Source organism: Marmota flaviventris, chromosome 1 (genome assembly GCF_047511675.1).
Source record: "Marmota flaviventris isolate mMarFla1 chromosome 1, mMarFla1.hap1, whole genome shotgun sequence".
NCBI classification, from domain to species: Eukaryota; Metazoa; Chordata; class Mammalia; order Rodentia; family Sciuridae; genus Marmota; species Marmota flaviventris.
Genome location: NC_092498.1, coordinates 1,608,499 through 1,750,826, shown reverse-complemented (window position 1 = coordinate 1,750,826; position 142,328 = coordinate 1,608,499). Strand labels below are relative to the sequence as shown.

Here is a 142,328-nt window from a genome sequence, read left to right as displayed (position 1 = left end):
GGGTGAGGAAGTGCAGGCCCGTCTCTCCAAGCAGAAATCCACTTTTAATATTTTAGGGAAATTATAGAATAATATATTTCCTTGCAAGAGACAGTTTCCTGGCCCCAAACAGACCATTAGTCAGCTGTGGTGGGCAGGCTTCCTCCTAATGCAGTCATGTGCGCGGCCCTGGCCTGGCCGGAGTTCTGAATTGGGTGACAGAGGCGGGTCTCTTCCCAGGTGCATTAGAGCACCGAGGGAGAATGCAGAGCTCAGACCCTCCCCCGGCCGTCCCTCCTGGACAGACCCCTCACCCACCCGTATTCTAGAGTGGAGAAGACTGGGGCTGGCTCCGACTACTGCTGTGGGAGAGTGGGGACAAAAGCCCAGCTAAGTCGGTCATCTTACTGAGTTATTTCCCCTTTACTTAAATTGGCTGGCCCGTGACTTGTGTGCAGGGATCCCACACCGGGGGTTCCTCAAGGGGCTTGCTGGCCCAGTGGTTCCGGAGCAGCTGATTAGTGTACGTGGTGCTGTCAGTTCCCGGGGCTGTTGTAACACAGGGCTGTCACTGGCCAGTTGAAGCAACTGAAATGTAGACCTTGCAGTTCTAGAGGCTGGAAGTCCAAGATCCAAGTGTCTCAGGGCTGGTTCCTCCTGAGGCTGGAAGGGAGGCTCTGTCTCGGGCCTCTCCCTGGCTTCTGGTGACTGCTGGCTGTCCTTGACGGTCCTTGGCTTGTATGCACCACCCGTCTCCGCCTGCGGGGGCACACAGCATTCTCCCTGTGTGCAGGTCTGTCTCTGTGTCCAAATTTCCCTTTGTTTTATGAGGACACAGTCCTACTGGATTAGGGTCCATCCTAATGACCTCATTTTAATTTGATCACATCTGCAAAAAGCTTATTTTCAAATAAACTCATATTCACAGCCCCTGGGAGGGGTGAATTTTAGGGGCGATAATTCAATCCATAACACGTTATCTCTTATGAAATTGAAACTTTCCCAAAGCAAGAACGATGTCTCCAACTCTTGGGTCTCAGACAGGCCAGTAAGCACTAGGGAACTCAGCTGGCTCAGGACACGACTCAGATGCCACCTTCAGGTTGAGTGGCCAAGGAGTGAAATAGTGGTGGCTGATAGAAGGGCTCACCTTGAAATAGGTCCTTCCTCTGAGACATGCTCACATCCGGTCATCTCCCAGGCCTTAGAAAGCCCCCACCGTGCCAGTGTGCCCAGCAGAGCTTTCCATTGCCACGTCCGGTGGCTGCCCGTCTGCCAGCTGGGGTCAGCCATGTTGCCCTAGAAGAGCCGCAGGGTCTGTTCTCGAACACAAAGTGGGCAAAGGCCCTGGGTGGGGGGCGCAGGAAAAGCTGCTCGGAGGGCAAGTGCTTCGTGTGGCTGCCACCCGCCATGGGATCTGGGGGGAGCGCCACTTAGCCGAAGCAGGTCCAGCAGAAAGAACGCTGGGCAGGCGGAGAACTGCGTGCCACGCCCAGCTCTGTTCCCGGGAGAGAGCAGACAGTCCCTTAACCACCTGGACTCTGTCCTCACTGTTCACTAAAGGTCTCGTCTGGAAGGACTCCCCAGGCCCTGCCGGCCCTGTAGCTGTCTGGGATCCACAAAGGTCAGAATCCTGGGAGGGCCAGTCCCGCCATGGCTCCCGGGGTCCAGTCCTGGTTGGGCCTGCTGCCGGGCAGGCGTCCTCGAAAGGGCTTGTCTGGTCAGCTAGGGCAGAGGGGCTGGCTGAAAGGGAACCTGGGCCATTGCCAGGCCAAGGCAGACACGTGGGGCTGTCGAAGGCCTGGCTTCTCCCTGTTCATGTGGCACACGGTCTGCACAGACCCGTCATGTGTGCACGTGCGACACCACACACACGCACACACGTGTGCCTCCAGCCGGCCTCAGCTTGGACTCTGGCTTGGCTTCCTTGACCTCGTGTTCCAGGGCCCCGTCAGGAGCTGCTTCTAGGTCTCTTGGGTCAACTGTCTGCAGAGGGAGGAGAAATTGACCGGCTCAGGCTGGCGCAGTCGGTGCTGCCTGGGCTACGGTTCATCCTGGTGAACCTGGCTGTGGGAGGAACTGGGAGAGAGAAAGGTTCAGGACAGAGGCCGAGGCTGGGGCCCAGGCAACGTGCCCTGGAAGCACTGACACTTGTCCTGCTGCTGGACGAGAGCCCAGGCCATCACGGCCGACGTGTGCTGGGCTTCCAAACCCCCGCGGCTGGCAGGGACCCCACCCTGTGAGTCTGGGTGGAAGGGAAGAGCCCTACAGCCCAGGAAGGCCAAAGGGATCCAGGCCACCCTGGTCCCAGAGCTGTGCCCAGCTTGTCCGGCCGGAGGTCCTACCTGTGTGCTGGCTTGGAGGTGGGGACACGATGATGAGGGGCAGTTTAGGGTCTTCATAGAGCAACGTCTGAAGGGGCCCCAGGCTGCCCGGCCACGCCCTGAGGTGTGGGCTGTGATTCTGCCACCAGCCCCTTCGGCTTCCTGTGGCCAAGTCTTCCTGCTTGTTCCGTGAACAATCTGTTGTATTTCCAATAAATTCATTTGATTATGCTTAAGTTAACCAAACTCCCTGTTTCTTCTAGCCCAGAACCTTGACTGGTCGGCATTTAGCAGGTGGTTTCTGAGTGCGTCAGTAGCTAGGGACCGCCAGGGGACGCGGGGACGCTGCACTGTGGCTTAAGGAGCAGGTTTTTCTCCACGGCTCCTCTGAGACCTGCTGGTCACCGGACAGTGCAGGTGGACCGAGAGCCTGCTGTCCTTCCTTGGGTCACGGCAGGGCTCGCTGCAGAAGCTCGGGAGGGCTGTCACACCTGTCTGAATCAGGCTGCGGCCAGGCTGCCACACTTCAGTATCTATCACTGCACACTTGGTGCCGTGCAGACAGCAAGCCCAAGGTTACTGGGAACGAGGCTGAGACGAGCAGCCTCGTGAAGGTGCCTTGGTACGATTTACCAGGCTTGTTTTGCTTATCATGGTGTCCTACAGTTCCATCCATTTTCTTATAAATGGCTGGATCTCACTCTTCTTTATGGCTGAGTAATACTCCATTGTACGTCTACACCATATTTTCTTTATCCATTCATCTGTTGATGGGCTTCTAGGTTGATTTTGAATTTTCACCACTGTGACTAGTGCTGCAATAAACATGGGTGTGCAGAGCTCGCTTTGGTGTCTTGGCTTTGTTCCCTGAGGTATATACTAAGGAGTGTTCTCTTCGTCTGCTGAGGGCCCTCCATTCAGTTTTCTGCAGTTGTGCTAATTCCCACCAACGGAGCTTTAGGGTTCCGGGGTTCCTTTCTCTACACCCTTGCCAGCAACTGTTTTGTTTTGTTTTTGATAATAGACATTTTGATGGTGGTGAGGAGGAATCTCAATGTAGTTTAGATTTGCATTTCCCTGATGACTACAGATATTGGGCATTTTTCATATATTTATTGGCCATTTACATCAACTTAATCTTAATTTGCATTTACCTTTTACCACGAGGGAGGATGGGGATCTTTTCCTATGCCTGAAGCCATTTGTACTTTCTTTCCTCAGAACCCTTCATCTGTTTATGTCCCTTGCCCATATCCTCTTGGATTATTGGTCTTTTTTATTGATTTTTAAGAGCTCTTTGCAAATTGAGAAAATCAGCTCTCAGCATATTGTAGGTGTTACAAATACTGGTCTCAGTTTGTCTCTGATCTGTTTGATTTGATTTGTGCATTTTTCTTTGCAAAAATGTTTTACTTCTGTTTAATCAAATTGGTGTTTTTTTTTATGGCTTCCGGGTTTCCTGTTATCTTAGAAATGCCTTTCCCACTCTGAGATTATTAAAACACAAACTGTGCTTCCGTGTTTCCCCTGAACCTTGCTGTGGGGCTCATGCGTGGAAGCAGCCCTGCAGCTTCCGTGACCTGAGGCTGCTCCACGCTCTGTGAGGCTCTCCCCTTGCTCCCTGCCCAGGCCACGCTGCTTCTGGGGGGCTCTTGGTGCCACCATGTTTGAGTGAGCCCAAGTTTTCATTAAAGTCACCGAGGACTTTAGGGCAGGGAGTAGACCTGGTCAGTCACATTGGCAAACTCCCTCAAGAGTTGATGTCCACCAGACCCCATTTTGGTAGCAATCCAGCCTCGAGTACAGCCCCAGAGAGGAGCCCTGGGAACAGATGGAGAGAGGGTTTTCCTCCTGGGGGAGAGGTCTCTTTTGTGTGCAAAATGTATTTCTGATTTTAAAATGAACGAAATATGTAAGTATTGTCCCAAGAAATGACTGAGGCCAGGTCCCTATGCTCATCCCACCCAGCGCTCCCCACAGCTGCTCTGCTGCCTGATCTGCCTCTGTCCTTGCTGTGCGTTCACAAAGGAGCCTCAACTTACGACTTATTTACAGGCGTGGATTGGCTTATGTCTGCGATGATCAAAATCACCTGAGCAGATTGCATACATCTCTACTGAAGTCAAAATGGAAAGTCTCACCTTTCTCGTTTCCTCCTCCAAATTCACTCCACCATTAACAGTTGATGATTCCGGTTCTTCCAGGGATCACTTACAAGTAAGATAAGACGTACAGCCCAGGTCCTGCTGTGTCTAACCTAACATGGCTGCCGTGCACGGATGGACGGGGACTGTGAGCTAGGTGCCCCGCCTCACTACAGGGGGTGAGGGTGGCCCTGAGGAGTCGGGCTTCTCCCGCCTTCTGTCTCCTGATGTGATTCACCTCGACGACACCTGTCACCCTCCGGCTTCTTGCCTCCCCTCTAGGAGAGACAAGGACGTGAGCACACTAGCTTTTCTTTCTGCTCTCCCTTCTGCCTCCCGGGTTTTATTTGTAGTCATTTTTACACGCTCAAGTCTCACGTTCATCTTCTGTTTTGTCATCTTTACCGTCTTCCCTGTGTGCTTACAGGCTGGTTCTAGATACTGAAAATGCAAGGAGGACATTCATGTCATGAGAGGGATCCAAGTCAGATCCCCAGTGCGAGGCCACTTCTCGCTCTAGGGTGGCTATCAACAAAAGAGGCCAAGGCCAGTGTTGGGGAGGGAAAACTGGGAGCCCTCACGTTGCTGATGGGAGTGTGAACTGGTGCTGCCCCTTTGAGAACAGCTGGGCAGCTCCTCGGCCAGTTCCACAGAACCACCACGTGGGCAGGAGTCCCCTCCTAGGTGTCCGACCCAGAGAAACGCAGAGCCTGAAACCGGAGCCCTGGGGTGAAGCTGGCCTCCCTGCTCCTCCTGGCAGGGGGTCTGCAGGCCGCAGCCTCTGCAGAGAAGCGCGGCGGTCTCAGTGGCGGCCACGGCCTCCCAGGCTGCGGCAGACCCAGCGCTCACCTCAGATTCCCCTTCTTTCTGGGCCTCGTGAATTCCAAGAATGAGATCCACACACCAGGATGAGTGAAGGAGTAGGATTTATTAAAGGACACAAAGAGAGACAGAACTCTGTGGTTCAGCGGAAGAGCCGATGGCAGGCTTCCTCCTTCCGAGTGTGTGGTGGGCACCTCCATGGAGCACTGGGTCACTGCTGTTTGTCCAAACCCATGGGGATGAGCGTTGGGAACACACTGACACTAGGGTCCACTCTCCAGTGCCGACTTCCTTGTAGGCCTCCCCACTTCCATTTTCCCGTGCGTTAGCGGGTGGAGGTGGCGGTCGCTGGGTGGCCTGCGCTTGCAGGTTCTGGGCTGCAGGTGTGTGGAGTGAGCTTCGCAGCAGGTGTCTGTGCCGTGCCCCAGCCGGCTGCTGAAGAGCGACAGGTCCGTGCACCTTGGCTGGCGGCACCTCAGGACCGCAGCGCCCTCTTGACGGGCTTCACGGGGCTGCTTCTCATCAGGGACCATCGGCCAGCTCCTTGGCACCCAGGAGCGGTGTCAATGCCACACACGAGAACTTGCACATGAATGTTGACAGCAGCATTATTTACAATAGCCTGAAAGTGGATGCAGCTCAGATGCCCCGCAATGGATGGACAAAACGTGGCCTGCCCGTGCCAGGGAATACCACTTAGCTGTAGAAACAGCATGCCACCGGGGTGGACCTTGAGAACATCACAGTCAGCAAACGAAGCCAGTTCATCAAAGATCCCACTTACATGCATTCCCTGATAGGCAACTATCTACAGACAGCAAGTAGAGGAATGGTTGTCTAGGACTAGGGGAGTGGGGAGAAATGAGGAGTGACACTGGGGGCCCTGGATGTCTCTGTGGAGTGGTGAGAGTGCCCAGAGTTGGTGGCACCACTCTGAATATGTTCAAACTGTTGAACTGTACGCTTTGATGAAGCATATGGGATGTAGATTACATCTCAATAAAACGGTTTTAAAAGACACTCAGGATTTTACGACTATGTAAGTATCCCGCCCTTTGGATCCACACGGTCTGGCTGGACCTATAAAGATGGACGGGAGCCCTGGGCTCTCCCGTGGCTGGCTGCTGGAGAGCAGCTCTTCCACGCGCCCCGGGCTAGGGGAGTCTCCACTTTTTCCTGGCTTTGCACTCACTGGCAGGCAGGTCTGTGTTTCAACCTGATTATTCGTTTCCATTATTTAAAGTTAATGATAAAAACATGTGCAGGTGCTCCCTGTAAACCTTTTACCTATCTTTGAAAAGTCCCGAGCTGCCTGGATCTCCCTCCGCGTCTCCCCACAGTGCTTCGTCTGGGGTGAAATCTTCCAGACCTTCGCTTCTGAATCTCTGTGGATCTGAATGTTCTGCAAAGCAGTTGACATTCTGTGTCCCTGTGGGTGTGTTCAGCGTGAGCAGTGCTCCCCGTCAGGCGACAGCTTGTCCGTTCCCGGGCAATGCCGCGCTGGTCTCTCTAGGTGATAAGTGCAGGTCTCTCCCGGGTCCTGACGCTGCTGAAGCTCTACCCTGTCCTCATGATGGTGGCTTCCAACTGTCTCCACTTGGGCCTCCTGGGGGTGCATTTTTCCAGAGCCCCATTCCTGAGACAGGACTAACAGGGTCTGGGGTCAGCGCTCAGCTCGGTTCTAGGGTTTGGTGTAGTTCAGGGCTGGCCCTAGGAAACCAGCCTCTTAGCCTCTTTGAGGTAAGAGATCTGCCTCCTTGGGTTTCACAGCCTCAGTGTGCATGTGAGGGGCTCCAGGGTCTCTGGGAGGGACACGCTGTGTGTGGAAATCTTCTTGTTAAATGAAGCTCCTCCAGTTGAGCTCAGAGGAGCCACTACCCTGGGATTTACTACATCTCCAAATCAAAGAGACACTCTCTGAGCTCTGAGCAGCCCAGGGCCGCTCTGTGCCACGCTGTGCCATGCTGTGCCTGCTTCTTCCACCTGGCTCAGCAGTGGGGCAGGTGCCGCGGTCCTTGGTCATCGTCCCCGGTTGCAGGTGAAGAGGTCCGTGCTGTTGTTCCAGCTTACAGGGGGGTCACTGATACTCAGAGGTGAGGCTTGCAGAGCAGCCTGTGGCTCAGGAAGGACGTGGCCTGGGGCTTGGCTGAAGGGCCTGAGCCCCCTTCCCAGGGCCGCCGTGAAACTCACTTCAACGGTGCCCCTCATGAAGGCACAGACAGATGGAAAGGAAAATTCTTGCTGATGTATTACCAGCTAGGTGACCCCAGAAGAGCCACCTGCGCTCTGGACAGGCCTCCTCGTTGTTGGTGAGACGGTGATCACAGCTCCTGGTTGTGGTGAGTGTTGACCCGGCATGGGATGTGACAGCTGATGGGGAAGCTCAGCTACCTGCGTCTACCTGGGGCACAGGACCGGGAGCACGTGGCTCATCGCAGAAAAAAGGCAGAAAACCCAGGGCTCTGCTGGGTGTGCTCTGCCTCACTCTCGGGTGAAGATCGGACACCTCTGGGAATTCTGGCCTGGGAGAGGCAGCGCTGGAGACGTGGGTCTTGTGGACGATGGGGACCCTGAGGCAGCTGGTCTACCGTGAGACTTTCTACGGGATCTTCTGGTGCGTGGAAGGAGCCCTGAGCTCTGGGTCTTTCCTCCCATGGGGTTCTCACCTGCACAGTGTGCTGCCTCCAGGTGCAGCTCTGTGGTCCTGCTTCTCCTGGCGACGTTCAGAAGGTGGCCTTCCCTCCACTGGCCAGATGTGCCTCCCCATCCCTTCCGGAGACTTCTGTGCTGGAGGTCTGGCCTGTTCAGCTGGACCTCCTGCAGACCCCCCTGCGCCTTTATAACGCACTGAGCGTGGCTCCTCTCCTCCACGCTGCCCTCACCCGTCCCTCATCCCAGCTGGCCCTCCCCCCTCTGACGAAGGCCTGCTGCGAGGCTCCCTTTGATCCAGGTTGGAATGATGAGGCCTGGCACCAAGACGATGCGTCATTATTCTTAAAATAAAGTTAGGAATCAAACTGCACCACAGGCTGGGCTGGGGCTCGCGTGAGGCACTGGGTTTGATCCTCAGATGGTGTGTGTCCATCTACAACTAAAAAATCAATAATTTTAAAAAAACAGAACCACAAAGTTGTTCTGGATACAAGGGGTCACTGTGCACTGAGCGGCCCACGTGGGTTTTCTCCAATGGTGCTGGTGGGCAGTCCAGCTCTGGCTCCCTGTCACCTGGTCTATGAACCTGCCCCTGGGAATAGCCCCAGGTGGACATGAGGAAGCCAGCGGGGGCACTGGCCCTCCAGGGTCCCCACTGGCCCTCCCAAGCCTGACAAGGACATGCTGCTCAGCCGAGGCTTGGGACTCCCTTCCTGCGGCTCTGGTCATTACCGGCCCCCGAAGCCTTTGGTCCAAGGTTGTTGACCTCCTCAGGGACACCGACGACTCCCCTGCACCGTGGCACGGCTCCAGAGCTCTTTTGGACCCAAGTCTAGTTCCAGAACAATCAACTCTAAGTTGTTCAAGCAGGCTGTGTACATTAAAACGGCCATAAATCACAATAATGAATCCCGCAGCGCAGAGAGAAATCCATGCCATGTCTGATACACGGGGCTCTCACTTCAGTATTCCGAGCACACACCTCTGAGGGCAGGAAACGCAGCGCGCACAGACCCCCGTAAGCAGAAAACACGCACGTAGTAGTGGGGGGAGGAAACCCATCCAGCTCACCCCCCGTGTAAATGCTGTATTATCAAATTTCTTGGGGCTAACAGTTCAGCAAAGAGGATTTATGAACACATCACTTGACTCTTGGAAGGGTTTCAGCATGATTTCCTGGGCCCTTCAGGCAAGGTGAAGTGGGTCCCCAAGTCTCCGCAGAGCCATAAAGGAAGGGAGAAGTGGCTGTTTGTGTGTGATAGCAATCCCCCTGCATCCGAAAAGGCCTCCTACTTCCCACACCAACCAGGTGTGACCTCCACCATGAGCAGGAATGGCAGAGGACGTCCCGCGCTGGACACCAGTGCACGCGGTGCCCTGGGCGGGAGCCTGAGCCGCCAGAGGCTGCCTGGCAACCCAAGGTCAGCGTCTCCGAGAAACTCCTGCAGTTGGAAGGAGAAGCACTGGTGCAGGGGAGCCCGGGCCCCATCTGATTTCCATTTGCAAATGAGCAGAAATGATCTCTCCCACTTACCCTTGGTGATTAACCGCTGGCAGTCGACATCGTACAAACAAATGAGCCTGCCCCAGTTTTCAACTTCAGAAATTGGACATTTCAGAGATGTCGCATCTCAGGTTTCTGGGTTGAGCCAGGGAAATCTACAAGTACCCGACCTTGTGTGTGGGTCTGGCCGACTCTTACGGCAAACCTCTTCCTTCCCATTATAGTCCTGCTTTGGGGTCTAAGCGGGTAGTCACCGTGGAAACTGCCAAGTTGCTTCCATCAAGAGCTCTGCTGGCTGGCTCTTGACTGCTGACGCATGGCACAGAAACAGGGGGCTTGTTCCAGGTCCAGACCCCTCCCAGAAGGGGCTGCATCACTTGGGCCTTGGAAGTGGTTTCCCCGCTAACCCTGATGGTTTCCAGGGCACTTCCCCAATGGTGGTCTCTGGGGGTTCTGGGGGACAGTGGCACGTGGAGCTGCTCTGCAGAGTCCTCAGCTTGGACAGCTTTCTCAGGTCCCAGAGGAGGGGACAGGGTGAGGCACCCAGGGACACATGTTGCCACGGGAAACAGAAGCTCTGTCTGCAGTGAAACCTGCACGTCCACTAGCGTCACACACCAAGGACAATTGACCATGGGGGGTACATCCACAGTTTTCAGGCTGGAGTAAGCATTTCCCCGGACCCCCAAGGGGCAGAGGGACAGCTTGGGACAGAGATGTGTCAGGTGGGAGGCAGTTGGAGGAAGGGAGGTCATCTGGCAATGACAATTCTAGGATCTAGACTTTTAGGGGGGGTTTGGTGGGGATTGAACACAGCGGGCGCATAGCCACCGAGCCACATCCCCAGTCATTTTTTTTTATTTTTTATTTTGAGACAAGAGTCTTGCTGAGGTGCTTAGGGCCTCGCTAAGTTGCTGAGGTTGACGTTGAACTTGTGATCCTCCTGCCTTAGCCTCCCAAGCCACTGGGATCACAGGATGTGCACCACACCCAGGTGGGATCTGGAATTTGTAAAAAAGAAAAAAAGGAGGAGTAAGCAGGAGAAGGAGGAGTGGAGGAGGAGAAAGACAGCAGACTCTTTCGACTCCTCCCAGGCGGGGGGCTCTGACCTCCGTCCCTTGAGCCTGGCTTGCCTTACTAGCTTCCTTGGCTGGTAGGATGTGGAGAAGGGATTCTGCGACCCCCTGTGGCCTCTGCCCAGCTCCTTGGAATTCCTGCTGGGGCTCAGCTTCAGCCTCAAGCTGTGAACAAGGAGGGAGAGCCCCTGGGGAGGACCCTGGATCCCAGCCCGCCGCCCAGCCGGTGAGCCCTCTGGAAGCAGGTCCCCCAGCCCCAGGCAAGCCACCCCGGCCACAAATGCCGGAGTCCAGGCTCGTGAGGGAAATGAAGGAGGGCTTCAACCCCTACATTTGGGGTGGCCTGCCACCCTGCGATGGAGGTATGGGCTCAAGTGCACAGGCAGGACGCCTGGGGACGAGCTGGCCCTTGGACTGGCAGCTCCAGACACCAGGGCCTGGAGGTGCCCCCGCCTGCTGCCTCCTGCTGCGTGGGAGGCCGCCCTCTGTGCTCCGTGTCCCTCTGTAGGAAGCCCTGCAGAGAAAGCCCCTCAGCCTCCTGTGGGCTGCAGGTGGAGGAGAGGATGCAGGTCCCGCGTGGCTGTGTGCGCTAACAAACCGCCTGTCCCGACACACAGGTGACACACGGCACGTGAAGAGCTGTTCAGTGTCACCACCCACCACCAACTGGAGCCAGGCCGAGGAGGCCACCTCCAACCCAGCGTGGCGCCTGCCAGAATGGCTAAGCCGATGTGTGGCAGCACACATGGTGGCCAGAGGCAGGGAAGCCAGCTCCCTCCCTGTGCGTTCCGAGAGGGGCACGGCCGGCCCTCCCCACAGCAGGGTGGACTGGGCACCCAACAGTTGCACTGACCAGACTCCAGGGGGACAAAGTCTTGTTGCCCGTGGACACTGCCCACGAGAGCTCACAGCTGCTTTGTCTGTGATAGTCCCTGACTGGACACTACCCCGAAGTGCTGTGGTGGGGACAGAAGGTCCCCGGGGCTCACGTGCTGATGGCCTGGTCCCCCAAAGCAACGGGACTAAGTGACCATAAAGTCCAGCCTCTAAACCCTGAGCCAAAATAAGTTGTGCTTCACTTCACCTTGCCACTGCGTGGGAGAGGGACAGCGGGCATCCTTCAGTGAGTGGCCCAAGAGGCCCTGGGACCGCCGTGAGAAGTGGGCAGCGGGAAACAAGCCACCTCAGGGACAGAAGAATTCACTCAAAAACTCTGGGCCCAGAGCGGTGGGGTTACAGGGTTACGGGGCAGCACAGAGATGGCTTGACGGGGGTCCTGGCTGCTACTGGGCAGGTTTGAAGTTGGGGGTGGCTCAAGCAGGAGGAGCGGTGGGACAGGGCGGGAAGCCTGAGGTCTGGTCACACAAGCAGGTCACCTCCATGTGAATGAATCACACCAAAGCAGATCTCAGAAGGACCCGTTCTGCATTCATGGGATCCCAGTTACAGGGTGGTGGGTGCCAGTCAGCAATGGGAGGGACAGTGAGGGCAGCAGAGGGGTCTTGTGGTCACAATCCACTTGAACATCCTGGCTTTGGAGGCTTCATGAAGTCACAGGTGTGATGAAACCAGAGAGAGAGAGAGAGAGAGAGAGAGAGAGAGAGAGCGCTCTCCTGCGGGCATGTCTAACTGGTGAAATCTGGACAAGATCTGGTCGTACCCACGTCATCTGCTTGGTTTTGATATTGTGCTAGGATTGTGCAAGAATTTAACACTGAGGGGGACAGAAGGTCACTGGATCAGACAAAGGGGACTCAAGGGGGAATGGGAAGGGAGGGAATGGGAAGGGAGGGGATGGGAAGGGAGGTGATGGGAAGGGAGGGGATGGGAAGGGGAGGGAATGGGAAGGGAGGGAATGGGAAGGGAGGGAAGGGGAAGGAAGGGGATGGGAAGGGGAGGGAATGGGAAGGGAGGGAAGGGGAAGGGAGGGGAATGGGAAGGGAGGGAAGGGGAAGGGAGGGGAATGGGAAGGGGGGGAATGGGAAGGGAGGGAAGGGGATGGGAAGGAAGGGGATGGGAAGGGGAATGGGAAGGGAGGGGATGGGAAGGGAGGGAAGGGGAAGGGAGGGAATGGGAAGGGAGGGGATGGGAAGGGAGGGAAGGGGATGGGAAGGGAGGGGATGGGAAGGGAGGGAAGGGGAAGGGAGGGAAGGGGAAGGGAGGGGATGGGAAGGGGAGGGAAATGGGAAGGGAGGGAATGGGAAGGGAGGGATGGGAAGGGAGGGGAATGGGAAGGGAGGGGATGGGAAGGGAGGGAAGGGGATGGGAAGGGAGGGGATGGGAAGGGGAGGGAAATGGGAAGGGAGGGAATGGGAAGGGAGGGATGGGAAGGGAGGGGAATGGGAAGGGAGGGGATGGGAAGGGAGGGAAGGGGATGGGAAGGGAGGGGATGGGAAGGGAGGGAAGGGGATGGGAAGGGAGGGGATGGGAAGGGAGGGAAGGGGAAGGGAGGGAAGGGGAAGGGAGGGAAGGGGATGGGAAGGGGAGGGGATGGGAAGGGGAGGGGATGGGAAGGGAGGGGAAGGGGAAGGGAGGGATGCGAAGGGAGGGGATGGGAAGGGGAGGGGATGGGAAGGGAGGGGAAGGGGAAGGGAGGGATGGGAAGGGAGGGGAAGGGGAAGGGAGGGATGGGAAGGGAAGGGATGGGATGGGGAGGGAAATGGGAAGGGAGGGAATGGGAAGGGAGGGATGGGAAGGGAGGGAATGGGAAGGGAGGGATGGGAAGGGAGGGGAATGGGAAGGGAGGGGATGGGAAGGGAGGGAAGGGGATGGGAAGGGAGGGGATGGGAAGGGAGGGAAGGGGATGGGAAGGGAGGGGATGGGAAGGGAGGGAAGGGGAAGGGAGGGAAGGGGATGGGAAGGGGAGGGGAGGGGAAGGGGAGGGGAGGGGAAGGGGAAGGGAGGGATGCGAAGGGAGGGGATGGGAAGGGGAGGGGATGGGAAGGGAGGGGAAGGGGAAGGGAGGGATGGGAAGGGAGGGGAAGGGGAAGGGAGGGATGGGAAGGGAAGGGATGGGAAGGGGAGGGAAATGGGAAGGGAGGGGAATGGGAAGGGAGGGAAGGGGAAGGGAGGGAAGGGGAAGGGAGGGGATGGGAAGGGAGGGAAGGGGATGGGAAGGAAGGGGATGGGAAGGGAGGGAAGGGGAAGGGAGGGAATGGGAAGGGAATGGATGGGAAGGGGAATTGGGAAAGAAGGGGATGAACCAGAAGTCACTTTCCTCTGCTCGTGTGAGCAGTGAACCCCACATCACATACCACACAAGAGCGGGAATTGTACTCCATGTATGTGTGATCGGCCATGACACATGCCGCTGTCGTGTGTATCTGAAAAGAACTACAACAAAGAATCTAACAGTGAGGGGAATGGGCATCTGTCTAAACCACAGGCCCAGGGAGGACCGACGACCGTGCCTGCCTCCTGCTGACCAGGTGGCTACCCCCGAGGCACCTTGCCCAGCAGGTTCTCCCTCTGGAAACGTGGATTGGAACCCAGGGCTTCGTGGGGTGGGCCAGTGAGGCTGTCTGAGTGGCTTCAGTGGACAGCTGTCGTGTGGACTGAGGGCAGGGAAGGAGAGAGATCAGTGAAGGGTGGCAAAGGCCCACAGAGCTGGTGCCTCTGGTGCCTCCGCCCCCTGCCCTGCAGCCAAGATGGTGTGTCTGTCTCGGGGTCAACTCCCGCTGCCCCTCTTGCCAGTAGCCTAAACTCCATCGGCTGGAGGACAGGAGGGGCAGAGGACAGGAGGGCGCTCCTGGGCTCAGCAGGTGTTTACCAAGCCCCTCGCCAGGACCTGGATTCAGCAAGGAGCACAACAGGCCGAGTCCCCACCTTCGCGAAGGTGACGGTCTGCTTGGCAAAGACGTGTGATGTCCAAGTCCACAGACACACCCGGACGTCTCAGATAGAGAAGTTGGTATCTCGGGAACATGTGAGGTGGTACATGGTGGCTGAGAGGGTCAGCTGTGACCTACCAAGGGCAGGGCTAAGGAGGAACGTGGAGGACAGCGTGTGACCAGGGAAGGCTTCTGTAGCTGTGGTAAAGCACGTTGGCGTCAGCCCTTCAGGGTCTGGGCTTTTGATCTGCATGTGTCCAGTCCTCCTGCGCCTAGATGGAGACAGGCGCTGACCACGTGGGAAGCAGCAGGTCCAGTGGTGCGCTTCCAGAATGTGGCACTTAGCCTCAGTTGGGACGGAGGCCGCAGCAGAGCACTTTAACTGCAGTCCTTCCCCTTGCCCCTTGCCCCTTGCCCCTTGCCCCAAGCTCCTGCTATCCGAGCTAGGGACAGTGCTGCCTTAGGGATAAAGGCCAGCGGCCGCCCAGCGCGTGCTTGCCAGGCTGTGGGGTGGCCTCTGCAGAAGTGAGCTCGGCCTTGCCCGGCTGCCCCCAGGGTGCATCTGATACTTTGCAGCACCCGCTTTTCCTAACCCATGGGAGGCCAGGGGCGAGGCGGCACAGGAGGCTGGCCAACAAGAAAGTCCACATCTGAAGGAGAGTCCGCTGTGGGGGAGGCGGGTTTGCTTGGCCAGGATGTGACCTGTGCTGACAGTGCCCAGGACGCCCCAGCTGGGCTGCAGAACCCAGGCCGGGAGCATCCTCTGCCACTGCCTCCTTCTGAATCCAGCCTGCAGTGCCTATCACCCCTCCAGCCCTGTCCTCACCCCTCCCAGCCCTGTCCTCACCCCTCCCCAGCCCTGTCCCCACTCCTCCCCAGCCCTGTCCTCACCCCTGCCCAGCCCTGTCCTCACCCCTCCCAGCCCTGTCCTCACCCCTCCCCAGCCCTGTCCCCACTCCTCCCCAGCCCTGTCCCCACCCCTCCCCAGCCCTGTCCTCACCCCTGCCCAGCCCTGTCCTCCCCAGCCCTGTCCCCACCCCTGCCCCAGCCCTGTCCTCCCCAGCCCTGTCCTCACCCCTCCCCAGCCCTGTCCCCACCCCTGCCCCAGCCCAGGCTGTGACCCCTGCCTGCCTCTGGGGCACCTCCCCGAGTCCCGGGGGCGAGTCTGGCCTGGCAGCCTTGGGGGCTGCCCTGCAGGCCCAGGAGGAGCAGGCCCCTGGAACCAAACCCTTGCAAGGCAGGGCACCACACCTGGGCTGCCGGCTCCTGAGGACCTGTGGTCCAGGGGCTGCGGGGCAGCTACAGAGGCCTCCAGTGGGAGCACCATGGGGGTGGGGGTGGGGCTGTCCCCGGCACAATTCTGGGTCTTCTTTTGGCTCAAGGCCTCGCGTGCCTCCCACCCTCGTCATGTGTCCACTGCCCTCTGTCCACCGCTGTGTGATTAGCTTGGGGTCAGGAACATCTCTGCCCAGAGAGGTGCAGCCGAGGACCATGCTGAGGCTCAGAGAGTGCAAGTCACTTGCTCAAGGTCACACAGGGTGTGTAGGGACGAAAGGTAGAGAGGCCTTTTTTAAAAAAAGATAATATTTCCGTGCTTCCCGATTGACGCCGTTGGCTCTGAGCAGTTCTGGGGTGTCCAAGCCTTGTCCAGAATGGAGCCCATCTCCCTCCCTGTGCCCCTCCAGACAAGATTTACTGGAGTCGAGTGAACCCCAGTTCAACCCTGTTCCCAGGTTGTAAGTGGTCGTTCCGCTTCAGACATTTAACTAAAAGCCCTTTCAGAGCGCCCGCTCCTGCCGGCCGGCTGCCAGCAATTAATGAAAGATGGTGAAATAATAAAAGGAGTCATACATTAACTATATTATCCCTGCACATCAGGGCCTCGTCCCCCTCATCCCCTCCCTGTGCACCTTCTCCAGCAGGGTTGGACGCGCTGCCTCGCCGCAGCCGGAGCTCCCCACGGTCCTGGGCTCCAGATGCCAACGCCTGGCTCCCCACCTCTCTGGTGGCCGGTGCAGCGGGAGTGGGCACCGCACGACCTTCCTGCTTGGCTGGGAGAGGGAGCTGGAAGGGACGCTCACCTCTGGAGGACAGTGGTGCTGACAGAGGAGGGGTGCAGAAGCTGGGGTCTGTGTCGCATGCTGTCCAGGCCCGGCGCCTGGGACTCACACCTCGCCTGTCCGTCCTGCTCTCCCCGTCTTCCTCCGCACCACGGGGTCTGGGTTACAGGAGAGTACTGCTCCTGGGCTAGGCCCTTCCCTACACAGGCAGGGGATGCTGTCGGCTAACCAGCTCTGGTGGCTCCCCTGCTGCTGTGGTGAAAGTCATGTGACACGGTCCGGACCAATGAGATGAGAGCGGAAGTAAGGCTGTGATTCTGGAAACTTCCATTGGCCTGACACAGCAGGCCCTCTTTCCTCCCTTTGCTTCTTTCCCTTCACTCTTCTCCATGCCTGGAGCCGAAGCAGCTGTTACTTCTGGGAAGGTGGCCCATCCCCTGCAGCCATCACCTGAACAGGATGGAAGCCCTCAGCTGGGGAGACTGTCAGGGAGCTGAAAGGGTCGGATCCTTGGCAGCCAGTTTGAGCTGCTGCACTTGCCACGGACCACCACCTTGGAACCTCCCCTAAATTGAGACAAAGGGTCCCAGACTTTCTGTTACTTGGCGCCGTTGCCTTCCTTGTGGGTGCAGATGTCATCAGGGAGCGCTCAGTGTTTTTGCTATAACCTTGGTGAGCACAGAGCACTGACCCGTCCACCCTGGCCCCAGCCAGCCTCTATCTGGATTCCTCTTCTCTCAGGCCTCCTCACCTCCTCCTCACCCCCTCTTGTCCTAGCCGCCCTGTGCTGATCCCCCAGGGCGATGACGCTGATCTCTGGGTCGCTCTTCTTGGCTCTGCTGGGAGCCTCTCTCTGGCTTCTCCTCTGCTCCCAGCTTGGCTGCACTTTCAGTCCTGGTTGTATCGAGAAGGGAGGCCCAAGCCCTGCTCTGCTTCCTGGGGGTCTTACGGGGAGCCAGAGCTGAGAATGGAGAGACTCAGAAGCCCCCTCCCTGCTCCAGGCAGCTTCCCTGCGGCACGCAGCCTTGCTCTCTGCCTTCCTTCTCTGCTGGCCCAGGAACTGGGCCCTTCTGCGCTACCCAGGGAAATGACAGGCCTCGGGACAGCGAGTCTGGGGGAGTTGGCTGCAGGACCCGCCAGGACTCCCGCAGCCTGGCGAAAGCCCTGGGGCCAGGAGTGGGTCCCTCAGTGCGCTCAGGACGCCTTCTGGGGTTCGCTGCTGTGCATGAGTCTCCACTTTGGCCAGCCGTGGAGCCGCCGGCTCTTGGAGGCTGTGCGGAGGCTCCAGACCTGCTCTTTGCAAGGTCCCTGGAAAGCCTCGCTGCCAGCCCCGGCCCCGCTGGCCTCGGCCCTCCTCCTGCCTCTCTTCCTTCTGGCCAAGAGCAGAAGCAAGTCCAGGCTTCAGTGGGAAGAGGCCAGGAATCCGGGGCCGCGAGGAAGGTGGGGACACAGAAGTCAGGGCCTTGCCAGGCGAGCTCTGAGCAGGGCAGTGGGTGGGCGCCGCAGTCTGGAGTGTGCTCTGCGCCTGCTTGGCCAGGGCGTCCCTGGGCCGCCTGCCGCCCGGGGGCCTGGTGCCTAAGCAGCTGTTCAGAAGAGGGGTGAACATCCAGGCCTGGTGGCCATGCCTCTAATCCTAGTGGCTTGGGAGGCTGAGGCAGGAGGATTGCAAGTTTGAGGCCAGCCTTAGCAACTTAGCATGGTCCTAAGCAACTTCGCAAGACCCTGTCTCAAAAATAGGAAAATGCTGGGAATGTGGCTCAGTGGTAGAACACCCCTGAGTTCAACCCACAGAGTCCCCCCATGAAGAAAAAGGGGGGTGAACAGTGGCCTGTGAGCCCCGTTTAGAAGGACCTGTCTGCAAATCCAGCTGACAGCTCTGCGGGCCGCGGGAGTGCAGCCCCACAGCTGTCGGCTGTGACAAGCTTTCCCAGCCCTCCAGCTCCTGTGGAGAGTCCACTTTTCCTAGAGAATGGACCCACAAGCACTCGTGAGCCACCAAGACCGGGGCCTGGTTTTCCCAGGGCCCAGCGTGACGGTGACCGTTTAGTGCAGGGATCCTGGAAATGCCCGAGGTGCGGAGGACAAGGTGCTCCTCCCCCAGGGGTTGCTTGTGGGTAAACTCACGTGCATATTCTTTTCGTTTATGGCTGAATCCTTTTTAATTCCCTTTCACTTTGAGCTTGGAAGAAACCTGTGTAACCTTTCAATTTGGAGAGCTCATATTATTCACTATGGAAATCGAGAAGCTTTGCCAGATTGGAACTGAAATGTCAATTAATTGTCAATTCTTCACGCTGAGTAATTGATTAATTGGCACAGTGTTGATCTCTAAATCAGTGGTAATAAATTACCTGGTCCTTAATCTCGACCTTCAGAGTGCTAAAACTCTTCCAACGGCCTCTCCCTGTGGGGATGACAGATGAAGCCGAGTCCTCCCACGGTGTCCGCTGCTCCTAAACGTCCTGTGTCCCCGGAGCCTGGCAGAGCCTGCGCCAGCTCCCCGGCCCTGCCCACCGTCAGGCAGGGGAGCGGGCGCTGCCCTGCAGCCAGACACTTCACCCCATGTCCTGATCACCGTGGCGTCACGCAGAGCTAAGTTGAGAGGTGCCCGGTTCATCGCGACATTTATGGCTGAGACACGGAGCCCTGCACTCCTCCTCCGTCCTGCGCGGCAGCCGAGCTCCCGTGTCTTCCCGCTGGCCTCCCCTCCTGAGCTCACACGGTCTGTGGTAAGTGCTCACTCCCAACCGAGGCCTGGTCTCCACCTCTGTTCGCCTCTGGGGCTGGACTGGTGAGGACGGCCTGCTGCCCGGGCAGTTCTGCTCTCAGCCTGCGGCCCTCCTGTGCCCACGCTCCACTCTTCCCTGGAGGGGCAGCCGCGGTGCCCCGATGCCACCTTTCGGGACTGTGAACCACCCGTCCTCCTGAAGCAGCCCAGGGCCCAGGCCTCCCGAGTGACCTCGGCTCCACAGGAACCCAGGCTGGGGCTGTCGAGGGGCCGAACTTGGGCTCCTGCCACAGGGCTGGCACCCACCAGGCCCCTGGGGAGGAGGGTACTGTCTGCAGCCAGGTGAGTCAGCACTCGGAGTTTACCTGTCCAGTCCTTTCCAGTCAGTTGCTCTGTGATGGTGAACCGGGGGCTTAGGAGAACCGAGATGAGCCCAGACACCAACAGACCCTCCTCAGCCCTGGCTAACTCGCCAAGGTCCACGCCGCGGCTGCAGCCGTCCCCGGGAGAATGCTGCTCCCAACTCCAAAGGAAGGCTGCTTTGGCCCGTCAAAGCCATGCCTGGCTTGCGAGGGCAGAAATGGCTGCTCCCCGCACCAAGGGGATGCCACAGAGCGGGGCCCAGCCAGAAAGATCTGGAAAGCTCTGTGTGTGTGTTTGGGTCAATGAAAACCCTCACAATGGGGTTTTCCTGTGGGCTGCTTCCCTGTGCTTGCCGCAGCTGACCTGGTGGTCCAGGCAGGCCACGTGAAGAGGGACGGGGCTGGCCCCGTGGAGAGCTGCCGATCCTCACACAGCCAGGCACCAACACTCCGTGTGAATCTCCCCCGCAGTGGCCTTAGAAGCACCACGTCAGGGAGAGCAGGTGGAGACCTGGCCCGACCACACGGGACAGCGTCTGACACTTCAGCTTGAAGTACCTCATCCAGGGCACGTGGGGGACATGAACACGGGTGGTGTAGGGTATGATGTTTCGGAAGTGCCCGTTTTTTTGTGATACTGGGGGTTAAACCCCAGCTCTGCGTGTTCTGGGTAAGGTCTCCACCATATACATGCACACATATACATACATATCCACACACATGTGCACACACATGTGCACACACATACACTCATACATGCACATGTGCAAACCCACGTGTGCACACATGAAAACATACATACCTGCATGCCACATACATGCAAACATATACACATATACACATATGCAAACACATACACTCATACATGTGTGTGTGCACACACATGTGAACACATTACATGCAGGTGCATGCATGCATGCATACAAAGATACACATGTGTGCACACACATGAAAACGTGCATGTACACCATATACCTGCAAACATGCATACGCACATGCAGGCATACACGCACCAACACACATGTGTCTATACATGTGCGAACACACATGTACTCCTACATGCACGTACATGCATGCATCCACATATGCAAGCATACATGCACCTATGTATACATGCATGTACACGTGCAGAGATGCACACATATATACACACATACATGCACACATGCAAACAGCCCTAGAAATATATACACATACTCACATTCCCTTACCATACACATAAGTTCACAGATACTCAAATCTGTACCACACCTACCTGTATACACCACATGCACACACACCTACATATACACACCCACACACACGCTTACACCTCCACACCCACCCACACCTACCTGTATACACCCACATATGCACACACACCTACATATATACACCCACACCCATGCTTACACCTGCACACCCACCCACACCTACCTGTATACACCCACATATGCACATACACCTACATATACACACCCACACTCATGCTTACACCTGCACACCCACCCACACCTACCTGTATACACTACATGCACACACACCTACATATACACACCCACACCCACGTTTACACCTGCACACCCACCCACACCTATCTGTATACACCCCATACACACACCCCCATATACACAGTCACATTCACTTCCACCCCCCACTTGCACACACCCACAGGTATCCTCACATCTACGCACACACACTCACCCACACAGAGACAGGAAGCACATGTTGAGGGATCTAGGCGAGGACGCAGAACGTGTTGGTTCTATCTGCTCAGTTCTGGAAATCTGAGCACTTTTAGAAGAACAGCTGGGAGTATACAACACTGCATCAGTTTTAAGAAGCCCAGTTTGTGGCCTGGATTTTGCATTCAGGCTCTCTTCTGGCGTCATTGGTTTGCTATACCCTCTTCCTTTTATGGTGCTGGGGATTGAACCCAGAAACATCAACATGCTCGGCAAGCTCCACCGCTGAGCCACCTCCCGGCACTTTTATTCTAAATTCGAGACAGGGCCTTGCTAAATTGCCCAGGCTGGCCTGGGTCACAGGTGTGTGCCACCGTGCCTATCTGGTCACTAGAACTTTTTAAAAATGGTTAGGAGTAACCCAGGTGTGGGGGTGCATACCTGTATTCCAGAGACCCAGGAGGCCGAGGAGGAGGATCGCCAGTCAGAGGCCACCTTCAACAACTTATCAAGGTCCTGTCTCAAAATTAAAGGAGCTGGGGGTGCAGCTCAGTGGTAGAGTGCCTCTAGGTTCAATCCCAAATGCCAAAAATAGGGTGAGTGAAGGGATGAGGCTTGCCAGAGAGCTGTGGTGAGGAAGTTCTCCCGGAGTCCCCTCTTGGCCAGCTTTATGGTAGGTCGGGGGTCCCATCCCCGGTGGCTTGCAGTCCCTTTGGAAGAGCAGGCAGCTCCCAGGACATGGAGACCCGCAAGCCGCCCTGCACAGAGGCTCAGGGCGTCAGCCAGATTCAGCCTCACCTGGCCTCCACCGTCCTGTGTGACCGACATCCCCAGATGACTGTGATTTATTATCGATGGATTGATACCCCTCCCCAAAATTTCTGTGTGTGTGAGCAAAGGCTGGGACACTAGCAGGGGCACCCTGTGGTCTGCTGCCTCTCGGGCAGGCAGAGCAGAGGGACAGTGGCCGCGTGGCCGGCAGGTCCGGGCGAACCTGCTGTTTCTCAGACTCCCAGAGGGACCCAGGATCTGCCGACATTTAAAGCACGTTCCAGAGGCATGGGATGGCTCTCCCTGGGGATTGAGGGCTGTGGCTCAGCCAGCACACTTCCCCCTGCCCTCCCGCGTCCCTTGGCCTGAGTCTGGGGACAAAAGGAAAAGTAGGGCTCACCCGTCTTTCTCTCCCTTGATTCTCAGATGTCAATAAAAACCTGATTAGATAGAAAAGTAGAAGTCCCAACACCTGGAGGGACTTCCACAGAGGGTCCTCTACCCAAACCTTGTTCAAGGCTACCTACCTTACCTACCTACCTACTTACCTACCTACCCACCTATCTACCTCACTCACCTAACCACCTACCTACCTCAACTACCTACCCACCTACCTACCCACCTATCTACCTCACCCACCTAACCATCTACCTACCTCACCTACCTACCTACCTACCTCACCTACTTACCCACCTACCTACCTACCTACCTATCTACCTCACCCACCTAACCACCTACCTACCTCACCTACCTACCCACCTATCCACCCACCTACCTACCTACTCACTTACCTACCTACCTACCTACTTACCCACCTACCTACCCACCTATCTGCCTTCCCACCTACCTACCCACCTACCTACCTACCTTACCTACCTACCCACCTATCTACCTTCCCACCTACCTACCCACCTACCTACCTACCTTAACTACCTACCCACCTACCTACCTACCACCTACTTACCTACCCACCTACTCACTTACCTATATACCTACCCACCTACCCACCTACCTACCTACATATCTACTTACCCACCTAACTACCCACCTATCCACCTACCCACCCTCCTACCCACCTACCTACCTACCTATCTGCCTACCCACCCACCTACACACCTACCCACCTACCTAACCCACCTATCCACCTACCCACCTACCTACTCACCTACCTACCCACCTACTCACCTTCCTACCTACCTACTCACCTACCTACCCACCTACTCACCTTCCTACCTACCTACCCACCTACCTACCTACATACCTACTTACCCACCTACCTACCCACCTATCCACCTACCCACCCTCCTACCCACCTACCTACCTACCTATCCGCCTACCCACCCACCTACACACCTACCCACCTACCTAACCCACCTATCCATCTACCCACCTACATACTCACCTACCTACCCACCTACTCACCTTCCTACCTACCTACCCACCTACCCACCTACCTACCTACATACCTACTTACCCACCTACCTACCCACCTATCCACCTACCCCCCTACCTACCTCACCTACCTATCCACCTACTCACCTACCCACCTACCTACCTATCTCACCTACCTACCCACCTACCCACCTACCTACCCACCTACTCACCTACCTCCCCACCTATCCACCTCCCCACCTACCCACTTACCTAGTTACATCTACATTCCCCCTTCCCTCCCTGTCTATCTATCTAACCTACCTACCTACCTATACCTACTTATCTACCTACCTATCTGTCTATTGGGGGGTGATAATGCCAAAAGATTGTCTTGTCTGAATTTGAGTTTTGGTAGGTGGATCTATAATTTCTAAAGTAAGAAAATGAATAATTATGGAGTTTTCTTTTCAAGATTTAGGTTTCCTATCCACATGTAATGAAAAGAAATTAGACCCCTAACCCTCACCCTGCACAAAACCCAAAGTGGCTCAAGGACCAAGGCGCTACACCAGAGACCCTGCACCTACTAGAAGAAAATAGGCTCAAATCTCCATCATGTGGCTTAGGAACCAACTTCCTCAACAAGACTCCTCAAATGCAAGAAGTAAAATCCAGAATCAATAAATGGGATGGAATCAAACTAAAAAGCTTCTTCACAGCAAAGCAAACAATCAAGAATTTTAAGAGAGAGCCTACAGAATGGGAGAAAATCTATACCACATGCACCTCAGAGCATTAATCTCCAGGATATATAAAGAACTCAAAAAACTTAACACCAAAAAAACAAATAACCCAATCAATAAATGGGCAAAGGAACTGAACAGACATTTCACAGAAGAAATATAATCAACAAATATATGGGAAAAAATGTTCAACATTTCTAGCAATTAGAGAAATGCAAATTAAAACAACACTGAGATTCCATCTCACTCCAGTCAGAATGGCAATCATCAAGAATACAAGCAACAATAAATGTTGATGAGGATGTGGGGAAAAGGTACACTGGTACATTGCTGATGGGACTGCAAATTGGTGCAACCACCATGGAAAGCAATATGGAGATTCCTGAGAAAATGTGGAATGGAGACACCATCTGACCCAATCATTCCACTCCATGCATATACCTAATAGACTTAAAATCAGCATATTGTAGTGACAGAGTCACACCAATATGCATAGCAGCTCAATTCACAATAGCTAAGCTATGGAACCAGCTTAGGTGCCCTGCAACAAATGAATGGATAAAGAAAACGTGGTATATATGCACAATGGAATATTACTCAGCTATAAAGAAGAATTATGGCATTTGACAGCAAATGGATGGAACTGGAGACCATCATGTTAAGTGAAATAAGCCAATCCCAAAAACAAAGGCCAAATGTTCTCTGCATATGCAGAAGCTATCTCACAAGAGGGGGCAAGGGAGGAGTTAAGGTTCATGCGATTGGCCGGGAGGGAGTGGGAGGGGGGTGGGAAAGACAGGGAACCGTGTCAGACACCACTTTCCTGTGCTCGCACGTGAATACACCACCAGTGAAACTCCACACGGAGCACAGCCACAAAGTGGGGGTCTTAGTCCATGTATGTATGGTATGTCAAAGTACAGTCTACTGTCACGCAGAACTAAAAGGAGCAAGTGAAATCAAAAAGAAAAGACTTAGGCTTCCTTCGCAGCTGCCTCCCTCCCCGAGCCGACTTCCGACTAGACTGGAAGTCCTGCGAGGCATCCTCCCTGCGCTTCCCGTGTTCATAGTCCTTTTCAAACCAAGGCCTGCCGGGCACAGGCGTGCTGCCGATCGCTCCGTGCTAGGGGTGTTCTAAGGGCAGTGATGAGCTGGGTGAAGAATGGCCCCACTCAGCTGGTGACAGGGCCCTGGGAGCTGACCACCACTGTGGCCACTTTCCAGTTTTAGAGGAAGCCAGATGTCAGGACGCAGCTCGCACCCTGCCCCCCAGGAGGGAGGCTCCCGGCCTGATGCCCCTGGGGGGGGGGGGCGTTCCTGCAGTCAGGGCCCCTGAGGACACTCACACCCTTGCCTGCCCCGCTGAGCCTTGGAGCAGAGGACAGGTGGCTTGTCCAGGCGCCCAGCCTACAGTGGCCCCACACTCTCGTGAGGAGGACTGTCTTACCACCAGCAGGAGGGGACGGGAGACCGAGGCCAAGTTCCTTCTCAGAGGAGGAGGCTTTCAGCTCAGCCCTGTGCTGCAGTGGGCACGGGGGTGCATGCCCTCGGAGCCCGGGAGGCTGTTCCTGGGCTAGGAGTGCAGAGAAGACCTGGACGGTGGGTTTGGGAGGGAAAGTTGCACAGATCAATACTCGGGGAGCAGGTCGGGACAGGCACGAGGGACAGGTGGGGAGGCCGTGGCCTTGCAGATAGGACAGGAAGCATTTAAAGCTAAATCCCACTTTTTACACCTAAAAATATAAAGCTGTCAATTTTCATTAAGGATGAAGCAAATGAAATCTAGATGGTGCCAAATAATTAATGACTTTTAATAACCCTAATAAATTTGGATTTCATCAAAACCATGTTGCCTCTCACCGCCGACGGCCAGGAGGAGTGGGGACCTGGGGGCAGCGCCTGTGAGACGGGGTGCAGCTGACATCCTTCCAGGCCCATCCATCATCATTAAAGAGAGATAAGGACGGCAGGATGGACTGCCGAGCACTTGGACACGGAGGCCTTTGCATTGAAAATTGAAGCCGTTAATTGTAACTGCTGTACTTTTGTGATCCCGCAGGTAGTGCACAAACTAATTCACGGCTTTGGCAACCACGCAGGTCTTTGTTCATTAAACCTCGACTGATTTCACACAGAGGAGGCTGCGTGGGTACGCCCCAAGCCCCACTGAGTCAGGGTCGTTTGGTCATCTTGTTCCAGACGGGGACCGAGAGCGACTGCATCCCGAGTTCTGGACCACACTGGTGGGCGGATGGGAGACAGGTCCTCGGACCACACACACCACCGTGTCCAGCCTCGGGAAGCCCCTGGCCTCCCCTCACCTGCCTGCCGATGATCGTTTACTTTAAAGCATGTTTTTAAACGTCCCTTGCACTGTGTGGCTGTTCCAGGTGGCAGTCACTGGGGTGCCTCAGTTCTGACCCGGGCCTGCAGGCTAGCGGGAGAGGCGAGGACTGGCCTCGGTTTGTCTGGAGGTAAAGATGGGGTCTGGAGAAAGCTCTGCAGGCCGCTGCTGCGGGTCAGAGAAGGCAGGTCCTGGTGGCGCAGCGGCCCCAGCACTCGGCTCCTGGCCCTGGCCCTGGGGGAGGGAGGGCAGGGTCCTGAGAACCACAAGGCAGGGGCCTGACCAGGGGTGGCCAGGGCCGGGGATTCATGCTGAGAACGTGCCAGTCTCTCTCTGAAGCAGAGCCACCATCAGACTTGCATGCTGGGACACGGGGGTACTTGGGACGGCAAGGACAGCGGGCAGCAGCCACCCAGGACGCCATCTGAGGCCACAGGATGCTGCAGGTCAAGGGCAGAGGGAGAGGTTAGCACGGAGGAGAAGGGGAGCTGCCCTCTCTGCACAGGAGCCCAAGCTAAGGTCTGAGCCCACAGGGTGACCAGGACGGGAAGAGGCCTTCAGAGGCCGGGGCTTTCCATGCTCTGGGGATCTTGGGGCCCACAGCCGTGCGCAGCAGCATCCAGAGCCAGGAAAGAAGCTCACCTGGTGGGCGGGTGGGAGCTGTGCCATCTAGGGACGGAGGGGTGGGTGACACTCCCCAGGAAGGAGAAGGGCGGGGAATGCTGTGACGCAGCTGTGCCTAAGCGCCTCTCACCCAGCCAGGGAGGTAACCCAAATCAGTGTGAGGACGGCCTCCCACAACCTCCTTTTGCTCTCCTTGACACACACCAGACACCTGGCATGGACACTGGCGTTGTGCCATCTCCCTGCCACCACACGTTCACCGAGCACCCATCAGATGCCAGATGAGACGTAGCTGCCCCCAAGGCAGGCTGATCTCAGCAGCCTCCGCCTGGCTGGCCTCCGCCTGGCTGGCCTCCGCCTGGCTGGCCTCCGCCTCAGCCCTCCTGGGGCGCGTCACAGTCTTGCCTGCCGTGCTCCACTCACAGGCACATGTCTGCCCCCAGCCCACCTGGCCCGTCTTGGGCTCCCTCTGTCCCTCTTTGGGCTTCTCTCCCCAGGATCCTCAGGGCATGCTGTCCACCCTCTAACTTGGGTTGTGGCTTGGGGCCTGTCAGAGCCTTCCCCACCCTTCTCCAGGTCCAGGGCTTGTCCGTGCAGAGGCCTGTCTGGCCACTGCCCCGAAGACCCATTCGTTGCCCCTGACCTTGGGATGTTGCCCCCTTAACCTTCATTGGGTGGGATTTTCCCCAGAATTTTTAGAGGTGATGAGAGTCTGGTCTCTTTCATGTTTTCTCACCATCTGAACCTTCTTTCATGAAGCCAGGCGGGTCGCGGGCTAAGGGATGTGGAGGTCTGTACCGTGTGCTCCCGGAACGTGTCTTGGCGTTGCCACCTGAGGGGGTGTTATCAGGATTGTTTAAACTCGAGGAGGTTACCGGCTGCTGGCTCTCTAACTCCATTTTAAAATATATATATATTTAATTTGTTGCTGAACCTTTATTTTATTCATTTATTTGTATGTGGTGCTGAGAATCCAACCTAGGGCCTCACCCGTGCCAGGCCAGCGCTCTGCCACTGCGCCCCCGCCCAGCCCCGAAACTCCCCGTGGATGACAGTGTTTGGGGTCCTTTCTCCCAAGCACACGTGGGTTTTCTTTCCTTCCACCCAGCACCCTGTGGCGTGTGCACATGCGTGTAGGAATCATGCCTACCTGTGCACATGGGCACACGCGTGTCCCTCACACCGTGTGAGTGTCCACCCGACTGTAAGCCAGCCCTCTGACCATGGTCTGGACCAGGAGGCTGCGGGAATGTCTGTCCCCTGTCCCTGTGCGCGTGTCCAGCCGGCCTCCTGCCCCCTTCACGTGGGCCAGGCCCCGCCCTCCTCCCTCCTGTGCCAGTGCTCCCTCTCAGCGGTGCCCACACCCCCCATGCCCTCTGACCTGATCCCAGACCAGCAGGTGTCAGCCTGACTGCTTCATGCACTTTCCACAACATGGTGTGCTCCCGGACAGCACACAGTAGGTGCTCAGAACTGCCTTGCTCTTGGACAGCACACAGTAGGTGCTCAGAACTGCCTTGCTCCTGGACAGCACACAGCAGGTGCTCAGAACTGCCTTGCTCCTGGACAGCACACAGTAGGTGCTCAGAACTGCCTTGCTCAGTGACCTGAGCCGAATGGTTCCATTCTTGGTCCCAAAGACCCTGGGGATATTTTTGGTGGACACTTGTATGAAACCTGCAAAGTGTTGTGGGTGGAACTGTTACTGCCTCCTGTCTGGGCTCAGAGTCCGCACTGACGCGTCCTTGGTGGGTCCCTGGCTGCACTCTGCTCCGGTGACGCTCAGTTCTGCCTCCCCCACCCCTCCTCCTTTTTCACTATGACAGTCTCCAAGTACTTCAAGTCAAGTAGACACTTGGGGTCGCAGCCTAGTGGCCCCAAGAATGTCCACACTGTGATGTGCCCCCTGACCCCTGCGTGTTGGTGATAAGGACCTTGGTGGGAGACTCTCCTGGATTCCCCAGGAGGCAGGGGGAGGCTGGGCGTGAGGAGGCAGAGCAGAGGAGGGAGAGAGGGGCTTGCAGGGGGGAGACCGGGAGCCAGGGCTGCGGGCCTGCGGAGCCGGACACCCAGAGGACAGGCTGTCCCTGCAGCCTCCCGAGGGAGCTGGCCTGCGACACCCTGGCCTGAGCTCTGGCAGGCGTCGGGGCCCCGCGGAGCAAGTTCAACAGATGGAGAAGGTTTCGCAGGGTCCCTGGTAGTGGGGACCCGGTGACTCACTGCTCTGGGAACCGAGAGCCCAGGGAGGGCAGGGACGCTTGTGCCCTGCTGCTTCCTGCTGGGTCACCTCTCCCCAGCAGGGCGGCCAGGGCACCCGAGGGGCCTCAGCAGCTCCTGCAGCTCCTTCCATCATCGCCTGAGACTCCCCAGAAGAGCGAGAGGGGACTGAGGCCCCACACGTCGGAACCCACCCTCAGTCAAAGTGACCGGACCTTGTGGCAGCAGAGACGGGACACCCTCTGCCTTGGGACCCCAACAGTCGACACTGTGTCTTCTGTAGACCTTCAGGACGAACTCGGTATCTTCCCGTCACCCCATGTGGTTCTCACCCGTGAGCCAGAGTGGCCACGTCTACCCCATCCTGAGAACCGTCCCCCACGCGGGTCCAAGACGCGGACCTCCTCCGAAGGCTCCGGCTTCTCGGGCCTGCGTGGGCCCTGCCGGTGCACAGGTGTCCTGCTGCAGGACCCCCACAGGCGGAGCTGCTCTTGACCAGGCTGAGGTGACAACCCTCCGACATGGGCTGCCTCGTGACAAAGCCTATGGAGCTGTCCTGTGGCAGGTCTGGACAACGTGCCCGCTGCGCCGAGGTGAGGACGGAGAGGACACTGGCGCAGCGATGGCCAGACCACAGGGAAGCAGAGGCTCGGGGCAGAGGTGTCAGCCCGCTGTGAGCGCCGCACTTTCTGGCCCTTGTCCTGCTTCAGTGATCTCTTCTCTGGGAGCAGAGAATCCTGGCTGACGGTGGCCTCTGTCGGGCCCGGGGATGGCGGTGGCCCTGTCTGGATTTCATTTCATCTCACAGGCAGAGTTGTTTTATGGGTTTTGTGAAGGTGTGATTTATGCTTTGAGACTCCTGGAAAAGCTCGTGGCTTTTAAAAATAATTTCTGAAAATGAATTTCTTTTTAGGGTCAGTGACATTATCAAAAGCTCAGGAGGACTCGCGCCTTGGCAAGGACAGCTCGGGTATTTCTTCTTCCTTCAGAATCCGCTGATCCTTCCACAATACTTAAAAAATGAGTAGCTACATTAAAAATGTGTCTCTTTTTATCTTTTGCACATGTGCACCTGTTCCCAGTAATTACCCCAGTCTTTAGCTGCAGTAGGCTAGCACTACGTGTTTGTTGATTGAGTTTCAGGGATCTACAAATATTTCTCCAGTCGGAAGGAGGGACTGGGCTGTTTGCCGTCCAAGTCCTCGTGCCTCTCGTGAGGCGTCTGCTCTGCACCAAGGCTTCTGTTCCAGCCGCCCTCTCAGGTCCTCGGAGCACTCTCGGAAGCGATGGGTTAGAGTTTCACCTTGTTCCACTTTGAAATGACCCTTTCTTCCTAGCAGTAGTCTAAAAGGATCTGGGGCCAGTTGGTCAGGCTCAGAGTGCCTCAGCCTCGCCACAGCCCACCCAGGCTGGGAAGGAAACAGAAAGGGAACAGCCCGTAAATAGGCACTGTCATTACATGTCAATAAAATAAATAAGTAGGCCCAGTGTTGGGGCCACACCTGTAATCCCAGTGACTCAGGAGGCTGAGGCAGGAGGGTTACAAGTTCAAGGCCACCTGGACAATTTAGCAAGGTTCTATCTCAAAACAGAAAAAAAAAAAAAAGAACTGAGAATGTAGCTCCACAGTAGTAGAGTACTCAATAGAGTGCTCAGTAGTAGAGGGCTCAGTAGTAGAGTACTCAGTAGAGTGCTCATTAGTAGAGGGCTCAGTAGTAGAGTACTCAGTAGAGTGCTCAGTAGTAGAGGGCTCAGTAGTAGAGAGCTCAGTAGTAGAGAGCTCAGTGGTAGAGGGCTCAGTGGTAGGGAGCTCATTGGTAGAGTGCTCAGTGGTAGAGTGCTCAGTGGTAGAGGGCTCAGTGGTAGAGTGCTCAGTGGTAGAGAGCTCAGTGGTAGAGTGCTCAGTGGTAGAGAGCTCAGTGGTAGGGAGCTCAGTGGTAGAGGGCTCAGTGGTAGAGGGCTCAGTGGTAGAGTGCTCAGTGGTAGAGGGCTCAGTGGTAGAGTGCTCAGTGGTAGAGGGCTCAGTGGTACAGGGTAGGGAGCTCAGTGGTAGAGTGCTCAGTGGTAGAGTGCTCAGTGGTAGAGGGCTCAGTGGTAGGGAGCTCATTGGTAGAGGGCTCAGTGGTAGAGGGCTCAGTGGTAGAGTGCTCAGTGGTAGAGTGCTCAGTGGTAGAGGGCTCAGTGGTAGAGTGCTCAGTGGTAGAGGGCTCAGTGGTAGAGGGCTCAGTAGTAGAGTGTTCAGTAGTAGAGTGCTCAGTGGTAGAGTGCTCAGTGGTAGAGGGCTCAGTGGTAGAGGGCTCAGTGGTAGAGGGCTCCTGGGTTCAATCCACGGTTGAAGAAGGAGGAGGAGGAAATACATGCATAAATAAGATACTTCAGAGAGGGGGAGGAGGAGGAGGGGCCTAGTCCCAGGAGCAGGGGTGGCCGTGAGGTTCCCTGGGAGACAGCTCTGACCCTGGGGCTGGGAGGAGGTGGACGACCCAAGCCAGAGGGGCAGTGTGGGTCCTGAGCAGTCGGCTGGGGTGACGGGGACCCAGCGACCCTCCCTGCTCTGCGGGTCTCTCCTTCATTGTTCATAAAACTCCCTGCACATGATTAACCCACATTGTTTCTACCTTCAATCGTGGTGAGACACACACCGTGAACTTCCCTCCTTACGCATTTGTAAGAGCACAGAGTGGGTGGGAGACCCTGGGGACCCCTGCACAGGCCCCTGGGGATGGGATCAAGGGTGCTGCAGAGCACCCCAGAGGGCAGCAGCTAGGCAGGTGGCCACGGTCACTACCTGAAAAGCCAGGTGAAGACTACAGACCCCCACTTCCCAACCCCACAGCTCGGCAACCACCTTTCCCACTCCCCTGAGGCGTCCGGGTTTTATTATTCACCCACTAGAAAGACCCCTGTTGGGGCGGCTGTAGCAGGAGGCCGGAGCTGGGCGCAGGATCGGCTGGATGGAGAGGGCCCACCCCAGGCAGGAGCCCCCGGGGCACTGAGCTCGGGGGGAACCAGGTGCAGGCACTGCCTGTGGGTTTCTGATGAACGGTCACAAGGGCCACCAAATAACTCCACAGAAAGGCCACCTCGGCCAGCCACTGCCCCACCACCCACAGCGTCCCAGAGAGTTCTAGGGCCCCAGTCAGCTCACGGTGGAAGGCTGCAGGAAGAAAGACAGAAACCAGGAAGAGGACAAAGGGTCTCCGAAGGCCTGTGAGGCGGGAGAGGACCCCAGAGGGACAGCAGGAGCTTCAGACTCCGCGAGGGTGCTGCGGCCCTAGGCAGAGCCATCAGCAGCAGAGACCAGAGGAGGGAAGCAACCAGAGGGACAAGGAGCTGCAGGAAAAGGCAGAGACGGGCAGCAAGGGACTGGCGGTGGCCCTCGGGAGGCCAGCTCCGCCCTCGGCCCTCACGGGCGGGAGGGCCCGTGGTCTGCCCTCTGCCTTCCTCGTGTGAGCTGGCACCAGATGCCAGTACCGACTGGACTTCCCACATCCAGAACTGCGAGAAATGAACGTCTGCTCTTTACGCACCACCTGGCCTCAGGTATTTTGTTGCCGCAGCACACACGGAATGAGACAAAGGCGTTAAACACATTGGAAAGCATTTTACAGAGACTCGAGGCTAGCAGAGCTCGGGTAAAAGTGTCAAAGGAAATAAGGCCCATAGAAACGAGGCAGTTATTGGCTTCAGGCAAAAAAAAAAAAATGTGAAAAAAGAACATATAGCCTAGATTAATTGTGCTGTCCAATATGATAACCATGAGACCTATGACTCTTTAAAATCAAATGTGAATAAAATAAAAAATTCATTTCCATGATTGCTACAGACACAGGTGCTTGTGGCCCGCGTCTGGTGACTCCTGTGTTGAGCAGTGCAGAGCCAGAAGATGCCACGGTCCCAGAGGGCTTTGGTGGACAGCGTGCCACGTGAATCAGCAGTGAGGCCCACCAGCTGGCCACAGTGCTGACCACAGTGTCCAGAATACTGATCGGTCACTCCCCACACCTAAAACCTAGAGGAGGAGGAGCTCATTTGGAGCTTGTGGTCTCAGAGGTCTCGGTCTACAGGTGGCCAGCTCCATGGCTTTGGGCCCCGGTGAGGCAGGACATCATGGCGGAGGGGCCCAGGGGAGGGAAGCTGTCCACTCATGGTGAGGTTAAGAAGCAGAGGAAGAGGGGAGACAGGCCCTGCAGGGCAGCCCCCAGAGGCCCACCTCCTCCACCACACGCTTCCCACCTACGGTCACCACTCAGTCCGTCCGGTTCGCCAGGATGCACTGACCAGGTGACAGCTCTCGTGATCTTATCATCCACCTCTGAATATTTCTGCATTACCAGGGGTTTGGGAGGCACACCTCTTATCCAGACCACACATCCCCGGGGACCCATTTCCTCCAACCATGTCCCACCTGCCTATGGTTCCCATCCCCCCGGGAGCCTGCGTAGCTGTCCGTGGATTAATCCAGGATGGGGTCACAGTCACCTCCCCAGCCCCACCTCTGAACCTGGCTGCAATGGAGACCAAGGCTTGCTGCACTGAGACTTAGGGACATTCCAGGTCCAAAGCACAGCAATATGCCTGTGTCAAGTGGAGGGGCCCGGGCACTGGGGACCTCAAATTCCCACATCGTCCCGTGATCATCCTGCAGTCACAGGTTGAAGATCCAGGTGTCAAGAGCTAACTGCACGAGCAACTTGCGGTGGCCCTGTGCGCCAGGCCATCTGGGCTCGCCCTTGAACTGGCCACTGTGACAAAAGGAAGGCAGCTCAGAGCAGCAGGAGGCCGAGGAAGGAGCTCAATCCCGGTGACAAAAGGAGAAAGAAAGAAAATTAAGGGAAAGACTGGACGGAAGGCAAAGGCAAAGCAACACCAAAGGCTCTGCACTCAGAGCGGCTGCAGTGGCGGGCGGAACCGCTCACGGGGGGGGGGGGGGGGGGGGGGGGGGGGGGGGGGCAGACCTCGTGTCAGCCACACCACATGGCACGTCATGGCAACATCATTGACCTGAATTGTAGGGCTTCCATAGTTTGTTTTTTTTTAAATTTGTAAATTATTTTATTTTCATAGTTGCATGAGACTTTTAAGCATCAGAAGTTTATAAGGAGTTTTATGTTTCAGTAAAATTGCACTTAAAATAACTGGAGTTAGTGCACGCCTGTAATCCCAGCAGTTTGGGAGACTGAGACAGGAGGATCGCAAGTTTAAAGTCAACCTCAGTAAAAGTGAGGCCCTAAGCAACTCAGTGTGACCTTGTGTCTAATAAAATACAAAATAGGGCTGGGGATGTGGCTCAGTGGTCGAGTGCCTCTGAGTTCGATCCCTGGTACCAAAAAACAAATTTATTTAAATAAAAAAATAAAATGACTGAAGTCAATGCCAAGGGTATGTGAGGGTTTTCCTCTAAGTGTGGCCTAGTGTGGCAGTTGTGTGTCCCAACTCTGTGTCCTCCCACCATGCAGCTGGGGGTTTGGGAGGGCTCCAGCCCATCCCCCTTTCGAGGGTCCCCCAGTTTCTCACTTGGTTCGGTCCCAGCAGGTCAGCACTGGTATTCCCTGGCTGACCAGCTGGTTCAGTGGGGGCGGTTCTGCCAAGACCCTCCTGGAAGGGTGCTGAGAGCCATCGCCTTCTCCCTCTTGGGTGTGTGTGCTGAACCTCCAGCTGCTCTGCCGTTTGCAAGCCTGTGAGAACCAGAGTTGGGGATCAGGCAAGAGCCCAGAGAACCCTACTGGCCCCTGTGGGCTGCTAAGTCACACTTTCCCCTGGCCTCTGCCTCCTGCACCTGCTGGCTACACAGAGAGGTACAGTCCTGTTAGCTCGTCCTTCTGCGCTAAGAGTAACCCGGGACGTCCTGGCACAGAGCCGCATTCCTCCTGCCCAGGAGTCTGCAGTTTGGTGGCAGTGGGGCTGGCTGGAACCCACTGGGCCAGGAGCTGGACTTTTCAGAACGCTGGTCACCTGCATGCTGTCACCATCTCTGTGGTAGCTGGGCTCCCTCACTTCCGGGTGCCCCAGGGGAGAAGGAGGAGGCTCGAGGGCAGGTGTGGAGTTCTTGGAAGGGACTCACGCAGTCCTGGCCACAGAGGCAGGCTGAAGCGGGGAGCAGGCTCCACTTCTCAGTGCCGGCAAGGTGGCTGGAAGCTGAGGGGCTGGACAGTTCCTGGGGTCATGTTTAGGTGGCGATGATGAGTCTTCTACATGGCTACAAATCGTTCTTACTAGGGAAAAAGAAAAGCGCGGTGGTCCACAGGTGAGGTTACTGAGGTTGATTCGGCCCCTAAGGAAAGCGTGGCTGGGAGATGAGAGAACCAGTCAGAACCGAAGGAGATCACCTGGAGAAGGGTCAGGGCGGGACTCCTTCAGGACTGCTCTGTCACTTATTTTGACTATTCACAGGTTGTTCTTGGGGTTAAATGAGAAAATGTAAGTGGAAGTATTCTGTGAGCCCTGAAGTTCTCTACAAGTGTAAATGACTGTTCTCATTTGGGTCCTGAAATCAAAGCCAAGTTGGTAAAGGGATCATTTAAGTCCAGGTGGAAGCCTTACTGGTTCCCATCTGGGAATGCTGAGCAGAGCGGGTCTGGGCCACCTCTCCAGGGAAGGGAGTCAGGTGCATTCAGAGAAGAGAGTGTTTGATCTTTAAGTTGGGGAATGGGTGCGTGGGAACTTGATATTTTATCCTTTTAGTCATTTTGTGCGTCTGAAATATTTCATCACAGATTTTGAAAAATCAGTCCCTTCCCTCACTTTCCGATGGGTTGGTAATGGCACTCGGCAGCAGGAACCCTGGTAGCATCCCTCATCATAAGCTGAGAAGTTTCTAGGGTATTTGCTCCATTAGGCAGGATTTAGCTTCACCCGTTAATCCGCCGTCCACACTGAGGGCCAGGCAGGGCAGGCAGGCCAGCGGAGGGAGTCTTTGCAGGAAAGCACCTCACCCTGCTGAGGTCCCGGACTCCCAGCTCAGCAGGGGTGCAGGGAGGGCGGGCAGGCCGTGGCTCTCTGCAGAGGGTCTCCCAGCCTCCACCTCGCCTCCCACCTCTTGACCTCCTGGCACTCAGGTGATTCTGGAAACTGTGGGACAAGCTTCAGCCAAGGGGCCATGGCAGGACTACTGTGTGCAACTTGTAGACAAAGGCCCTCAATGTCCTTGTCCCCTGCGAGGAGACCAAGAGAAGGAGCAGGCGGGAAGCAGCAGCAGCTCCAGGAGAGAGCAGCAGGCCCCGTCTAGAGGGGAGAGCCGCGTGTCTGGACCTTCTAAACGACTCCGGATTCCCACAGCTGATACTTGAGTCCCGACATTATGCCCAACACTACACTGGACTTTTTGATGAACTGTCTAAAACAGGTTTCACCAGCTCTGGGCTATGAATGAGGGACAGGTCTCAGGGGGCACCTGGTTCCCTTGCAGCTGGGGCCAGAGGTTTGACTCCAAGCCCCTGATGCTGTGTTAACTGTGTCTTTTATTTGCTGTGTCTGAGGCTCTGATAACTGGGCCGTGCTGATCCCGGAGGGCGTCTCTCCCAGGCTGGCTAGTTCCTACCAGTGAACACTGGCCACCCAGCCTCGTTACTCCAGGGCAGGGAGGCCACTAGGGCAGCCCCAAGACTGGGCAATGCAGGTCTGTTCACCCTGCTTGGCCCCTTCCTTCCCAGAAGCCTCAGTGAAGAAGTTTCTGGGCCCCCTCCCTCTGCCCCCAGACCACCTGGTGCTTTCTGCGTGCCCACCCTGCCCCAGAAGCCACGAGTAGCGAGCTCTTTCCAGTAGCAGCTGCAGCCTGCCCATTGGACTCACCACATCTGAGTCACAGAAACCTGTATGGAAAGAACCGCCAGGTCCGGCTCTCTCCATCCACACGTGTGCATCATGCCTGTTTCCAACCGCAAGGGCATGGGGGCCTCGACCGTGGACTTCAGTTAACAGCAGAGTGTCCGCTCCTGCCATGGCCTGGTCACACACGAGCCCTTAGCAGGACCTCAGCCGGGCCTGAACTTCTGCAGCCTGTGGTTATATCAGGCTCACTGCCTCTGCCCTGGCTCTCAGATGAACTCCGTGTATGGAAGAGATTTACTACCCTAACTATTCTGTATCTCAATTTAATGAAATTGTTAAGGATGCTTTGATGGTCTTGCGCCAGTGTAATTTTAAATAAAATGTCCTCATTCTCTGGCAGCATCTGTGGCCCTGATGTCTAACTATCAGAAGGTACTTAAGTGGAGTGCTCCCTGCAATGCTGTCTTTACGACATCAGCGTGTTTTACAGCATTTCCCCCCCCCCCAGAGTAAACAAGAAAAAGTTTTATGGGTGTCTTTGAGGCAAAGCCTCATCGAGGTGCTAGAAGTTAAAACCTGGCTGCATGTAGGTCGGGCAGCAATGTGTCTTGGGGAAATTCCAGACTTTGGAGACTGAATTTGAGTCCTGGCTCTTCTGCTGCACAGCTGGGAACCCCCTGGCCTGCTTCTGTCTCTGAGCCTCAGTCCCCACATGGTAAGAGGTGGATGACCCTGTGTAGTTGCTGGGCTGCTGCAGGGGGAAGGGAGTCTGCACAGCAGGCTGTATGGCCCCGACAGGGCAGCCTGGGTGCCCCCCTCCCTGTGCACCAGCCCTCAAGCACTCTCAGGGGCTTTGAGCAGAGGTGTCCAAGTATCTTTCCAAAACACAGCAGCCCTGAAGCCTGGTGCATGGGCCGAGCTTGACCATCCTGCGGCTCAGAACCGGCCAAGGCAGTGTGGAGCACCCGCAGCCCGGCTGCTTGGTACGGTTGCCAAACACACTCTTAATTGCCTAACCTTTTAAAATGATTAAAAGTGAGACGATGATGGGGCACAGAAACAGCATGGGTGCGCGTTAACAGCAGAGTGTCAGAACTTGGTCATTCCGTTGGCCCTCCCTTGGCAATGCTCCCTCTGAGTGCACGCTCCCTGCCAGGGAGATGGCTACACCCACCAGCCTGTCCGGGGTCTGTACCCCAAACTGCAGACCTTCAGAGCGTGTCTGGGCCAGGCCTACGCCCTCAGCAGGTGTGCAATTTAGTCTACTCTGTGGAGAAGTCGCTGAAGTCAGGTGACTTACACAAGGTCACGCAGTCAGGAGAGGCAGAGAGGGGCTGGGACCCAAGTCCCCTGCCTCTGAACAATGTTTTATTACCAGAAAACACCTCAAGCCTTATTTTCCTTTGAAAGTTGGACATTTGTAAATATTGCTTAATGTGCAATTGACAGAACAAATAAGGTTTTACCGAAGAATAACAAGGCCATCTCTACAACAAAGTCGTGAAATCATGGCAGACAGGTCATTGTGTATCAGACATAACTCAGCGTTTAGCCAAAACTCCATGGTCCTCACTCTCCTCACCTTTTTATTTTTTTGGCACCGGGAATTGAACCCAGGAGGATTTAACCACTGAGCCACATCCCCAGGTTTTAAAAATGATTTGTTTTGAAACAGGGTCTGGCTAAGTTCCTGAGGTTGGTCTTGAGCTTAGAGTCCTCTGCCTTGGCTTCCCGAGTCGCTGGGATTACAAGCATGCGCCACCACTCCCGGCCCCACAGTCCTCTGAAGAGTTGTTTGGGAAAAAAGAGAACACAGATGGGACAATGAGAGCCCGGCCTCTGCTCGCTGTCCTCCCTGGCCGGCCTGCTGACCACTCTAGCCTGTCTCAGGCAGCAGCTTCCTCCGTAACAGCTGGGCCTCCAACGCCTTTTCCTACTGCATCCCTGGCCCCTCAGGCGGCTGTTAGCTGGAACTCCTCTCTGTGTGTCCAATCCCACTTCCTGCTCTCCACACCTAAGTTTTAAATTCATCCTGGAAATGGGAGCCCAACAGAGATCCACAGGGAACATGCCTAGAGAAGGTGGTGCAGGCCCGAGCAGTGGTGTATACTCACAGCCCAGCACTGAGAGGCTGAGGCAGGATTGCAAGTTCAAGATCAGCCTTGGCAACTTAGTGAGGCCCTGCCTCAAAGTAAAAAAAGGAGGAGTGGGAGGTTCCATCCCTAGAGAGAAGGCAAGGGAGAGAGACAATGAGAGAGAGAGAGAGAGAGAGAAGGTAACACAGGCCGGCCTGGGCTAATGTCAGGAGGCTGATGTTGGGCTGTGGAGTTCCCAGGGGTCAGGCCCCACCAGGGGCATCTCAGGCCATCTCAAGGGGTGGCAGTGGCTCACAGCACAAGCAGATGCTTCCCACCCTGGGCAGCACAGGAAGATGGTCATCTTGGCCGTACAATCTTGACCTCAGTGGGTGACTGCAGCTCCTGGGGGAGTGGCCCCCACACAAGTGCCATCCACCTGGGCAGGGCCCTGGCTTCCAGCAGCTGAGAGCCTCATGCAGATGTGGGCTGTGGCCTGCTGAGCAGATGAGCCGCACTTACAACACCTGAGAGGAGCTCCCGGCAGAGGGGGCGGTTTGGGGACCCCCACTGCAGCGTGGCCTTGACCTCTCATGGTCAGACATGCAGGTGGGGAAGGCAGTGCCTGGAGGAGTGCAGGCCCAGGGCCCAGGGCCCTACAGCAGCCCCCACCCCACTCCCATGCAGGAGTCCGGTGACACGGACCTGCAGTGAGGGGAACATCCCCATCTGTCCTTGGGTGGATGGGCTTCCACAGACAAAGGCCAAGCCGAGGCTGACCCAGCATAGACTTTAAGCTGTCCAAGCCACTGCGAAGCTGATGTCACGGGCAGTTCTCCCCAGTGGCCCAGGTGCCAGAGACTGAGCAGGAAAGGCCGACGAGCTGCGGACTTGGGGCAGCACCTCCAGGAAGGGCTTGACTGCGACTCCCTGGGAGAGAGCAGAGCATGCCTGGGCACCTCTTCCCCCCAGCCCCCACCCCCGGTGGAGGGCGTGGGCACCCCACCCCTGGCCGGGAGGAGCTAGAGCAGCAAGGCTCTGGCCGGCCTGTGCAGGTGGCTTGCATTTTGGCAACCGAAGTCTCTCTCCTCTGACACCATTGAGTCCCTACAGAGGTTGCTGGTGGCTGAGTCCCTACAGAGGTTGTTGTGGCTGTCCCAATTCTCACTCATCTCAGGGTGTTTCTGGCCCCCTCCTGACTTCCAGGACCCACAGCTGCTGAGGGGGTGACGTTGTCCACACAGGTGTGAGTTTCCCAGATTTCTAGTTTCCTCCCACTGTGGGTATATGTCTCCCCCACGCCCAGTCTTGCCTTGTGACCCAGCATGGGGTCTGTCCTGGGGAATTTCCACGTGCACGTAAGAAGAAGGTGCCCTGCTGATGTTGGGTGCAGGTTCTGTCGGTGTTGGCCTCACACCTGTTGGCCTCCTGCCTCAGCCTCCTGAGTTGCTGAGATCACAGGTGTGCACCACCAACGCCCCACGTCTCTCCATTCTCCAAGTGGGCATTTATGTCTCCAACGACTGCTGCTGGACTGTCCATCGCTCTCCTTTTCTGTTTGCCTTTCACCTTCTAATTCTATGGGGCTTTAATCTTGTTCACATGACCTCATTTTTTTGTGTGTGGGTTTTAACTTTCCCTGGTAATGGACGTAGATGCTATTCAAATTCAGAGCATCTTACTGTTGGCCTTTTACTAAAGAAACACCTTTTTCTAAAATAATTTTATTATCATTACAATTGTCATACACAAATTATACTAAACTAGGTCTGCATTTTAGGAAGTGACATCAGAGGGACTGTCCTGGGAAGGCCAGCCCCTTAGAGGATGTGTCTGTGACTGCCTGCTGCTCGGAGGCTCCTGTGCCCTCTGGCAACTCCATCCCCACTGTTGCAACGACAGTTTTCTGATTATTTCCTTATAGTTGTATTCAGTTATGTCTTTTTGGATCTTACCACTGAAGAATTGTAGTGTGATGGCTAATCTCATTGTGTCCCTTCTGACAAGCTCTAGTGGACATGGTAGCCAGACAGGACCTGGGATGGCCAGGGACTCCCTGCAGGGAGTGAGTTCACAGCCGTGGGTGCAGATCATCCGTGGCCTTAACTTGGTGAATGTTCCCTGGGGACCCATTTCCAAACCCACACTGCTCACTAGTGGGTCCAGGATGGTGCCCAAAGGAGAAGCAGGTATGCAGTCTGTGGGTAGTAACCCTAACTGCCACAGGTGAAGCCTGCACACCCTCCAGCTCTGCCACGCCACTTATTGAGTGGGAACTGTATAATTTTTAAAAAATTGCAATGATCTATATTTAAAGGTGCATGAGCTGGCAGTTAGGCTGATGCATGTTTATCTCTTCGCTTTTGTGGTGGCAACACTTATGACCCACTCAATCTGCAATTCTGAAAGAAACAACACGCTGTGTGAACAGGAGACGTCTTGCTGTGTGTCACGCGTGCATCACGGAAGCTCTGTTCCCAGGGACCAGCAGTGCTCCGTCCTGCCCTGTCCCCGCCCCTGGGAACCCTTCCCCGCCCCTGGGAACCCGTCCCCGCCCCTGGGAACCCGTCCTGTGCTGCTGTGAGCACAACAGCTCAGATTCACGCGCAGGTAAGACCCAGCGGCCTGTGCCTTCCTGGCACTCCACCAGCCGGGTGTCTTCCTGCTCCTCCAGTGCTGAGTGAAAGGACTCCCCCTTCCTGAGGCTGCCTGCATCCTCCTGTGCATGCACATGGCAGCTTCCTCTCCCGTCCACCTGCTGACGGACAGTTCCTTTCCATGTCGTGCCTGATGCTGCACAGAACACGGGAGGGCCGACACCTCTGAGGTGCTGATTGTTCCTTTGGGCATATGACCTGGGGTGGGTTGCTGGATCCCATGGGAGCTGTTTTTGATTTTTTGAGGGGCCCTCATCTGTTTTCTCCAGTGGCAGTGCAAGGCCCCTTCCTCCACACCCCACCAGTGTTCGCCTCTTGTCCTTCTGATGACAGCCCTCCTTGCAGGTGTGAGGTCACCTCATGTGGCTTTGATTGCCTTTCCCTGTTGATCTGGGATGGTGAGCACCTTGCCACATGCTGGACAGGCCGTGCCACTTTAGAGGTCTCATCCTGCAGAAATAACTCACACCTACCTGCAAGAGTGTTCTTGCAGCAGAAATCATAACAGGAGAAAAGCCCCTTGATATACATGTCAAACAACAGGGGGATGTTGGGAGAAATCAAGGCACTAGCATGTATCACATGCTCTGATAGGGCTCTGAGCTGCCACTCACCAATGCAGCCCATTTCTCCTAAAAGAAAACTTATGGTTATACATTGGTACATAAGACGAAAGTGTTTGGGGAAAGGGAGGGAATGTGTTCTCATTTAAAAGTAGGAAACTCTAAGCAAAATAATAGCCCCATAAAGAATTCCACATCCAAATTAAGGGTTTTTTGTTAAGCAAACCAGAGTTTGCTTAACCTCTGAGCCACATCTGCAGCCCTTTTTATTTTGAGACAGGGTCTCACTAAATTGCTTAGGGCCTTGCTAACTTGCTGAGGCTGGCTTTGAATTTGTGATCCTTCTGCCTCAGCCTTCTGAGTCACTGGGATTACTGGTGTGCATCACATGCCTGGCTTTAATTAAGGGTTTTGACAGGGAGATTATCCTAGATTGCCAGGTTGGCCCAGAGGGACAGGGTGCTACAGGAGGGAGGGAGGCGGCCAGGGCTGAGGAGACAGAGCTGTGGTGGGAGAGACAGTGAGCCACAGGTTGCGGGCCCTGTGGGAGCCGGAAACCACAGAGGACAGGCTCTCCCCTACAGCCTCCTGAGGGAGGTGGCCCTGAGACACCCTGGCTTGAGCTCAGGGAGACTCCTGACCTCCAGACTGTGAGATAACAAAGGTGTGTTGTTCAAGCACACAAGGCCTGGTGAGTTGTCATAGCAGAGGACAGGTAGGTGACAGAGGTAGAGATAACAAGTGCCTGATAGAAACATCCATCATCTCAAGTAGGATAAGGAGGAGGCAAGGCAGACAGGACACATCACTCCTTGCTTATGTTGGTGTTTTTATAATTAACATTTATTACTCCCCTAAATAATAATCCCAGTTATTCTGGAGGCTCAGGCAGGAGGATTGTAGGTTCAAGACCAGCCTGGACCACCCAGTAAGACCCTGTCTCAAAATAAAAAGGGCTCGGAATGCAGCACAGTGACATAGTGCCCCTGGGTTCAGTACCACTACAGAAAAACATAAAACATGGCTGGCATGGTGGCACACACCTGTAATCCCAGCAGCTCCAGAGGCTGAGGCAGGAGGATGGTGCATTCAAAGCCAGCCTCAGCAACTTAGTGAGGCTTTAAGCAACCTAGTGAGACCCTGTCTCAAAATGAAAAATAAAAAGGTTGTGGCTGTGGCTAAGGGCCTGGGTCCAATCCCTGGTGTGTGTGTGTGTGTGTGTGTGTGTGTGTATAAATCAAAACATAAGTATATCCTTAAAATAAAAATATAACCAATTTTTACCAACAGTCTGAATGGCGGGAGAACTAAGGATGGAAGGGAATGGACAAGAGCCTCCTGGCACACGCAGCTCTTTCCTTTTCTCTCCTGCAATTTGGTGAAGAACATCTATAACAGTCTCTGGTTTTCAGAGAGGATCCTCAGATAAATCGGGAAGGTCTCACAAACTTCCATAGGCAATAGCTTAAAATACACTGCTCATTTTATATTAGATTCACTTGGAGCACAGCAAGAGAAGAAAGGAAGCAGAAATAAGAGGAGTAAACACTTCCCACTGGAGTGACAAGACGTGTAAGCATCGGGAAACCTGAGCTGCAAGAAGTATAGAAAGTGTGTGCGCACGCGCGTGCAGTCTCCTCCATATATGCACAGGTAGATATATTTGAATTAGTTTTCCAGAGGATAGAACCAACAGCGCGGGCGCAAATGGTTCATCACCAGGAATCGGTTCGTGCCATTCTGGGGACTGTGAGGTCTCACTGCCTGCCATCTGCCATCGAGAGACCCAGCAGAACCAGAGTGAAGCCAGAGGCTGCTGTTGAAGCCCTGAAGTCTGGAACAAGAACCAGGAGCCCCAGTGTGCAAGGACAGGGTGTCCCAGCCGTGGAGCAGAGAGCTGCCTTCCCTGCATCTCTTTGGTTCAGGCCCACGATGGCTCAGATGGAACCACTCACATAGTGAGGGTGGGTCTTCTTCGTTCAGTCAGATTCAGTCTCTTCCAGAAGCACTGTCACAGACACACCCAGAATCATACTTTACCGGCCATCTGGTCATCCCACAGCCCCTCAAATTGACAAAGAGTTTAATATCCTGACACTCACACGTGCGCACACACATACATTTGCCGTTCATTTGACTTTTATTATTATTAGGTTGTATTTAAAATTTCTTAGTTTGAGATACAGATTCCCAGGAAGCCACAAAACACTACAGAGACGCCTTTTGTGCCATTCTTCCAGTTTCCTCCCATGGTATACCTCGAGTAAACAGGGCCCAACTCCAAACCAGGGCATGAACATTGGCATGGTGTGCACTTATAGTTCTGGGTCTTTTTTTGGTAGGGGCAGGTAACTGGGGATTGAACTCAGGGGCACTTGACCACTGAGCCACATCCCCAGGCCTATTTTGTATTTTACTTAGAGACAGGGTCTCACTGAATTGCTCAGCGCCTCACTTTTGCTGAGGCTGGCTTTGAACTTGTGACCCTCCTGTCTCAGCCTCCCTAGCTGCTGGGATTATCGGAGTGTGCCACTACTTCTGGCTTGGTCCTTTTTCAAAGCAGTTTTATTGAGGTATAATTGATATACAAGGAACTGTAAAGGTACACATCTAGTGGTCCCCCCCTCCCATCTGAGGGGGACATGTCCCAAGACACTCAAAGGACAACTGAGAGCTGTGGTAGAGCACCTGCCCAGCACGAGTGAGGCACCACATAAAAATAAATCAAGATACTGTGTCCATCTACAACTAAAAACAAATTAAAAAAAAAAGGACACCGACACAGTGGGTAGTGCTGGCCCCACGTGCACAGCTTCCCGCTGAAGGGGCACCCCCCTCGCCCTGGCCCTCTGGGCCACCAGCGTCGCCGTCCCTCCGGGGCTACTGTGAGAAAGGCGAGGAGGACCTGAAGACAGCGTGAGAGGTGGCCCCGGGGGACTAGGGAGGACAGCACACACCGCGGGGGACACTGGACACGGCAGGACTCCCGGCCCCGCAGGGCACGGCGAGCTCCCGCCGGCTACTCGGACGGGGCAGGGTTTAATCATCGACTTCTGGAATTTTTCATTCGACATCTTTGGCTGTGGTCGCTAGGGTAACCGAAGTCACCGCCGCAGAAGGTGACTCTGGTGCTGGCTGCAACGGGCCGCCGCTGCTCGGGGCCGTCGGTGCTCGGCCGCCCACTCGCCCCCGCGTCTGCCCGCAGTGTGCCTGGCCACCACCCTCGGGGACCTGACGGCGGGGCGGCGGCTTTGGAACTGACCCACGCGTCAGCCTCGGTAGCACCCGCACGCCGCAGCACCGCCATGGCGGTGGCGCAACGCCGCTGGGCCCCAGGTTCTTCCGCCATCGCCGCTCCCCACCGTCCCGGGCCGCCCGCGCGCGCTCAGGACAGACGCGCCTCGCGGGGCCGCGCACGCAAGCGGGGGCCGCCGGGAGGAGCGCCGCGCCGTCGATGGCGGAGGCGCGCTCGCGGAGGCCGCCGGGAGGAGCGCCGCGCCGTCGATGGCGGGGCCGCGCGCGTTGGCGGGGCCGCGCACGGCAGCGCGGCGGCCGCCATCTTCCTTCCCGGCGGCAGCGGCGGTGCAGGCGCGGGGTCAGCGGCGCGGCGGCGCCCCTCGCTCGGCCCGGCGGCGGGCGTGGACCAGGCAGGAGCCCGGGGGCCGCCCGCCCCTTCGCCGCCCGCGCGCCCGCCGGCTGGGTGCGGAGCGCAGACACCGCCCGGAGCGCCGGACCCGCCCGAGGCCGCCCGCGCCCCCCGGGCCGCGCAGATGGGATAGGCGGCGAAGATGTTCAGCTTCGAAGGGGACTTCAAAACGAGGCCCAAGGTGTCGCTCGGCGGCGCGAGCAGGAAGGTGAGGGCAGCGCCGGGCTGGGCCTGCCCGGGCGCGAGGGGGGCGCCGCTGCGGTGCCCGTGTCCCCCGCCCCGCCGCATCTCCCTGAGCCCTCGTCGTCCACCCTGAGCCCCCGTCGTCCCCCTGAGCCCCCATGGTCCACCCTGAGCCCCCATGGTCCACCCTGAGCCCCCGTCGTCCCCCTGAGTCCCCGTGGTCCACCCTGAGTCTCCGTGATCCACCTGAGCCCCCGTGGTCCACCCTGAGTCTCGGGGGTCCACTGTGAGCCCCGAGGGTCCCCCTGAGACCCCGTGGTCCACCCTGAGTCTCCGTGATCCACCTGAGCCCCCGTGGTCCACCCTGAGTCTCGGGGGTCCACTCTGAGCCCCGGGGGTCCCCGTGAGACCCCTTGGTCCACCCTGAGACCCCGTGGTCCCCTCTGACTCCACTGTTCCTCCGCACCGCCGCATCCCCCTGAGCCCTCGTCGTCCACCCTGAGCCCCCGTCGTCCACCCTGAGCCCCCGTCGTCCACCCTGAGCCCCCATGGTCCACCCTGAGCCCCCATGGTCCACCCTGAGCCCCCATGGTCCACCCTGAGTCTCCGTGATCCACCCTGAGACCCCGTGGTCCACCCTGAGACCCCGTGGTCCCCTCTGACTCCACTGTTCCTCCGCACCGCCGCGTCCACCCTGAGCCCCCGTCGTTCACCTGAGCCCCGGTGGTCCACCCTGACCCCCCCCCCCGTCGTCTCCCCGCACCGCCGCGTCCACCCTGAGTCCTGATGGTCCACCTGAGCCCCAGCGTCCACCCTGACTCCCTGTGGACCCTCTGTGTCCCGTCCCCCCCCCCCCGCATTCACCCTGGCCCGCCTCCCAGCCCCCGGCACTCCCCACCACCCTGCGGCGCAGGTGACCCCTCTGACCCGCCGCGTCCTCCGGCCGGCGGTGTCCGCCCAGCCCGTAATGTCCGCGTGCATGATGGCCAGCGAGTCCTGGGAGTCCCGAGCCGCTGGCGTCGGGTGGCCCTGCCCCGCTGCTCCGCCCCTGCGTCGGACCCAGCCGTGTGGGCCCTGTGCTTGCGGTGCTGGTAAAGTTGGCCAAGTTTAATGGGCCGCAGTGTACAGAGTGGTCTTCCCCCCCTCGGGGATAGCTTGTCGCCCTTCCAGCGGGGTTGGCTTTTAACCCCGGACCGGTTTTCAAGTCCTAGTAAGAACTGCCCCCAAAGTTGTAAGCCAGGGTGGTTTCTGAGGGCAGTGGAAGTGGACCTGGGCCCAGGTGGGCGAGAAGTGTGCTGGCACCTTTAACATTTGAGGTGTCTGGTGGTGATTGGTGGAAGTAGCTGCAGAGCTAGGTGCTGGAAATAGGTACTTCTCAGGCATAATTGAGTTGGAAGGGGCTTGTGAACTACTGACAGTTTTATACCAGAACACGGTTCTACAGGCGGGGACTTGAGAGAACTCCAGGACAGAGTTGGCGGTGGAAAGATTGCATACTTGTTTTTGGAGCTAGTAGCACCTCCCATGTTGCCCCTGTATGCATGGACCTTGTGGCTTCTGTGGTCATGAGTGCCTGGCTTGTCCTGACACAGGCTTGGAGTTTTTTCACCAAGTAACACATCTTTACTTATCTGTTGATCAGAATCTCAAGGCAAGGTGAGATTTTGCTCCCCGCCCTCCTACCAGGAATTGAACTTGGGGGCACTGAGCCACATCCCCAGCCCTATTTTGTATTTTATTTAGAGACAGGGTCTCACTGAGTTGCTTAGCACCTCGCTTTTGCTGAGGCTGACTTTGAACTTGGTTGGGATCCTCCTGCCTCAGCCTCCGCAGTCAGGCATGCACCACCGCACCTGCACATTTTGCTTTTTAACTGTGCAAAACAATTCCCTCCTTTTAAAAACTTGACCCTGTCAGGTCCACATACCTTAATCATCTTACAGTGGTCCTCCTGCCTGTGAAATTGGAACAGGTGAGGGGCAGGTAGCAGAGTCTTCCTGGCCATGGGTCTAGCTTTGGCCCATTCCCACTGAGAGAGTCCCAGAGTTGTCCTCTCTTCAGGCATGGGTCCCCAAGGTCATTCTCCAGAGAGGGCAAATGGGGAGTGGGTGCCCTGGGCCAGTACAGGAATCTGGGTGGGAACTAGGGCTAAATTTAGCTTAAAAGTTTTTTACACCCATATGTACATGGCTCAGTGCTCACATCAGATGAAGAACATTCTTAGGAGTCTCTTTCAGTGTTCTTCCTCCTGGGGTGACTCCTCCTCTGACCTTATTTTCCATAAATGAGCTTTCCTGTTGTTCCTAGGTAAGGTTGCATACATCCTGTCCTTTCTTTGTGCTTCTTTGACTCAGCGTCATCTCTGAGATACATCCCGATGTGCCACCCTGGTCCACTGTGTGATCATGCCACAGTCCATTCTGTTTTTCAAGGGCATTTGTTGTTGTGTGTCTTGGTGAACATCACTTATCTTGTAGGTCATGTGTCATCTGTGAGCCACCCTCAGCAGGGTGCCTGCCAGTGCTGCGGCCAGCAGCATCAGAGAGGGTCAGAGGCTCCATGTCTTTGCCAACACTTGGTTTTGTGAGTCCTTTTCATTTTGGCAAGTCTGGGAGGGCTGTGGATTCCTTGTGGCCTTACTTTTGTTCCCTGGTGGCCAGTGGATTGAGCACTGTAATGCCAGATTCGTGGGACCCCAGTAGACCTCCAGGAGCCAAATCCAATGCAATCACGCAAGAGTCTTTTTTTTTTTCCACACAAGAGTCTTTATTGCAAGCTCGAGCCTGACTCACAACCATTTCCAAAGCAGCGGTCCCAGAGAGTGAGTCCCAACCCTTAGTTCAGTGAGGATTTATAGGTTTGGGGGGATACTCTATGTGTCACAACATCACACAGCAATCATTTCACACTACGGGGAAAATCAAACAACTCTTAACATTGATTAGCACACTCACTGGCGGGAACAAGTCGGGTAAGGGTGATTGGTTAGTTCAAGTGGTGCATACATTTGAACTGATTGGTTTAGGCCACGAGGAGTTGCAAGAGTGTGTGAGGAGTTGCAAGAGTGTGTGCGCTAAACTGCTGGGAGGCCTAATCATGTTATCAGTTACCGAAACTACTTGGAGGGTCACCTGGCATTTCAGATATTTTCCCTATCTCTCGCTGATTGGTGATTGCTAGGGGGTTGCTATGGGTCCTCACCTGGCCTGACTGAGTCAGGAACACCTGACCAGCAGATCTCTCCTGTTAAACAACTCAGCAGGGTGGGTATGTGCCTGGGAGCGCTCTGTGGGTTTCTCCAAGGACAAGGGTCACACCCCCTCCCTCTGGACAGGCCTTGAGGTAGAAGCTGGTTTCTCAAAAATGGGAGTCACATCCGTTTCACAAAACCTATAAATCCTCACTGAACTAAGGGTTGGGACTCACTCCCTGGGACCTACATGTGCGTGTTCTTCACTCTCTTTGGGTCTACAAGAGTCCTTTCCCTTATTGAATAAACAAAAATCATAGTGAGCTTTTCTTCATGTCTTAAGTGATTATTTGGAGTCTTCCCTTTCTTCAGCTTAGTGGGAAACCAGATATCACCTTTTGAATAAATATATCTTCTAAATTAAATGAGTATTTGTAGTGTTTATTAATCTATAAAGGCTCTGTAGAGGAAGTCTTGACAAGCTTATAATCTTGCTGGGAAGGTAAAATTTAAAACTTGACAAGTGAGGCTGGGGTTGTGGCGCGTGTGAGGCCTTGGGTTCCGTCCTCAGCACCACATAAAGACAAACAAATAAAATAAAGGTATGTGTCCATCTACAACTAAAAAATATTTAAAAAAAAAATAAAACGTGACAAGTTAAATAGCAGTAGACTGGTTACTGAGCTATGGATCTCCCGTGGGCTGACCCGGGAGTGCGAGCTGCTTGGCCCTGTCCTGCAGTGCAGAACAGGCCCTCGGAGCACTAGGTGTAGACGGCTTTTACTTCTTAATACTTCTGAAATCAGGTACATGTTGATGACATGACATATTTTTTTTTTAATATAATGTCTTATATTTTTTTTTTTTAAGAGTGAGAGAGAGAGAATTTTTTTTAATATCTATTTTTTAATTCTCGGCGGACACAACATCTTTGTTTGTATGTGGTGCTGAGGATCGAACCCCGGGCCGCACGCGCTACCGCTTGAGCCACATCCCCAGCCCCGACATGACATATTTTAATTGGCACATTTTTTTTCTTAGTACATAGAATACCATTTTGGGGTCATTTGATTTCAACTCCACTGAACCCACTTAGTAAATCAAAATTTAAGGGAAAAAAGTCAATAAGGGGGATGATGGTAGCTCACAGAAAGTAAAGGTCAGAAACTTAACCAGAATCTGGGTTGTCAGTACCATGGTAGTTAGCATCTTTCTTGAGCTTATTCTTGCCTCTGCAGGCAGCGCTGTTTCTCCCTCACGTGATCTTGGCTGTGTGGTTACCTGATCACACGCATTGATCTCAGTTCCAGAGTCTGGAGAGGAAGCTTGCTCGGCTTGGGTTTGGTTCCATTTGGGAGCTGAGTCGGAGCAGGGCTGGAGTCTCCTGGCACAGAGCGCCTAGGTGTGTGTCAGGGCTAGGAGGGGACGCCCGAGGAGTGGTGGGTTCTTGTGGGGTGCAGCAGTGCATTGTACATGGGGGAGGGAGGCACTTGGGCAGAAATCTGGGTGGCTGTCAGCAGACCTTGGCTTAGAATGTTGAGTCCTAGGAGAACATGCATTTTAGGACAGGAGGGAAGAGTGGCCAGCAGTGCTGACTGCTGCAGGGGTGGCCGAGGCATGTACTAACCACCCCTGGGATTTGGAACTATGGAGACCTTGGTTATGAGTAGCAGGAGTTAGAGGTCAGAGTGTAGGAAGGACCCTGCAGACCATCTGGAAGTCAAGGGAGTAGACCTATTAGAAAGGGCCCAGAAGATGGAAGCCAGGGAGAGGGGGTTCAGGGTCTAAGGAGCATTTTGGGGAATGAAGAAGGATTACTCAAATAGAGAGGAGAAAGGAAGGAAAGGGGTTGTGGCTTTCAGAGACCTGGAGGAGGCAAGAGCCCCGGCAGAGTCAGGTGTAAGCAGAAGGAAAGGAGTCAGTGGGTGGGTGTGGTCAAAAAGGGTTCAGTTTTGTTGAGTTGCCGCAGGTAGTTGATTAATAGTGGCAGTAGATTGAGATCACTTCAGTGTTCAGGCCCATGGCGTGCTCTCTTTCTTCCTTGTTTTTCTTCTTTTGTCTTTTTTGGTTTGTTTGTTCTGAGAATTGAACCCAGGGGCATTTTACCACTGAGCTATATCCCCAGCCTTTTTTAATTTTTTATTATTAAATGGAGTCCCACTAAGTTGCTGAGATTGGCCTTGAACTTGCTACCCTCTTGCCTCATCCTCCCACGTCCTGGGATTATAGGTATGGCCACCCTGTCCAACTGTCCACGGCTTAAAAACAAAACAAAACAAAACCTAGTAGATTGTTTTCCAGAGCAGTTTAGGTTTGCAGACAGCGGAGCAGATGGCAGACTTCCCATGTGCCCCTTGTCTTGCGCCTTACCCTTCCTCAGTTATTATGTTGCCTTAGTGTGGATCTTATGACAGCTGATTAACCTATGTCAGTGCATTATTGTTAACTGAAGTCCATAGTATAAATAAGATTCACTGCATGTGTTGGGCGTTCTTTGGGACTGACAGATGTGCAGTAACATCTGTCAATCCTTATAGCACACACAGAATAAAGTCCTCGCCCTCAAGATCTTCTTTCTCTGTTCTGCCTGTTTATCCTTCTCTCCCCTCAACCTCTGGCAACCACAGATTTTTTTTTTCCTTGTCTCTGTGGCTTTGTACGCAGAGTTTGTGCATGCTAGGCAATTTCTCTACCAGCCCCTGCCCTTTTTTAATTCATTTCAAGATAGGGCCTTGCTAAGTTGCCCAGGCTGACCTTGAACTTGCAACCTCCTGCCTCAGCCTCCTGAATAGCTAAGGTCGCAGGCTGCATGGCCAGGCAGGCTTGACAGTCTTTACTTTGTTATTGGTGTTGTGCATTCCGTGGGTTTGGCCTTTGCAGTTCAAATTCTCTCACTTTGCGGTATGCTTATCTGCTTGTGTCTTTTTGAATCCCCAACCCCAAATGGTATTTCATTGTGTGGATGCATTACAGTTTATTCACTCACCTGTGTAAGGGACATATTGTATTGAAGAACACCATGATTGCTTCCAAGTATTGGCAGTTACGAATAAAACCTCTGTAAACATTTGTGTGTAGATCTTTGTATGGACATCAGTTCCAAGTCATTTGGGTAAATACCAAGAAGTACCACTTTGGGATTCTGTGTTAAAACTAGATGTTTCACTTTGTGGAAAGCTATCAAACTGCCTTCAGCAGTGACTACAGCCTTTTGCACACCCACCAGCAGTGACTGCGCATTCCTGTTGCTCCACGTCCTTGTCAGCCTGTGGTGTTGTCAGTATTCTGGTTTTAGCCATTGGTATTGAGGGTCTTTTCATATGCCCGCTTGCCAATCTATGTATCTTTTTTGATGAGGTATCTGTAGATCTTTTGCCAAGTTTAAGTTGGGTTGTTTGCTTTTTTATTGTCGTGGTTTTCATTTTGGGGTTTGTTTGTTGTTGTTTGTATGTGGGATTGAACCTGGGCACCTAACCAGGTTAACTGAACTATACCCCAGTCCTTTTTATTTTGAGAACAGGGTCTTGCTGAGTTGCTGAGGCTGGCCTCTGACTTGCTTGACCTCCCAAGTTGATGTGATTACAGGTGTGCACCACTGCACCCATCTCTTATTACTGTGTTTTGAAATTTTCATATACATTTTGTATGTATTTTATATACAAGTCCTTTTTCAGCTCTGTCCTTTGCAGATATTCTTTCCCAGCCTGTGGCTTGTTTGTTCATTCTCTTAAGAGGGTCTTTCACAGAAGGTTTTTGTTGTTGTTGTCTGTTTTTTACTTTTATTTATTTAGTACTGGAGATTGAACCCAGGAGCATTCTACCTCTGAGCTACACATCTCCAGCCTTTTTCTTTTTTATTTTTGAGACTTGGTCTTGCTAAGTGGCCCAGTCTGGCCTTGAACCTGAGATCCTCTAGCTTCAGTCTCCAGAGTAGTTGGGATTACAGATGTGAGCTACTGCTCCTGGCTAGAAGTTTTTAATTTTAATGAAATCTTTTTTTCATGGATCATGCTTCTAGTGTTGTTTAAAAAGTTTTTGCCAAACCCAACATCACTTAGATTTTCTCCTGTTATTTTCAAGTAGTTTTATATTTTACAATCATTTTTTAAATTAGATTTTGTATTGGCATGTGTGTATTGAAAAGGGTGCTCCTTTACAACACGGGGCTCCAGCGTGGACTGGTCACATCAGGGCCATGAGCCTTTCTGTCCCCGGTCCCCGTCACCTCTTGCTACGGAGCCTTCAGGCTCCTCTCCTCTCTTCCTCATGAAGTGCACAGTAGGTTCTGGTGAACTGAAGTCACCCCTCCTGTGCTGGGAGCCCCAGAACTCACTCCTGGTACCTGTGATCTGCCGCCCTGCGTTCCCTCTCCTCCCTTCGCAGCCTCTCGTCCTCACTGCTGGACACCCAGGCTGGCTTCTTCCAGCATCCACCTGGGAGAGGACAGGCTCCCACACCTGTCTGTCTGGCTTACTTCCCTCGACTCGCTGTCCTCCAGCCCTGCTTAGAGCTGAATGATCCGCCCGAGTGTACCTGTGCTCCATTTCCTTTGTCCCTCCTCTGCCGGTGGGCACCCAGGTCCAGTCTAGCCCTTGGCTGCAGTGGAGGGTGCTGCATTAAGTGTGAGCATGCAGGCGTCTCTTAGATATGCTGATTTCATTTTTTTTAATATTTATTTTTCAGTTTTCGGTGGACACAACATCTTTATTTTTTTATGTGGTGCTGAGGATCGAACCCAGCGCGTTACCGCTTGAGCCACATCCCCAGTCCCTGCTGATTTCATTTCTTTGGGATATACACTCAGGGGAGTACCTGGTAGCTGGATCAGAAGATGAATCTGTTTTTAATTTTTTGAGGACCATCTGTACTGTTCTCCATAATGCCTGTAACTGATTTACAATCTCACCAATATTTGTTGTTTTTTTCTCTTTCATAATAACTAATCTGACTGGGGTGAAATCATAGTTCTTTGTGGGTTTGATTTGCATTTCCCTGATGGCTAATGATATTGAGCATTTTTTAAAAAAATATTTATTTTTAAGTTTTTTTAGGTAGACACAATATCTTTATTTTACATTTATGTGGTGCTGAGGATGGAACCCAGTGCCTTGTGCATACTAGGTGAGCGCTCTACCACTGAGCCACCACCCCAGCCCTTGAGCATTTTTTTTCATGTATTTGTTGGCTTTTTGTATCTGTTTTCTTGAGAAGGGTCTATTCAGATTATTGCCTATTTTATTTTATTTTTTTTCCTGAGAGGCTTACGTGTTCTGGATACTAACCCATCAGGTGAATAGCCGGCAGGTGATTTTCCCATTCAGTGGTTGTCTCTTCACTCTGTGGATTGTCTCCTTTGCTGTGCACAAGTTGTTTTATTGAACAGAATCCTATTTATGTATTTTTACTGTGTTACCTGAGCTTTGGGGATTCTATAAAAATATCACTGCCTATGCCAATATCCTGAAGTGTTCTCTCTCATTTCCTTCTGAAAATTTTATAGCTTCAGGTCTTAAATTTGGGTCATTGATCCACTTTTTTTGAGGGGGCATGGGGTACCAGGGATTGAACCCAAGGGTGCTTAATCACTGAGCTACATCCCCACCAGCCCTTTTTATTTTTTTATTTTGAGTTGACATCTTGCTAAGTAGCTGAGACGGGCCTTGAACTCGAGATGCCTCAGCCTCTTCTCTAGGATTACAGGCGTGCACCACCACCTGCAGCCCCTGATCCACTCTGCGCTGATTTTCATACAGGGTGAGAGAGCGTGGACAAGGTCGTTCTTCGGCGCGTGGGTGTCGCCTTTTCCCAGCACATCTGTTGAAGACACTGTCCTTCCTCCAGTGTTTCTGACATCTGTGTTGGGAATCACTTGGCTGTAGATGGCGGGTTATTCTGGGGTCCCCAGTCTGTCCCACTGTGCCGTGTGCCTGCTTTTCTGCCAGTGCCATGCTGTTTTGGTCAGTGTGGCACTCGACCACGTCTTGAAATCAGGTCTTGTGGAGCCTCAGCTTTGTTCTTTTTGTTCAAGATAGCTTTGGCGACTGGGTCTTCTGTGCATCCACGTGAGTCTTAGGATTGTTTTTCTCCATCTGTGAGGGGTGTCCTTGGTGTTGATGGGGATTTCTGTAAATTGCTTTGGGGTCCTAAGGACAGGCCAACAGTAGTTCTTCAGTCCGTGAACCTGAGAGGTCTTCCTCTTCTATGTGTGTCTGCAGTTCCTTGTGTCAGTGTTTTGTGATTTTCACTGTAGAGGCTTGTACCAGCTTGGTGTGTTCTGTGAGTGTGTTTGTTTCTAGTCTGTTTCTGGCTTTTCTGTTCTATTGACCTGTCTCCTCTTCATCGAGACCCCACCATCTTGATCACTGTAGTTTTACAGTGTCAGTCCCTTTGCTGTCTTTAGTCTTTGTCCCTCCACACACCACTTTGTTAGTATTCACAGAATTGCTTTGTGATTCTGACTTGGATAATTTTGAATCTATAGATCAAATTGAGAAGAATTGATATCTTGACAATATTGAGTCTGGGAACATGAGGGGCTCTCCATTTGTTCAAGTCTTCCTTTTTTTCCTTTTCTTTCCTTTTTTATTTTTAGTGGCACTGGGGATTGAACCCAGGGGTAATCTAGAGTCACATTCCAATTCATTTTATTGTATTTTGAGATGGTCTCAGAATTTCCAAGGCTGGCCTGAAACTTTCGATCCTTCTGCCTCAGCCTCTTAAGTCACTGGGATTTACAGATGTGCACCATCGCACCCAACTTGTTCATTTCTTCTTTTATTTCTTTCAAAAAGGTTTTGTGTTTTGCCTTGTGCCTTGTACATATTTTGTTAGATTTAATCATGCCTAAGCATTATTTTGGTGCCAGTGTAAATGGTTTTGTTTTTTTAATTTCAAATTCCCGTTGCTGTTTCTGAAGGTGGCTCAGGACCCCCAGGGATACCATTATTGAGACATCATCTGCAGAGTGGGAGGCCAAGTTTGTGCCCATGTTTGGACGATAGCAGTCATGCAGTCATGTTGAGAGTTTACTGGGGAGGGGATAAAGGCAGCATGTCATACAGCAGGCCATGGGGAGTAGCTGCACCTTCCTCAGGAAACACCTGAGTTCTTGATGCCCTGCTATGGTTCCTGATCTCTGTGTTGGTCATGGGCTATATGCCCCTGGTTCTCTCTACCAAGTATAGAACGTTTTAAAAATGTTTTCTAACAATAAAGTTTTATTTTAAAAGCTTTTGTGCATGCTTATTGTGTGAGCTTTGTATAAGCTATACATGCTTATCCTTTATTTGGGGATTTTTAGGTTGTTTCTGTTTTATTGTGATCAACATGATAGCCAGCAATTTTTAATTGTTTTTTAGGATAAATGGCAGAAAGAAGTTGAACTGCTTGCATGTTATTAAGGCTCTTGAAACACTTTGTTCTCTGGAGAAATTATGTGGATTTCTGTTCCCTGGTCTATGCTGTTAAGAGCTGTCCCTGCATCTTTCTTTCACTGCAGAGTGAAGATACAGTGAGCCCCAGCCCCAGTGATTTCTTTCAGTCCTTATTTGTTGCAGCTAGATACTCTGCTGTGCTCAGTATTCAGTACTTAACCCCTGTTGCAGGACGCCTTCCATGGGACCTCTCAGTTAACCTTCCATGTTCTGTGAGGCAGAGGTGTCTGTACCATGAGAGAAGAGTGGAACCCACTGTGCTGGACGTGTGAGCTCTGGTCTGCTCATCCCCGAGTGAATCGGAGGCTCTGTCTAGCCTGCACCCCGGTGTCTGCCTCCTGTTTGAAGTGTGCACTCCTGTACCTGCAGGAGCAGAGACAGGGGCTTTCACGTCCTATGAAAACATGCACAACAGCTTTTAAAATAAAACTTTATTGTTAGAAAACATTTTTAAAACGTTCTATGTTTTTAACTCAGTTTCTTTATGATGTAGCTTTAGGTTGCCTGATTATGTTAAAAGTGTTAGTAAACTAGTGTGTTGGCAGGTAGCATGGTTTCTGGGACATCTCTCTCCTGTGGGAGAAGTTTACAGCAAAAGTCAGAACTGTCAGGTATGAGAGGAACCTGAAGAAATGTTGAACTACCAACTGTGGCGTAGCTGTTCGCCGTTTCTGGGCTCTCTTGGTCACATCTTGCAATCTGAAAGTTGTAATTCTTGATAAGAGAAAGTTGGGTAGATTATCACTAATTTTCCTTGCTTTAAAAATGTTTCCAATCTCCAGTTAGTGGCCTTTAAAATTTAAAAATTTTTTTAATTGAGGGGAAATTTAAAGAAGACCTTCTAAAGGGCACAGGGTGACATCTTCTTTTACTGAGACCCTTCGCTTCCCACTGTGGCTGTTTCCTTGGTGTCCTTTCAGAATTGGTCTAAACATGATTAAACATCTCCCCTATTTTCAGAATGAGTAAGAGAATGAATCATTCTTCACCTCACACTATATCTTAGTGATCCCGCAGGAACTTTTTTATGCCTTTTATTTTATATTTATACACACACACACACACATTTAGTTGTAGATGTATACAATACCTTTATTTTATTTATTTTTATGTGGTGCTGAGGATCGAACCCAATGCCTCACAGGCGTGAGGCAAGCTCTCTGCCTCTGAGCCACAGTCCCAGCCCCATGTCTGTTACTTTTAATGGATGCATAATGTTCCATTGCTTGGATTATGGCACCCTTAAGATAATCACTTCCCTATTGATGGATACAAAAAGACTGTGGATTTGGTATTAAAATAGTGCCATTCTTGGGTGCAAGGACACATGCCCATAATCCCAGTGGCTCTGGAGATTGAGGCAGGAGGGTAGCAAATTTGAGTCCAGCCTCAGCAACTTAGCAAGGCCCTAAGCAATTTAGTGAGACCCTGTCTTAAAAAAATAAATTTTAAAAAAGAGCTGGGGTGCTGGGGTTGTAGCTCAGTGGTAGAGTGCTTGCCTGGTATGTGTGAGACCCTGGGTTCAATCCCCAGGACTACATAAAAAACTAAATAAACAAAATAAAGGTATTGTGTCCATCTACAACTAAAAATATTTAAGAAAATAAAAGTCCCATTGACAAAAAAAGAGAGAGACAAAGTGAAAAAGAGCTGGGGATGTGGCTCAGAGATAAAGTGCCTCTGGTTCAATTCCATTGCCCCCCACCCTGGAATAGTGCTATGTTTACCATTAAATTCTGATGTAAGAAAAGAACATCTTTTGGAATTTATGAAAATGCGATTTAAACTGCATTTTGCTTATTTATTTTTTATTTTTTAAAAATACCTTTATTTTATTTGTTTACTTTTTACATGGTGCTAAGGACTGAACCCAGGGCCTTGCACATGCCAGGCAAGCGCTCTACTGCTGAGCCACAACCCCAGTCCCATTTTGCTTAGTTTTAAATGTGCTCTCCTGACTATAATGTGATAGGACATTTCTCCCAGTCTCAGTGGGTTGTTGGTCTTCTTCTCCCAGACACGTACTTAGGAACTTCTTGGTTATCGAGCTGTTCTTAAAACTTTAATTTCTTATTGTTTCCTTAGTTTTGTATTCTGAAAACATGGGAAAATAAGAGGTACATGTCCAAGGGTGATAATTCAGAATAAACATTCAAGCAAGCTGCTGAAAGTCTTCATTCCTTCCCTCCTGCCCCTGTCTCCCCAGGGTTGGCTCTTCCCTCAGACTCAGGCTTTGGGCTTCACAGGGGCCAGAGCTGCCCCCTGAGCATGTCGGCAGATGCCTCTTCCTGGGGAACAGAGGCTGGGGTCCTGGCTCCATGCCCTCCCGTCCCCTTGGTGGTGTGTCAGGAGGTGGTTCCAGCCAGCACAGGACCTGCTGCCCTGCAAACCTGCTCCTGCGGTTTGGCTCTCATATATTTTAATCCTATTTAGGTGGTTTTCAGTTTTTTTTTTTTTTTTTTTTTTGGTATTGTTTGTTCTTCTCTAGTTCAAGTAGCATTGCAGTGAAGACCCTTGCATGTGTGCCGTTACAGTTGAGGTTTTCATATTTTAAAGATTTTCATTTCTCTTTACACTGTTTGTATCTTTGGTTAATTTTTGTTTTATTGTTGGTCTTTTCATATTGAATGCTTTTACAAATAGTTATTTTTGTGATATTATAGACTTTGTCACTGTCTTTAACCTTGGGTAGAAAATTTGAATATCTATGTAGTCAAATTTATCGGTAAAATAAACTAAGGTCTTTGCATCCTTCTTTTTCTTCCTTTTTTATTTTTTATTTATTTTTGTTGTTCTAGATGGACACCATACCTTTATTTTATTTATTTGTTTTCATATTCCTCACACATGCTAGGCAAGAGCTCGGCCCAGTTCCCTTTGCTCCCTCACACTCAGGGCTGGAGGGCCAGGTGCCTCGCAGCAGTGATGCACAGCTTCACCGACACTTTAACCCAGGCACCCTGTTGGCTGACTGTTCTCAGAGCACGCCTGGTTCTTTCAAAGCTATCTCACACCACAGCTGCAACCCTTGCCCACCCTAAAACATATAAACCACAAACTTCACTATTTGCTCTGTGAGCATGAGGCACATTATCTTTCTTCTCAGAAAATTAAAGATGGTCAAATTTCACAGATACCACTTAGAAGTTTTTAAATGGGGAGAACTGCTTTCTTTATATAATAGCATGACATTAATAGTTTAGATTTAATTAAAGCATCAGAACATAAAAAGTTTTATGGTCAAAAACTGAAGTATAAGGGCTGGGGTTGTGGCTCAGTGGTAGAGCGCTTGCCTAGCATGTGTGAGGCACTGGGTTCAATCCTCAGCACCACATAAAAATAGATAAATAAGTAAAATAAAGGTATTGTGTCCATCTACCACTAAATGTTTTTAAATCACATGATAATTTTCATAAAGCCAAATGCTCAAATTTACTGCTAGCCATTTATAATTTTTTTTTTGTTACTAACATCTTGATTAAAAAATGTGAGGCAGGCGGTTTCATGTTTTGGGGTTATCTTTCATTAGCAGCTGTTATGGTTTGGGTGAGACAGTAGTGAGAAGGATCTAAGGGGGAGTGATTGGGTCTTAATCCTAATGGGATTAACTGAGTGGTAACTGAAGGCAGGTGGGGTGTGGCTGGAGGAAGTGGGGCACTGGGGGCATAACTTTGGGGTAGGTATCTGTATCTGGAGAGTGGAGACTCTGATCTTCGTGTGAGCTGCTTCCCTCTGCCACACTCTTCCGCCACATTTTTCTGGCTTATCTGGAAACCTGAGGAATAAAGCAGCTGTCAGTGGACTGCCACCTCTGGAACCATGAGCCCTCAAATAGACTTCTCCTCCTCTATTGTTGTTCTGGTCAAATCTGGCAGTCACAGAGGCAAGACAGCAAACACCTACTCCCCTTAGGTATGCAAACAAAACATCTAGCTTCATGCCAGCCCTGATCCATGCCTCCTGGCTCTGGCACACTAACACACCACTAACATTTTACTTGATTCACACACTGGTCAGCTCAAACACTTCCCGAGGAGTAAAAGAAAATATTAAAAGTGAACAGAAGTATCTGTGAATAATGCAGAGCCAACAGGATGTGTGGTTTTCTCTTTCTGGGTAGACCTGCATAAGAGTCTATATGAAAACCTAAGAGCAATCAGTTTCACATATGCAAGTAAAACAGTATCAGCCACCAATAAGCTTTTAAAACAGAATGCACAATGATTCCCAATTCAAAAACAGTTTTCAAAAAGACCAGATGATGGCGGGGCACCAGACCCCACCAGACCCCGCCAGCCTTAGGAAGTCAGGGCCCCCCTCCTGCCCAGCTGAAGGCTGCAGGGAAGCCTCGCCTGGAGCCTGGGAGACAGATTCTGTGGAGTGTCAGCCCAAAAAGAAGATGGGAAGTGACCCTTCCCAGGGGAAGCAGACCTCAGCACAGGGAAGGAGTTGTGAGAAACCCCAAGAATAGTACAGAGTTAAGTTTCTGAGTTTCTTGAACCAGTGGGCAGTGGCGCAAGGCAAGACAGCCTCCCCTGCTCCTTTACTGGGCAGTGCACTATGCAGAAGGGCACAGTTGGACCAGCCCCAGAGAGTTTTGGTTTTTAAACTGGTGTGTGTGGGTGGGTGGGGGGATTCAGAATCCAGTTCTGCCAAAGAAGGTGACAAATGCCATTTGCCTGACCCAATTATGGACCTCTGAGTTAGGTTCTGTGTTGGTTGATAATCAGAATGTTAAAAGTAGTTGTCCTCCTCTTAGACTAAGCAACCTAGTACCTCTTTCTCTTTATCATGATTATGAGGAGTTTTTGTTGCTCTGTGGAGCCTCATTTCATGGGGCTTTTCATAAATGAATTTATTAGATTATTATGTAATTCAGATTTAGTTATTAAAATCTAACTATATGCAATGCAGTTTTGTTTTCATTGTGTTTATTTCCAAGAGGGTTTTCTAATAATGACAAGTGATACTGTTTCCATATAGTATAGAGATATACAGGGTTTCCCCCTGAAATAAATACATTTAAGTTAAAAAGCTTTCTTGGCAAGATTACCGAAACAGTTACTGTCCTTCCTGTTGTATCAAGTGTTGGTCATGTTTTGTAACTGGGGGTGTATCCCAGTCACTTAGGGCTTTTCCAGTGGAAATTGACCGTAGCTCCCCTGGTAGTTGGCGAATATCTTGAGAGAGAGACTCTGAGACCAGCACATCCTGTTTCTCCTGAAACTTGTGCCCGTGGTTTGAGCATGCATCGGTGGATCTCGTCTGTAGCATTTATTATGTGTTCCATGACTCTTTTCTTCTTACACACTTACCATCCCATGAAGAGGAGGTAAGTATGGAATCATGGAGACACACACACACACACTCTCTCTCTCTCTCTCTCCCCTGTGGATTAAAATCTAATACTAGTATTGTATAAGGGTTAGATCATGAAAGAAAGTTGAAAAAACTCAGACTGAGTGCAGCTTCAGGACATGAAAGACAAAGAGGAACTGTTAAAATTAAAGATAAGAAAAAACTGAAGATTAAGAAGAACTAACCAAGTGCATCTGGGCAGAAGATGGTGTCCTGCCTTCATGAGGCTTTTAACAGGGTTCTAGAACTAGTGGAAAATGAAATGTATTTCTTATCAAGTACATGTGCAGTTAGTAACATTGTGCCAGGTTTTGCTTTGTTTGGTTTTTGTGTGTTTTTTTTGTGGGGGGTGGGGATACTACTGGGAACTGAAGGGGGGGCTGCACCTCTGAGCTACACCCCCAGCTCTTTTTATATTATTATCATTATTATTGTTTTGTATATGTTGCTAAGGCTCAAATCCACATGGTACGCAAGAACTCTGCCACTGAGCTACAGCCCCAGCCCTTTTTTAAAATTTATTTTTTAATTTTGACACAAGGGATTGCTAGGTTGCCCCAACTGGCTTTGAGTTTGGGATCCTTCTGTCTTGGTCTCCCAAGTGGCTGGGATTCCAGGAGTACTCCACCATGAGTCACCGTACTGGCACGTGGCACCAGCTTTAATTTCCTGTAGATGATTACATTTGGTCATATGAGAAAGTAGATAGAACATGTAAGGGATAAGGGAGCTGATACTAATTTTTATAACTTTTCTGTCTAAAAAGTTTTAAAAGTCAATTTAAAGAGTAATGTTTAGTACACTGGTAAATATTTTAAAATAAGCTTAAAACCATTTTCTATTTATTTTGCATCTGGACCTGTAATAAGGGCTTTTTTTTTTTTTTTTAGTTTTCTATATTAGAGAATATCTGGGAGGATCTTTGACTTTGTATCTTGATAGCAAGGAAACTGGATTCTGTGTATCGTGTGTTCACATATCAATATATTGTTTTAACTTGGCTTAATTACTCTGACATTGTTCTGATAGGTATACCTTGTAAGAGATTTAACTTTATATTTAAAAAAAAAAATTTTTTTTTGGTAGTTGTACCTGGACAGCATGCTTTATTTGTTTCATTTTTATGTGGTGCTAAGGCTTGAACTCAGTGCCTCACACATGCTAGGCGAGTGTTCTGCCCTTGAACTGCAGTCCCTGCCCCACAATTTAGTTTTACTTAGGGTGAAATTTTTCTTTTTTATTTACTGACAGTAAAGAAGTTGACTTTTCATTGACATTTTCCTGGAGATCCTTGTAGACCCACTGTAACTGTTAGGAGCAGCGTGGAGATGCCCTGTTCGCATGTCCAGGCCCCGGGTGGGTCAGCTTGCAGAACTGCAGTTGATGTCACAACCAGAACATTGGCATTGTTGCAGCACACAGATCTCTCTCGGATTTCCCTAGTTGTACTCACTTGTGCATTTGATTTTTCATACATCAGGTCTTACACTTAGGAAGCTGCTGAAATGCTGGCTTTAGTTTAGTCTCTGGTCTCCAAATTACCATTTAACATCTGTGCCTCTCACTGGTCATCTGATTCAGTCAGATAATTTGATATGATGTTTAGAATCATTTTTTTTTCAGTTGTAGATGGACACAATACCTTTATTTTATTTATTTTTATGTGGTGCTGAGGATCGAACCTAGTACCTCATACATGCAAGGCAAGCGCTCTGCCACTGAGCCACAATCCCAGCCCTACCCTAGAATCACTTTTGGGTGAAAATATTCTATGATCGTTGTATGAGAGTGTTTTCTCCTTTTAAATTATAACCTCCTTTTCTCTCTTTTTGGATTCAGGAAGAAAAGGCTTCTCTTTTACATCGCACTCAGGAAGAAAGAAGGAAAAGAGAGGTAATGGTAGCTTGGTGATGTTCTTCACAGATGGGTGTTTTCCTGCAGCATTTGAAATAGCCTGTGTATGTTGCATCTGTTGTAGGTTGGGGGACTTAGTATAACACTTTTGGGTGTGTTGGACTTTGAAGTACAACGTTTATTCTGGAACCACTGTAGGAAAAGATGGGCCAAAAAGGCCTCCAAGTCCAGGGGCTGGGGTTGTAGCTCAGTGGTGGAGTGCTTGCCTAATATGTGTGAGGCACTGAATTCGATCCTCAGCACCACGTAAAAATAAATAAGTAAAATAAAGGCATTGTGTCTATCTATAACAAGGCCAAGTCCACTGGAAATGGAATGTGGGATTTTAATTGGCTTTGTTGCTTATGGGAAGGTTTCCAGAAGATCTAGGAAGAGGTTAGTGTACAGTGCTGAGTTTCTTCAAGTTAAGGGAGAAAAACTCATCCTTAAGCATGTACCTTTGCTACTTATGAAGAGGGTAAAAACAGAAAGCAGCTGATGGTATATCTTGCATCTTTCTGAAGATAATTTCCTAAAATACTGCTGGTTAATCAGCAGCTGTGGTATCTTAGGACCTACTTCTCTAAGTAGTTTCTTGTTATTTTAGCAACTTGTTTGAGCATCTCACAGACAATTATCAAGAGCATGTTGTGTCAGGTACTACTCTTCTTATTGGGTGTACAGGTGGTAGGTGAGACAGGCTCCTGCTCCAGTGGATATTAGCAGGCACTGGCCAGGACAGCAGGTAGTACTTAGCTGCAAGGTGGTATATCACAGCTAGTAATTGGGGACCTGTGGGAGACGGGAGCTTAGGGGAAGGGCTCTCTGAGGAGTGTGTAGAGGGTAGAACCTGAGGATGAAGCAGCAGCTGCCTTTGGGAAGCTAGAGGGAGAACATTCCCACTTAAAGCAACAGCAGTGCAGAGGTTTTGACTCATATCACTGTTGTTTTTGATCAGATATCGATTGTGGTGGGGACTGTCCTGTGCATTGAAGGATATCTGGCCTTGACCCACCAGATGCCAGCAGCACTTCCTCCCCAAAATTGTAACAACCAAAAAAAAAATGTCTCCAAAAATATCAGGTGTTTCTAGTAGTTCAGAATCCCTGCTCGACCCAGGAAGTCATCTCTTTGTTGCTGGCATTCTCCATCTGTCTGGGGAGATGCCCCACCATTATTTCTTCTGTCAATACGTGATCCCATTCTTACTCTTCTCCTTCTTGGGTGCAGGCTGGAAACAGGATCCATCTTTGTGTATGTTTCCTATATGCTCTTCTGTATGTTTATTCTTGCACACATCTGTTCTTCATTTTGGATATTTTCTTGTGACCTAACTTCTGATTTACAAATTATCTCTTTCACAGTGTCTAATTGTTAAATTTATCACTAAATTCTTAATTTCACTTTTCAGTTCTAGATTTTTTAAATTCTTTTATATATTCTCCAACTATCATCGTTTGTTGTTCTTGAACACAGTTTAGATTTTTAACCAGTTGATTTAGAGCAGGGGGCAATGCTAGGATCAAACCCATGGCCTTGTGCATGCTAGGCAAGCACTCTACCACTGAGCAACACATCCCAGGCTAAGTTTTTATCATCATCATCATCATCATCTTAATTGTGAATGGACACAGGACCTTTATTTTGTTCATTTATTTTTATGTGGTGCTGAGAATCAAACCCACTGCCTCACACATGCTAGGCAAGCATTTAATCCCTGAGCTATAGCCCCAGCCTCCCAGCCTAGGTTTTTAATGTTTAAATTCTCATAATTGAACCTTCTGTGGGTATAGAGAACATTATTTTTTTGCTTTTGGCAGAGAGTAAGGAGAGGGACACAGTCACCTTTAACTAATGCAGGGTGGGACTGGGAGCTGCCTGTCAGGCACCTGAGATGCAGGCCTTTGGCCCCAGCAGGACTCTGTGGTGTTGGAGTCCCAGGAGTGGCTGAGTGCTGGGGTCTGCAGGTGTGCAGGCCATAGGGTCGCGCCTGGGTTTGAGCCCCGGCTCCTCAGGCTCTGTGCTGCTCATCCTCACGGTAGTGTCAGATTCTGCAGCTACACAGCAGGAGCAGTGCTCACCTGTAGGTCATCCTGAGAAGGGATGTGAAGGTCCTTTCGTGGTGCTGGTGCATAGTGGGCACCCGAATGTGTACCCAAGAGAGATGAAACCTTGTGTCCACAAGAAACCTAGAATGAATGTTCATAGCAGCAGTCTTCTTAATTGCCTTAAGTGGAAATAGCCTGAATGCCCCTCCACACATAAAGGGGTACACAAAAAGTGTGATGTCCATGCAATGGAATATTACTTGTCCATAAAAAGGAATGAAGTACTGACACGTGATTCAGTGTTCATGAACTGTGCAAAAAGGCAGACCCAAGCAGCAAGTGTTGTATGGCTCCATGATGCAAAGTGCATGGGACAGGAGACTCCAGCGAGGCAGGAAATGTGTTGTGTCCGTGGGTGGCAGCCAGGAATGAGGCAGGGTTGTTGCTGCACAGGGTTTCTTGGGAAGTGAGTTGTTCTAAGGTTAGTGGGATGGCCACATGGTTCTGAATAATCTAGAAGTGTGTGCAGTGTTGGTGACTGTAAAGAATGGGTGTTATGGGGGGCTGGGGCTGGGGCTCAGTGGTAGAGTGCTTGCCTAGCACGTGTGAGGCTCCAAGTTCGATTCTCAGCACTGCATAGAATAAAGTGAAGGTCCATTGACAACTAAAAAATATTTGGAAAAAAAAAAGGATGAATGTTACAGTGTGAATTACATGGCTTTTATTTTTTAAAACTGTTTACTAGTTAATGTGATTCACTGATTCTGACCAATTGCTCTTTTCTTCCTCCATTATTCAGGAAGAAAGGCGAAGATTAAAAAATGCAATAATTATTCAGTCATTTATTCGAGGCTACAGAGACAGAAAACAGCAAGTAAGTTTATTTGTAAAACACAAATATTAGAAGGATCTGCAAGAGCTTATTTTAAATATTGCCTTATTATAAGTATCATTTTTTATGTATTTTTTTCTACCTGAAAGTTAACGTTAATGGTAGTAGTATTTTTTCTTAATAAATAGTTGTATTAGTTATATTTATACAAAGATTTATAGACAAGTGAATTTTTAGGTGATTTTTAAGTAGTAAAATACAAACCACAACTAATAATCACAATAGAATAAAGGTACTTGTAGTGGGCACCCAGGGTCTTGATGCGAGTCCGAGGTCTTGATGCTTTGTCGCACCTTTTACACAGCCTTCTGACAGCGACTCGGTCGTCTGAGGGTTTCCACCAACCCGTGAGCACATCTGCCTAGGTGTGGAGAGTTCTGCTTCTGAATTCATGCTTACGTGTTGCTCCTTCCTTTCAGTACTCCCTCCAGAGAAGTGCATTCGATCGCTGCGCACACTTGGCACAGTCTGGTGGCACTTTCTCCGTCACTAGTGCCCCCAATCTTACCCTCCTGGTAAGGCAGCTTCTGTTTTTTTACAAACAAAGCGAAGATGCAAAACGATTGGTGAGTGTTTGCTATATTTTCGCTTGTCTTGGTGTATGTATTTGGGGGCTTTGTGTTTTGTTTTGTTTTTTTTTTTCCTTAACATGTACATGGTGAGTATCTGATCAAGAATCAGGTCTTGTCAGGATCTGGTGACTCAGGCCTGGAATCCTAGCAACTTAGGAGGCTGGAGCAGGAGGACCTCAAGTTCAAAGCCAGCTCAGCAACTTAGCAGGACCCTGTATTTAAGTAAATAAATAAATTAAAAGGCCTGGAAATGTGGCTCAGTGGTAAAGTGCCCCTAAGTTCAATCCCTGTACTACAAAAAAAGGAGGTAGAACTAGCCAGATCCCCTCCAGGGTACCTGAGCCCTCATGGACTTTTCTCAGCCAATTCTAGTAGGTCACCTGTGGTGATGTATTTTACTTCTTAAAATCTAGTATACATCTTAATAGGCTTCTCATTTTTTTTGTTTTTGTTGTTATAGAAAATTTCAAATATTAAAAAAAGTATAGGGGCTGGGGTTGTGGCTTAGCGGTACAGTGCTCGCCTAGCATGTGCAAGGCCCTCAGTTCAATCCTCAGCACCATATATAAATAAATAAAATAAAGGTATTGTGTCCAACTACAATTAAAAAATTTTTTTTAAAAAGTATATCATGTGGACTCCCTCCAGTGTGCCCCACCTACTGCACAGTCAGCAGCAAGCTCTTCAGACATAGCCCTCCACACCTCTGCCTCAGCTCACTGTGACCATCTCTCTATCACATCATGTTCATCTGTATTTACAATAGCAACCTCCAGAATATATGGTCTCTAATTTATTTACCCAGGGCCTCCCACATCCAGGCAAGCACTGTGCCACTGAGCTACACCCTCAGCCCTGGACTCTTTTTTTTTTTTTAAAAACATCTGAAACGCAAATGTATTTCTCTAAAAAATTTTATGGGCTTTTGCTATGGTTAGGAGAACCAGTGTGCATTAATTGTGGAAAATACATATAAATCCATTGATGAATAATCTTTTAAAAGGGGGGGGGGGGCGGATTTTAATCATTCATTTTCTAGCACATATAAAAACATTTGTATGTGATTGTTAAGTCAAGTGTATGTTTATGCTTAGAGATTATTATTTGTCTGTGCCATGCAGGGTGGTGCGCAACTGTAATGTGTGCACCTTGGCAACTTAGGAGGCTGAGCAGAAGGATCGCAAGTTCAAAGCTAGCCTCACCAGTTTAGTGAGACCTTGCTCAGTGGCTGAGCACCCCTAGGTTCAATCCCTGGTACCAACCAACAAACAAATTATTATCTGTCTATAATAGAAATTCCAAGTTATATTAAAAGGTGGGTCCGCAGTGTACAGAAAAAACATTTTCTGCACTACAAACTGTGCATGCTAGAAAGATCCCCATGTGAAATAAACATAGACGGCTACAGAGGTCTGGGATAGAGCTTGGCCTGAAGCCCACCCTGCTGCCTGAGCTGAGCAGGTGGGACTGGGCATGGAAAGAGCTCTCTGTGACAGGAGCCCATCTGCAGCAGCCCAGCCGCAGTTCATTCACCTTAGACGTTGCTAATAGCAAGCTTTTCAAAGGCTTCCTTCCTGTCTGCAGTTTGTGAGACAAGGGAGGGGACTGAGGGCAGGCAGTCTGACTCTCCAGACAGGGCTGACCTAGGAACAGACACCCAGGTGCTAGGTGTGACTTGAGGTTCTCTCCAGAGCACTGTTTCTTTGTGTGTGTAAGATCTAGTCTGCAGTCCCCATGTGGTTTCTAAATGTGAGCCGGCACAGACCTGCAGCCAGAGAAAACTTGGAAGTAAATGTGCACCTTAACACCAGGCTTCAGGCACGTATGCACAAACCTGTAGCTCATATGCAGATCCTGTAATGCTAAGTGCAGTGTCACCAAACCTGGTTCATACAGTAAAAGTAAACTTGAGTGTTTTCTATTTAATTTGCTAACAAAAACGCAAGAGCTTCCATCAGGAAAACGTCCCCTGTCCCTTTTAGTTCCCTAATTCCCACTCCTAAGATCAAGTGTGGGGCCTCCTTTGATAGTTTTTCAAAGCTACTTGATGCAAAAAAGTAAATAGGCTCCCCATTCTCACCTCCTCTCTTAATTTATTTTTTTTAGAATCATGACTTAAAATAGTTCTGTTGAGTTAGTGTGCTGTAATCCTGCATTTTTTGGTGTACAGTTCACCTGCTTCTCAGTTGCTTGGTTCTGATTCCCTTGGTCCAGCCTTTCTCCACCTCCAGAAGTTGCATCTCCAGGGCACCAGCACTGGGCCTGTCGTGTGCTCTGCCTGCCTGGCATCATCCTGGGAGAGCCTTTGCTTTGCCTCCGTTTTATACCATCTTTGCCTGGCTCCTCCACATCTTCGGGCCTCCTTGGTTCACTTCTTTAGAGCCTTACGATGGAGAGCCTTAGTTGAGTAGCTGGGGACATAGCCCATTGGTAGTGTTGCCCCGCACGCAAGGCCCTGAGTTTAACCCCCAGTGTGTGCGCACACAAAAGAGAGCCTCAGTTGACCCTTGAGACAGGATGCGGAGGAGACGGTTTTTAAAACTTTGCCCATTTGCCTTTACTACATGAAAACAACAAAATGTCAAACAATTCAGTTTGCCATGGTGTGACTTTCTGGATAATAACAGTATGTCTGTCAAGATGGTGAAATTCACACAAAACTTTTCTAGAAACTGGTCAAGTGTAGTGTAGTATAGTATCACTATTGCTTTGTGGTTTTTTTCTTTCTTTCTTTCTTTTTTAGTTGTCAATGGACATTTTTTCATTTTTATATGTGGTGCTTGAGAATTGAACCCAGTGCCTCCCACATGGCTAGGCAAATGCTCCACCACTGAGCCATGACCCCAGCCCCACTTTGGGTTTTGTTGTTGTTGTTGTTGTTTTGTTTTGTTTTTTTTACCCCCTCAATGTCAGACATGACTAGCTGATTAACAGATGAGATACCTGATTCCTACAGTTTCTATGATTGTCCATCTGTCATTTTTATAATGTTATACTTTCTGTATATCTTTTTTAAAAATTTTTTTTAGTTGTAGATGGACAGTATCTTTGTTTATTTATTTTTATGTGGTGCTGATGATCGAACCCAGGGCCTCATGCATGTGAGCACTCCACTGAGCTACAACCCCAGCCTCTTGCTGTACATCTTATTTTAACTTGTTAATAGGTATTGCAAAATTTAAGATGAACTATGTGGGGATATGTGGGAAGTATTTGGATCTTGTTGGCGCTTCAGGGTTATACATGTGTAGTCAGCTCACACAGATGCAGAGCAGGTCAGTTATTTCCCTCCAACTTAGGACAGGCTCTAATTTGTTTTTCATAGTGTTCTTCTGTTATTTATAGTGTCTAATTGCATTTTATTTCAAACAAGCATTAACGTGAAAGTAGAAACTATTTGTGACACATTCATAACTAGCCACATTTAGGAAGCCATCTTTTAATTCCAGCTGGTTGTAAATGGATCTTAGGAATAGAAAAAATAGAATAGCTCACTTCACAAGAGTATCCTAGAGGAAGTAGAGGGGATTCTTCCTAAGTATTGCGCTTTCAGATCACTTACAGCAGCTTTGTGCAAACTGGGTGCAAGGGACAGAATCCAGTTCCCCTGCTGAACTCATCCACCAGTCACATTCCATTCCTGTCATATACCTGGTCTTTTGTTGGGAAGCATGGAGCCGTATGCTTGTCTTCTGCTAAGGAACAGAAGCATTCAGAAGAACCAGGGTGCTGAGGCAACTGCACATGCACACGCACACATGCAGGTGTGTGCCAAAGGGAAGAGGTAAAAAAGACAGATGTGTGGCTCAGCGGTAGTGAACTTGCTTGGCACGTGTGAAGCACTGGGTTCAATTCTCAGCACCACATAAAAATAAATAAAATAAAGGTCTATCAACAACTAAAAAAATATTTGAAAAGAAAAGAAACAACTGTCTCTTGTAACTTCAGGGTCTGCTGTATTTCTCTTGTATTTTTCAATGATGCTTGCTGATTTTTGCAAATGAACTGATTTGACATGGACATGAGCTTTAAGTGCACTTTTTTTAAGTAACATTTTTATTAATTTAGCCTTACCATGGATGTATTATTTAAAGGTGGAAAGTGCAAGTACCAAAAGCAAAGCCAGACTCAGGAACCTTACTTATCAGGTTTTGATTAGGTCTAAGTGTGTATTGCTACTATGTAAATTGGCAAACATTTAAATTTTATGGATTGAGAATTACGTTTTGTGTATTTTATTATTCTAGATATGGCTGTATCAGAACTTAATTAAACACAGCTCCCTGTTTGTCAAGCAACTGGACGGATCTGAGAGACCGACATGCTTATTTCAGATAAAGAGGCTCATGAGCCTCTGTTGCAGGTAAACTGTCCCTGTCGGCAACCTGACCAGCGCTGGGCACCTTAAATTTGATTTTCGTTTTCTAAGACAGTGGCTTTTCCATGTTTTTGTTTTATTTTGGATGGAAGGACTTTGGAATAGTCTATGTATTGCTCTAGGTAATTCTGGCCTGTAAGACTTAGAAGTTAAAACACAGATACAACTATCTTCCAGAAAGTATTTCTTGCAAAAATTCCCTGGGATTATCTTGTGAAGTGCTAAGCCTTTGAGTTGCCAGTGAATGGACTGGCCAACTCAGAGGATTCCTGGTAGGAGGTGATTCCTTTCTGTAAGGGTTTCTACCACATTCAGTTTGGAAGCCACCTCTTGAGAAATGGGCTTCATCAGGCTCTCTCATTTATGAATGAACTCAGTAGGTTTGGGGATTACCAGACAAAGGTGTGGACTTGCCTTTTCTCTTTGAAGAGCTGGAAAATGAGAAAGAAGTAGAGTTACTGATTTACGAGATCACTCGTCTCCTTGTCTATAAAAGTGAGTGACTAATGGGTTGAGTGTATGGCTCAGTGGTAGCATGTACTCAGTGGGCACAGGCCCTGGGCTGGACCCCAGGGTCAGTACAGTGCTGAAGGTCAGAGGACCTGGACTTGGTACTGCCCTGTGACTGTCTTGCTTGGCATTGGAGTCACTGGATCCACTGTTAATTGTAAACTGACGAGGTCGGGGGTGGGGCCTGCCTCCTGGGACTTCCGTCTCCACTGCATGGCCAGATGATGGGAGTGCTCTCTTCGTGGCCCGTTCTTGGTCTCCTCCAGCCTCAGAAGATACTTCACACACTCATGTTCCAGATGTCACCATGGGCTGTTAGTATCTCTAGATTGGCATCTTGTACAAATTCTAAAAATGCAGGTTTTCTGTGTCAATTTCATGTGATACTAACATTCAGCTTGTAAGTAGCTACTTATCCACTTAAATTAGTAAATTTATTTTGAAAATAAAAATTGATTTTTCAAAGCTAATGAATATTTTACCTTATGTACATTTCTTTTTACATCAGTCTCTACTGGGAACAACATTAGGGTTGGCTGTCAGTCCTGTATTAAAAAGAATTTAGGAGGGCATGGTGGCACATGCCTGTTAGCACTGCAGTTTGGGAGGCTGAAGAAGGAGGATTGCAAGTTCAAGGCCAGCCTCAGCAACTTAGACCCTTAGCCACTTAGTGAGATCCTGCCTCAAATAAGAAAAAGGGGGACTGGGGATGTGGCTCAGTGGTTAGGTGCCCTGGTTTATTCCCTGGTGCCCAAAAAAAGGACTGATGGAGTTTCTGCAAGGTGGCAGGCAGGGTTTTTAGCACTGAAGGTCCAGCTGTGGCAAGCTGGGGGTTCTTGCTCTTCTTGATTTTATCTAATCTATAAATAAGTAAAATAGAGGTGTTTTTATACAAAAAAGATAGATGAGTTTTGGGAGGCTAAGGAGGAGGAGAGGAGCTGTGAACTTTGGGGTGGCCTTTCTGGACGGTCTGGGAGAAAGGTGCCTTGGAGGCCACGGTGGCTGGGGCCGTGCATGTCCCTGCTCTGGGGTGGGAGCCAGCACAGAGCCTGCGGGTCTCGGGTGTTCTGGAGGACGTGGGCTGTATGCTGGAGCACAGAGGAGCCGGGAGCTAGAGCAAGGTGAGGTAACTCATTCTGTCTCCTTGAAGGTTTTTATTAGGGTAAAGAATGGCATACTAAGCACTCGCTGCCGCCTCCCAGCCCTGCCTTGCCGACACTCCTGCAGACCACAGTGTCATGATTGACGGGTGAAAGTGATGCGAGAGGCCAGGAGTCTGGTCTGGCAGTTCTGGCAGTCCCACGCCTCCACCCAGGATGGGCACCCAGCCTGTTGGGTCACCATCACAATGTGCTTTCCCTCTCTTTTAAAAATAATCTAGGTGACCACACAGTACCTGTGTTGTCTCCTGAACACCCCCTCCCCAGCCTCCAGTGCGCTTCGCCGGAAACACCGCTGTTGTTGGAGTGAGTGCAGCAGAGGGAGGGCACAGGCAGACCACCAGGAGGCGACTGCCAAGGGTGACCCAGCCCGGTGCCGGCAGAACAGACTAGGGCTCAGTTAAGTAGAGCCTGGGTGGATGCAAGGCCTCCGTTTCAGCAACTAGAAGGCTGTGATGGTTTTGAAGGTGAGGGAGTTATAAAGCTGCACAGGACTGAGCGGACCGTTTAGAAGAGAAAAAGAGGCCTCTGAGCACGCCCCACCATAGGAAGCTTGAGAGGAGGGGGACCCAGCCAGGTAGGAGGCTGCTGGTCAGAGTTGATGGCTGAGCCTAGACTGTCAGGTGATACCAGTTTCCCCAAGAAGAAATCAGATTCTCCAACGAATGTGTCCTTCCTCAGTGAGGGGACCAGTGACATTGCAGCTGATTGAACGAGCATTCATCTCAGGGGCATTTGTATCTCTATCTGACCGAGGCCTTTGCTGTGTATAGCTCTGAGTGGGGGCATGGGCTCAACTGTGTTTCCTGTTGAGTCCGCTTCTGTCTTGGGGTTGAGGAGCACCCTGGGATGAGCGGGGCAGGACGCCCTGTGGCTTGCTTTTGGCCTGCAGTCTTCGCCTCCCCTCATAGTGCCGCTGGCCTGGAGAGCAGTGAAGGGCTGGGGTGGGGCTGGTGCGGGGAGGCGGTGGAGTTAGTAAGGCTTTGCAGGGTCCAGTGTGCAGTTCATAGAGAGCAATAGCATTGGCAGCGTGTTTGTTGAGGAGGGAACCTTGACGGTACAGAGGGAAAGATGCTGGGACAGTGCCTCTGAGCAGGAGAGGACAGGGCATGGCTCCAGAGTCGCAGAGTGTGGCTTTGGAAAGGGGAAAAAGACAGTTTACCTTATTGTCAAGAGGCAGACAAACCCCATTTTAAAAACAGCAAGATGCAAGCAGACACTTGGCTAATATTTTATGTGCCATTTCATGGCACATGAAAATGCCATGATCGGTGTTCAGGGAGGTAGGTCTCAGTGACGTACAAATGCACACGAGGACGGCCTGCAGTACCAGGGGTTCAGATGCAGAGCAGTGGGGACCTGCATTGCATCTGTAGAGGTTCAGTGGTTTCTTTCAAAGTTAAGTGTATAGCTTCTCTGAGCCCTGGATTACCAAGAGAGGTGAGGCCCAGTCCCTCGGGTGTGCCCCAAGTGTTAACAGCAGCTTCCCTTGGGAGACAGGTGTCCATCCTGTGAGTGTCCTCCACCATGCTCTTCCCATCAGTAGACCAGTGCGTGACGGGTGCAAGGACCAGCTCAGGAGGTGCCACTGGGAGGTGCGGCTCTTTCCATGGGGAATAGCAGGAAGTGCAGGCTCATTTGTAGGCACAGAGAAAAGCTGGAGGGAGGGTGTTCTGGAGGCACTGAAAGCACCTTTTGGAGGCTGTGTGTGCAGTCTGTCCAGTGCAAGGTGCGGCCCCCTTAGATGGATGCAGAGTAGTGTGGATAAATCATGTCTCCATAAAGTTGTGTGTTTTTTTTTTTAAGGCATTAAATCTTTTTTCAAATAAGACTCACTTTTGTGACAGCAGAACTTGTCCTTCTGCCTGTAACTCTTCTCCTCATAAGAAGGAAGGTAGGAGTAGGTGGCACAGGGCCAGAAAGTGCTCTCTGGGCCACAGGGGTCCCACAGGCACCTTTGCAGGAGAAGCCGTGCTCTCAGAAAGAGGCCCTCCCCCAGTCTCTGGAGACAGCTCCTGTTGGCCCAGTCAGTGGGTTGTGATGCTTCTCCTGCTGTGTTGCATTCTGTCCACTTGCTCTCATCTGAACAAGAGTATGGCAAGTTGGAGGTCAGCCTGGGCAACTTAGCCAGACCCTTTCTCAAAAACCTCAATATGTTGGGGTGTGGCTCAGTAGTAATGTGCTCCAGTTTCAATCCGCAGCACCAAAAACAAAGTCTGAATGTTTGCTTACTTTTTGTCTGAGTCTTGCTGTCTTCAGAGATCTCTGGCACTCAACAGAGTGTCCCAGCTGCTCACTCACAGCCAATAAGAGGAATTGGGGAGAACTCTGGTGACATTAGCCACCCCGTAAGTATGTGAATGCTTTTTTCATTTTTACAGGTTGCTGCAGAGCTGTAATGATGACAGTTTGAATGTTGCACTTCCAATGCGAATGCTTGAGGTCTTTTCCTCTGAGAATACTTACTTGCCTGTTTTACAAGATGCTAGCTATGTGGTGTCCGTAATTGAACAGATCTTGCACTACATGATCCACAGTGGTAAGCAGCGGGGTCAGGCCTGGGGGTGGTGTACATGACCTGCCTGCTTCTGGGGGCACGTGCTTTTGCAGGAGGGCTGCAGCCGCCGCCACTCCAGAACCCATGCTCAGCCCCACTCTGAAAACGTGGGGCCATGCTGGCTCTCTGTGCTGACATTTTTTGGCTTAGAAATGAGGAAGGGCAGCATCTGCTTTCAGAAATTGCCCCAGGCCCCTGAACCCAGGGTCTGTGTCCTCACTGGGAGCCGCTATTCCTCAGAACTGAGCAGGCTCCCTGTTGCTCCCCTCATCCTGAGCGGTGGGAGCCCAGGGCAGCTGGCTGAGGGCCTGCGGCACTGAGGAGATGGCCTGCCCAGGCTGTCCTTGTCAGGGGATGCTGCGCTCTCACACGGCTGGTAGAAGGGAGTGGGGCAGTTCGTCTGAATTTTCTCTGACTCGGTGTTAACACTGATAACTGTTCTTAAAGTGCATTACATAAAGTAGAATAACTGTCTATGAAATTCCTCCAAGGACATTATTAACAACACGGTTTTGGAGAAAACTATGATAATAAATAATATTCTAAATACTTGTGAATTAAGCCATAGTCTGAAATTAAGAAAACCTCAACCCACTGTCCTCACAGGTAGAAAGCCCAGCACATTAGGACTCCTGGGCTTAGAAGCCTGAGTCGGCACTAAAGTAGACTGCATTAGTCAGCAGGGGAGCTCAGGAGGTGCTGGTGAGCCACGCCATGATGGAGGCTGACAGCTCTGCGTCTCTTCTCCTGAAGTGCTGCGATCCTCTGGTGAACCACGGGGAAGGCTGAATTGTATTCTGATGTCCAGCCTCACCGTTTGGCTTGGGTTCCCCCCACACACACACACACATTAAAAACGTAGAGAAGCTACTGAGTTAATTAAAGATAAGTTGGAATTTGTGGAATTTGATTTTTTAAAAATTGTTAGAAGTGGTGCTTGTATGAATGGATGTATTGTTATATATATCAACTAAAGGATAAGCATTAGTTTTCCTGTTTTCTGAAAGTATAGGGGAGATAACCTAGAAATATATACTATTTGAAATGTGTCTAAAAATAGGAAATGCTTGAACATCTTCTACTGCGACTGCCACCTCTGGCGTCGTCTTGGGTGGCTGCTGTGTTACTTTTAACAAGGTGCTTCCTGGCTGACCTCTCTGTGCAGCTTGAGCCTCCCACTTAGTAACCACAGCTGGTGTTCTGATGTATGTCGTGTGCTTCTGTGCACTGAGAGCTTTGCACTCTGGTCGTGCCGTAGGTCATCTGATCAGAACACACCTGGCAGTGTTAAAGTCCTGCTGTGTTTTCTTTAAAAGAAATTCTTATGTATTTGTGTCTTTTAAGTTTTACAGCAAATGAGCTTTTAGGCTTCCCTTTGATGTCACTAGTAGTCAGCGTCCGCCAGGTTAGAGTCAGGATGGTCATGCCGCAGGTCTGAGTTCAGCACCGAGTTCAGTAGTCGGAGCTCAGTGTGAGGCTGTGTAAGACTCCTGCTGAAAAGTGGCCAGGCGGGCGCGTGGCGTGCCTTTCCTCTGTGCTGTCAGACAGGCCTGGGCAGCCGGGAGGTGCTCACAGCCATGCCAGCACGTTGCCCTTGGTGTTGGACAAGAACAGGGCAGCTCCTTCTTAAAGGCGATGTGGCTAGAACCCTGGTTTTCGCGCACAACCAGAAATACGTCAGGTGCGTAGGAAGGCAAATTTGGGAGTCATCCCGACAGTTACTTGTGCTTAAGTGTAAGTGGCCTGTAAATCGGCTCACTTCCTTGGTACCTGGTTTGTGGTCTCCATAAGTATCATTTCCTCTAAAAAAATCTTACTAGGCCCTGGAGATGAGGTAGATTGCTGGTCTCCCATGGGGTGAGGGAAGTGGGATGGGGGCATCCTGTCCATTACAGAGCAGGGTGCTCCTGATGGCCACAGGATAGTTGGAGGGTCCCTGAGGGTAACAACTATAGTAGGTTGAGGCATAGCAATACATCTAAACCCAGGAGCTCAGCATGACGCTAAGGACCCTAACTAACTAGGCACCAGGGCGCTTAGGAGACAATTCAGAGCATCAGCCTTATTAGGACCTAGATTCAAGAAACTAGTTAGCAAAATGCATCACATGAGACAGTGGGAGACTAGATCACTAGCTAGGTGATTGCAGTATCAAGGAATTACCGTTAATTTACTCTGTCAGGCATAGTGGTACACACTTGTAATCCCAACTACTCGGGAGGCTGAGGCAGAAGGATCACAAGTTGAAGGCCAGTCTGGGCCATATAGCCAGACCCTATCTCAAAATAAAAAAATTTAAAAGGCCTGGGAGTTTAGCTCAGTGGCAGAGCACCCCTGAGTTCAGTCCCTCTATAATGCCACACCGCACACATTCACACAGTGTCCTTAGCTTTTGAGGATATACTGAAATAACCCTGTCTTAGATTTGCCTCTACATGAGTGGATACAGATGCAATGAGACATAAGGGTATAGATGGCTAGCATTGACGCTGTTGGTACCGAGTGGTGGGTGCTGAGGCTTACGTGCCATTTGGATGACTTCCATATTTGTTTCAAGTTTTCCTTAGTGAAATGTTAGAGAAGAATTTACTTAAATTTGGACTTGTAGAGATTTATAAAAGGAACTTAAAAGTTGAGAAATGTTGTGGGGCAGTGGTGCATGCCTGTAATCTCTGCCACTCAGGAGGCTAAGGTAGGAGAATTGTGAGTTTAAGGCCAGCCTCAGCAACTTAGTGACACACTGTCTCAAAATAATGTGGCTCAGTGGTAGAGCACTTGGCTAGCATGTGCAAGGGCTTGGGTTCCACCCCTAGTACTGTCCAAAAAATAGATTAATAAAAGTTTTCCTCAATATAAAAAAAAAAGTACTCAATTTTAAATGTTTTTTTTCCTTTCTTTTAGGGTATTATAGGTCTCTCTATTTGTTGATCAACAGCAAGCTTCCATCAAGTATTGAATATTCTGATTTATCTCGAGTTCCTATAGCAAAAATTTTGCTGGAGAATGTCCTAAAACCGTTGCACTTTACCTACAGCTCCTGCCCAGAAGGTGCAAGGTGGGTGAGAGGGGGTGGTGGAGGGGCGTCTGGCTGTCGGGCGTCTCTATGGGATGCTGCTGTGCATACAGACTTGAATCAGTGTGGCTGAGTTCACGGGAACAGCACTAGTGTGCTGTGTCGTCCTGCAGCCTCACAGGATTCTGGGATTCTGGTGGCCTGGTTATTTTCAGCTTCCCGGTACTGTCAGGATGTGGCCGTCACCTGAGTAGGGAGGCTGTGGATCAGGCTGACTTCAGGTTGGTCACCTGGATCGGTCGAGGAAGTAGCTGTCTGTTAGAGGAATGTTCAGTTAATTGACTGTCCCTTGGTGAGCAACGTGCTCTGGTGTCACAAAGCTCTCCTTTTCCTTTTCAGGCAGCAAGTTTTCTCAGCCTTCACAGAGGAGTTTCTGGCAGCACCTTTTACAGATCAGATTTTCCGCTTCATCATCCCGGCCTTAGCAGATGTACAGACCGCTTTCCCTTACGAGCCCTTTCTGAATGCACTGTTGTTACTAGAGAGTAGATGTTCAAAAAGGAGCCGTGGAGCACCGTGGCTTTTCTATTTTGTTTTAACTGTTGGCGAAAATTACTTGGGTATGAAACACAAGATACATTTTACCTGAACTCCTACGTAGGTAGCATGAGCAGATGAGCCGGGAGAAGGCTGCGCTGTGGCAAGTGTCACGTGGTAAAGATGGCTTCCTGGGTGGGGCCTGAGCAGGGCGCTTTGCCTTGTCCCTGGGCTGGTCTCCAGGCACAAAGGGAAGGCTGCTCTTCCGGCCTGTGTTCTCTGAGGCTCGTGGGTTTTTCTGGTGTGCCCATTCTGGAATCAGAAGGCTTGCCTCTGGGAGCGTTGACTCCTGTATGTGTGCACGGTTAGAACCGAGGGACCTAGGGAAGATGAGGCTGGTTTCCCGCTCACCCTAGCTGCCTGTGGGTGGCCTGTGATCACTTCAGTTCTGGCCTGTCTCCCTGGAGGTAGGGACAGACCCCCACAGCTTGAGGACTCAGACCCGCCAGCCTGCCCGCCTTCACACACTTTGTGCACATGGTAGTTGTCACCCATCTTCTGAACAACCCACAAAAATTGGATTCCCTCAGTCCCTCCTTAGGTTTGATAATTTGTAAGCAGCTCACAGAACTCAGGGCAGCATTTCTGATGGCTACCAGTCTGTTACAAAGGACATAGATGGACAGCCAGAAGCAGAGACTCATCGGGCAAGGGACTTAGGAGGGCACACCGCCTCGAACGCTCCCTGGTACCTGTGGGTGGGAGGGCAGGCTGTCGAGGCCCCCTCGCCCCCATCACCTCATCAGCATGAGTTCAGGCTGCATCCTCGGGATTCCCCAGGGACCCTCTTTGCTTTCAGGACACCTAAGAGTTTTGGTTGTTCTGGGACAAGGACCAAATCTACTTCATAGCAAAGCACAGTTGGAATTTTAAACACTCAGTTCAGGCTGAAATGCTTCCTCAGGTAGGAGGAGGTCACACCTGTTCCCTTCCGTGGGTGGCACTAACTAAAGCTGTGGTGCTTGTTTCACCAGGGGTGCTCTCTGAGGAGGGCCTGCTGGTGTATCTGCACGTGCTCCAGACTTTCCTCTCCCAGTTACCTGCCTCCCCTGCCGGCGCCAGCTCCCAGGACTCCACCAGCGACTCTGAGGACGAGAGCGAGGAGGCCGACAAGCCCGCCAGCCCCGTAAGCCCACACCAGGCCCTGAGATGCACCGGGAGCCTTTCTGGCTTCCTGACCCCGGGGCCCTTCCTCACACCCACCACCCTGCGTGGTTTTCTCTGTGTGTGTGAGGGGGTGACGTGGCGGTGTGTAGCTTGGTCTTGGCTAAGTCAGGTCATTTGTGTATTAATTATTGCTCATGAAGCATTTCCTGCAGTGAGATTGTTGAGCCCAAGGTGAACTCTCCTTCCTGTCCTGTGAGCACTGCTGGGCGTGGAAGGCGTGTCAGGACTCACTTTGGAATCCATGGTCACATCTTTAAGCTCCCCTTCCTCCTTTCTCCCTGGTGTTAGGGAGTGAGCCCAGGGCTCTGCCGCTGAACTTAGTACCCCAGCCCCCTTTGTTCTGTTTTACTGCAAGTAATACAAGGCATTATGATCACATGGACACCCATGAAATTGTGTTTGCTTAGATATAAACCTGATGCTGACCATTTTTTCCTCCTACTTGAAAAGGCTTGAGGTGTGGCTGTGACAGGCTGCTGGGTTTTGTTCTCCCTCTGGAGTCTCGTACTGATAGTGCTCACTTGAGAGTGGCCTGGTGGTCTAGGTGGAAGAAAACTTCAGTGTCTGTTGACGTGAGGGTGGGTCAGTACTGTCCTTTACCAGACAGCTTCTTCAGCCGGAGGGGAAGAGCAGCACAGGGTCACTGCCAGGGTCACGGCTGGTTGAGGGCTCCTACAAAGAAGTGAAACTGAGTTTTTTGGTGGGTGCTGATAATGTCTCATCTGTCAAGACTCAGAACTGTGCACCAAAATATGGATTCCGTTGTAGAGTCAACTAAAGAATGAGGTCTGTAGATAGAATATAGGTAAAATTTTTGGTTTTAGAAGAAAGTAAAATTTTTAAGTTGCCTTCCACAGAATCTATGAAAATAGAGATTTATGTAAACTACTGCCAGTATGGCAAAGAGGGCATAGGCTGTGTTAGCTAGGGAGGCGGCAGACACTTCCTCCTCTGCTGGACGTTGCCACAGGGAAACTCTGTGGAGACCCCTAAGCAGAGGGAACCACAGGCCCGCTGGCTGAGGTTGTGCAGCCGACACTCGACAGTGAGGTTGTTGGTGAGTGTTTTTTTCTTGTTAAGTCTGTGGAAAAGCTACTATACTTTACTTTTCCTCTTTTTTAATACGTAAGGTTTCAGGGCCTGTTGATCACATGGCTTTGTGCTCTGTCTGATCCTCTTCATTTTTCCCCTGCCTGGTCTTGTCCCTTCTCTCCTGTCCGCCTTGGAATGGAGGACTAGTGGCCCACGTGGGAGCTAAGAGTCCTCCTTTTGTTTTTAGCCAGGTCTGCTACATCCTTTTCGCCTGTGGCCTGATTTGGTTGTCTGAGGTTCTTAGTGGTCAGTTTGCCCTGAATAAACTTCCTTGTCCTTAGGATTCTGTGTAATCTGTTTACTTACGTGTACAATTGATTTTAAAATTGTACACTCCAGAACAGCGGTGCCCACGTGTATGGTCTGACATTCATGTTGCTCCTTAAAGACTCAGGTTGACAGGTGGAGTTTCGGCTTTTACTCTGAAGCAGTGTTCAGTTGGCGCTGTTAAGTTTGGCCGAATATTGAAAGTGATAAGACAAGCTAGCGCTGATGTTTCCAGCTGTGGGCAGGAGGAGGAACCTTTGGAGTGCCTTACCCACAGGAGCTGCATGCACAGCCCAGGGCTTCTCTCAGCAAACCATTAAAATGGTGAAGGCTAAATTTACCACAAACGCCCTTTGATTTAAAAAAAAAAAAAAAAATTGATACTTTTACTTATTTTGCTTAAAATAATCTCTGATAATTTAAAATGGAAATGCCCTCAGAAAGTAGTATGGATATACCATGTTTGCTGTCTCGGTACAACTCACTCTACAATGTATGAAATGAATTTTTCATAAAATGTAAATACTAAGCCAGGTGTGGTGGTACATGCCTGTCATCCCAGTGACTCAAGAGACTAAGGCAGGAGCATTGCAATTTTGAGGCCAGTGGTTAAGCACCCTGGCTTAATACCCTGTGCCCCACACTGCCCCAAAAAGTAAATACTGAAGAAGGTCATATTGGCAGGCAAAAACTGAATGTGACCGTTTTGTGTCATCCACTGTATAAAAGTGGCGTGAGCAGTGACCTAGAGAGGCTGCCTGTAACGTTCCCCATTTTCTCCTGGAAAGCGTTGATGTTGGGGGCAGGCGAGTCCTAGCAGTGCCCTCCACTCAGCAGGACTTGTGTGTTTCAGGAGGACGGCAGAGTCTCTGCCCCATACATCACCGAGGAATGTCTGAAGAAGCTGGACACGAAGCAGCAGACCAGTGCCCTGCTGAACCTGGTGTGGAGGGACTCGGCCAGCGAGGAGGTCTTCACCCGGATGGCCTCCATCTGCCACACGCTGATGGTGCAGCACCGCATGATGGTGCCCAAAGTCAGGCAGGTCTCCCTGGGGTCCGTGTGCAGAGCCAAGCATGCCCTGGCCGGGGCGCAGGTCCCCATCAGTTCAGCTGTGTAAAAATGGAATTTTTTTTTTTTTTTTTTTAAACCAACTAATGCTGTTGGCATCTTTCCTGGCCCCATACATGCTGCCTCAGCAGGTCAGGTCATGTCTGATTCTGTAACACCTGCAAATGAGAGTGTAGACCAGGCTACCTGTCTTGAAAGTTGGACGCAGACCTTTGTGACAGCCAGTATGTGAACATTTCTTCTTGGGCTGTTTTCATAACACCCGGTTTATCAGGTTGCCCTTGGCAGTTTACTCTAGTAGGTAAATGTTTGTTTTACAAGGCTCTGAGATAAACTTTTGGTTGGGACTAAAACAGATGCCCAACTTTTTTTTTTGTAAGGTGGTTCATTTGAACTTAGATGGTCTCAACGGTGGTCCTAAGCTGTGTCTTCCCACTTGGAGTGACAGTGGCTGGTTGGATATCTGAGAAACAGCTGGGTGTGGTGCAGAGCAGAAGCAGCTGTTGTGCTGATGTCGCACAGGCAGGCTGCAGAAAGCACCACCTGTCAGTGGGACCTGTGCAGATTCCTGTCCCCCCATGGAGTTCTGTCTCTGCAAAATATCACCCTGTCACACACACAGAGCACAGCATTCTCTGGCAAGGGCCAAGAGAAAGGTGAACCAGCTATCAGAGTGGCCTGGTGAGCATTCCCTGGCTCTCTGCTGCCCACTGCAGTGGGAGAGGCAGGGCACTGTGAACTGTGACCAGGTCATCCTTAGGCTCTGTACAGGCAATTGCTGCAGAGCTGGGGGTGACCTAAGCCTCCTTGCTCTCATGTGTCACAGAGCCTGCTGCTTTGGGTAGTGGCCACTAGTTGACTCTGCACTGCTCTGGACTGAGTGCCCCAGTGAACTGCTTAGGGTGCTGAGTAGGTGGAGCCCCTTTTGTACAGACTGGACCTCATGGGCACAGCACCTATCTCTTCCAGGAAACTAGTATTGAGAGTGTTTCCAGAGCTCATGAAATAGCACATAGCCTTGCTTTAACTTTTGTAGATTTTAACTCCTTTCAGATTTGATTTTTTTTTTTTTTTTAAGTATTTAAAAGATGATTGACATATCCCAAGCTGATAACTCATCCTCAACTCCTGGCTAATATCAGTTCATCGTCTTTTTAGAGCTTGGATTTGCAGTTTTAATTTCTGTTTTACATTGATTGTTAGTGTAAAAGATTGTAGAGTCCCATTTAGACTGGTATGCAAAGATTTCCAAGACAGATGTGTGCATGAAAAAGGAAGATTAAGAGATCAGTACTCATAATTACCTCCTTTTTGTGTAAAAAAGAGGGAAAGGATAAGAATATCTGATTGTATTTGTTTAGAGAAACGTACAGAGTGGGCACTAATGAGCATGTGTGTGGAGGTCTTTATAGCCCTACTGTCTCTGTGCTGCTTGAATCTGGGTGAAGTAGAGTAAGTTGCTAGCTGCTGTTTTCACTTGTTTTTTGAGGTGCTGGGGATGGAACCTGGAGCTTGTGTTGAGCCACATCCCCAGTCCTAGCTTCTTTATTTGAGAGGACATTGCATGTCTTGTTATTGGACTTGTGAGTCTGAGGAAAATCTGGATTTAAAGTTATTTTTTCCTTGTACTGGGAGGGCAGTGCTTGGCAAGCATGCAGAAGGCCCTGGGTTCAGTCCCCACGCTGCAAAAAATATATTACTGCTTAAAAATGTGAATAGATCCTAGATGGTTCCCTTGTGGGATGGGTCCAGGAGGGCACTGTCCAAACTCCCCCAGGTCTAATGGCAGCAGGGGTTTTCAGGCAGGGACCTGCGGCAGCCTGTCTGAAAGTGCCCACTCGGGGGCTGTAGCCCGTGTGCCTCCTGTGACGTTCTGTGGGCCAGTGGGCAGGTGCGCCACTCTGAGCTGAGCAGGGCCTCAGTGGCCTCATGGGTGGGCTTGGCGTGGCGTTCTACATTCTTTTTTTTTTTTTTAATATATATATTTTTTAGTTGTTGGCAGACCTTTATTTTTATTTATTTTTATGTGGTACTGAGAATCAAACCTAATGCCTCACATATGCCTCATAAGTGCCCCAGCACTGAGCCCCAGCCCCACATGCGACATTCTTCATCCTTCCTCTCTTGGCCCTTCCACCCGCTTCCTCCGCAGATGCTCCTCTCCTGCCTTCTCTTTCACTCCTGGGTTTCTTTTGTGGTCTCCTTCATGGGTTCTCTCTCTGTCTCAGTGTTTTGAAAGCTTTGCTTCTTTTTCCTTTACTTTTTGGGCCTTTTTCTTTCAGTTGATCTTCCAGGTGATCTCTTTCACATAACAGCTTCACCTGAGTTAGGTCGACTCTCCGGGTTCTCTTTAGCCTGCTGACACCTTGGTGCTCCAGCTTCATGGAGAGGTAGAGGGAGGGACCTGTTCCCATACACCCACACACCTCCCTGAGGCCCTCCATCCGTCCTATGCTGGCGAATGTCCCCGTCATTCATGGTGCTGTCTGTGCCCAGTCCTGGAGCCGCAGTGCCTTGCACATGGGTTAAGCACATGCAAGGACCCTGCAGCATGCCTGGAGCAGGCCCATCCTCTCAGGAAGTCCCTGGGCCACGCTGTCCTGGGGAGTGGACTTAGACTTTCTTCCAGCAGTGTCCTGCCTGCCTTCTGTCTCCACAATGTGTCTGCTTCAGGTGTTGCCACACTAGATTTTTGGAAGCAAAGCCACCTTGCTTAAACCTCACGGTGACTCCCTTTGCTTTCAGAAACACTTCCTATTCCTTGGACTGTGGATTTTTAGCAGAGCCTTTCATACCAGATATTTGGAGTCACCTCTGACTTGACCTGTGGCTCAGGCTGCTTTTCCCAGCCTTGCTTGATCTCTTGGTTTTCGATCACCCATCCCACTTCTCCTACCCTCTCCTTCTGCACCCACGGGTGTCTGCACCATAACTCTGCCCCTCGTCCTGGTCTGTCCTGGAAGAGATGGGCTGGCATGTTCTTCTAGGCCTGACTGTTTGCTCTAGCAACAGGTCCAAAAAGCTTTGAAACCGAGTATTAAAGGTATTGTTTGAGGGGCCAGGACAGTTGGCACCATAATTTGCCTATAGTTCTTATATAAATACATCAAATCAAGGCATCCCAGATCAATTCTATGTTTGATTTCCCCCGCCCCCCAACAAAAACTAGTAGAATGAGCCAGCATAGGAGCACCCGGTGCTGCTAATCACACTTTGGAGCTGTGTGCCCTGCACGGGGCTGTGTGTGCCCAGCACAGTGGATGTGTGCAGCAACAGCAAATGGTCTTTCGCTCTTGGTTTACAAGTTCATGGTTTTTTGTTTTTTGTTTTTTTTAATTTGTTTTACATAGTTGTACAAGTTCATGTTTCATGCTTTAATAATGTAGGATAAAATGATTATTAATAACTTGAATGGACAAAAATAGATTTCTTTCATTGTATATGCAGAATTAAATATTATATATTGATAATGTGATTTATAAAAAAATTTATAATGATTTTAAAGATGTACTGGAGAAAGAAATAAATTTATTTCTTTGCCTATGATTTCATGGTTGCTTTTGTTAATATTTTCAGTATAATGAATGGATTTAATCAACTATTGATCATGTTAAAATTTGCATTCTTTCGTGAAGGTCAAATAAAACTAACGAGTATTTTATTTTATTTGTACTGGGGATTGAACCCAGAGGTTCAATCCCACTGAGCCACCTCCACAGCCCTTTTTAGTTGTTATTTTGAGACAGGGTCTTGCTAAGTTGCTTAGGTTCTCACTAAATTGTTGAGGCTGATGTCACACTTGTGATCCCCCTGTCTCAGCCTCCTGAGTTGCTGGGATTACAGGCGAGCCACACGTAGCCAACATTCCTTCCTAAAAATCATATTTTCCTACCTGGGTCTTACTGTGAATTCATCTTACACATGTTGAGATTTTTTTTGACCCTTGCATTAAAAAAAAAAAAAAAGTTCATAGGAGATATTTTCTGATGATGCTGCTATAACTAGAACATGTCTCCTATCACAGTGCAGCACTCAGCCCAGAGCCAGTTCAGAGTCCAGCTCTGCCCATTCTTCAGAGTTCTCCAGTCTCTAATTGGTGTGATAGAGGAAATGCTGTTAAAAACTTCTTAGTTTTAGAATGTCTTTTTACATAGAAATGATTTTTGAGATGTTAAACTTATTTTTTTGTGTTTGTTTCAGGACAGTGACTTCAGTCGGTCATTAGGTAGAGATTCTAAGTGCATACCATTAGTGTCCCTGTGAGCAGGAGACCATGTCACAGCATGTTGGGGGAGCAGCCTCAGCCTGTGTGGGTGCCTCAGGCTGCCCCGCCGGTGGCTCTGCACCAGGGTCATGTCAGACGGGAGCTCGCTGTGAGGTCACTGTGGCTGTGTTCTTAATTGGGCCTTGTCTTCAAGTACAGCTTTGCTTTATAGGAAGTGCATTGAGCGGTGACTTGACTGCTTCTCTTTGTCCCCCACTCCCGCTTCTTTTCAGGCTTCTCTACAGTTTGGCCTTCAATGCCAGGTTTCTGCGGCACCTTTGGGTCCTCATCTCTTCCATGACAACACGGATGATCACAGGGTATGTACTGCATCTGCTCACCTGTGGGCCTCCTGCTGTGGCCCCCATGCCTGACACAGTGTGGCAGGAGGGCGTTTGGAAGTGCTCGGCTTTGTTTTAGAGGAAAAATTCTGAATGGTCTTCATTTCACACACACCAAAATTAGTGCCTTGTTTTACAGTTATTTTTATGCATCATCAAGAGTAGCTCAGTTGATAGAATGGAAGGAAGAGTTGGTTTTTCATATACACGAGAGGTTGGTGGGTTGGGGTGAGGGTCTGGGATTTCTGCACTCCACTCCTCTGCAGTCCAGTTTGGTCTGTAGCATGTCGGGTGGTGTGCAGCAAGACCCTGTGCTGAGATGTGTGCCTTTCAGTCAGTCCCTGTCAGCCCCTGAATGATTGGAACTGGGATTTGGTCATCTGCATGAACTGTGCTTCCTAACAAAGGGGATCGTCACTGTGGACAGCATCACTGTCCTGCTTTGCCTTTATTTAATCTTAAGCATCTGTGAGGAAAAGAGAGGGTTTGTTTTGTTCTTGTTTTTTTCTGCTTCATTGGTTGGCTTTAGTTTTTGGTCTCTGGGATTGAACCCAGGGGTGCTTTACCCCTGAACTACATCCCCACCCTTTTTACTTTTTATTTTGAGACAGGGTGTGTAATCCTCCTGCCTCAGTCCTCCCAGTTGCCGAGATCACAGATGTGCACCACAGTGCCTGGCAGTAGGGAGTTTTTAGTGGTGACCCCGCGTCTGCTGAAAACTCAAGAAGGTGGAGTGGTTTATCTTAAGTCAACCTTGAGTACCCACAGACAAATGAGAGCCACAGAGGATACCCTGATGTCTAGAATATTTCTGTCTGAAATAGGAGGCTTTGAATATGTGCCATTGTGCTGTGGTGCCAGGCACATTTCAGCCACTCCTGCCTGTGTCAGCCCTGAGAGCCTGGGTTTTCATGAGTGACAGGTTTACTTAGGGCCGAAGGAGACTGGGGATTGTTAGGACAGGAAATTATCATTTCCCAGTGAGTATCCCCGCTTAGCAACAGAGACACCACCAAGGACTGCCTGATTTGTTTATGGCATTTGTCTCTTGGTGAGGAAATGGAGTCCTTGTGTATGAAAGAAAATTGAGATATTGTTAATTATATTAAATTAATAATATTTTATAAGGTGATAAAGTTATATGGGTTTTTGAAAACAATATTTCTAAAAAGGCAGTTGAGAACTTCTTTTATTCAATTTATTCACACAAAGTCCTCTTAAGAACTGTCCTGTATATTGATATCTTCCAATTACATATGTTTCATATTTGCTGTCAAGAATAAAAATTTAAATGAAATACATAAATTTTTTGAATGTGTGGCACTGGGGATTGAACCCAGAGTCGCTGTGTCACTGAGGCACATCCCCAGCACTTCTTATTTTTTTATTTTGAGACAGGTCTCTAAGTTGCTAGGCTGGCCCCACACTTGTGATCCTCCTGCCTCTGCCTCCTCGGTCCTTGGGATTACAGGCATGCGCCACCGCACCTGGCTGAAGTACACAATGTTTTTAAGAGTGGCACTGAATTTAATTTGAAAATAGTTTTGCAACCAGACTTGCACAGCAGAGTCCTGAGGGAATGTGTTGAGAGCTCTGAGACTTGGGCCTGAGATCCTTCTGCCCTGCAGCTGGGCTAGCTAGGAACAGCCAGTGTGTCTAGCTACTTGTCCCAGTGAGCAACCATTTCAGCGCATCAGACATTTTTGCAAGTGATATTTTTATTCGCATACTTCACCTTAAATACTTGCTGTTGGAGTTGGACCCCGGGTGTCCTCCTTGTCAGGTTTCAGGAACTCACAGCCAGCTGGCTGCCCTTTTCTGGTGGGCATCCCTCTACCGGAGCCTAACACCTAGGTGCTCTGCCCCATGTGCTCAGCATGTGCAGATAGGCCAGCGATCTTGAGTAGTGCTCAGGATTCTAGGCGCACGTCCACTTGGTAGGCAGCTTATGTAGAAGGCAGGAAACTATTTAAGGTGCTGCTGGGTCCCCACAGATAGTGTGCAAACCTTCATTCTGAGGGTAGAAACAGGGGGCAGTAATTCAACCAACTTCCCCAAGTTATGAATCAGTGTCTTTTCCATTTCTATAAATCATGGACTTTTAATCTGCTCATAAGTCTTCTGAGATGGACCCTGTGTCAGAGAGATTTGAGTCTGTGTTTACAGCAGGAAGCATGGTCAGCAGAGGACCCAAACACTGTTGTTTCATTGTGCCCCAGCTGCAGGTCCCCAGCGCACACGGGCCCTCTTTACCAGTCCTGTTTTCTGTTGCTCCAGTCAGAAGGACCCATTCCTCTTGCGTCCTCATGGGCTAAAGAGAACAAGGGAGTGCTGGTTGATCCCCAGGGGTTCACATGATCCACATGGTGTCCCTAGAGCATGGTTCTGGAGCCGTGCACACAGGACTCTGAGCAGGACTGAGTGAAGTGGGCCCAGCACTGCTTAGACTCAGGAAACTGCCCGCCTGGCTGCTGTACTCCCCTAAATAGCATGTCCTCCTAAGTAGTATCAGTTATTTTTGTGGTTTTTCATTAAGTGGCCAGGGAACTAAAAGGTACTGACCATTATTTTTACGAATATCACCTAAACGTAGGACATTAAATTCTTCTGCTTGTCAGCAAATTTTTTGCTGAACGCCACTGTGTGGGTAGTGCTGCACAAGGCATGGTGGGGAGTCCTTCTGGAGGTGTGAGGGCCGGGCTGGGGACAAAGCCAGGGTTGTACAGTTAAGTCAGCCTTCTGCCTTCCCTTTGACTGTAAGGTACGATTGCCGTTCTCTGTCCCCACTGCGTTTTATTTTGGATGGATGGCTTTCCTTCCTTAACTCACGGATTGACTGATTATCCTGCCCAGCGTCAGTGCCTGGCCTGGTATGTCTGCCGTGTTCGGGCGTGCAGAATGGCAGCTGGCCCTGTGGACCTGGTCCTGGCGGATCTCGCCATGTCAGGGAGGCGTGAGGGTGGTGCCATGTAGGTTTGCTAAGCCAGGCGAATGGGCCTGCGAGGAGACATGGAACTGTTACTAAATGCCCACCAGTTGAAGAACTGGACTTGCAGAGGGCAGGGAGCAGACTCCCGCTGAAAGATGTGGACTCACTGAACAGGTCAGAGCTCTTCAGAGTGGTAGAGACCCTGCCTTCCCTAAAGGCTGCCCCACCACTGTGCCACCTCGGTGCTTGCTTGGCCCAGAGGGGGCCAGCAGGAGAGGAGTGGGGCTGGCCAGGGCACGGGGCACTGAAATGAGCCAGCCGAAAGCAGAAACTGCGTGTGGAGCTGTTTGGAAAGTTCCGGTAGTCGGGAGCTCCGTGAGTCTCTGGGACCTCTGCTGACTGCCAGGTGGAGAGGAGGCCGTGGTGTTCCTCGTAGGAGGGAAGTCCGCGTCGCCCTCCCAGCGCCCTCTCCAGGGCCTCGGCCTTGGGCTGAGTGCCCACTGGCAGGAAGGTCTGTACCCCTGACTGGCCTGTGTTGCCCCAGTGACTCTGCCTTGCCTTCAAGTCATTTTATTGTTAATGTCACTGTAGTTTTCATTTGTCTAATATCATTTCCTAATTAGACCCCAAACTAAACCTGATTTTGAAATAACTGGATAGCTCTTTTCCTCCCTGTCTCCACCCCAAGGTCGATGGTGCCGCTGCTCCAGGTGATATCCAGGGGCTCTCCCATGTCCTTCGAGGACTCGGGCCGCATCATCCCGCTCTTTTACCTCTTCAGCTCCCTCTTCAGCCACTCACTGATTTCCATCCACGATAATGAGTTCTTCGGCGACCCCATAGAAGGTGAGCGTTCTGAGGAGCTCCTTGGCTGCTGCCCAGAGGCTGTCGGTCTTCACAGGGAGTGGGCAGCTTCCAAGCCTTCGCAGTGTGCATGCCATGTTGAGAGAGGGGAAAGGGGGCTGATTGGAAACGGGGGTGTTTGCAGTTGTAGGGCAGAGGCGGTCGTCCATGATGCCCTTCACGCTGGAGGAGCTGGTCGCCCTGTCCCGCTGCCTGCGCGACGCTTGCCTGGGCATCATCAAGCTGGCCTACCCGGAAACAAAGCCCGAGGTGCGGGAGGAGTACGTCACCGCCTTTCAGAGCATCGGCGTCACCACCAGCGCTGAGATGCAGCAATGTATACAGATGGAGCAGAAGCGTTGGATTCAGTTGTTTAAGGTATTCCATGTACGGGCAGGTGTCGTTTCCTGGGGCTAAGTAAGCCTAGATTTGGTTTTGGCCTGATTGATTTCAGAATAATAGAAATACAGGTTTGTTTCAAGCATGTTTTTTAATTTACAAAACTTTTTAAGAAAAGTTACCTTTATTTTTGCATTTGCCTCATTTTAATACCTTGTTTTTGATATTGTCACATGCATCTTGTAAATTGTCAAAGGACTTTCTTTGATAAGGTATAAATGATTAAAGTTTTCTCTTTTTTGTACCAAGGATCAAACCCAGGGACACTTAACCACTGAGCCATGTCCCCCAGCTGTTTTATGTAGAGGCAGGGCCTTGCTGAGTTGCTTAGGGCCTTGCTAAGTTGCTGAGGCTGGCCTCAAACTTAGGATTCTCTGCCTCATGCCTCCCAAATCTCTGGGATGATAGGTGTGTGCCACTTTGCCTGGATAAATGTTTTCCTTTTTATTTTTCACTAATAGATCTCAAACAGCTTTTACAGTTTTTCATCTTTTTAAAGGCAGAGTAACAAAGGTAGGATTGGTCACTCATTTTTAATGCTAGGCGCGTATGAATTATGCTAAGATGTGTCGTTCTCACACGCAGAAAGTGGGGGGATGTTCCTTTGCTGGGTGCTGGCTGGGAACCAACACCACTGGGAGTGTCACTGCTGTGGGGCGGAGAGGGAGGGTGCTGCCTCGTCAGCAGCAAACGCCCCTCGTCAGCTGAAACTGCTCATTAACGGAGGGCGGGCAGACGTGGTGCACTTCCCAAATTGAGTGCTGGATTTACAGCTCCTCTCCCACCAGCGACCCCGTGCCCGGCAGCGCTCAGGCAGAGCCATCGACTGTCCCTTCAGGTCTTTTATCACTGCTTTTGTCAAGCTATCTATTTAATTGAAAGAAGTTAATTGAATGAAAATGATCAACTAAGCTTGTATTAATACTGCTAATGGAACTTTCTTCTTGGCCATGTTTGGAGGAAGATGTCAAGCTAGACTTTAGGAAAGGCCCATTAATGCTTGCACTTAACCTGATGGGCTAATTAAGGAATGCTTATTCATCCTACAAGTCCAAGAGTCTCTCTGCAGCCCATTCTGCCTGATTTTACAACACATTTCACTTAGGAGCATGAGCATTAGCAGCAGTGAAAGTAACTGATAATGTTTTGATTGCGTGAATACAGGGCTAATGCATCATTGAATTCATAATTTGAACAGATGGGTGTGATGCATGTTTGCACACTTTATTTTAATTACTTATCTCTGTCTCTAAGTAGATGTTGAAGTTCACATGTTGAGCCCTTAATAAATCCTTTCTTAAAAGATTGACGGTTATGTGATTTTTCCAAGTTAAAAATACGCTCTCACCTATTCAGGACTTATAATTGTTGTGGGAGCTTTATCTGAATAAGCGTTATGGTGGCATATGTATTTTCCTTTTAGGTTTTAATTAAACTGTGGGATCTTTGCTGGAAACGCTTTCCCTCACGTGGGAGACCAGACTCCGTGCTTGTGCCAGATGATTCCGTTGTTTTACAGCACCTCTGGAGAGTGTCATAATTTCCTATGACAGGCTTATCTTTCAGGACATAGAAATCTCTGTATTTAATAATGCTATAGTAGTTATTTTCTACCCTGGCCCTATTTTGTTTTGTTCAAGCATTTAATTAAAATTTTGTTGCAGTGACTTACTGCCACTTCGTTAATCATTGAAGATTTTAAGAATTAGTGAAAGGATCACTGGTTTTTTGGTTTTGTTTGGTGCTGGGACCAAATGCAGGGCCTGTGCATGGTGGGCTAGCACTCTACCACTAGCTATACCCCCAGTCCTGAAAGTTCACCGTTTTTGGCATCCAGTTGCTTTAGAATTGAAATCATTATCACCAAGACCTCTTGGGCTAAGAATAGGATTAAAATAGGATTTAAAGGATTCCTGGTTTTTTTGATGGAAAATCCCACCCCAAATCATTTTATACTTCCTGCTGTTAAGCCATTCCTTAAAAATGATAAAAATCAAGGCATAATCCATAATCAAGCTATTAGGTTTTCTAAAAGAAAAAAACAACAAAAAATGACCTTTATTATGAAGTACTCAGCAGCACTTGCCCCAGAGTGGGTCCTCGTTCTAGGCAGTGTTCCAAGCTCTGCCTCTGCCCATGCGCTTCCTACAGTGATTCTGTATAGAAGAACACTCATCCCCCTGGATAGCGGCGCACAGCTGGCAGTTGGTAGAGTCAGCTGCTCTTCCACATTTGCCCTCTGAAAACCAAAATGTAAATTTTACCAGCACTTTTTAGGTATTATAGAGCCCAATCCAAATTGGAGTGTCCAAGGTAGAACCAAGTAACAAGGTGAGCACGCTTGGCCAGCGACTTGCGGCCTGCCCCTGACTTTGACAGAACTGCAGATGAGGCCTGACCCTTGCGCACCAACCATTTTCATTTTTCAGCTGGTGATGGTCCTCCCGAACTAATTTGTGTGAGAGGCTCTGGAGACTGGTCACAGAACATAGAATTTTAAGTGGATAGAGTCATCTTTCTTTGTCACTAGAAGAATTGAGGTCAGTTTCTAAGCCCTGAATTGACACTGCTAAAACAGTTTATGCATTTATCAAATTTATAAACTCCTCTTGAAGTGTCATTTATAGCTGTGATCACCTTAGCACTGGAGTAGATGGAGCTGTGCTGGCCGCGTTCGTGGGTGCCCCTGCGTGCAGGAGGCTCTACCCAGCACTGTGGCCCAAAGATGAGTCCTCACCCTCCCTCTCCACGCTGGTCTGCTGGTAGAGCACTGTGGTGTCCGTGAGTCTCACTTCCTTGGTGTGGTCCGTTTGCATTTTTCTGGGGTTTTGTTTTTGTTTTTGTTTTTAACTTTTTTTGTGTTGGGGGGGTGGTTACCAGGGATTGAACTCAGGAGCACTCCACCACTGAACCACATCCCCAGCCCTATTTTGTATTTTATTTAGAGACGGTGTCTCACTGACTTGTTTAGTACCTCACTTTTGCTGAGGCTGGCTTTGAACTCGTGATCCTCCTGCCTCAGCCTCCTAAGCCCCTGGGATTATAGGTGTGCATCATCACACACACAGCTTTTTAAAAACTTTTTTAATACAGGAAAACATTAAAGCAACAGCAGTATGCTAACTACATTCCCGGCCTGCTGCTATTAACACTCACTGTTGAAGAGAAGGGGCAGAGCCTTCTACCATACTTTGCTCTTGAAGAGCTGGACCACATCCTCCCCTGTCTTGGAAGGCTGGTTTGTTGATTTTTATTTTGGAGGTGGGTGGGTTACTGGAGATTGAACTCAGGGGCACTCGACCACTGAGGCACATCCCCAGCCCTATTTTCTATTTTATTTAGAGGCAGGGTCTCACTCAGTTGCTTAGTGCCTCGCAGTTGCTGAGGCTGGCTTCAAATTCTCCATCCTCCTGCCTCAGCCTCCTGAGCTGCTGGGACTACAGGTGTATACCACCATGCCCAACGATTTTTATTTCTTGACCACTAATTAAGCTGCATACTTTAAGAAGTAATTTTGTAGTGTTTTAAACACATGCTGGAGAATATGTTATCTTTTAAGATATATCACTTTTCCTGTGCAAGGCTCTGGGTTTGAGCCCCAGTACTACAAAAGCAACAAACAACAAAATGCCATGTATAATAATTTTTTAAATATTATTTTTAGTTGTTGATAGTTATTTTATTCATTTATTTTTATGTGGTTCTGAGAATCGAACCCAGTGACTCACATGTGCAGGAAGAGCCCTCTACCACTGAGCCACAACCCCAGCCCCCACATATAGTAACATCGTTTGTTTATTTATTTATTTGTTGTAGTTGGACACAATACCTGTAATTCATGTATTTTTATGTGGTGCTGAGCATCGAACCCAGGGCCTCGCACATACTAGGCGAGCAGTCTACCCCTGAGCCACAACCCCAGCCCCGCCACATAGTAATTTTAAACAGGCAATAAGTAAAGGCCTTGCGACGACAGTAGTCCCTGAGGCATCTGACCGTCCATGCGCCGACTCAGCCCGTGCAAGTGGTCACAGGGGGTCCCTGTCCCCAGGGTGTCACTGTAGTGAGGAAAACAGGCATTCACCGCCACTCTAATAATGGCCATGCTGAGAGCTGGAGCTGTGGGCGAAACGCTGAGCGTGCATGTTCCTAGTCGTGCCACTGGTATTCCTGGGGTCCGTTTTGACGGGCTTTCTGTGGTGAAGTCAGATATGGGAAAGAGTCTCACCTGCTCTTTTTGCCTCAGTGTGCATTTTCTTGAGTTCCTGTGAATGAAGTGCTGCTGAGTATGCTTAGTTTTGAGTCTCTTGAAGAATCAGCCATGCTGACTGGGTTTGTCTTTATTACACGGTTTGGGTTTTGCTTAGCAGATCTTACACATCATATGGAGACGATGTAATTTCCTCTCCCAGTTGCCTTTCAAAACTTGGACTGTGGGGGCTGGGGTTATGGCTCAGTGGCTGAGTGCTCGCCTCACATGTGTGTGGCACTGGGTCGATCCTCCGCATGCATACAAAAATAAATAAGACAGATACTGTGTCCATCTACAACTAAAAAATAAAAATAAAATAAAATAAAAAACTTGGACTGTGTACTTACCTTTTGGTTGCAATAGTGTAAACACCAGTTGTGTCATTCAGAAGTGTCCTAAGAGGAACGGCATAACAGTGTATGCATTTCTAAGTGTTGAGTAATTTGTTACTTTCTGAGCATTTATGTAATCTAAGGTGTGGGGATTTTGTCTTCGTATTGTGGTGCTGGGAACTGAACCTAGGGCCTTATGCTTGCTGGGAAGAGACAGCAGTTAGTACTGACCACGCTGTGGGCCAGAAAGAACCAGCGCTGGGCCTCCAGAGCTGCAGGAGAAGGTGTCATCAAAGAGCACCGCAGGGTCCAGGAGTGGCCAACTCCAGGTGGGCCCTGATCCCGGCCTGAAGCTGGTTCTGTACTCAGAAAGGAAGTGCTGCTGTGGTATCAGGGTAGGACTTAAAATGCCACCATGTAGAAGCCCCGTCTCAATTGGTAGGAAGTATCCACCAGTTAAAAGCCGAATTCTAGATCTTGAGAGGCTTTCCCCATTGTAGTTCCACCTGCATATCCAGAGTGCTCAAATGTTCCTTTTTTCTCTGCCCAAAGGTGGGTTATCCAAGCAGTGTCATACAGTGAGTGAAATGCAACCTATCTGACCCATTTTCTTTGGGCACATAGAATTTCTGGCATGCCTATATACCGGGATTTGTGCTTAATAAAGACAGCACTTGAATCTCTTATCACAAGTACATGTTAACGTATGGAATTGTGGTGCTGTTTTAAAGGGAAAGCTCCATTGAAAATTGAAATTGTGGGATCTTGCTTATCCAGTGAGTGTGTTTGGAAATTTTCACATCACTGTAGTTTTCTTACTTCTGTGATTATTCCAAATTATATTTTATTTAATTGGAAGCAGTGTGTACACAAGCCTGGCCTTTACAGAAAATTGCATTATATAATGTTTCTTTGACTCCATAGTAGTTGTATGATTGAATCCTGGTTCTAGAAATTTAAAACTTTGGCTTTACAGTTTGGGTGTTTGCCTTTATTACATGGTACTTTACTTGTAATAAAGATGTAGTATAGAACTTGGGTCTCTTTTAGGTAGTGCTGTTAGAGCTCTTTAGTCATCTGCTGTAAAAACTGACAAATAACTTCAGATCCCAGATCAGTGCTCAGGCACCTGCTGGGTTCCCTGCAGTCATCTGGGTTCTGTTCATAGAAGCTCCCTGTGCAGCCAGAGAGGAGCTTTGGCTCAGTGAGGAACATGCTGCTCTTGAACTAAGTAAGCTGTAGGATGTGCCAGAGTCTGCCCGCCAGACCCCAGGGAGGCAGGCCACCTCCAGAGGCTCTGTGAAGGATGCCCGAGTTGTTTTCCTTGGAGATCCTGGGGCTGCCTGCCCCGAAGCACTCCATACAGTGTTTCTCAGAAAGATAAGAAAAATTTTACCCAGTGGAGAAAATTGAGGTGGCCTTCACTTTAATTCAGATAAACTGATGTGTCCAGGTTTGTGCTGTAAAGTGTGGTCACTGTCTCCGTGTGGCTTTTAAGGACCATCGTGTGTGCATGCTGTGGGGGCTTCTGTGTGTGCTAGCAGGTGACTGCTTTGTTTCTGCAGTTTTCCTCGCTCCCTGGCTGGTGGCCTCAGTGGCCTTCTCCCCTGCCCTGGTGGTGGGTGGTAGCTGCTGGACTGCTTGTCTGACCCAGCCCCTGTTCTTCCCTTTAGGTCATCACCAACCTAGTGAAAATGCTGAAGTCCAGAGACACCAGGAGAAACTTTTGTCCTCCAAATCACTGGCTGTCAGAACAAGAAGATATTAAAGCAGATAAGGTGTTCTTGACAGATTCTTAAAGTACTTTTCACGAATTTTTTTTTTTTCTTTTTTCTTTGTGGGGAGAAGAATAAATTCTTTAAGGTTGTATTTCCTTAGTAAATTAACACTGGTGGTCAGCCTGTTCTTTACATGCCTCCTGGGCTGGGGGTCGGGGCAACATCATCAATACTAATAATCTCTTCACAACTTACGAGAGACAGACCATATCAATTTTCTAAAGGAGCAGAGACAGAGATAAGTATTGCTAAGATCCAGGTCTAAATCAGGTCGTGTAAGATATTAGAGCATAGCCTTAGCAGAGGGTGTCAGGTGTGTCCAGGGAAATTCCTGGCTGCGCTCACTGCAGACTCCTGGGGCTGGAGATGAAGGGCAGGGCGTAGAAGGAGCAGGCGACAGGCCTGCTGAAGACCTGAAGGTGTGGGTGTGGGAGAGCAGTTCAAGTGTGGTGTTCTCCTGGACGCCCACCTTCAGGTCCACCTCGGGGCTATTGCTGTCCCCTGAACAAGGCTGGGGCCCCACAAAGAATTTCCCACCAAAAAGAAACCACCCTTGGCACAGCAGGGAGGACCCTCCAAGGGGGGCATGGGGTGTGAAGAGGGGTCAGAGGTCCCTTTTGGGCTCCTGCCACCCCAGGGGCTCTGGATGTCATTGAACACAGCTGCAGCACACTCAAATCAGCATGCTGGGAAAAGAAGGAGCTGCCCTGTGGGGCACGGGTGTCGTCCATCGGGCGAGAGGGCGGGACAATGAGTGGGAGCTGCTGGATCCTGAGTTGCTGACCTGGTCACCTCCCGCAGGTCACCCAGCTCTACGTGCCCGCATCCAGACATGTGTGGAGGTTCCGTCGGATGGGGAGGATCGGCCCGCTGCAGTCCACCCTGGAGGGTGAGTGCTCCCACTGGCACTGCCTGCGGTGGCCAGGCCGTCGCGTCCCGTTTCCTGCGGCAGTGCTCGTGCCTGAGGCTGGGCTGCACCGTCGCTCCCCATCCAGCCACCCTCCTCAAAATCGCCTCAGCTCCGGGTGCCGGGCACCTTCCCCAGGGCAGCTCCGGGCTGGCAGGGTGGTTCCCGGCCTGTGCTCGCCTCTTCTGGAAGCCCCTAAGCAGAGTGCCCCTGCTGGGGCCCAGCGGCTGCCTGCGTCAGGCACAGCCTGGCCCCTGTGCTCAGCCTGTTCTGCCGTGGGTGTGCCTCAGGTTCTGGTCCACTTCTCAGCATGAGGAAGTCGGTTGTTTCTTCTTCAGTCTGGTGATGATGGACTCGGCTGCACTAAACCATCTGTGGGCAGATTTTTATGTGAACAATCTGTTTTTTCCCACTTGAGTAAATATCTGAAAGTGAGAATCCTGAGTCCTATGCCAAGTGTATGTTTGACTTTATAAGAAACTCGCTTCAAAGTGGCTGTACCACTTTGCATTCAGCCCAGCGGTGTCTGAGAGTTCCAGCTATTCCATACGCCGGCCCACACTCGCAATTGTCTTTGTTTTGTTTTTTTTCTTAAACCTTTATTTTAAGGTTTAAGGATCGAACCCGGGTCCCGCACGTGCTAGGCGAGCGCTCTACCGCTGAGCCCCAGCACCTGGAATTGTCTTTTTTTTTAAATCATTTTTAGCCGCTTATAAAGATGTGCCATGCTATCTTATGGTTTTAATTTGTATTTCCCAGCTGATAAATGATGTTATCTTTCATGTACTTGCTTTTTTTAACTACTCAGTTTGGGGAGTTTTGATGTATTTTGGTTATAATTCCTTTATATACCTATATATGGAGTGTCAAAGAGACTCTTACTTAGAGCTTCTGATAACTGATGAGAGCGTTCAGGGTCCTCCTCTTCTGGGCAGTGAGTTCAGAAGAGCCCAGCCAGGGCTCGTTGTGCTGTGCACAGCTCTCCCTGGTAGAAAGTACAGCTGAGCCCCACAGAGCGCTTAGCCCCGCAGGTCGTCTGGCCTTCACCACATCCCCCCGCCCCCAGGAGAAGAGCGGGCTTATGCACAAGGCGCAGCGTCCTCAGACCCGCACTTGGCAGCCACACCAGCCAGTGAGATTCAGTAGCTGATCAAGGCATCAATTGCTGCTTGATCCAGAGTCCTCATGTCAGATTGGGCTCCAGCTGGTGGAGCCGGGGAAGGCTCAGTTTTGACCCCACTCTGCATGGGCTCTGTGCATATGGCTGGACCGATCCCACGGGTTTTAGATTGGGCCTGGGGTGTGTTTGTGGAGCTGGAGCTAGACAGGCGCATTAATAGGTTATTTTAGTCCTCTTAAGAGTGGCTTTACGAATGCCGACTTTGGTAATGGGCAGTGGACATGGGAAGGACAAGGTACATGGACCACTAATTCTTTGATGTGCCTGGCAGTGGGCCTGGAGTCCCCACCGCTGACTGTGTCTGAGGAGCGGCAGCTGGCTGTCCTGACGGAGCTGCCCTTTGTGGTCCCCTTTGAGGAGCGAGTGAAGGTAAGCCCCTGGTTCCTCTGGGCGTTAGTTGCAGTCCTGGGGCCTGTGCTTGCTGGGCAGTGGTCTGCAGGGAGCTGTAGCCCAGCCTTGCTTTCTCTGTGTTTTGTCCTGTTAGCATTAAGAATTAACACACCAGCAAAAACATCTTTGATTTCTTTGTTTAAATTTTTTTATTTTGAGAGATAATCTCACCAAGGTGCAGAGGCTGGCCTCGAACTTGCAGTCCTCCTGTCTCAGGCTCGTTAGGCTCCCTCCTTGCCAGCGTTTTTGGTTTATGTTGTTCTTATTAGGTTGTAAGAGCCTGCAATAATTTTTAAGACCTAACAGATACCTCTTTATACAGAATAAAACAATTTTCCCTTGAGTTATAACTGATCAAAGGATTGTTAACTAGAGATTTCTCATGGAGTCTAAGTGCATTTGCTCTTCTCTCTTCACTATTTCCTGTATTTTGCATTATTTTTAAAAATGCGAAATCTTGTGAGGAGAAGCTTCTGTACATTCACATGAAAGCCAACCCTGTCACCAGCACTACTTTACAGAAATGGACAAGTGAGCTTACGTCCTTTCCAGATGATTCTGCTAATGTGCAGAACTTCATGTTTGTCTTTCCAGATTTAATTTAAGTTTTGTATTCTCCCTGTGGTGTGTGTGTGTGTGTGTGTGTGTGTAGTTGTAGTTGTTGACAGACAGCATACCTTTATTTGTTTTATGTGGTGCTAAGAATGGAACCCAGTGCCTCACACATGCTAGGCGAGTGCTCTGCCACTGAGCCCAGCTCCAGCCCTTCCCTGTGTTGTGAAACTTGGTAGAAGCCCCCAGGCTTGAAGAGGCTCTTTGTGGAGGCTGCACGCGCTCTCCGGAGCGACAGGAAGTTGCTCGGATGTGGCTGGTGCTTCCTCCCTTGGCCCCGCGCCACGGTCCAGCATCAGAGCACTGTGTGAACAGCCTCGCTGCACAGACACACCGGCTCCCGCAGAGCCGGGCCTCCTTCCCCCACCACCTGAGCCTTCATGAAAGATTTATGAATGAAAAGACAGCATGGGATGTTCAAAGTTTATTGTAAAATGGGGAAAGGCAGCAATACTAGAAATATAAATAGTCGTTTGTTGATAAAAATCTAGTATCTTGGCTGTTAAATTTCACTTCAGAATTTTTCTCTTTGATTGCTTGTTGTGTAATATCTCGAAACTTTCCCTGTTTTGTTGTTAGATCTTTCAAAGGTTGATTTATGCAGATAAGCAAGAAGTTCAAGGAGATGGCCCATTTCTGGATGGAATTAATGTCACAATAAGAAGAAACTATATTTACGAGGATGCTTATGACAAACTTTCCCCAGAAAATGGTATATATGATTCTGTGTGAGTGTTTGCTGGGGGGCAGGGCTGGGAACTGTGTTAGGAAACAGTGTTGTTAAGAATTTGTGTCCACCTCTTCTCCTGTGCTGACGTGGTGGTGCCCACAGCACTGGGAGTCAAACCAAGGCTGTGTACGTGCCAGGCAAGTGCTCTCCATAATAGGAACTCCAACAGAAGCCTTTTAAATACTGGTCTTCAGGGCTGGGACAGAGCCCGGTGATAGAGCACTCCCTGCATGCACAGGGCCCAAAATACAAGAAAATACTGATCTTTTAAAGGCACAGTACTCTCCCACACAGTACTGTTGTCTCTCTACTTTGCTACCTTTAATTCTAAAAACATTGGTGGCTGCAATTTACCTTCTGCGTTTTTATATAAATGCATGTTTATGTAAGTATCAATTATAAGTCACATTAAGTGCACTGAAATAAATGCTGTCATCCTCCCTATTTCTTTATAGAACCCGTGCTTCAGTGGTACTTCTGTTAGTAGAAGGGTTGCAGTACACAGGAGTCGGGGTTGTATTTGGACAGCGAGGCCGTGCTTGGTCTTTAGTTACTGTGTGACCCGCACTGTTCAGTGCTACAGCTGTGACTTTAGAACCCCTGCATGGCAGGGTGATGAATCACTGTGGAGAAATCAAAAACAGAGCTTGCACAGACCTGTGGTCCATCTAGGTTGTCCGATGGGAAGCAGCAGCTGCCTTGCCTTTGAGGCAAAGAGATGGAGGGTTGGCCCTCCTGAGTGTCTGTTTTTGTGGCCCCGGGATCACACCCAGGCCCACGCGGTGCTCTGCCCCTGGCTGCACCCCAGCCCTGTGGTGACTCTCTGAGCTGGACTGAAGAGCTGCTCGTGTTTCACTGTGGCGCCACTGGAAGGAAGCTGACCCACCGTCCCCTACTCCGTTCCCAGTGTTTTTCACATCATTTGCTCGTAACCCGCTAGTGTGACCTGAGGCCCGGTGAGTTCACGCAGTCTGAGCCGTGAACTCTCCCCACGTCAGATCTTTCTTGCCGTGGATGTTGTCTTTCAAATCCTGCATGTGAGGTGGAACGAGGCGCCCTGCCTGCCGGTCTACCTGAGTCTGGGTGGACTGGAGGGGAGCACATATTTGAAAAGCTGCCGTCCCCTGGCGGGGACCCCCGGTGCCCTCACAGGTCGGTAGCATGGTTCTGCATCGTGTCATTTCATTGGCAGAGTCGGTGCTTAGATCTGCCTGAGGGAGACTCATTCTCCCCCTTGCTCGGTGCACACAGCAGGTACTCAATAGTTACTTGTCAAATTTGCCTTCAGACCCCATGAGACGTGACAGAACAGTAAGTGTGTGAGTGGTTGGCATCACATCTAGAGAAGAGTGTGGAGTTTAATGGTGGAGGCCCTTCAGAGGGACAGGACTCGCCCGGACCTGCAGAGGAGTCTGTAGGGCAGTGTTTGTGTCCTGCTGGTTGTGGGGGCTGATTGGACTTGGTTTGGGTTTTTCTTTCCTTTGTTTGTTGGGGGGGGGGGGTGTTTGTTTTTGTTCTTTTTTTCCTCCCTTGGTGCTGGGGATTGAACCCAGGGCCCTGGGCACATGAACCGAGCACTGTACCAACCGAGCTGTATCCTCAGCCCCCCTTTTTATTTTTATTTTGAGACAGAGTCTCACTAAATTGCTGAGTCTGGCCTTGATGTTGGGATCCTCCTGCCTCTCCCTCCAGAGTTGTTGGAAAGATAGGCATGCACCACCAAGCCTGGCTGTAATGGTTTAAATTCTTACAAATATTCTCTAATTCAGGCTTATGAATTTGAATATTTAAGGCTTGTGTTGGGTATTTTGCTCGGGCATTTTGCATCTTGGAACATTTAATTTATGAGAAATGGTTTGAATTGCTTTGTTGGCTAGTCATTTTCATAGGCTCAGGTAATGTGATTATTTCATGTATCATCAGGTCATTAGAGCAGGATTCTCTGGGGAATAGTCTTGTCTGCATGTGAGTGGACAAGCGCCCGCAGGATTGGTGACTGATCTTGTGCAGCAGCGTGGGCCTTTTGGACGTTATTTTTCCATATGAGCATGTGCAGAGAGAGCTGTGTTTGCTCCGAAGACTGCTGGGTGGCTGTGCTGCAGCTCCTTGGGTGGGAAGCTCCCCTGGGCTCCTCAGGTTTCCTGTCTTGGTTTCTGAGAACTTCCCTTTGCGTGTGTCAGTGGGCGGCTTTTGTTTCACTTAATGGGCAATTATAATTACATGGTTTTCCTGAAGAACAGCCGGCATTAGGGTAAAATTAGTTGAATATTTTTCGTAGGTTGTATTCCACTAAAACCTCACTGTGTGATTAGATATTTCTAATTTGCCCTTAGAAAAAATAATGTCACTGGGCGCATTGGCTCATGCCTGTAGTCCAGCAACTCAGGAGGCTGAGACAAGAGGATTGTGAGTTCAAAGCCAGCCTCAGCAACATCGAGGCTCTAAGCAACTCAGTGAGACCCTGTCTCTAATAAAATACATAATCGGGTTGGGGATGTGGCGCAGTGGTTAAGCACCCCTGGGTTCAATCCCAATGCCAAAAAAAGAAAAGAAAAAGTAGTGTCAAGATAGACACCTAGAGGGCTAGATCCGAAGCTGGAAATAGTGCCTGTTGCCGTGTGCAGGTGTGAGCTTCAGGAAACTGAGGAAGCTCCACTCAGCCATGCTTGAGGGCTGCCTCCTCACCACGGGCCCTTGAAGCTCTGGGGAACAGAGCGCCGCACCACTGTCAGTGCTGCTGTTTGAAAGGGGCTCACAGGCCAGCTGAGATTACAGGTAATTACATGGTTTTCCCGGCATTAGGACAAAATCAGTTTAATGTTTTTCGTAGGTTGTATTCCACTAAAACCTGTAATCTCAGCTGCTCAGGAGGATCTTGCGTTCAAAGCCAGCCTAAGCAACTCAGCGAGACCCTGTCTCTAAATAAAATACAAAAAAGGGCTGGGTGTGTGGCTCAGTGTTAAGCACCTCTGGGTTCAATCCCTAGTACAAAAAAAGAAAAAGTGGTTCATGGATGGACCGAGGTTGGGCATTTCCACTGGGCACATTTGCATGCCACACTCTAGAACCCCGTTATGAAGTGTTGGGCACCCTTGCTGGGACTTCTGCAGTGCTGCCTGTTATACTGCCTGCTCTAACCCCTTCCTCCTGCCCTCCCTCCTCTCTGAACAGAGCCTGATTTGAAAAAGCGGATCCGTGTGCATTTGCTCAACGCCCATGGCCTGGATGAAGCTGGCATCGATGGTGGTGGTATTTTCAGGGAGTTTTTAAATGAACTACTAAAATCAGGATTTAACCCCAACCAGGGGTTCTTTAAGACTACTAATGAAGGGCTTCTGTACCCCAACCCGGCTGCTCAGATGCTCGTGGGAGATTCTTTTGCCAGACATTACTACTTCCTAGGCAGGATGCTTGGAAAGGTAAAGTGGCCGTTCTGTTTCTGTGTGTCATGGTCTCTGCTTCGTCCATAATCTTTGTTCAGAATTTTTAAAGGTTGTCTTGGTGAATCCTAAATAGTATGTATTTATGTAACAACTACATTCATCTTTGTATGTTTACATGCGCAGTAATTACATCCTTCAAAATGATCACAGTATACAAATACAGGCAACGAGATAGAATCTGGTTTGGAGATGGTTTACAATGGTTATCTGCTACGCAGGTGTACGTGCTGTAAGCATTTCAAGTCTTCTCTCAGTTGCTTTATGGATAATATTGAAAGTGAATATTTTTAAAGTGCTATGAGATGGAAGCAAGCCCACAGTTATTCAGTATAGTTTAAATATGTTGTGTATATTTTATGCAAATTCTACAAAATTTTATGTCTGAGAATGATATTCTGCTGATGCTTTCGAAGCCAAAATGTTAACGTGTGCCAGTCATGTGTACACACTGGCCTTATTAGCCTGCATTGTGAGGGCGATTACTTATGTAACAGAGCAGGAGCTTCAGGGGTAAGTTCTCCCCAGTTCCAATCAGGAACAAGACAAGGGTACATGTGGTCCTGACCTAGTGCAGCAGGGAACGAGGATCGGGACACTGAGATCTGGAAGGAAAGCTCTCTTAGCAGCGCCACTGACTAGAGGTGTAATTCCCAGAGCCCGAGCCCCAGGCACAGCAGGTTTTTACTTTAATACATAAGGAAGTTTGGGGTCCATCAAAGCAGGGAGTCTGCAGTTCTATTGGAGGTGCATTCTACATTCCTTACATGGGTACAAGTTTACAGCAGCTGAGGGACTTTTCACTGCACCACGCCTAAAGGGGGCCCGTCTGTCCCTGCCGCTTTGTCTCCTGTTTCTGCTCCTGTGGTTACCTGTCACAGTGCCCACGGCTGCTGCAGGCCTGGGGTGAAGTGTCGGAAGCAGAGCTGCTGTGTGGCAGCCTCCAGAGCTGTTAGCCTGGGGGTTGGCCTGCCAGCTCCTGAGCGCCTAAGCTTTCCCTTCTGATCCCCACACTAACCGGGGGTGTGCTTTGGAGACCAGCATTGCTACTGCCCCCCCACAGATGAACCTTAGTCCAAAAAGCGTTGTTTTCATTTATTAGTTACTAACATTTTTAAATGGGGAGATTTTTTGTTTTGTTTTGTTTGGTACTAGGAATTGAACCCAGGGGTGCTTAACCACCGAGCCAAATCCCCACCCCGTTTTTATATTTCACTAGAGACAGGGTCTCATTGAATTGCTAAGGCTGGCTTTGATCTTGGGGTCCTCCTGCCTCAGCCTCCCAAGCTGCTGGGATTACAGACGTGTGTCCCCATACCCGGCTAAAATAGGGAGCTTTGACCTACAAGTTCATATTTCTGGGTTGTTCATTTTTATTTGGGGTTTTTGTTGTTTTTCACTTTTTGCATTTTAAGTAAACTTAATGGTGGTAGTTGCTAATTCTATAAGAATGTGGCTAAGCAAGTATTCCAGTAAAATTGGGAGCTGGAACTTCAGCTTAAACTTTCCTAAATGAGGGGCGAGTTATGAGCTGATCCCATGGGACTCATGGCAGTTGGATGACAGAGGGAAAGGGCCTCTCGCGTGTGCAGGAACTCCCTGGTGTTCAGGCACTCCTGGTCCAGCACTCACAGAACAACTTTGATAAGTCCTACCCCACCTTCTCTGTCTGAGTCTGACGCCAGAATAAGAGCATCCCAAGAAGGTGCCGGGTAGCCCCAGCACTCTCCTGAGGGCTGACTGCTGGCCCTCTTCTGTCCTCTTGTCTGTGCCCCCTAGCACCAGCTTCTGCCAGCCAGTCTGGGCCTTCCATATATTGATTCCTAACTTATTTTTTATTTTGAGTGCATTGCTTGAGGTATCACAGAAGGACACAGCTCATGTCTGGCAACTGTGAAGTGTTACTGCATTCTGCGTACAGCATTTCTGCTAATAAAATTCTTATTAAGTAAAATTAATGTTTTATGTTACCCATGGATCTATGGTGTATTGTTAACGGGTAGGTAAAATTTTTTTACGTTTGAGGAAGTTTTTAGGGCAAAGTTTATGTGACCTGAAAATACTTTTTATTTCCATTGCTTTAAAAGCAGAAGAAGGTGGACACAGTGGCACACTGAAAACCCAGCAGCTCAGGAGGCTGAGGCAGGAAGATCACAGTTTCAAAACCATCCTCAGCAACTTAGCGATGCCCTAAGAACTTAGTGTGACCTTGTCTCCAAATAAAAAGGGTTGGGGATGTTGGCCCAGTGGTTAAGAGCCCCTGGGCTCGCTCCCTGGTACCAATACAGACAGACAGACATGGGTATGAACAACAGGTGCCTGATACTTAGTACTTCCCCTGCAGCAGTTTTTAGAAACACACTGACTGTGCCACAGACCTTACCAGCAGGCTCAGCTTCCGGCCAGGTCTCCCTTAGAACATGCTGGGCTGATTGCTTGCATGTTGACCAAGTTTGTTTTGTCCACCCTTCCCCTGTCCTTCCCTTCAGAGCCACACCTTCTGTTTCAGGGAACCTTTGTCGGCCTGACGTGGACTAAGCTCAGCTACTTCACAAGGCCTTGTACACATGGTGAGACGTTTCCATTCCCGCCGTGGTTGATGGAGGGTCACAGACTGGGGTGTGGGCACAGTGCCTTCTGTCCATTCACCCATGGGGGACATTTGGATTGTCTGGTTTTTGTCTTTTATGGTTGATGCTCTGAACATTCGTGCACAGGTTCCACAGTATTCTGCCTCGCCTCTCCCTGGGGACTGTTCGTGGTGAGCACCTTGTAGCGCACTCTGCGTGTCCCCTGCCACTCAGGCCTGCGACGTGTTTCTGTGGCTGGACCCCTTGGTGTGCTCCAGACACTGAGCTGCACACCCTTGCTTTCAGTTACATGTGGTGCCCTTGACGGTCTTGTCTTTGGTTTGGTGCTTTTGTCTTGTCTGAGAAGCCTCTTATATGGGTACATGTCAGGTACACGGGTACATCTCCTGTGTGTTCTCCTAACAGCTTTGTCCTTTTGGCTCTTGCCTTTGGCTTTGGAGTTAGTTTTTATAGACTGTTACTGTTGGGGCCCTGAAGTTCTTCACACCCTTGTTGAAAATAAGTTGACCATAAACAGGACTCTGACTTCCCCTCTGCTGAGCACTTCGTCTAACTTATGCCAGTGCAAGAATGTCTTGATTGTGGTGGCTTTGTAGTGAGGTGTGCATGTGTGTGAATTAGTGGCAAATGGTAGTAAAACCCCAGGCCTCAAGAGCAAGGGGGCAGTGGAAGGTCATCAGTCGACTTGAATACGCAGTAATTCTTCTTTATTTATGTCTCTTTCAGATGTATTATACTATAGGTTGCTACCCATTTGTTCAGATTCCAGATGTCACTACTTTTATAATAACACAGATTTTAGGCATTATTCAGGTTTAGTAACTGGGCTCCAGCTGACCTCACTGTGACACTCCCAGAAACAAAATCTCTCTCTAGGCTTACCCTTAGGGTAGTAACAAATTTCGGCTGTTAAAGAAAAGAGGTTTATTTAGCTCACACTTCAAGAGGCTCGATGGTATGATGCTGGCATTGGCTTGACTCTGGTAGAAGCTCACGGCAGATGGCATCACAGTGGCTGAGAGCACATGTGGGAACAAGAGCTCACTTAGCACGACAGGCAGCCAGAATGATCAGGAGGCAGGTGCCGCAGGGGCAGTGTTACGCCCTCCTGCGGACGTCCCCAGTGTCACCAAATGCCCATCCGTCCCACCACCCATCAGCACAAACTGATGGGGGACACACCACACTCAAGCCACTCAGGCTCCCTCTGTAGCTGGAGCCGTGCACTGGCCTTGGGGTCTCTGCTGGGTACCGCTGGAAGCCGCCCTCTCTCAACAACACAGAGATCTGTAAATGCTGTCTGTAGTGTTTTCAGTGAAGATGAGCCCAGAAGCCTCTAAATCATCAGCGAAGAGAGGAAGAGGGAGTGAGAGTGGAGTGAGCCTCAGTTTTGCAGACTGACCTGACGTGCGCCTCCCCCCCCCCGCCGCCACCCCACCCCCGTGCCTAGTGGTTCTCCCCTGCCACAGGGACAGAAGATAGGGTTAGGGTCACAGAGTTGTTCTTCCTAAATATATAAGTCATCCCATTTTGATTAGTGTAGAGACTGATTGTTATGTAAGTCTGATGAGGAGAGGGACCTGGTTTTTCCCTCTCTGTTTATTGGTATGCTGCTCATAATTTGAGCTGTTGCAAAGGCGGCGCTCATGGGACAGCAGTATTGTAGATTGGGGACAGGTGACAGATTGCTCATAACACCCTCTTGTGGAATGTGTAGAACATGCTTAAAGCAGGTTCCAGGGAGGAGAGTTTGTGAGCTAAACCTCACTCCCAGAAATGAAGATCACATAAGTTACATTTCAATAACATTGTTTAAAATAATGGAGTTTACGCAAAACCAATAACAATCCTATAGTTATTTCTCTGATCAAAGATATTGGAAGAAGGCACAAAGATATGGGAAGACCTCATGTATTCATGAATTCGGAGAATTGATATTGTTAAAATGTCCTTAGTACGCAAAGCAATTTACAGACTCAATGAAATCCCCATCAAAACACCAAGGACACACAGAAGACCCAGTCGCCAAAGCTATCTTGAACAAAAAGAACAAAGCTGAGGCTCCACAAGACCTGATTTCAAGACGTGGTCGAGTGCCACACTGACCAAAACAGCATGGCACTGGCAGAAAAGCAGGCACACGGCACAGTGGGACAGACTGGGGACCCCAGAATAACCCGCCATCTACAGCCAAGTGATTCCCAACACAGATGTCAGAAACACTGGAGGAAGGACAGCGTCTTCAACAGATGTGCTGGGAAAAGGCGACACCCACATGCCGAAGAACGACCTTGTCCACGCTGTCTCACCCTGTATGAAAATCAGCGCAGAGTGGATCAGGGGCTGGAGGTGGTGGTGCACGCCTGTGATCCTAGAGAAGAGGCTGAGGCATCTCGAGTTCAAGGCCCGTCTCAGCTACTTAGCAAGATGTCAACTCAAAATAAAAAAATAAAAAGGGCTGGTGGGGATGTAGCTCAGTGATTAAGCACCCTTGGGTTCAATCCCTGGTACCCCATGCCCCCTCAAAAAAAGTGGATCAATGACCCAAATTTAAGACCTGAAGCTATAAAATTTTCAGAAGGAAATGAGAGAGAACACTTCAGGATATTGGCATAGGCAGTGATATTTTTATAGAATCCCCAAAGCTCAGGTAACACAGCAAAAATACATAAATAGGATTCTGTTCAATAAAAAAAACTTGTGCACAGCAAAGGAGACAATCCACAGAGTGAAGAGACAACCACTGAATGGGAAAATCACCTGCCGGCTATTCACCTGATGGGTTAGTATCCAGAACACGTAAGCCTCTCAGAAAACAACTACCATTACAAAATCGATTTGGGGGGGTGGCTATGGGGGATTGAACTCAGGGGCACTCCACCACTGAGCCAAATCCTCAGCCGTGTTTTGTGTTTTATTGACAGACAGGTCTCACTGCGTTGCTTAGCGCCTGGTTTTTGCTAGGGCTGGCTTTGAACTTGGGATCCTCCTGCCTCGGCCTCTCGAGCTGCTGGGATTACAGGCATGCCGCACTACTCCCGGCACAGAATCAATTTTGTTTTGTTTTTTGCCCTTCTCAATGCTTTATTCACTCAAATCACTCAATACAATTTCACTCTATAGGTTCTTAATCAAGAAAACGACAATTCTTAATTCTAGGGCAAATGATCTGAAGAGACACTTCTCAAGAAAAGACATACAAAAAGCCAACAATTATCTGAAAAAAATGCTCAGTATCATAAGCCATCAGGGAAACACAGATTAAAACCACAAGGAAATGATTTCACCTCAATTAGGCTATCTGTTATCAAAAAGAAAAAAGTAACCTGGTGAAAACGTAAAGACACGGGCACTCGGGCTGGGGACATGGCCCAGCTGGTGAGCACCAGCCTCACGTGCACAGGCCTGGTTCAATCCCTAGCACCTCAGAAAGTAAGTGGACGAATGAGTCACAAATGAGAAAAGGGAGCTCCCGCACCCTGTTGGTGGGAACGTAAACTGGACCTTTAGGAAGAACATACGGACGGAGGCTCCTCAAGAAACTGAAAACAGGTTCTGGTGTGTATCCAAGACCACAGAACTGGCCCAGACGCTGCAGGTCCACCGCAGCCAAGGCCTAGACTGGACCTGGGTGCCCACCGGCAGAGGAGGGACAAAGGAAGTGGAGCACAGGTACACTCGGGCGGATCATTCAGCTCTAAGCAGGGCTGGCTGGGCACAGTGGCGCACAACTGTAATCCCAGCAGCTTGGGAGGCTGAGGCAGGAGGACTGCGAGTTCAAAGCCAGCCTCAGCCCTTAGCAATTCAGCAAACCCTGTCTCTAAAGAAAATATAAAAAAGGGCTGGGGATGTGGCTCAGTGGGTTCAATCCTCAATACCAAAAAAAAATAAATAAATAAATAAAGATTGTGTTCACCTATAACTAAAAAATAAATTATTAAAAAAAAAAAAAAAGGACTGAAGGACAGCCTGTCAAGTAAACAAGCCAGACAGACACCGGAGCCTGTCCTCTCCCAGGTTGATGCTGGAAGAAGCCAGCCTGGGTGTCCAGCAGTGAGGACGAGAGGCTGCGAAGGGGTGGAGGGTGATGAAGGGCAGCTAGCTGGGTGGTTCAGCGTGCACATTGCACATGGGTATTAAAGTGTCTCACTGAACCCCGCTGATGTGTGTGATTGATAAAAAGTGAAAGTAATTCTTAAAAACAGTACTTATTTGAGGGTGGCAATTAATTATAGTTCCACATATTTAAGATATTTCTTACATAGCTTTCTGAATGGAAATTCCTAAAGAGGTACTATTTTCTCACACAAGTGTCATCTGATTGCAAACGGTTAACTTTGTATCAACATGCTAAGATTGTCCAGGTCTAAGTAGACAGTGTAGCACTAATAGTGTGGTACCTGGACACTAAATCTTCAAGAGAGGAAAACTGCATATTGATTGATATTGGTATTTATTGGGTCATAATGTATTTAAATTTTCTTTAATGCATATGTTAGTGATTGTTTACTGTGATAAAGTGCAAAGAGGTCTTCAAGAGTGATCTTGTGTGGGAAGAATTGCCTTGTGTCACTGGTCACTTTTCAGTTAAAAGTTCCATTAGCAGATGGTTCTTGCTTCTGGGGTGGGTCACAACTGCACTCCATCGCCTGTAAATCAGCCTCCCGGTGGGGAATAAATAAACAGCTCAAGGATGTGGTAATGTTGTGTGAACTTCCCTACAGTAGAAGCACTGGGGTCCATTTAAGCCAATGAAGTTCAGAATATTTATTGAAGACAATTCTTTATCATATTTGAATTCTATCTGAAAATAGCTCTTTTTTTCTTGCTGAAGAATATTGATTTAATTGGAACAGAATGTCTATAAATCAGTAATATCTTGGTCATATATTTGAAAATTTTTATTAGATCGTATAACTTCAGCATGGCTTATAATTGTGTATTTCAGTGGAATTCAGCACGCTTTTAATGAATCGTAGATTGTTGTATTGGCGATTAACAGTTGATGTTACCCTTACTGAGAGCTGGGAAGATTTATCTCGTGTGTGATTAGAGCCCCTTAATAAAATGCCACTGTGCTTCCTGAGGCTTCACTCTGCAGGTCCAGGTGGCTTCTGGTACCCCAGTGTCCTTGAGCCCTGAGCTGCTCTTCCCAGCTGTCACCACCTGGGGCTTCTCCTCTGGCGGCTGGCAGGTCCTGTGGGCTTAGCAGCTGCCAGTTAGAGTGAAGGTGCCTGCTTTGTTGTCAGCACCCTTTGCAGGCAGCCTCCTGAGCCCCAGCTGCCCACAGTGTGTTTGCTCTTGAGTTATGTTTCTGTTTCTGGAAGCATAAAAATCAAAGAGAATGATACTTCACAGAATGATCGCTTCATTTAAACCTGTTCCTCCTGAGTGTCACACTTGCTTTTATTTACATTTTTAACCATTCTGCTGTGGTGGGGAGGGAACCCTGGACCTCTCACATGCTAGGCAAGCAGTCCCCAGCTGAGCCACCCCCCCAGCTTTGTAGCAGACTAATAATCCCAGTTTTCATTGCCTCTGTTGTAAACAGAGTACTACTCACAGTTCTAAAGTCAAGATCATAGTTTCCTATGAACATTCATTTCCTCCTTTTGCATTTAACCTTGAAATAAAAATGACTCGGATTACATAGTAAAAAAGACAGGTGTGTACCGGAATCCAGGGTTCCGATCCCCTGCAGAGTACTCTCATTGTAGTCTTAGCCATTCACATATTCCCACAGTCCTCCTGCCCTTGCACGAGATGGGTCTTGGTCACTCGTGGTGTGCCCTGCCCTTTGTTTTTTTAAGCACTGTTCATCAAGGATGCTTTTCTTTTTCTGAGCCGTGGTTGGCTGTCCCTGTGGGAATGGGGGGTGGGGGGCGGACACCAGTGACGCTTGTCAAGACCTTGACTTTGGAGGAGGCTCAGGGTGGTCATGGCAGGTGAAGAACTGAACTGCAACAGCAGGTGACCAGGGTGGAACAGGGGTGGCAAGAACCGAGCAGCGAGGACGGGATCACAAGAATGTGTGGGAGAAAACAACTCGGCATTATCAGAATAAAAATGACTACACCTCTGGGGGTGCCAGCAGGCAGCTGACGACGCGCTGAGAGGAGAATGTCCGTAAGTCAGACGTGAGCGGAGGAACTGGCCTCTGGAACATACCGAGGCTCCAGCCCAGAAAGACAGACAGCGAGTCGGAAACGGGCGGAAGAGCCAGAGGGTTGGCATACCCCTTCACAGCCACCAGCAGGCAGACATGTCCCAGCAGACCCAGGCAGCAGTGTCCCGGCAGAGGGCCCTGCTGGGGCGTGGCTGAGCAGAGTGGTACTGCCCACCCCTGGAGGACCGCTCCAAGCCAGCCGACTCCTGTGCTTCCAGCAGGGACAGGAAGCCGTGAGAGGCCAGCCTTGCACCGCCCACCCTCCCAGCATTCCCTGTGGGTTTTCTGAAGGAAGAGGAGAGGTACCGCTGGCATGGCTATTATCAGAACCATGGTTGGCTCCTGGTCCTGGCAGCTGGGGCGAGACTACCGGAGTCGGCAGCCCCAACAGTCTAGACAGCAGGGCCAGCCAGGCTCAATGCCTTTCTGGAAAACCAGAGTCTCAAAGAAGATGCAGGCGCCTGCCTCCTGGGGCCTTGGGAGCCTCCCACAGGAGGGGGCCATCCTGGGAAAGGCCGGGTTTCCACATTTCCAAGGTAACCGAGTTGCTCCTGCCTCATGCAGCAGAAGCCAGCTCTGGCCATTTGCTGGGCTGTGAGTGAGCAGCCGTCCATCTCTGCTGACTCGAGCAAACCTGAACTGTGCTCAGCATTGGGTGTGGCAGGGTTCAGTGGGTGGGAGCCCATCGAGCCTCAGGCAGCATGGCGAGATGCCAGAACACCACAGGGAGCACAGGTGTGGGTGTGAGCGTGGGGGTAGCTGTGTGGACAAGTGTTACAGGACTTGACAGTGTAGACTGGTGCCTGGAAGAGGGTCGTGGTCGGCCAGGGCCTGGAGTGGGTCTTGCAGTGTACACATTCCTGCATAACCAGAAAGGTCGAGTGAGGAGAGGAGGACTCGCAGGCCAGTTCACGGGTGCACAGTCCCCGTGCAAGGTGGGCCCTGGTGTGCAGCGGGCACTCGAGGCGCGTCTGTCAGTGCGTGGGTGCCCTGGTTGTGCTGGCCCTGTGTTGGAGGCGCAGCATGTTCCTGCAGGGAGCAGCCAGTCCAGAGGCCACGTTTCCTGTTCCCAGTGGCTGCTTCCAAAGCACACACGGTTACATGGTGTATCCTTACCTTATGTTCTTTTTTTTTTTTTTTTTAACTCTGTGGTTATCATGACTTGAAATCATTAAAATTATTATCTGCTTACTCAGTTAGGATGGCCTTAAAGCAAGACATCATCTCATATAGTTTTTAGATTAAGTTATAAATGTTCACTTTAGAACTACCTGAAGATTGATAGAGATGCATTTGGAAAGCATTATTTTTTTATTGATTCTTAATGTAGTAAATTACTGGAGTTATTTGGCAGCAAACAGGAATGACCTGTGATGTGGCTCACATCTCTTCTCCTGATAGAGCCACAATTTGCATTAATTGCACAGCGACTGCACTCACTTATATTAAAAGGCTTCTACTATAATTAATCCTTTTTATTTCAAATCATTTTGGCACAATTTCTAGCTATAAACACTCATAAAGGGCAGACAGTTGAAAAATACGTTACAGGTTTTTTCCATATACCTATTGCTATTTTTTCATGACAGGTAGTTATTGATATGCTTCTAGGAATAAGTGTTGTGCGACTGGCTGAAAAATGCTAAGTGGATTATTTTGCATAAAAAATAGGCAGTTTTTAAGTTGTATAATTAACCTGTGTTTAGAAAATACCTTGATTTATGCTTACATTTGTATCTCAGTTGCATACATTATGGAAATTTAATTTATAATCCATTTAGCTGATGCAGTCATAGTTTTTAGTGCTATCATTTATTAGTGCTTGTATATTAAATGCTCTAAAGGTTTAAACCTGCCTTATGTAAAAAATTATACCTATGCATTTGCATTTTATGAGTCACAGTGGGATTTCTGTTTAAAATTCAGGTAGCTCTGATATATTTAAGGAATCTTGCTGGTTTATTGTTACTAATGCAGAGATGGCAAACAATGACCTTAAATATTGAACGTCAGGTGATTTATGCTAGCAGTTTACTTTTAGAGTTTGCTGTACAAATGAGGGCTTTTCTTCGACACCTGGGCCCCACCGTCCAGTGCTCTGCGGAGTGTTGACTTGGACGTGATGGTGCGCATCCATGCTCCAGGTTAATAGCTCTGACTGCTCTGAACTTGCCGTGGCTTTGGGGAACAGCTTTTCGTTGGCATTGTCAGTAGATAGATGACTAAGTGTGAGTTGCCATTTTATTACTCCTTCTGTCCTTAAGGGGTCTTTTTTGGCCATCTTTTCAGAATTAATTGGGCAGTCATTAATCTTCAGATGAGAAATAGAGCACCAGGCCAGGGTGCTGTGGTTGGCCCAGCCAGGGATGCCAGGGTCTCCTGGAGGGGCTGCTATGACCTGATTGATCCTGAGCTTCTTACATAGACAGCCCGGGGAAAAAGCACTCTCCAGAGTGCCTGTCAAAAGTGACCAGCTCAGGTGGTAGAGTGCTCGCCTCGCATGCCCGAGGCCCTGGGTTCAATCCCCAGCACCACCAGGCAAAAAAAAAAAAAGTGACCAGCATGATTCATGACATTGAAATGTTCATTATTTTTTGAGAAAACCTTCACAGCTGTTTCTGGGTCTTTTGGTGATGGCAACAGGTGAGTCCTTAGATTACATACCTCAAGGGCATCTGAGCAGGCCAGTGGCACACCTCTGTAATCCCAGAGGCTCAGAAGGCTGAGGTGGGAGTGCTTCAGCACCTTAACAAAACTCTAAGCAACGTAGTGAGTCCCTGTCTCAATGCAAAATAAAAGGTGCTAAGGATGTAGCTCAGTGGTTAAGCACCTGAATTCAGTCCCGGTACCAAAGGCGGGGGGGGGGCATGTGAGCACGCTCTATTGGAGTGTATAGGCTTCAGCGTGTGTTTAGGAGCTCGCGACTTTATAGAAAGCTTGAAAGAGATGACTGAATGCTGTGCTGTGCTGGGAACCATGACAGAGTGCCGGGGCTGCTTTCTAGAAGCTCCCCAGAGGCACCTCGCGCACCCCACCTCCCAGGATCTGTTTGCTCTGGACCATTAGCTTTTGCCTGAGTGTGTGTTACATGATCTGGCAGAAGAGTGACTCCTGTTTGGGCCATCTGTGGGAGGCTACCCCACAGATGAAGCAGCTGTCTGTCGGGGCCTTTCATGAGGCACCCAGCGACATGTGCCTCTCTAAAGCCTGGGACAAAGGACTCCTGGCTATGTCCAAGCACATCTTCCTCAGCACAACCCTCGGTATGGGGCCAGTGCAGCTCTTGGCCTCTGTCTGTCCTTGCTGGTGTCCCTCAGGCCTAGGCAGGGTCCCAGGACCACATGTACTCCAAACACAAGACAGGTTCTCGACCCCTCTGCTAGAGAGCACTTTTTACTTTAAAACCAGGCCCAAGTTCTCCACTTACCAAGTAGGGTAATCGCACTGTGCTTCTTGTCCTGGGAAGGTAAGGCGGGGAGCATTTCATGGGGTCACTGTGAACGCAGACCTCCACAGACGAGGCGCTCACGGAGGAAACCCAGTCTTCTCTTGGCCTCTGTGGGAGCCATCCTCCGACTTTGTCCCAGAGCCACATGTATGGGAGGTCACAGGTGTCCTACACTGTGCTCAACATGGCGCCTGCACATAGTGAGAACTGGGAGGAGGCAGCCAGCTGCTACATTAGAAAGGCTTATTGTGGCTTCCAGGCCCATCTGCCCAAACAAAATTCTAAGACTTCTGAAAACATCACAGTGAAATTCTGGTTCTTGTTGGATTTTACAGCCTTGGGCCACATGAACCCCTGACGTGATGCAGGGAACCTTGCATTCACTAGAGGGTCTCTGGAGCGAGATATGCTAGCACCAGGGCTTGATTGACTCCTTTAATTACCAGGAGAGTCAGCGAGGTGCCCCCTGCTACACCCAGCATGGCTGAGATGAGAAGGCCAACAGTGCCATGCCCAGGAGTATGTGGCCACGGACACCCACATTACTGGTGCTGACACCAGCCCTGGGCACCTTGGAGAATGCTTGGGCAGTACCTGATGTGGGCAAGCACACCCCATGCCCAGCCTTGAGTGCTCTCCAGGCCTGTCCTTCAGTATTTACTCATCAGCTTGTGTGTCCACCGTCAGGTGAAGAGGAAAAGACATCACACAGCAATAAACAAAAGAACAGGCAGCATCGGGCATCTCAGACAAAGGGTTGCGTGCTGCGTGCCCCCTCCGGGAGGTCCTGACACCAGGGAACCCTGCCCGCCACGTAGCAGCAACAAGGGGTTGCCTGCAGAGGGTGTGAGGGAAGGGCGAGAGTGCCGTGTGTGGGGTTAGGGCTCCACATCCTGGTCTTCAGGGTCCCTGCTCAGGTATGACCAGCTGTGTATGTTTCACTGCTTACAAACTATACTATAAATATGTCCACATCCTTAGATACGAAGGTGGGCATCAATGGTATTTCTCAACTTGTGAAATCACATGAAGTCCATTGTGGAACACAGCCACACGTACGCTATGCTGCAGGGACAGTGGGGCAGAGATGGTCTGGCCGGCGAGCCTGAGGAGCTCTGCTCACCACCTAACGTCCCCTGCCTGTGAATGTGGCTTCATTGGAAACAGGGTCTGTGCAGGTTTACTCAAGTAAAATGGGGTCAGTGCTGGATCAGAGTGGGTCTCAAAGTCAGCGGCCAGTCTTTAGAGAAAGAGTTTAGGCTCCAGTACCTCCAAAGCAGACACGCAGGGAGGGTGACTTTGAGAAGAGCCAGGAGCTGGGGACTCTGAAGGAGTCTCCCTGCCTGCACCCTGGCCCCAGGCTCTGTCCTGTGGGCTGTGAAGGATCCCTGCTGCTGCTGCTGCTGCTGCTTTGTTCTTGGTGATTCTTGGGACATCGGTGAGGGCTCTACGTCTACCATCCCCTCTGACCCTTTGGGAGTGCAGAGGAGTGGCCCACGTCCCTTCTGTCTCAGCACTGTGTCTCAGCCCCGCACAGTCTGCAGTGAGCTGTGGCAGACTGAACGCTCCCAGGGAGTGCCTCGGTCGAGGCCTGGCCCGCGGGCTCACCCTGCCGTGGCCGCGGAGAAAGAGCCGCTGCCCTAGGACCCTGTTCAGTTGAGGAAGCATGACAGAAGTATCTGTGAATGCTAACCCTGTGCCCTGCTCTGTCCTGTCTGAAGGCTCTCTATGAAAACATGCTGGTGGAGCTGCCCTTTGCCGGCTTCTTCCTCTCCAAGCTGCTGGGCACCAGTGCCGATGTGGACATCCACCATCTGGCCTCCTTGGACCCCGAGGTCTACAGGAACCTGCTGTTCCTCAAGAGCTACGAGGAGGACGTGGAGGAGCTGGGGCTGAACTTCACCGTGGTGAACAACGACCTGGGAGAGGCCCAGGTGAGCAGGGCCCCTGCGTCTGTCTCCAGCCCCGGGGCAGCGTTTCCTCCACCGCCCTTTTGACTCACCCGAGAGGGCGGGTGAGCCTTGCAGTGAGAGGCCGGCCCGGCCTGCCCGCCTGCCTTCATCAAGACCCGTGTCCTCTGCTCCTGTGCCGCCGCATGGGGCAGCACCGCCAGGACGGGACCTTTGGGAGCACGCCACTCCAGGTGCAGCCCGTGTGGGAGGCTTCCTGGCCTCGCTGAATGAGTGGTGGTCCTTGTTCCTTTACTTTTTCTTTTTTAAAAGGAAAAGAAGGCCTATATTGGAGGTTCAAACTAAGTTTTGTGTTGGGGGGTTTGGTTTCGTTTTGGGGTTTTTTTCCCCTTTTTTTTTCAGTGTTCTGCCACTGACCTGCACCCTCTTAACTCTCTCAGAAACAACTTTACTGAGAGAGAAGTCACAGCATGAACTGGAGCAGCTCAGTGGTGCTGATGTGTTTGTAGAGTCGAGCAGCCACCTGTAGAGTGTTTCCTTTTCAGTTCTTCCAGAGGCACTTCTCCACTGAGCCACATCCCCATCCGTTTTTATATTTTATTTTGAGACAGGGTCTCACTGAGTTGCTTAGCACCTCAGCCTCCCATGCTGCTGAGATTCCAAGCGGGCACCGCAGTGCCCGGCTCCAGCCCTGTACTTGTTCTTGTTGATGGACCTTATTTTTTTTCATTTATTTATATGCAGTGCTGAGAATCGAACCCAGGGCCTCACAGATGTGAGGCAAGCGCTCTACCACTGAGCCACAGCCCCTGCCCTCTAGCCCTTTTTATTTACATTTTCAGACGGGTCTCACTGAGTTGCCACAGGCCTTACTAAACTGCCGAGGCTAGCTTTCAACTTGCAGTCCTCCCCCCTCAGCCTCCCAGTTCACAGGAACTGCAGGTGGGTGGGCACCACTGCACCCAACCAAAACATTTTGTTTGTCCTAGAAAAGACACTGCTCGTCAGCAGTAGCCCCTGCCATATCTCGAGCACCGCAGCCCTCTTAGGCTCTCCCCACCTGCCTCCTGGAACACTTCGTACCATGGACTCTCGTGCGTTCTTGTGCAGTTGTGGGTACCAGGACTGGGCTCCTTTTTCTGGTTCCTCGTCCTCCTTTTGGCCGAAGGCTGCAGTGGACATGTGTGCAGCATGCTGAGATGTGTAGATGAGTGGCTGCCACCTGAGCCCTGCTTTAGACATGGAGAGCGCAGGCAGCAGGTGGGGCTCAGTGGGCCTGGATGGCCTGAGGTAGCAGCACCTGAGGTGCTGGCAGGGCCTGTCCGCTTCAGCCTTGGTCATCCCCACACACAACGGCCACAGTCAGACCGCTCAGGGATGACGCGAGAGGCTCCCACCAGGAGTTGGAAGGCATACTTGTTAATATCTCATGTGGCCCAGACTTGTTAGATGTGTAAGTGACTTCCTGTGCTTTCTCAATTCACATTTCCTTTTCAGAGTAAAAACTCAAGTCACAGGAAAGACAGGTGTGTTGGTGTTTCTCTAGAGCAGAGCTTTTCTGAATCTAACAGCTGGATTTTACCCACAAATATACTGTTGTAAACTTTGCAGTTGTTTCTCAAATGGATATTATCACCCGGTTCTAATCTAGGCCTTCGGGTCGTTCATGAGCTTTGCCCAGCTTAGAAATCCCTCCACTAGATGGGGATAAGTTCTGGTGCAAGGTGGGTGTGGGCCCGGGGCTTCCATCCCCACACCACAAAATCACACCTGGTGTGCACAGTAGGCTGACTACAGACAACAGTAAAAATCCAGAAGAAAGTCTGTTGCTTGTTTTGTGGTGCTGGGGATTGAACTCAGGGCCTTGTGCATGTAAGGCAGACACTCTACCAACTGAGCTATAGCCCCCGCCCCAAGAAAGGAGTTTGAATGTTTTCACCATAACAGAAATGGTAGATGAGATGGGTATGTTTAACCTGCTCAAACATTACACAGTGCATAAATGTTTCAAATACCTATAGTATCCCATAAATTCATACAATTTTGTTTTTATGTATCACTTAAAGATAAATTTAGAGCTGCTCATGGTGAGACACACACCTGTAATCCCAGTGACATGAGGGTCTGAGGCAAGAGGATCACAAGTTCAAGGCCAGCCTGGACAACTTAGTGAGGCCCTGTCTCAAAAATAGAAAACACCCGGGTGCAGTGGTGGCACACGCCTGTGATCCCAGCAGCTCAGGAGGCTGAGGCTCAAAAGACTAGACACGGAACCACTAGACGTGACCCAGTTGTTCTACCCTTCAGTGTTGACCTGAAGAACTCAAGTCATATGACATGCGCATCCCCGTGTATATAGCAGCACAGTCCATAATAGCCACACATGGCGCCGGCCTAGGGTCCATCAGTGGGTGAGTGGATGGAGGAAATGTGGCACACACGCACAACGAAGTTCGACTCAGCCATAAAGAAAAATGAGATGATGTCATTTTCAGGAAAGTGGAAAGTGGATGGGTCTTGGGAACAGTATGTTAAGTAAAATAAGCCAAACTCAGAGGTCAAGGGTCATCTGGAATCTAGAGAGGAAAAAGGAAAAGATGGGGGCAGATCTCATGAAAATCAAAGGAAGATCAGTCGAGGAAAGGGACCCAGTGGGAGGAGGAGAGGGAGCGGAGAAGTGCTGGCTGGGTGTGGCCAGAGTGTGGTGTTACGGTGTGCGTGTGCACATGTGTAACAAAGCCCACTGTGAAGTTAATTGTGATGCTCCAGCAAAAATGGAGGAGGAGGAAACGGAACCCAAGGCAAGAGGAAGGTCAAGATGCAGGTGGCTGTCGGGTCTCACCTGCTAGGAAGTCAGCTTCCTCTTGGACTCCAGGGAGAGCCCCTGTGTCATTCCAGAGCTGGTGCTGGGCGTGTCGGGCCTGGAGTGTATGACATCCTGTAGTGGGTGGTGTCAGCTGGTGGAAAAACCAGGAGCAAGGACATGTTTGAGCACCTCTGCAGAAGAAGAGGTTTCGACTGAGTGCGCAGGGCCTGGAAGCAGGGACGGGCTCTGAGCCAGCCCACAGAAAAGCTGTACCTGGGGGTCACAATCAGAAAAGAGTTTTAGGGGCTGGAGTTGTGGCTCAGTGGTAGAGTGCTCACCTGGCATACATGAGGCACTGGGTTCGATCCTCAGCACCACAGAAAAATAAGAGTTTTAGCTGAAGGCAGTGGTGCTCACCTGTAATCCCAGCTATTTGGGAGCTGAGGCAGGAGGATTAAAAGTTCCAAGCCAGCCTTAGCAACTTAACAAGGTGCTAAGCAACTCAGTGAGACCCTGTCTCTAAATAAAATATAAAAAGGAGGGCTGGGGATGTGGCTCAGTGGTTGAGCACCCCAGGTTCAATCCCTGGTACCACAATAAGTGTGGGGGGGGGACAAGAGACGCAGGACCATGTTTTAATTTTGTTGCAACTTATGTAGCTGCTTTAGTTTTGGTGTCTTCTTCGTAGTGTACAGCCAAAGTCTCAATAGCGCAAAATTCCAAAGTTAGTTGGCAGGTGAGGTTTGTTTTCAGAGTTCAGGGCGATGTGCTCTGTGCCTCCTGGGTAACTTGTGAGAGCGAGTGAAGGCTCCTGAGCCCTGCAGAGCTGTGCCACCCACCTGGGCCTCCATCAGGTCCCTGCAGGCAGTGCTGGAGTCTGCTACAAGCACAAGATTGCCTACTAAGTTTAGGAGTTATAGATGGCAATGTGTTAGAGTAATTGCAACTGGGCACCCTGGCACACACTTATAATCCCAAAGCCAACCTCAGCAACACATCAAGGCCCTAAATAACTCGGTGAGACCCTGTCTTTAAATAAAATACAAAAAAGGGCTGGGGATATGGCTCAGTAGTTGAAAGCTCCTGGTTTCAATCCCCAGCACCCCTCTCAAAAAAAAAAGGAGAAGAATTGCACTAAAGATGCTCATTAGAAGAACTGAGAAAGTCAGTGGTAAAGCCACCTAGTTTGGAGAGAATCTTTTGGCTTTTTTGTAGAGGTAGATATACATAGGTAGTCCTCTCTTTAGGGTTACGTTTATAACACTGTGATTTAAAGATCTTTAATGCACAGATCCTTCATCCTGCTGGCAGGTCATTGTTCATTGTTCATTCTTCCCTCTCACAGCAATGCTGCTGCTGCTGCCAGATTTGTTTTCTTAGCTATAATCAATATGGTTTTGTCTGTGCCCTTTAATAATGTACATGGAACTTTAGACTGCTGATGTATATGCACATCCTCCTGGAGCAGGGCCGTGAGGGTCATCTGCCACGTGGGAGGCCGCACTTGAGCCCCGTGGCCTTGGGCAGGCCACCTCCTCACTCAGAAAGATGGTGCTAGAGGGTCAGTGAGCAGTGCAGCAGCAGGTCCCAGCCAGCCATCACCAGCCCAGAGGTGCAGTGCCTGCTGGGGGAGCCGCTTTAAGTGTGCCCTCCCACCCTGAATTTCAGTAGGCGTTTGATGTGACTTTTAAAATACACATAGTTGTGCCAGGCGTAGTGGCACAAGCCTATAATCCCATCAGCTCAGGAGGCTGAGACAGGAGATCGTGAGTTCAAAGCCAGCCTGAGCAACAGCGAGGTGCTAAGCAACTCAGTGAGACCCTGTCTCTAGATAAAATACAAAATAGGGCTCGGGATGTGGCTCAGTGGCCAGGTGCCCCCTGAATTCAGTCCCCAGTACCCCCCTCAAAAATGTGTGTGTGTACACAAACACACACACACAGACACACACAGTTATTTAGATTTAGCCTGAGAGAGGATTTTGGTTTAAAAGTAATGCAGGCATTTTAAAGTTGTTAGAAATAGCAGTTTTGTGTGATGAGGCAGGGTCATATGTTCCTTTAGCTGAGAACTTCACTGGTCCTTTGTCTTCCAGATCACACAGCCACGTCATCACTTATTACCTGCCTTTATCAGTTTAAAGTTTAATGCATGTAAATGTGATGGCTAGTTTGGTGAGACTTGGCCAACAGGTGGACTGTTGGAGTGTAAGTGAAGGACTTACGGTAAGGGGCAGTCTTTGCTCACCCAGAGGCCATGGTTTGAAAGCTCACTGTCAGACCCATTATTCCTACAATTGCAAGTTCATCAGAAGAAAGACGGAGCCAAAGAGTTGAAATTCAACAAATTCAACTCTGAGGTTTAAAGGCACATAATCTTTATAAAATTAAGAATGAGCAGACTATGCAAATGTAGGGTGATTGAAATGGCTTTTCTGTGATGCGGTAAGAGATCAGGTATAAGAGCCATCGCCTAGAGGACGGCCCCATCTTGTCTCTCTGGGAATGTGAAACGTGTACAAGGTCTAAAGGCTGTGAGAAGAAAGCCATTGGGGGTGTTGATGACGGGCCGTCTGAGAGAAGGCTAGCAAGCCCCGCACGGCACCACTGACCTATAATCCCAGGGACTCAGGAGCCGGAGGCAGGAGGATTGCAAGGTGGAGACCAACCTCAGCAATTTAGCAAGGCCCTAAGGACTTGGCAAGATCCTGTCTCAAAATACAAAATAAAAAGGGCTTGGCTGGGATGTGACTCAGTGGTTAAGTGTACCTGGGTTCAATACCTAGTACCCAAAAAAAACAAAACAGGCTACAGAGCCCACTGTGGGCCATTCTTGGTGTCCACCAGAGTAGCGCCCTTGTCAATATGTCATTCCATCACTGAACCAGCCCCTTCAAGGAACTTTAAAAGTCAACTCTTAGGCTGGGGGTGTGGCTCAGTTGTAGAGCATTGTCCAGCATGAGTGAGACCCTGGGTTGAGCCAAGCATTGCAAGATAAAATAAAAGCGAGCTCTTGTGTAGATGGCACTGCTGTGTTTGGGTGGTCTGTGGGGTTCTGCCAGACGGCTACACCCTCACAACACTCCAGGTGCACAAAGCAGGCTGCACGGTTTCGTCCTGGGGAGAGGTTTAAGGGCACAGTGAGGGGCAGCCGTGTCCCTTGGCTGTGCGTCCTCACCACAGTGCTGTGTCACCAGCGCTGCTGCAGGCCCTGGAGCGGGGTCCTGAGCCCGGCTCCTCACAGGAGAAGCCCAGCAGTGCTACGGACGCGAGTGGCTGCTTCCCACAGCCTTAGTTACTTAGGGTGTCTCCTCCCGCGTGGACCCTTTACCGGGGTGACCCCTGGGCTCGTGTCCTTGCCCACTGTGACCACTGACTTAAAACGAAGACCTGGGGTACGCTGCTGCGGGCTGCCTTAGTGCTTGCAAAAGGCAGAATGGTGGCTCTCGAAAACCCGCAGGGAGCCTCGTTTTGCCCTGTCACATGCTTGCAGGGTCCTGATGGTGCTGTATTTTACTCCCAGGTGGTTGAACTCAAGCTTGGTGGGAAGGATATCCCCGTCACCAGTGCCAACCGCATCGCGTACATCCACCTGGTGGCAGACTACAGGCTGAACAAGCAGATCCGCCCACACTGCCTGGCTTTCCGACAGGGCCTGGCTAACGTCGTCAGCCTGGAGTGGCTCCGAATGTTCGACCAGCAGGAAATTCAGGTACCCTGACTGCTGATGCTCAGGGACGTAGTCGTCTCGAGGAATAAAAAGGCTTCCTTAAAATCTACCTCATGTGCTACTATTCAGACTTTTTTTTCCCCCCAGGTATTAATTTCTGGTGCACAAGTTCCCATAAGTCTGGAGGACCTAAAATCCTTTACGAACTATTCAGGTACGTTTAATTTGCATTGCTCAAACACTGGAGTGCTAGTCAGGTACCTGCCTGTAATCCCTGCTCCTCAGGAGACTGGGGCAGGAGGATCTCAAGATCAAGACCAACCTGTGCAACTTGCAGGACCCTGCCTGTCTCAGAAAGGGCTGGGGCTGGGGCTGGGGCTGACTATTAAAGCACCCCTGGGCTCGATCCCCAGCACCAGAAAGAAAGACAAGACTACAGAGTGCTGGACACAGTGCCTGGCGAAAGCCCTTGTCCCTGGGCTTCTTTGCCTCTTCTTATCCTCCCTCCGTAAGTTTCCATTTGTGAGCATTTGCTGTTTTTTTTTTTTTAGGGGGGTGTTGCTGGGGATGGAAGGGGGAACCCAGGGTCCCCGTGTGGGAGGCAAGCTCCCCCTGAGCCCCACCCCAGACGTGCTTCCCGTCTTTTGCTGTTAAAAGCAGTGCTGGGTCTGGCACACGGGGGCACACCTGGGACGTCCCAGCTGGGCAACACCTGTCTCCACTTGAGAGCTAGAGGCTGGGGCTGTGGCTGAGAGGTGCAGCACCAAGAAACAAATAGGCTCACCCCCGTGCACACAAGCACACTGATAATGATGACTGAGAATTAGCCTTAATAAAGAGACTTTTTCCTAGTATGGCAATTTGTAAATCAATGGATGTGTAACTGATGTGATTCTGCAATCTGGGTATGGGGTAAAGGTGGGAGTTCATAACCCACTTGAATCAAAGTGTGGAATATGATATGTCAAGAAATTTGTAATGTTTTGAACAACCCACAATAAAAAAATTAAAAAAAAAAAAAAAAAGGAAAAAAAAAAAAAAAAAAAAAAAACTTTTTCCCCCTATGGTGCTGGGGATTGAACCCAGGTCCTTGTGCGTGCCGGGCAAGCACTCTACCACTGAGCCACGACTCAAGTACTCACCCTCCAGGTTTTGTTAGAGCATACACAGTAATTGAGTTTGTCCTGACAAAATCGTACATGCATGGAATTTGATTTCACTTCACAATCCTCCCACAACACTATTTACTTTCTGATTAAATTAAATGTATACCTTTCTCCTTTTTAAGAAAATGAAAAGGCACAAATAAGTCAAAAATGTTCAGAATACATATATCTGAAAAGGAATTTGGACCTAGAGTATATTTTTAATATTCTGTAAGTTCATTGAGTGGGCAAAATCCCACTTATACAAATGGGCAAAAAGCCTTAAACCTCTACTTCCCCAAGAAGGCACATGGCCCTAGGCCCGTGGAATGTCCTCCGACATCCTGAGTGTTACAAGTTCCTGGGTTTTGCTTTGCTTTCTTTTGTTTAAGCCCTGTGTATACTCAGCAATAGTTGAAAGAAAAAGAAAAAGGTCGCCCTTAATGCAGGATTTTACACAACCACTGTGGTGTTGGTGTGGTCTTCCATTGTACTTCATTACTCTAGTACTGTGTGAGCTTGTGTTTATAGCAGATATTCTGGGATTTTGTGTGTTTGTGTAACATCAGTAGTAAAAACGTGTTTCTGCGCTGTCCCTGTTGGTGTAGTTGATTTGGTGTATTTGACCTCAGAGCACAGTGAGTGTGTCCCTGCCTGTCGTCATTTGTCTCTGTAGAAGTTAGGCGCGAGGTGGAGGATTGCTCTCCACAGGGTGTGCGCATCCCGGGAGGTGAACTGCAAGTGGGTCTGGCTCGCGCCAGCCCCTGACCAGGCCGAGCACACCCTCTGCCCTTGCAGCCCTTCCTCACCTGGACACCAGGCTCAATGGGAGTGTGAAAGGGGCGGGCACTGTGAGCCACCCATCCCTATTGTCATGGGCCCTGACACGCTGAGTACTTTATGTGGCTCTTAGAAAACACTTGGAGTGGAAGACGCAGCAGATTCTGAAACAGTTTGTGTCATCCCACATTTTCAATGTGTTGTTCTTTTTTTTTTTAACATCTTGAAATGAGTGTACATTCCTTTTCAAATAATTTTTAAGCCATAACACATACCCTGGGCAGGACTTTCAGCCCAGGTAAAGGAGATCAAAAGATCCCCTGCTCAGTGGTCTTCATTAGTCTAATATCAGAGCAGACCAAAAAATACACACAAATAAAAGTATAGATTAATATCCCTTATGAACATATAAGTAGAAATCTTGAGCAGAACATCAGAAAACTGAATCCAGGAGCCAGGCACGTTGGCACACACCTGCAATCCCAGCAACTCTGGGGGCTGGGACAGGAGGGTCATGAGTCCAAGGCCAGCCTGGTCAACTTAGCAAGATCCTGTCTAAAAGTGAAAAGGGAAGAAGGGCTGGGGGTGTGGCTCAGGTGGAGCACTGGGTTCAGTCCCCAGCACTGCAGCAAGGTTGGGGAATGGGAACTGAAGCTGTGGCGAGTTGAAGGGACTAAGCCAGGGGTGTTTACCCAGACACCCGCAGGTGCATTGGTGCAGCCCCGCACAGGGCAGTGCAAGGACAGAGCCCACAGGAGCCTCCCGGTAGGGGGAAAGCCAGCACCGGAGGCTTCTGAACTCAAGACAAAATGCCCAGGCGGCCGGGCTGGGAGGGAGCCCCTGAGCCTGCCCCAGACCCTGCATGCCCCTGGCAGCACCCTGAGTGCCAGGCACACCAGACAGGGTGGCCTGCCACCATTCCTGCAGCGTGGCTCTGGGTCTCTAGCTGGTGCAACAAGGCAGGCAGGCAGTAGGAAACCGAAGAAAACGTGGGAAGAAAGACGTCAGTTTGAAAACCAGAGAAAGAAGTAAAACTTGTCATGGGTAAAGTGACAAAAAAAGCCCTGAAAACTCAGCAGGATTGTTCAGGTTGATACATAGACAGCGGTTGTATTTCTGTATACAGTCCAAGAATGGAATCAGATAACTCCACTCATCGTAGCATTAGAAAGGATAAAACCCAAATAAACTTAGCAAGGTAAATATAGACTTGTACACTGAAGACTGCAAACATTGTTAAGAGAAATTAAAGGAGATTAAGTACATGGATTGGAAGACTCATTCCATATCGTTAAAATGGTAATTCCCTTCAAATGGATCTATAAATCTAGTCTGGTCTCTGTCAAAATCCTAGCAGATTTTTTTGTAGAAATAATAAAGCTGATTTTAAAATTTATTTTGAACATAAAGGATCAAGATTTGGCCTGGGGCCAGGTACAGTGGGTAGGGAGGCTGAGGCGGGAAGATCACAAGTTCAAAGCCAGCCTCAGCAACAAAAGGATGCTAAGCAACTCAGACCCTGTTTCTAAGTAAAATACAAAATGTGTTGGGGATGTGGCTCAGTGGTCGACTGTCCCCGAGTTCAATCCCTATATCCCCCCCCAAAAAAAAAAAAAATTAGGCCTGGGGTTGTAGCTCAGGAATAGAGTGCTTGCTAGCATGTGTGAAGTACTGGGTTTGATCCTCAGTGCCACGTAAAAATAAGTAAGTAAATAAAATAAAGATATTGTGTCCATCTACAACTAATATATGTGTGTGTTTTTAAAAAAGGATCCAGCCAGGCATAGTGGCATATGCCTGTAACCCCAGCAACTCAGGAGGCTGAGACAGTAGGATCCTGACTTAAAAAACAGCCTTGGCAGTGGTGAGGCGCTTAGCAACTCAGTGAGACGCTGTCTCTAAATAAAATACCAAATAGGGCTGTGGATGTGGCTCAGTGGTAAACTGCCCCTGAGTTCATCCCTGGGACCAAAAAAGAATTTAAAAAAGATCAAGGGGCTGGAGTTGGGCTCAGTGGTAGAGCGCTCGCATAGCATGTGTGAGGCACTGGGTTTGATCCCCGGCACCTCATAAAAATAAACAAAGGTATTGTGTTCATCTACAACTAAAAAATATATATATTAAAAAATATTTTTAAAAATTAAAAAGGATCAAGGTTAGCCAAAGTAATTTGGTAGAAGAAGATTGAAAGACCTAGTCCTGATTCAGAACTCAGTACCAAGCCACTGTGGTCTGGCAGCGTGGTCTTGGCCCAGGCACAGACGCGCCTTCAGCGGAACCCAGTTTGGAATCAGAAACAAGTCCTTGCAGCTGTGGTCAGCTGGTGTTTCAGGAGGACCCAGGACGATTCGGCAGGTACTGGGACGGTACCCATCTGAGAATGACTGCACTTAGAACTTTATGTCACATACACCCAAAGGTGAACTCAGGATAGGTAAGCGCTAGGGCTCCAGAATCTGTGAAGAGCATGCGGCAGGGGCTTCATGGCTTTAGAGCAGTCGGATTGTAGTTGTGACACCAACATGTGATCCAGAAAAGGAAATCGATACCTCCTTCTTCCCCTGAGTTAAAATATTTTGTGTTTCAAAAGAAACCATCAAGATATACAGACGGAGTCATGTATTCCTGTAATCCCAGTGATTGGGGAGGCTGGGGAGGAAGATCCCAAGTTCAAGACCAGCCTCAGACAGACCCTGTCTCATAAATCAACAAAAGGGGTTGTAAAGGGCTCTGGGTTCAATCCTCAGTGTGGGGTTGGGTGGGGTAGTTTAAATGGTGAATTTTATGTATTTTACCACCATAACAACAACAACAAATTCTACCCAGCTCCCTGTGTTCTGCTGAATGCTGTTTGTATATGAAACACCTAAAAGTATGTTTACCCATACAGTAGGTTCATGGTTGTCTTTGGATTAGAATCTTTTTGAGGACATAGAAATATTCAAAGCCGGATTTTGCTGCACAGTTGTAAAATTCTAAATATGTTCAATATCACGTGTGTGTGTGTGTGTGTGTGTTCTGTAGTTAACCTGTTTGTTCTAAATTTGAGCTCAGATTTTATGAGAAGGCAAATAGCACCAGGATCACATTGTCCTCACTCTCGGGTCATAAGCTTAAGAAAGTGAAATCCATCTGACCTTTCTTTGCCAAGAATTTGTCTTGGGTGGTTTGAATGACCCGCTCTCACTGAAACCTTCCACCTTGAGTGATCTTGGCTGTTCCAGTAAGTAGGGTTAAAGAATTACCATATTCATTTGGTGCCAATTGATGCACTTAAGATGTCTTATTGATGTTATTTCTGTAGTGTATTAACAATAAGGGAACAACTAGAGCAATTATCTTAGTTTTAGGAAGCACTTAAGGAGATTAAAAGTTGTAAGTAGCAGACCCAACATTTACAATAGTCTCCTGCTCACATGTGAGGTTGGTTGTTAGGCATGGCCAGTACCCAGGGTCCACCGTGTTTGGGTGCGCTGACCACATGTGAAGCCCTGCACGTTCTGGTTTGCTCAGCAGGGTGTTGGTTTCTGACCAGCAGAGTTCCTAGAAAGCAGAGCCTCGTGCCACCAGTGACCAACCACCTGCCTGTTCCCTGTTCTGTTCTTGTCTGCCTCGGCCCTCTGACACTTGGTCCCTCATGCTTTGCCCACCGTCTCTGGGGTTAGGGGCAGATTTTTTTTTAGGATTAGCTTTCAAGACAGGCCTGGTGGAACCTGCAGTTCCCTCTGATTGCTGACCTCAGGCCTTCAGAGCATCCCACGGACCCTGCTGGCCAGACGCAGCAGCACACCCTCTATTCCTAGCCCCTCCCGGGGATGAGGCAGGAGGATCCCAAGTCCCAGGCCAGCCTGGGCGCTTCAGTGAGACATGTCTCCACAGAAACAGTAAAAAAGGCTGGGGTGTGGCTCTGTGGCAGAGCATGTGCCCAACAAGCACGGGGCCCTGGGTTCAGCCCAGTGCCATGGAGAGCAAGAAAGAGCACCCTGCTTTTGCATGTGTTATGTATTTGTTTTCATGTGGTGTCAAGGGTTGAGCAGACTCAGTCATGTGGGCAGTGCCTCTCACAGGGTAGGCAAGTGCTCTGCCACTGAGCCCCGCCCCAGCCCTGTGTGTTTTACTTTCAATCAGATGTCTGTCCGTTTTATTGTAGGAGGCTATTCTGCCGATCACCCTGTCATTAAAATCTTCTGGAGAGTCGTAGAAGGTTTCACTGATGAAGAGAAGCGCAAGCTGCTCAAGTTTGTGACGAGCTGTTCCCGACCCCCTCTCCTGGGGTTCAAGGTACGCAACCTGCATGCATTGCTCTGCGCCGAGTTCCCCGGCCTGGAATGCGCCCAGCACCAGCCTGCTGCCATGGCAGCGCACGTTGTGCTGGAGTGGCCCAGGGATGACCCTGCTCCAGCTGGAGTAGCTGTGTGGACAAGCAGGAGCCTCGTGCATCTTCGGGGTCTGGGGCAGTTCTTGGCATGACTGGAAGAAAACGTCCTGACCCTCGCAGCCGTGCACCTCGTGTTGCCTAGCTCTACCTCTGGGTATTAATGTAGATCTCATATAACTTGGATTATTATTTTTAGCAATTGAAATTGCTTGCAGGAGCTGGATATGGTGGCAGAGTGCCTCACTGAATTGATGAGGCTGAGACAGGAGGATCACAAGTTCAAGGCCAGCCTCAGCAATGCAGTAAGGCCCTAATCGACTTAGTGAGACTCTGTCTCTAAATAAAGTATAAAAAAGGGGGGATGTGTCTCAGTGGTTAAACACCCCTGGGTTCAATCCCTGGTACCAAAAAATAAATAAATACAGGAGGCTGAGGCAGAAGGGTGCAAGATCCAGGCCAGCCTGGGTAACTTAGCAAGACCCTGTCTCAGAAAAAAATAAGAAGGGTGGGGAATGATGCTCAATGGTAAAGTGCCCTGGGTTCAGTCTCTGTACCACAAAAAGTGTGTGGTCCTGAGTGTGCAAGCGGCACTGCACCGGGGGATGCTCCTGGCTGGCTCTTCCTCCCATGGGTGGAGAGTGGCCCTCGTGGCAGGGAGCACTGCCTGCCTGCCCCCAGGGCATCGGCGGGTGAAAGAGTGCAGGCGCCATGTGCAGCACCCAAAATAGTCTTGCCACTTAAGTGTGTTTTTCTGCTCTTCTGTTTTTGGTACTGAGGATCGAGCCCAGGGCATTAGCTACTGAGCCGCATCGAGCATTGTTTTATTTTGTGACAGGGTCTCACCACGTTGCCCAGGCTGGCGTTGATCTTATGTTAGGACAGGGACCAAAGGAGAACTAGAAATAACATTAATAATTCAACACTCAGCATTATTCTGAGGACACAAGGCAGTATTCTCTCAAGTACTTGAAGAAACTAAAATGAAAGCATTACCTTTTTGAGACAGAAAGGATCTCTGATGGCAGGGATGGCGAGTGCTGGCAAAGTCTCCAAGTAGATGGTGTTACTTAGGCTCAAGCCTCCAGAATTGGGCAGTTACAGGCGTGTGCCACGGCACCCAAATGCAGCTTGAGAGTTCGATGCCACTAGGTGATTTTACCAGTAACACTTGCCCTGAGAGACAGGTCTTCTGGGATCTTCCTTTCAAAACAGTGCCAACCTCGAGGTCGCGACTCTCCAGGAAGAGCCTAGGTGGGGTCCTGTTCCCCTGCAAAGAGAGTGGGGCCAGGGATGCTCTCCTGTCGAGCAGTCAGTGCCAACCAGTGGGCATGGGGGAGCCCGCCTGGGAGAGTGCAAGACAATGCCAGCCTGCCTTGGCACGCAGAGACCTCCAGACCATCTCCTGCACAGGGGTCATAGACATTGGGGAGGGCATGTTCCTTAGCTCCTTTTTGGTGCTGGGTACTGAACCCAGAATGCTTCACCACTGAGCCACATCCCCGGCCCTTTTTTTTCTTTTTTCTTTTGTATTTAATTTTCACTAAGTTGCTTATGCTGGCTTTGAACTCCCAATCCTCCTCCCTCGGCCTCCCCAGCCACTGGAATTACAGGCGTGCACCACCACACCCTGCTTTTCTTTTCTTTCTTTCTTTCTTTTTTTTTTTAATTCTGGGGATTTAAACCAGCGGCACTTGACCACCGAATCACATCTCCATCATCCCTTTTATTTTTTATTTTGAGGCTGGGTCTTGCTAAGTTGCTGAAGCTGGCCTTTAAGTTTTGATTGTCCTGCCTCAGCCTTCCAAATCGCTGGGAATACAGACACGCATTCCTGTGCCTGGCTTTGGTTCATTACCTTTTAAAATCCCAAACAAACGGTGGTGAAAACTTGTCTCCCTGACAGGGCCCTTCGCAGGCATGACTGAGTTGCTAGGCCAGGAAGGTACGCTGCGCTGTGCTAGGAGATGGTCTTCCTGTTCTGGACTTTGTCTTACGTGCTGCACACAAAACTTGGAGTTCTCCACGCTAAGTGTTTGTGCAGCTGTCCTGTGACGTGGCTCGGCATGCCCCTAGGAGGCTGCCAGCACCCTGCAGGCTGGAGGGGCTGTCATCCTGTAGGCTGCAGAGGCAGGACTCGCTAAAAGTGACAAAACCCTCAGTTTCAGTTCCAGATTATTGCAGAAGAATAACATCTGCTAAAGCTAATTAAAGTTTAATGTGTTTAATAAATGTGGTTGTTACAGACCAAAAAAATCATTAAAGTGCTGTACCAAAGCACTAAGTTACCATCAGACCACATAATAAATGGATGATTTTCTCACTCTGGATTAATGCAGATTCCCGTCGTGCTATGTTTAATTATACACAGAATGGTGCCCTCGACTTGGATTTCAATGAAGAACTTCATTTTTTTACCTTTTAGGCTGCAAGTAGAAAATTCAATTAGCATTAGGAAGGAAACCCTACAGGGTGGCATTTCACTGCAGAATTCACTGAGAGCTTCCCACTTACTCAGAGGCTTTGCCAGCACTCACCACCTCTGTCACCAGAGATCCTTTTCTGCCTCAAAAACAGGATGATTTTATTTTAGTTTCTTCAAGCACTTGAGAGAGTAGTTGCCCTGAATATTCAAAATGGTGAGTGGTAAATTAAATGTAATTTCTAGTTGTCCTTTGGTTCTTGTTCTAACATTTTCATGAGCAATTTAAAAGTAGCATATAAACTACAATTAGAGAAACAGTGGTTTTTAGCAAATACTATATGCTCTGTGTAGTGTGTGTGTGTGTGTGTGTGTCTGCGCACGCACACGATCTGTGTACTTTTAGGGGTGGGCACTGGGTATTGAACCCAGGAGCGTGTAACCACCGAGCCATGTCCCCAGACCTTCTACTTTTCATTTTGAGACAGGGCCTTGCTAAGTTGCTGGGGCTGGCTTTGAACTTGGAACCCTCCTGCCTCAGCCTCTTGTTGCTGGGATTCCAGGCTGACCCACCACGCCTGGCCCCACATGCGTTTCCTGTGGAGGTATATTAACAGTAGAGAGGACTGCAAGGCAGAGGGTAAGAAGCTCTGGCCGGCAGCAATGTGGGACTGTGGACAGCTGCTCCCAGAAATCCCATCAGGATAGGAACTCTGCTCCAATTCTGCTTTCCCTTCTCTACTCGAGTGGTTGGGGGGGGATCAGTGTCTCTCATGTCATGAGTGCCATGTGTACAACCTGTGTGTATCCCCGTGATCGGCTTGTGGGCAGGCTTTTCCACCCTGTGTAACCTTGGGCTGGGGTACAGCTCCCAAGAGGTGTGTGTGGCATGCACATACCCTCAGGTCATGGTTCTTGGGTTCGGTCCTGACCTCCTGTCCTGGGCTACTAAGTGAAGCCTGCCCTCTCCCCTCCCACAAGGGCATTGGGGGCGCCCCTCGGGCTGGTAACTCTTGGCTTCCCGGACCTGATCTGCATGCCTGCGGTGAGGGGCCAAACCAGATGGACCGCCAGCCTCTGCAGCCAGCAGGCCAGGGCAGGCCGTGCTCGGGCGTCCCTCTGTTGGGTGGGAACACCAGGCTGTGACCTGACGCTGTCTGTGCTCAAGAGCAGGACATAGTCACTGGTTATTAATGTCCAAGGGACCACTTCTCCTTCGATCTCTCACAGTAGGTCTGCACTTAGCCGGGCATGATGTGTGGGTACTTAGCCCGCAGTTACACATGGACAGTTGTAGACTTCAGAACATAATTATTAATCACATAATTATTTGTAAATCGTTGAAACAGCCCCCATACCCATTAGTAAATAATGCTACTTATATGCACCCTCAAGAAAGAATGAGAGTAGCAGGACACGGTGGCTCACACCTATAATCCTACAGGCTTGGGAGATAGAGACAGGGAGATCGCAAGTTCAATGCCAGCCTCAGCAGTGGCGATGTGCTAAGCAACTCAGTGAGACCCTGTCTATAGAAAATACAAAATAGGGCTGGGGATGTGGCTCAGTGGTCGAGTGCCCCTGACTCCAATCCCCAGTACCAAAAAGAAAAAAAGAAAGAATGAGAAACTGGTTGGGGAGGGTCACCAGGACTTCCCTCTGTGTAAGAAACCACAGGCTTTTGGGAGTGAGGGCACACTTTCTCCTAACTGTAGAGTGCCTTACCACATCTAAAAGATAAAGGTTCCTTAGCACCGTCAGTATCCAGAAGATGCCCACGCTCCTCTCGCCGCTCGGTGCCAGCAGGCCGTGTCTGCACAGTGTGTCTCTTTAATCTCCTCTCATCTTCTGGGTCCCCTCTGTTTCACCTTGTCATCAGTGAGGGTACTGGTGGCTTCTTTGTGTATCTCATAAAACAGTAGTGGTCCCTGCACATTCTAAATGTGGATTCTCCTTTGGCAGTGACAAAGATTCCAAGGCAGGTCCATCGGGGGGCGGGGCAGGGTCTGAGACCATCCTGCTTATTGCTGCCCATTGGTCAGGAATAGAGAAAGCGTGTTCAAATTCAGTCTATCCGGCTCCGACTTAGGCTGGCGAGTTGGTGTGGGGCTGCTGTGTTTTACTCAGCATGTTTGAGCCCCTGAGTTTCATTTCTGCACTACCAAAAAAAAAAAAAATGGATGTAGACTTGTAAGTTTTGTTTTGTTTTGGTTACCAGAGATTGAGCCCAGGGATGCTTAACCACTGAGTCATAATTATTTTATTTAGAGATAGGGTCTTGCTAAGTTGCTGAGGGTGGCTTTGCACTTGTAATCCTGCTGCCTCAGCCTCCCAGGCCACTGGGATCGTAGGTGTGCACCCTGTTCCCGAGTTCCTTTGGTTTTCTATTTGGTCTCTTTTCCCAGTGATGACCTTTATTCCCGTGCTTGGACCAGGGATTAGGTAGAGGGTTCTGTTTAATTTCCCCAGTGTCAGCGGGTTCCTTCCCTTCTTCCTCTCACTTGGATCAGGCTTGTCCATGGCTGTCTGCATGGCCCTTCAGTGACACAGACAGCACTTGACCTTTGCATCAGCTGATGGCCACCCCACCCTGCCCTAAGTCAGCTCTTGACCTTTGCACCTTCCACACATTGAGCACATCTCTAAAGGTCCAACGGCAGCAGAGCCTGCGGGAACCCTGCTCCCTGGAGAGGTGGCCTCCAGTAAGCCCGCGTGCACCTGCCCCTCGAGCACAGGGCACAGCACTGGGCTGATGCCGAGCAGGTCCTCCTCGGCCCTTCCTTGTGCAGTGGGTGTCCTTGTGTGCGCTCGCATGCGTGCTTCTGCAGGACTGTGTGGGTAAGGGGTGTCCTGTGCCTTGCTGTCTTCCAGGAGCTGTACCCGGCCTTTTGCATTCACAACGGAGGCTCTGACCTCGAGCGGCTCCCCACAGCCAGCACCTGCATGAACCTACTGAAGCTCCCAGAGTTTTACGATGAGACCCTTCTGCGAAGCAAGCTGCTCTACGCCATCGAGTGTGCTGCTGGCTTTGAGCTGAGCTGAGCTGAGCTGGACCCGACCCTCCCAGAGCAGCCAGCACCTCCCCAGGCCCAGAGAGTGCTCCGGCTGGACCCCGGCTCTCCAGGCTCCTCCCTCCTCCTGGCATTCCTCCCTCCCTCATTTTTTAGATGATTTTTATTACAACATGGTCACTTATGTAGATGGACATGGCTTAACAATTGTTTTGTGCCGGGTGGCTGATGTAGTAACTTTGCCAAGAAGAGCACAGTTTTTAGACTAGTGGCAACTCAGTGAAATTAACCAAAGATGAAGCTTTGGCTTTGCTGACCTTGTTAGACTCCTTCTGAGCCGCGGCTGCCACCTCCTGTGGGGCACCCCACGGTCTGTGACCGACTGAGGGGCCAAGGCGCCGCCCTCTGGGGCCACTGCTTCTCCTGTGGTTGATTGTTTACAGCCTGTTGTTAAAACTAAAGGCACTTCCTGCTGCCTCCCCGTGGTGAGGTTGGACGGTAGGTGGTGGTAGTGTACTTGTGCTTCTCTCGCCACTTCTCCCAGGTGGGACCGGCATGCTGTTCTCAGTGTAGCGCTGACCTGCATCATGATGGCTTGGGTATTGCTGTGGGGTGTGAGGTGGTCATGCATTCTGTCTGTCTGTCTCCACGTGCTGCCTGGAGAGCTTCCGGGGGAGGCCAAGGAGGGTCCACACACCACCGCACGCGTGTGGCCTGCAGTGAGTGGTGGCTGGGGGCGTGGAGGCCCTGCAGCTTCTATTAAAGTCATTTGAACCAAAGTGGCGGGCTGCGTCTCTCCGTGACCACGCGCCCTCCTCAGTCCGGCTGCAGTGCCCAGCACCCAGGGCGTCTTGGGGTACCTCACTCCCGTGCTTCCGGCTGCTGCTCTGACACGGAGACGGGCCGTTCCTGGCGTGTGTGGGGAGGGGGAGTCTCACGAAGGCACTTTATCAGGACCTCTGTCTCCTCAGCAGCACCGGGTGCTGCCGAGCTGGTGCTGGGGAGTGCTGCAGATCCAGTCCCTGTGCTCCCGCATCCCCTCCGCTGGAGGCCTGTCGGCCATTGAAGTCAATAGACCAGAATTAGCAATACGCTTCTAAATGGGAAAACAGAACGACACTTTTAAGACAATGACCGTTATCAAAACAAAATGTATAATTTCTTAATTTGAATAATAAATTAAGTGTTTAAATGCTATTTGTAGTCTTGATAAAGAAATAAATAGCATTTGTCTTTGGGTTTTTTTTTTAAGGTTGTTTATGCTGAGTGTTCATATCTTTGTGTATTTGATTATTGGTATTTTAGACCTGGAGTGTCTGAGATTGAAGAGGACTGGCGGGTACGCAGGCCACGTCTCTCCTTGGCCCTCTGCACTTACTTACTCATGTTCCAGTGGCTGAGGGTTTGCACTCTGTTTTCTCCCCAAGATGGTGTTGGAGCCCTGCCCCGGAGGGCTGCTGCAGTGAGGTGACAGCTCCCCAGGCAGGCTGCTGGCCAGGGTGCTCCTTGTGGGCCCTGGATGCCACGTGGGGCCGCGAGGGCCAGGAGGATGTTGAGAGGCCAGTGCCCGCCCAGTCTCAGATGCTGTCTTGCCAGATCTTTTTTTTTTTTTTAGTTGTGGATGGATCTTTATTTTATTCACTTATTTATATGTGGGCCTCACCCATGCTAAGAAAGCCCTCTCCACCAGCCACACCCCAGCCCTTCCACGGTCTCTGGTTTGCCTCAGGCTGTTGAGAAGTTTTCAGAGAGGACTCATTCATCCTTTTATTTGCTTTCTCGGTTCTGTTCTGTTCTGGTTTCAGCTCAGTGCTGAGTTCGTAGCTGGCTATTGCAGGCATTTCTGCGAGCTGTCGAGCTGTCGTCTGCCATCGGGCTTGTGAAGGCAGCGTTGTCAGGGTACACCATGCCGTGCCTCAGAGCGGCACAGCCCAGCTGCAGGGCCGCCCAGTCTGACCTGCAGTCTACCCTTGCTCAGCTGTGCTGCTTGGCCACGCAGTGCCAGCATGCAAGCCACAGTGAGCTCTGCACAAGCATGGGGGGGCTCCACGTGAACTGTCTCGTCCCTTAAAAAGAAATAAACAGCGTGAGAGGAAGGGACGCTCTTTCAGCTTCTCCTGCCGCCGAGCCTACCTCCCAGGACGGCCAGTAGACTGTTCAGTCGGGCACTTGGTGGCCCCACTAGCCTCAGGGCTTCTGGTGCTGGATGGCCATCTGTCGAGACTGTGGACACACAGGTCCAGTGGGAAGATGCACTGACCACACGGTCTCCGATTCCAGAAGCCTCTGAAGGTTGGTTTTCTGTTTGTTGTTTGTTTTGTGGTCCAACCTAGGGTCTAGACATGCCAGGCAAGCTCTACCTGACAGAGCCACACTCCTGGCCATTTTTACTGTATTTTGAGATAGGGTCTTCCTGTGTTGCCCAGGCTGGCCTCAAACTTGTAATCCTCCTGCCTCTGCCTCCAAGTAGCTAGGGTTGCAGACCTGCACCGCTACACCCAGTTGAAGGTTACTTCTTTTTAAAATATTTTTAGTTCTAGGTGGACATAATGAATTGATTGTGCTATATGGTGCTGAGGATGGAACCTGGTGCCTCTCAAACGCCAGGCAAGGGCTCTACTGCTGAGCCACATCCCCAGCCCCTCCCCAGGCCTTTTTATTTTGAGAGAGGGTTTTAATAAGTTGCTTAGGGCCTCCCTACATTGCTGAGGCTGGCCTTGAACTTTCCATCCTCCTGTCTCAGCCTTCTGAGTGGCTGGAATCACAGGTGCACATCCCCTAAGGCCGCATCTCAGCGGTCTGACGACATTTCCAACTCTGTTCTTATGTCTGTGGTGGTGACCTGTGAGCAGCAGTCTTTGCCACAAGTGGAATTGTTTGGGGGCACCATGAACTGCACCCAGATAAGACTGTGAACTCTGTCCTGTGTTCTGACTGCTCCACTGACCATCTCCTCGTCGCCGTCCCCCTTGGCCTCCCTGTGCCCTGAGACACAACTGTGTTGAAGTTAGGCCAGTAGCAGCCCAACAGCGGCCTCGGAGTGTCCCAGGGAAAGGAAGAGCTGCACACCTCTCACTTTGAATCAGAAGCTGGAATGATGGCACCGTGGAGGAGGCCAGCAGCCAGGCCTCCAGCCGATAGCCACGCTGTGAATGCGGAAGAAGTCCTGGGGAAGGACATGGCACGCGCTGCCCCGTGAAGGAGCAAGGGATAAGAGAGCGCAGCAGCTGCTGGTGCCGAGACTCACGGGCCTGGACAGGAGGGAAGCCAGCCACAGCCCATCCTCAAGCCGGAGCCTCGTCCAGGGCAGGGTCCTAGGCCAGCTGAGGCTCAGTGGCAGGGCATGTGCCCAGCGTGCCCTGGTGTTCACAGCAGAGAGAAGTCAGTGCCAGGCTCCAAAGCCGGGCGGGTGTCTCTCCTGTCAGGCGCCTGCACAGCGGTGACATCAGGTTGAAGCCAGTGCTGGCCCACCACTGTGACGATCCTGGCCTCGGGGACTTGTCCTGTCCTGTCTGCCAGAGTTCTGAATGGACCACAGAGCCCTGATGGCGCACAGCTGTACCCTGGGGGCCCTGACTGCTGGGCTGCTGCTCAGAAAAGGTCTCTTCCTGAGCCTCGTTGCTTCTGGACAGCCTGCCTGGTCACCTGGAGGCTGGATGGAGATGGGCAGTAAGGTCCACCTGGGCTTCATGCCCCATCTGTTTCCATAGCCCGGGGATTGTGAAGTAATGTGGGGTGGGGGGTCCAGGGATCCTGGTGTCTGCATTTTCATTGTATCTGGCATTTTGACACATTGTACGGAAATGGAGCACAACTCCTCCTCCCTCTGGCTGCGGTGGTGCAGTCACATGTGCATGTAGGGTCATAACCTCCTTGTTACCGTGCATGTTTGTTTTTAAAGGATGATTTACATTGTGGCTCAAGATGGACAGCAAATGTTGGACTCCTCCCCGCACGCTCCTGGATACTGAGAGGAGGCAATGCCCATCAGAAATATCGTTAATCCCAGCAGCTCTGGAGCCTGAGGCAGGAGGATCAAGAGTTCAAAGCCAGCCTCAGCAACATCGAGGCGCTAAGCAACTCAGTGAGACCCTGTCTTTAAAGAAAAAATATAACATAGGGCTGGGGGTGTGGCTCAGTGGTCGAGTGCTCTGGAGTTCGATCCCTGGTATTGAAAAGAAATGACCATCCTTGCTGCATGCAGCGTGTGCTCCTGTTGTTCCAACAGCTCGGGCAGTGGTTCACGAGTTCAAGGCCAGCCTGGACAACTCAAGGAGACCCTATCTCAAAATTAGACAAAA

The 142,328-nt window shown here is 50.3% G+C and overlaps 1 protein-coding gene across 1 annotated transcript; it reads left to right on the top strand.

Moving 5' to 3' along the window:
* Positions 1-45,875: 45,875 nt before the first annotated feature.
* Ube3c (ubiquitin protein ligase E3C) lies at positions 45,876-139,224 on the top strand. The gene is made up of 23 exons (XM_071610638.1): positions 45,876-46,134; positions 63,930-63,983; positions 66,831-66,905; positions 67,343-67,489; positions 71,743-71,858; positions 75,925-76,082; positions 79,002-79,155; positions 79,513-79,733; positions 80,685-80,836; positions 83,090-83,277; positions 87,805-87,891; positions 91,530-91,687; positions 91,830-92,062; positions 98,341-98,445; positions 99,247-99,334; positions 100,804-100,901; positions 102,114-102,246; positions 105,436-105,683; positions 119,631-119,843; positions 126,148-126,336; positions 126,442-126,508; positions 132,370-132,500; positions 137,888-139,224. The coding sequence occupies exons 1-23, from the start codon at positions 46,069-46,071 to the stop codon at positions 138,056-138,058; spliced, it is 3,252 nt and encodes a 1,083-aa protein (XP_071466739.1). The 5' UTR covers positions 45,876-46,068; the 3' UTR covers positions 138,059-139,224.
* Positions 139,225-142,328: the final 3,104 nt, after the last annotated feature.

Coding starts and splice junctions, on each gene's coding strand:
- Ube3c (XM_071610638.1), top strand. CDS start 46,069: ATGTTCAGCTTCGAAGGGGACTTCAAAACGAGGCCCAAGGTGTCGCTC. Junction 76,083..79,001: donor GCACTACATGATCCACAGTG/GTAAGCAGCGGG, acceptor CCTTTCTTTTAG/GGTATTATAGGTCTCTCTAT. Junction 100,902..102,113: donor CCTTTGAGGAGCGAGTGAAG/GTAAGCCCCTGG, acceptor TTTTGTTGTTAG/ATCTTTCAAAGGTTGATTTA.